This window comes from Mustelus asterias, chromosome 15, assembly GCF_964213995.1.
Source record: "Mustelus asterias chromosome 15, sMusAst1.hap1.1, whole genome shotgun sequence".
NCBI lineage: Eukaryota > Metazoa > Chordata > Chondrichthyes > Carcharhiniformes > Triakidae > Mustelus > Mustelus asterias.
This window is the reverse complement of record NC_135815.1, coordinates 79,087,795-79,209,690: the sequence shown is the minus strand read 5'-3', so window position 1 is coordinate 79,209,690 and position 121,896 is coordinate 79,087,795. Positions and strand designations below refer to the sequence as shown.

General features: G+C 41.7%; 1 protein-coding gene across 4 annotated transcripts; it reads right to left on the bottom strand.

Moving 5' to 3' along the window:
* Positions 1-6,141: 6,141 nt before the first annotated feature.
* LOC144504600 (atlastin-2-like) lies at positions 6,142-77,483 on the bottom strand. Of its 4 annotated transcripts, none has more exons than XM_078230195.1 (13): positions 77,326-77,483; positions 47,212-47,459; positions 32,659-32,793; positions 25,581-25,685; positions 24,126-24,176; positions 22,873-22,929; positions 21,618-21,710; positions 17,130-17,268; positions 14,908-15,035; positions 14,744-14,800; positions 13,893-13,964; positions 10,715-11,146; positions 6,142-7,923 (listed from the first exon to the last, which is right to left on the bottom strand). In XM_078230195.1, the coding sequence occupies exons 1-13, from the start codon at positions 77,402-77,404 to the stop codon at positions 7,819-7,821; spliced, it is 1,701 nt and encodes a 566-aa protein (XP_078086321.1). In that variant the 5' UTR covers positions 77,405-77,483; the 3' UTR covers positions 6,142-7,818. The 4 variants fall into 4 exon arrangements, with proteins under 4 accessions (XP_078086321.1, XP_078086319.1, XP_078086322.1 ...); XM_078230193.1 differs by having other exon boundaries at positions 6,142-7,316; XM_078230196.1 differs by lacking the exon at positions 77,326-77,483 and adding an exon at positions 76,904-77,053.
* Between the last annotated feature and the right edge of the window lie 44,413 nt (positions 77,484-121,896).

Here is a 121,896-nt window from a genome sequence, read left to right as displayed (position 1 = left end):
ACATTTCAAACAAGATACAGAAGCTCCAGCAGAAACAGTGTAGATATAGTCACATTCAATCTGGGCAAAGCCACCTTTGAGTCTCCAGTTGGCCATCCTGGCATATGAAATACAGATGGCCATTGTATAGTTCTTTGAATTTGGTATCTGCAGCCTACAATGGGTTGGTAATGTCTTTTAAGAGATACTGAGGTACACATTTGTGATACTACCATGGTAGGTCCTTTTGTTCAGGGCTCATTTTTAAGACATAGGTTCAGCTATTTTAAAATTTTAGTAATAGCCATGAGGATATCTATGTATGTTTTATAAAAATATTAAGTATGAGATCTCAGCCCTCAGTATACAATTCTGGCATTACACATTTCCTGTGGAATCCCTACAGTGCAGGAGGCCATTTGGCCCATCAAGCCTGCACTGACCACAATCCCACCCAGACCTATCCCTGCAACCCCACTCATTTACTCTGCCTGTCCCCCTGACACTAAAAAGAGTAATTTAGCATTGCCAATCCACCTAACCCACATCTTTGGACAGTGGGAGGAAACCAGAGCAATCAGAGAAAAACCATACAGACACAGGGAGAACGTGCAAATTCCAGTGACCAGAGGCCGGAATTGAACCCAAGTCCCTGGCACTGTTCGGCAGTGGTGCTAACCATTGTGCCACCATGCCACCCCACTACCCCAGATGCTGTCAGACCTGCTGAGATGTTCCTTATTGCAAGTTTACCTTTACCAGGCAGCTTCTGCTACTTCAGAGATGAGCTTCATCGATACCAACATCAGTGCTTGTTGGTAAACCATGAGTAGCAACAATACATAGTGCTGGTATTTGGCATCATTATTGGTGTAAGGAATGTTGATGTGGGGTGGGGCCATTGTGTTTGGAATTGTGAAACATTCAGGATTGCAGTGCTTCTGATGTGTGGTTGGTGTCGCAACCTGCACTGAAGTAGGTGTGGGGAACCTTCTTGCAATGACCAGGTCTAGTTGGTCAGACCTTAGATGGTGCCATACCACCTTACAGCACTGTCTGCACCGAAGTAAGGTGTTGGCAATGCAGTTCTTTCAGAACAAAGTTTAAGAACTTGTTGGTTACTGTTATCATAGAAATCATAGAAACCCTACAGTGCAGAAGGAGGCCATTCGGCCCATCGAGTCTGCACCGACCACAATCCTACCCAGGCCCTACCCCCACATATTTACCCACTAATCCCTCTAATCTACACATTTTAGGATTCTAAGGGGCAATTTTTAACCTGGCCAATCAACCTAACCCGCACATCTTTGGACTGTGGGAGGAAACCGGAGCACCCGGAGGAAACCCACGCAGACACGAGGAGAATGTGCAAACTCCACACAGACAGTGACCCAAGCCGGGAATCGAACCCGGGACCCTGGAGCTGTGAAGCAGCAGTGCTAACCACTGCGCTACCTGTTGATGTTGCCCAGCCCATGGTGATAGACATGTTAGCAATGAAGCACTGCCCCAACACTTGCATTGCAGGCACAGGCTGAACATATTAAGGGGAGGTGATGGCCTAGTGGTATCACTGGACTATTAATCCAGAAACTCAGCTAATGTTCTGGGGATCTAGGTTCAAATCCCATTAAACCATTGTCGGAAAAACTCATCTTGTTCATTAATGTCCTTCAGGGAAAGGAATCTATCATCCTTACCTGGTCTGCCCTATGTGCAACTCCAGAGCCACAGCAATATTGTTGACTCAACTGCCCTTGGGCAACTAGGGATGGGCAATAAATGCTGTAAGAAGTTTAACAACACCAGGTTAAAGTCCAACAGGTTTATTTGGTAGCAAAAGCCACACAAGCTTTCGAGGCTCTGAGCCCCTTCTTCAGGTGAGTGGGAATTCTGTTCACAAACAGAACTTATAAGACACAGACTCAATTTACATGAATAATGGTTGGAATGCGAATACTTACAACTAATCCAGTCTTTAAGAAACAAAACAATGGGAGTGGAGAGAGCATCAAGACAGGCTAAAAAGATGTGTATTGTCTCCAGACAAGACAGCCAGTGAAACTCTGCAGGTCCACGCAACTGTGGGAGTTACAAATAGTACAAATAAATGCTGGCCAGCCAGTGACACCCACGTCCCACAGATTTTAAAAAAACAGCCTTTTGCCATCTGGAATGTTCCTCAACACACCTAGGGAGTTTTAGAAATACCCCGAGATGCTGGCACAAGTTATGTTGGCACACATGATACTGACTGCACCAACACTGGTTTCCAAATTTCAGTCTGAAAGATTTGGCTCTAACCTTTAGATTATGGTCCCTGGTTTAAGATTCCCCATCCAGTACATCTATATCGGTTTTGGCTACTATCTCAAAATTTTTTTGATCAAATCACATTAAGTTCCAGGGAATACAACCCAAGTTCTTAATCTCTCCATGTAATTTAACCCTTGGAATCCAGGTACAACTTTGGTAAAAAGTTATTGTACTCCCTCCATTTGCAGTTTTTTTCTACACTAGGGAGCCCAAATACACTAGACAATTGCTTTGTAAAACATCTTCATTCAATCTACAAAAATGACCCAGAGTTTCTGGTCACCTGCTGTTTTAATTCTCCACCTCATTCCCATACTGGCCTCTGTGGCTTCCAATACTGTTTGGATGAAACAAGTTCAAGGAACAACCAATCACTTTTCAATCAGGTACTTAATGGCCTTCTCAGCTCAATATCAGTTTCAGAATACAACTCCTGCCCCCATTTACCAGACAAAAGCTTTTGATAATGAATAGATAGTGGAGAACCAGTGGATGTAGTGTATTTGGATTTTCAGAAAGAAGTTAGTGTGCAAAATTAAAGGATTGTGGGTAATATTAACATGGATTTAAGTGAGGGGAAAGTGTGTAGGAATAAATGGGTCTTTTTCAAAGTGGCAGGTGATCACTAATGGGGTCCCACAAGGATCAGGGCTTGGGCCCCAGCTATTCATAATGATTTGGACACGAACCATGACAAAACTTGAAGGGAGTGAGCAAACAGCAAGGAGGATGTAAAGAGGCTTCTAGGTGATTTAGACAGGTTGAGTGGGCAAATACATGGCAGATGCAGTATAACGTGAAGTTAACCAATTCAGTAGAAAAAAAACCAGAATGGCAGTGTATTATTCAAACGGTGATTGATTGTGAAATGGTGATGCACCAAAGGGACTTGTGTCTCATTGTGCACCTGTCATTGAAAGCATACAGGAACATGCAGTAAAGACAATTGACCTTCACTGCAAGACTGGAGTACAAGACCAAGGATCTCTTACTGCAGCTGCATAAGGCCTAGACGAGACCACAGTATCATATGCAGTTTTTTGCCTCCTTACTAAAGGAAGGATATACTTGCCATAGAGGGAGTGTTAGAGATGGTTCACCAGACTGATTCAAGGGATGGGAAAATTGTCATACGAGGAGAGATTGGATCGACTATGCCTGTATTCACTGGATGTTTAGAACAATGAGGAGGAATCTCTGAAAATAGAATTCTGACAGCTGGACAAACTGCAAGCTTGTGGATTGCTGACTGGCAGGTCTAGAATAAGGGGTCACAATCTCAGGGATATAGAGTAGGCCATTTAGGACTGAGATCAAGAAAAACTTCACTCAAGGGTGGTGAACCTGTGGAATTCTCTACCACAAGGCTGTGGAGGCCACGTCACTGAATATATTTAGAGGAAATAGATAAGATTTATAGACTCGAAAGGTGTCAAGGGGCATCAGGAAAGAATGGGGAGTAATAGCATTGATAAGGGATCAGTCAGAATTATATTGAATGGCGGAGTAAGCTCAAAGGGCCAAATGATCTATTCTTGCTCATTTTCAACGATCTTGCCATTGCCATCTACATGATCTTGAGATCTCTTTCAATTGACCCAGTGTCCCCTTATGCCTCTCATCCTTTCCCTACCACCTTCCATACATCAGACTTTCCATTCAGAATCTGAATCTACAACACATACAGCCCCTTCAGCCCAAACTGGTCCATGCCAGTCAAAATGCCCATCTAAATTAACCCCATTTGTCTGCATTTCACCCATATCCCTCTAAACCTTTCCAATCCATGTATCTGTCCAAATGCCTTTTAAATGTTGTCAATGTTCCTGCCTCAACCACTTCCTCTTGCAGCACATTCCCCACACGTACCATCCTCAAAAGAAAATAAGTGCTCCTCAGGTTTCCATTAATTCTTTCCCATCTCAAGGTAAAACCTATGCCCTCTCGTTCTTGATTCTCAAACCCTGGGAAAAAGACTTCAGCACATTCACCCTATCGATGCCTCTCATGATCTTATACACCTCTAAGATCACCCCTCAGTCTTCTACGCTCCAAAGAAAAAAGTCCTAGCCTGTCCAATCTCTCCCTATAACTCAGTCTCGAGTCCTGGCAACATCCTGCAAATCTCTTCTGCACTCTCCAGTTTAACATCTTTCCTATAGCAAGGCAACCACTACTGAACAATACTCCAGGTGTGTGGCCTCACCAACGTCCTGCACAACATAACTTCCTAACTTCTATACTCAATGCCTTGACCGATGAAGGCCAGCATACCAAAAGCCTTCTTCACTGCCCGTGACTCCTTTAGAGAACCGTGCACCTGAACTCCAAGGTCCCTCTGTTTCACAATAGTCCCCAAGGTCCTACCCCAAGATCCTACCATTCACCGCTAAAGCCCCATCTGGATTTGACTTTCCAAAATGCAACACCTCTCACTTCTGTATTGAACTCCATTTGCCATTTCTCAGCCCACTTCACCAGGTGATCAAGATCCTGCTGCAATTTTTGGTAACCTTCCTCACTGTCTACAATACCACCTATTTTAGTGTCATCTGCAAACTTACTGATCATGCCTTGAACATTCTTATCCAAATCGTTGATATTCGATAAACAGCAATGGGCCCAGCACTGACCTGAACCACACTAGTCACAGGCCTCCAGTCCGACAAGCATCCTTCCAGCATTACCCTCTGCTTCCTACCATCAAGCCAATTATATATCTAATTTGCCAGCTCTCCCCAGATTCCATGTGATCTAACCTTCCAGAGCAGCCTACCATGTGGAACTTTATCAAAAGGACTTAAAGTCCATATAAACTACCCTCATCAACCTGCCTTCCATATAGACTGTCTACTGCCCTGCCCTCAACCTCCTTGGTCACTTCAAAGAACTCTAACAAAATTTTACAGCATGATCTCCCATGCAGAAAGCCACGCTGACTACTCCTAATCAAATCCTGTCTTTCCAAATGCCTGTACATCTTCGCACTTCCCTCTGCCTTGGGACTAGAGCTGTAACACCTTAGTTTTCATAAAAAATGTATGGTGTTGAGTGATTAATTTTTTCTTTAGTTATTCTCAAAATGGTACAAATATTCAGAGATTCTCCCGTTAACAATCATACTCGAAAGTGCAGGCAAAGTTCATTTGTGGGCACCAGCATGGCTCTTACTGAGGCAAGAGTTGGTTCTCTTACTTCTGGAAAGGTTCTGGGTTCAATGCGCACCCTGTCATTTAGTTTAATACTTCTGTCCAGTACTGAGAGAAAGTTGCGCTGAGTACTGTGTTTTGGCTGCGACATTAAAGTGATTCAAAAATGAAACAGGAAGGAAGGGTTGGTATTCTGGAAGATTGAAACAGCTGAAAGAACTGTTGTGCAAATATATTATAGGTAGATAGCCTACAGTGCAGAAAGAGGCCCATCGAGTCTGCACAGACCACAATAGATGTGCTTGAAGGGACAAGTAACTGTCCCAACCATTCAAAAATCCTTTGATTTAAACCATTTACAACCCTAACCAACAGCAATTAGCCTATAACTATTTTTCAATTGTTCTGTTTTGTTCAGAGATGTCAGATGTTCTAAGAGAAAAATATTTTTTATTCCATTTAAGCCATGTTATACAATACTGAAATACCTGAATACCAAGTACAGTTTTGTGAAAATTGTTCAGTGTCTAAGCAACTTGTATTAATAGACTTCCACAATAATACAGCATTTACATAATTGGAAAGATGACAAGACTGCAGAATATGTAAATTTTAAACACTTTTCTCTTGACATCGAATCTCTTACTGGTAGGAATCATTTATTTCACTGAAAAATGTAATCAGATGCAGGAAATTTCATAGAGTACTTTAATTGTGTATTGAAAAATAAATTACAGGAAATAACTTTAAAATGCAACAGAAAACAACCAAATTCCACAACTAACATTCCCATTGCTTTGCCATAAGGGGTGGGATTGCAGTGCTCAAGGCAGGTAATATCACAAATATATCAAAACCTCAAATTTGGTGCACTTATGTTTACATCAATCACAAATAACATTCCTTTACATAAACTGCACGGAGCCTACCACTGTACCAGATTTTGCCATTAACTACAAAAACTTTGATACAAAATTTGGTATTTATATATTTATATTTAATATACATGCCCCACCTCTATGATTTGATAGAAAATAAAATTTTAAAAATAAGTGCACTGTACAGACAATGCTAACTGGTAGCTACAGGTAACAGTTCATTTTGGATGGTTTTCCCTCCCCCTCAAAAGAAAATGAAAAAGGCATATTGGATGGACTCGCAGTGGTGAAATGGTAAAACCTCCCAGCAGTTCGACTGTCACTGATTCACTCAACTATTCCAGGATTGCTTTCAGGAAAATGGCAAGGCAAGCTTCAATCATCCCCATCTAACAGTAATTTTGCCCTCAAATTAATCCAGTGGCCTCTGTAGTTTGGATTCATGCAATGTGTAATACTGGTACAAGCAAAGCATTAACAAAAATAAAATGGCTCATTTCAAGCTCAACTATGCATGGCTACCTCAATGATTCCATTTATTTATCTGTACAGGATACTACAGTGCAAACCAGCCTCTCACATAAATCCACTAACACAAAAGGAGACCTGAAAAGGAAATTTTACTAGTTGTGTCAACATTCAAATTACAAATGTTACACACCGCTGAACCATCTGGTTTAGTAATGTAACTACCTACCCACTGAAAAATCACCTCCAGGAAGATTTCCTTCTTCTTTCTTCAGACCTTTTTGGCAGTGTCCAGTGAAGTTGGGCCTTTCACTTCAAAATCTATGCAGACTAATTTTAAACTGATTCAAAGTCCGTAACCTATAGCAAGCACTTGACAGCAATAGAACCAGACAAGGGATTGTCAGTTTGTCTTTAATTTGGTATGTTGGGAGCCCTGCTCAGTCAAACCTGCTTTGATGGAGTTTGCTACAGTCTGTCTTATGTTGTCCTCCATCAAATTGTCACTCAGTGGCTTCAACACCTGCAATATGGGAATGTTAAAAGAAAGAAAGGGAGACTTAAAATGGGGTAACCAACAACACAAAAAAAACAGCAATACCATGTCCATTAAATAGTTGCAAAATTGCTACAAGAATGTTGAAAAGAAAGGAATGATGAGAAAAGATGGAATGGAAAAGTTAAGTTCAAGCCTGTGCATTAAAGGGAAAAAGAATATCAAGTGAAAAATATGCTTGACCACGGCAGCCTGTGCTATTTTGGTATGTAATACAATGAGTAATACATGGTTTATATATAAAAAATAAAATCAAAATTGAATCAAGATGCATTTACCACAATTCTTCCTCAAGTGGATCTGCCTGCCTTCTTAACAGTCACTTAGAAAGAAATGAGCAGTTTTGCACCCTACATTATTAAATTAGCTGTGTACATTTTACAGCCTGTTACATAGCAAGACCCTGACCAGATTGTAAATGTCCACACTTTCACCCTCCCAAAAAAAACAGATGTTTAAAGCATAATAGCTAGTTTTTCTTCTTGTTGTTGTTGTTTGATGGGAGCCTCAACGTTGATGTAATAGAACGATGTACCACTCTATTTCGAGCTGAAGTGAACAGCTTGCATAATACCTAAAACAAGGAGTTGTTAATTAGTGATTACCAAAACATTTGATTTGCCAATTCAGTTATCAATTGGGAAGACCATAAACAGTTTAAACAAAGTTTCTGTTTGTGGTAATAATTCAGAAAACAAGGTTTTCACCTTCTTTGGACTCCTCTGGATGGATTGCAAGGAAAAAGAAAAGAAAATAAGCAGTCAAAGCATGCAGTGCAGACAGGGAAAGACTAGGAACCAAAGGTTACTTTCAAGAAACACAAACCACCATCAGAATATATAATGCCGCAAAAGCAGATATTTTGAACAGGCTCAATATTAAAAAATGGATCATATAGGACATTGGGAATTGATAAACACTATGCCTCCAGTTATCTGAAGCTCCTTCCCAAGTTGTTCTAGATATAGATCCACTTGAATTACTCTTTCACCCAACAGGTGTTTATGTCTCAACTGTCAGAATCACGTAACTACTTCTGAATCCTTGTCTCATTTCCCTTGTGCCATGTTCAGAGCTATTTGAGAATAGCTATTTCATTTGCTGTGATCATTTGATTTCTCATCACCGAGAGGAGGTGAGTCAACAAGTTGAAGGGGTCAGATAAAGATTTTTTTTTTAAATGAAAACATCTGTCTGCAAAACTGATTTTTTGATTGAGCTTAGGAGTTGGGACAGTTTGAACTAATTTAGTTCAAACTGAACCAGGATCTCTTGGCCTTTACTCAACTTCAAATTCCGTTTGATGCTGTTGTCTTGCAACTTCTTTGATCCTTGGGTGCTCTACCTGCAAGTCATCAATGTCACTTTGGAATCACTTACTTTTACTGAGAACCCAGAGCAGCATTCTCCATGGATAAATATCTGATTGCCACTGGCAGTTCATGGCAGAGATTGGGAATTTGCACTTGGAAGATCGTAGATATCATAGTTAGTACATCTGATCCACTGCACAGAATGTCAAGATTCCCAATGTAGCAGACCACTCAATTCCTTTCCACTTTTAAAATCTGGCTGTCTCCCTCTACCAGTAACTAATTATATAAAAGCAAAATTTACAGATGCTGGAGATCTGAAATAACAAAATCCTGGAAAAACTCAGCTGGTCTGGCAGCATCTGTGGAGAAAGAAACAGTTAACGTCGAGCCCAATATAATATGCTCCAACAAAGTCATATTGGACATGAAAAGTTAACACTTTCTCCACAAATGCTGGCAAACCAGTTGAGATTTTCTGGCCTCATGTCCTTCAGTTACTAGTTCATCTGTGATACCAAGTCCAAATGCTGTGCAGTTAATCTTGCATTGGTTTGGTCAAAGCATCGGTACTTCATTTTGAAGCCTCATAATAAACAGTACAACAAAAATAAATTTGCAGTGTTTGTTTGAAACAGATTAGCTACATCCTAATCATACCCATCAAGTAGTTAAGGTTTTCTGAGAATAGTTATTTCAGTGGTTGTGATCATTCATTTGATTTCAAATCACCACCCCAGATGAGTGAGTTAATGTAATTTGAAAGGGCCAGATAAAGATTAGTTTTTTTAAAAAAAAACACCCTTCTGCAAAACTGTTTATGATTCATCTCAGGTGGTGGGTTAGTTTGAATTAATTTAGTGTTTAATGTTGCAGTGAACATTATATTTTACTCTTAGAATGATGTGCACAACTAAAACTTTGGACTACTTCAATAGTCAGACCTTTTCAAGTTAGGGAAATGCCCTAGTTCGATTTACCCTGATCACTCTCCAGCAGCAGACAGCATTGATGAGGAAGAATATGGTAGTTTTGACTCAGTTAGTTGCATTCTCACCCAAAGTCAAAAGTACGTGAGTTTAAGTCCCATTTGGAGACTTGAACCCATAACTGAGGCTGATACTCTAGTGTAGTACTGAGAATGCTGCACTGTCCAGAACAAATGTTAAACTAAGGTGCTCAGGTGAACTTAAAAAACCCATAACAATTTCAAAGCAAAGAGCATGTGAATTATCCTGGTGTCCTTGCCATCTTAACCAGCATGAAGAAAAGAGTTTCTGGTCCTTGCCATATTGGTTTATGGGACCCTGCGGTATGGAGAATGGTTGCCAGCTCTCCTATATCAGAATAGTGACCCATTACAAAAGCATTGAACAAGCTCCATAATACACTTGGATGGCCTGAGGTCGTGAAATGTGCTCTATATAAATTTAAGTCTTTTCTTCGTAGCATACAAATTTATATCAGTTATCCAGTGGACATGAGGCAGGAACAAAGCAACATATCAACTCTGGATCTGTGGGGTCAAAAGTGTTTGGGTAGGAAACTTTCAGGAACTAAGTTGCAAATAATATGACCTTCTAAGCTGCAATTATTGTTGCATTAAGTGATGTGGCAGTGGATGAGCAGGCGATTAATCTCAGAGTAAAGGATAGCATGTTATCAAAGCTCATCTATCAAATCAGGTCAAAAGTAATTCAAGGTTTTTAAATGTACATCTAGTTTTGCCAGACAGGTGTATAGAACAGTCAAAGCATGATGGGAAGGAGAATGCCGATAAATATTAAATAGGGGCTGAAGAATTAAGCAAATTTCTTAATCAGCAGCATATCAAAGGTCATACTTATGAATTATGTGGGTTCAAATTCAAAGTGGCACCTTTAGAAAAGAAATTGTAAACTGCTCACCAGCTAAGACTGTAATCACTAGTATTAAATTTCACCTTAAAAGTCAACACTTTATATGATCAACAGATTTTTAAAATTGGAGTAGAGATTGTTCCCTACATTAAATTGGCAATAAAAGAATGGTAGTGTGGGGGAGTGTACTAACCTGTTCCCATATAGTTTCAGCCACTTGATCAATGATTGCTCCAAATTCTCTGAATTCACCAGAATACTTAGTGTAAGCCCAGGTGCAGAGGGATATTAGAGCTATTCCCATCACAAGATTGCATAAAGAAGCTATCGAGTCCAAACCAATGAATCCAGTCACTCCTGAGATTATGTACATGGTAAACATCACAGCAAAAAGTGTGGCAGGTGTGCGGGCAGCATAAAAGATATTTTTGCTGTCATTGTGCTTTATAAAGTTTGCATAGTTCTCTTCCATTTCGTGTTCAAGTTGCTCTTGGTAGCGTTGACAGAACTCTTCCCCACCCATTTTTTTGATGGATCGAAACTGCTTGATAGAAGCAGCTTTCAAGGTCTGGTGCTGTTGTTCCAGATCTGTTGGCGCAATGTAAGGCTTATCTCCCCCACAGAACTGCAAGAACAAATATTTACAATTCTTGAATGTGTTATTTCAAAGCATTGTATTATGCCATTTAGTCTCCAGTTAAAAGACAAATGCCTGAAAGCATTGAAACATCAAAACTAGAGGCAGGAGTAGGTCATTCGGCCCTTCAAGCCTCCTCTGCCATTCATCCTGATCAAATTCAATATCTTGATTCTCCCCCCCCCCCCGCCCCAATATCCCTTGATCCCTTCAGCTCCAAGAGCTATATCTAATTTATTCTTGAAATCAATGTTTTGGCCTCAACTACTTGTGGTAGTGAATTCCACGCATTCACTACCCTCTGGGTGAAGAAATTTCTCATCTCAGTTCTAAAAGGTTTACCCCTTATCTTCAAACTATGATCCCTAGTTCTGGACTCCATGACTGGGAACATTCTAAGTTTCTATGAGATTCCCTCTCACTCTAAACTCCAGTGAATATAATCCTAATTGATTTAGTCTCTCCTCATATGACAGACCTGCCATCCCAGGAATTAGCCTGGTAAACTTTTGCTGCACTCTATAGCAAGAACATCCTTCCTCACAAGGACACCAAAACTGCACACAATACTCTATGTGTGGCCTCACCAACACCCTTTACAATTGCAGCAAAACATTTCTATCCCTATATTCAAATTATCTCGCTATGAAGGCCAACATACCATTTGCCTTCTTTACTGCCTGCTAAACCTGCACGCTTACTTTCAGCGACTGATGCACGAGGATTCCAATGTCTTGCTGAGTATCCACCTCTCAATTTACACCCATTCAAGTAATAATCTGTCTTCCTATTATTGCTACCAAAATGGATAACCTCATTTATGCTGCATCTGCCATGTAGATGTCCAAAAACACAGCCTGTCCAAATCACACTGAAACACCTCTGCAAACTCCTCACAGCTTGCCCTCCCAATCAACTTTGTATCTGCAAATTTGGAGATAATACATTCAGTTCCCTCTTCCAAATTTTTTGAACCTAGTTCTGATTTTTATTTTGACCTACAAATATGTTTACTGACCTCAAGTGGGTACAGTATATTTTGGGATAGGAAACATACCAAATAACCAGCTATAATAATCTGTTGTTGTGTGCAGACTGCTGAGTGGAAAGAGATTATCCAACTTAAGTGCAGAACATGGAGGGCATGATTGAGATGTATAGAATTAAGGGCACAGAGTAAAAAGTAAGAATTTTTCCTCTTGGTGGCAGGATCAATAACCAGGGTATAGAGATTCAAGGTAAGGGGCAAGAGGTTCAAAGGGTAAGGAAAAAACTTTCATCCAAAGGGCGGTCGGAGTCTGGAACTAACTAAGGGTGGTGGAGGCAAAGGCCTTCGTAACATTTAAGTATTTAGATGTGCACTTGCAATGCAAAGACATAAGGCTCTGGGGGTAGAAGGGGTACAGAAACCCCAGGGATTTTGAAGACTATTAAAACAAAGTAGACTCATTTTAGATTCGGGATCACAGTGTGCCTTATATATAGACACAAGGAATTAAAAAAAGTGCCCAAAATAAATATATATATATATAATGTGTGTGTGTGTATATATATATATATATATATATGCAAAGTATTGTCTGCATAGACAAAATATTGGTAGAGAATTTTGAATAAACATTGTAGATTTAAAATGGTATTTTCAAGTGTCTTGTAAGCTTTGGCCGAGATGCAGCCAAAGCATAATGGGAAACAAGCAGAACTAGACAGGCCACATTCATATTCTATCAGTAGGAGACCATGCAGCTGCAAGCTGGGGGAGGACTTTTGGGTCCAGTTGACCAATGCTGCTAGAAGGTAGAATGCTATTGGCAAAGGTAAATGTGTATTAATTTAATTGGATCATCCAATTACAGGTTGAGCAGGAGAAACAAATCTTCAAAAAGGAATATTTTACACATGTACTGCAGCATCAGAGAAGTTGGAATCCTCCAGCTGTCTCTCCCAATGTGCATTGGTCAAAGAATGTCTTTAACCGCACACTGTCTTTCGTGAGTCTTTGTATTAGCTGATGTGTGTGTGGCAGTGATGCACATTCATACTCATCTCATTGTAATCACAAGGTACCACGATTTATTCTTGCTCCGCAAGCTTTCCAATGAGGGAAATAGAGCAGAGTATATAGGAATACATAGAGTAGGCCATTTAGGCTTTCAACTTATTTCACCATTCAATTAGATCATGCCACATTTATGACCCTAACCCTACATCTGTCACATGTCCCCTATTTTCGGTTTACCAAAATACCATCAACCTCAGATTTAAAACTGAAAGTAACAACTGCCAGTTGAGGAAGCGTTCCAAAAATCTATCACCCTCGGCATGTAGAAATGTTTTCTAATTTCACCCCTGAAAGACATCTAGATTTTCACCATCTTGAAAGTACTTTTTGCCCAAAATGGATGACCTAACATTTACCTACGTCAGAATCAATTTGCCAGAGTCTGCCCATTATACTACTATTTACACTGCTTGCAATGCCACTGATTTTATAGCATCAGCAAACTTGGATGTGCCTTTCCATCCAGTCCACTGGCTTGCAATTTATTCTAACTCTGCAAAATACACAGAGAACAAGGTTCTTTTCATTCAGTCTCATCATATCCAAAAGGTACAGCAAGTGCAAACAGGAGACCAGTAGCACAAGGTGCAAAATGAAAATCATACCAAAACCAGAACATTTGTACTACATTTTAAACAAAAACAATTTTTTCGGACAGCAATAGTTGCATACCATCTCCATGGCTTTGGTGTAGACATCTTTTGCTCCTGCAACCGCAGCTAGATTGTTGGCTTCAGCTGTTGCCTGTAAAATAATTACTTAGTTAAACAATCTCTCTTCAAAGCACTGGCTAGAACTTAACAGAATCAATAAAAACTTTGATCAAACGTAACTAGTTGTTAAGGTACCAGAGTTCCACTGGATGGCATGCAATTTCTCCTGCTCTTATTACACAAACTAATAGAAGGCAAGTGCATTCCTTCTGAAATAGTAATATATGGGAGCAAGTTTAGTTTATCTATTAGTGTCACAAGTAGGCTTACATTAACACTGCAATGAAGTTACTGTGAAAATCCCCCAAGTCTTATGGTGCTCTCATTGGTGTTGGGAAATGGATATCCTGTCAGTCTGCTCGAGATTTGAAGATACAACAAAATCTTATTGGATAAAAGAATTTAAATTTACACTTGATGTACTTACTGACTCAGCATAAAAGTCAGTGAGCCAGAACTCAACAGCTAATCAAATACATCATCAGGTTAATGTAATTGGAAAGTTTGATTTAGGTCAACCATTTAAATGTTAATTCACATCATGCTGCACAGAAGCTTAAAATGGAGATCTTTTAAAATCATTTGAAACAAACATATACCAATTTAGGTATGGACAGAGAGCACAAATTTCTTCCATGCACAGGGGAAAATCTCCATTAACAATTAAAATCCCTGTATATCTGTACAACATTGTAGCTATGGAAAAACCATGAGCAACTCAAAACTTCAGAAAGGAAAAAAAATGGGTAAACATTTTGATTTTACAAATACCAGGAAGCTACATCTTTTAAAAAGAGAGATTAAAAGTACCTGTAGCATAGATTTTGGATGAGGTAGTTCCTCTCCTTGGTAAATTTTGATGTAAGCCTGAAGGGCACAAAGTGTTACTGGATCATTAACATGTTAATAGTGCCTTCTGAAATAAAATATCTTCACAAAAAAATCTGAACAAACAAAAATTTTAAAATTCCTACCTTGAAATATTCAACAAGATCTCGACAAGTCACTTTGGACCCTCCTATTTCCTTCTCTACTAAATTTTCAGGAGATAGTAGAAATGGCACCACATTACGGAGCTCCTTCTGGAAGTCACCATCAATATCTATTAGGAGAAAACAATGATGGTTTGCAAATCATAATTCATTACAAAGATAAAGTAAATATATCTACTTGCAGGTTTCACTCGAGTACATTGCTATATGATCTACATGTTTTAAAACACATCCTGAGAAACTGAAGTTAGGTTATTCCAGTCAATGTAAATGGTGATGAAAAAGGGTGGCCCATTTAAAAGGGCTAGAACTACTGGACCATTGCCCTTAAAGTATAAATACAGGTTCAACAATCAAGTCCATAATTTTAATATCCACATATAGGATACTGGTAGTTACTGCTTCCTGCTGACACCACCCTGGTTGACCATATGATGGGTGTACAAATTGCTGCATTTCAAATTGCAATAGTAATTACACCACTATAGTAATTTACTGATGATATACTCCTGCTCTCATTTCTTATGTTATGTTCTTCCTTTACAAAGTGTAAAGCCCCATCACATTTCTAATTCTCTTGGGGTTGGCAGTGGCAAGCACTGCTGCCTCAGCTCCATGAACCTGGGTTTGATTTTGGCCATGGGTGACTGTGGAGCTTGCATGTTGTCCCAGTGTCTGCATGGGTTTCCCCCAACCAAAGATGTGCAGGTTAGGGTGATTGACCATGCTAAATTGCCCCTTAGTATCCCAAGATATGTAGGTTAGTTGCATTAGCCATGGTAAAATGTGTGGGGGGTTACAGGGGTAGGACAGATCAGGGGGCCTGGGTAAGATACTGTCAGTCGACGCAGACAGTGGGCCAAATGGCCTCTTCCACACTGTAGGGATTCTATTCTGAAGAGTCATATTAGACGGATGTTGACATTTCTCTCCCCATAAATGTTGCTGGATATGCTTAGTTTTTCTACCACTTTGTTTTTATTTCAGAATTCCAGTCTGAAAAGGAATTAAACAGCATGCGTTTCAAAAATTCTCAAATGGAGATGAATTAGCTCAAGCTGTAGAGGTGCTGTTTGTGACAGTAACTCAGCTTTAACCTTTGATGGAGCATGTGCCCCATAATCCTCAAAATACATCTGGGAAAATCAGTTCTTAACCTCAGTTAATTTCCCCAAATAAAACAGGTTTGTTAGATCTTACAATTTCTGAATACAAAATGATGGCTCCAAACCATAAAGTAGCACTATAAAACTCAGCATTATTTCGGCTAGAGTGAAACAAAGTCTATTTCTTTCCAGATTAAATATCCAGTTACAGATTCCTGTTAAGAACTGCATCAGATAAAAGCAGAGCATACAGAACAAGCCTGTGAAAAGCGATTAGTGGTTAGATTTTTATTTCCATTAATTCTGAGAAGCTTTATTCATGAAATTTCAGCCATTTTTCCTGATAAAGAAACTGGAAAGATTTTCAGAATCGGCCAATTGGTCAATGTCTCCTTGGTGATCTGCCCATCTAAGAATAACTGACATGATCAGTGGGTGAATAACTGACATGATCAATTAAATGATGATTGAAGTTAGATTGCTTCGTAGTTAGAGCTCAACACATTGAGAGTTTGCTAGAAAATCACTGACAAGTTCTAATATAGGGAAGATTAATCTCTATAGAAGGTGAGTACAGAAATCTTAGAGCATGAGAAGCTAACATTCTATGATAATTGAATTTAGATTTGCAGATGTAATATCTTGAACTGTCAAAGTTAAAAAGTTTAACTTTTATAGATCAAGACCTGCTGCACAAGACAAGTAGGGAATTGAACGTTGTTTTACTGGTGATGTCTATACAGGCATGTGGCCATGGTGGTCATAGCCAAGTGCTTAATATTCTCACCAATTCATTTACAAGGCAAGTGAAGAAAGCTCAATGTAAAAAAAAAAGCAAAAAAGGGATTTGGTCAAAACCACAAGGTCTAACAGCATGTCAGAGATAGGTTAGGGATATCAGAAGGAACCGTAAAATGACTCCATGTAGTTACAAAATTTGCAATTTGCGTTCTCTTCATGTATATAAAGTAGACTTCAAAATATGCCAAATATCTAGACAAATCTGGTCACACCAACTAGATCATTTGGATTGAGAGAATTTATCATTCAGCAAATATAAGCAAGCAACTTAAGTGTACGTTAGTACCAGAGAGATACCTTTTAATCTTCCATCAAAACTAGGATTTGTGGCCACTTTCAAACCTGGATGTGGCATTAGGAAGCAGGTGATCTTGGCAAAACAAGAATGAATATGTTTCCGCACATTCTGCAACTCTTCATGCTGGTTTTGTTTGATCTAAAAAGGAACAAAATAATGTAGTCAACTAAAGAAATCTAATTGTGCATTACTGAAAAGAGATACTGTTAAAGCTTAGTCTTGCATTCATCAGGACAGAGGCAAAAATGACAAATTTCACACTTTACAGTGCATGAGAAAATGAGCTGCTTGGTGGTAAGTTGACTTGGAAATGTCAGAGCAGAGGTTCCCAAACTGTGTTCCCGTGTTAAGTCTATAATCATCATTTTTTGGGCATTAATTTTTCAATACAAGAATGTTTCTCAGTGGTTCCTTCAGTGATCTTAAGAGGTCAAAACTGGAAAAAGTTAAGAAATTCTGCCAGACAGAATGCACCAGGGAGCTGCTGATCCCACTGTTTGATACGATACCATTTGTGGGGGCATATAATCACATTATTCATTTGTGTGGCAGACAGAATATCTTTATGGCTTGATAGCAGCATCCTGTTAATGGGGAACCACTAGTAACACCAAATGTTACTACTGCATAGAACCATAGAAAATTACAGCTCAGAAACAGGCCTTTTGGCCCTTCTTGTCTGTGCCGAACCATTTTATGCCTAGCCCCACTGACCTGCACTTGGACCATATCCCTCCACACCCCTCTCCTCCGTGAACCCGTCCAAGTTTTTCTTAAATGTTAAAAGTGACCCCACATTTACCACTTTATCCGGCAGCTCATTCCACACTCCCACCACTCTGTGTGAAGAAGCCCCCCCTAATATTCCCTTTAAACTTTTCTCCTTTCACCCTTAACCCATGCCCTCTGGTTTTTTTCTCCCCTAGCCTCAGCGGAAAAAGCCTGCTCGCATTCACTCTATCTATACCCATCAAAATCTTACACACCTCTATCAAATCTCCCCTCAATCTTCTACGCTCCAGGGAATAAAGTCCCAACCTATTCAATCTCTCTCTGTAACTCAGCTTCTCAAGTCCCGGCAACATCCTTGTGAACCTTCTCTGCACTCTTTCAATCTTATTTACATCCTTCCTGTAACTAGGTGACCAAAACTGTACACAATACTTCAAATTCGGCCTCACCAATGCCTTATATAACCTTACCATAACACTCCAACTTTTATACTCGATACTCCGATTTATAAAGGCCAATGTACCAAAGGCACTCTTTATGACCCTATCCACCTGTGATGTCACTTTTAGGGAATTCTGTACCTGTATTCCCAGATCCCTCTGTTCAACTGCACTCTTCAGAGTCCTACCATTTACCCTGTACGTTCTACTTTGATTTGTCCTTCCAAAGTGCAATATCTCACACTTGTCTGCGTTAAATTCCATTTGCCATTTTTCAGCCCATTTTTCTAGTTGGTCCAAATCCCTCTGCAAGCTTTGAAAACCTTCCTCACTGTCCACTACACCTCCAATCTTTGTATCATCAGCAAACTTGCTGATCCAATTGACCACATCATCATCCAGATCATTGATATAGATGACAAACAACAATGGACCCAACACCGATCCCTGCGGCACACCACTAGTCACAGGCCTCCACTCAGAGAAGCAATCCTCCACAACCACTCTCTGGCTTCTTCCATTGAGCCAGTGTCTTATCCAATTTACTACCTCCCCATGTATACCTAGCGACTGAACCTTCCTAACTAACCTCCCATGAGGGACATTGTCAAAGGCCTTGCTGAAATCTAGGTAGACAACATCCACCGCCTTCCCTTCATCCACTTTCCTGGTAACCTCCTCGAAAAACTCTAATAGATTGGCCAAACATGACCTACCACGCACAAAGCCATGTTGACTCTCCCTAATAAGTCCCTGACATAGTTAACAAGTTAACATAGTAATAGTTAACTTCATCTGTTGCTCAAATTGAGATATTTTACCTTTCCTGGGGAAATGGAGGTAGAGGGGGCACTTTTCAGGTCAGAAAGTGGCAGCCTTAGGCCCACTAGTTAGTAGTAGGATGCACAGTGAGCAATGACCTGATCAGGGTTGCCATAACCTGTAGGATAGCTTTAATGCACCTTATTTCTGCAAGAGGAGTGGTATTTTCCACAAACCGGAAGCTACTGCCAAGCGAAAGGTACACTCAGCTTGCCAGACAAATGAGCAGTGTGACATGTGAATTTCAAAGCTGTTGTATAGCTTAAGGAGCTGGTATCACATCACAATGACTGGTGCATTGCATCAAACAGCACATTTCTGGTGTTTGCATTAGGCACAGTACAGAGTGCACTCAACCAACTTGTGCTTGCAAAATTTGCACTGGACCAGAACCTCAGGAGAGGCAATCACAAGTCACATTGCTACTCCACTCCTTTGTTTCTTACTTTGGTCAGGAGCAGCACATTTTTTGCTCGACTTTCCGACTTAGACCTGCAGAGAAATGTGCAACGTACTGGCTCCTGGGACTCTTCTGTGCATGGCAGCCATGTCAGGGAATGTGAAGCCATGCCCTCTTTTACCACGATGTGGAGATGCCAGATTGGACTGGGGTAAACACCAGTAAGAAGTTTCATAACACCAGGTTAAAGTCCAACAGGTTTATTTGGTAGCAAAAGCCACTAGCTTTCGAAGCGCTGCTCCTTCATCAGGTGAGTGGGATTTCAGTTCACAAACAGGACATATAAAGACACAAACTCAATTTACAAGATAATGGTTGGAATGCGAGTCTTTACAGGTAATCAAGTCTTAAAGGTACAGACAATGAGAGTGGAGAGAGGGTTAAGCACAGGTTAAAGAGATGTGTATGGTCTCCAGCCAACAGTTAGTGAGATTTTGCAAGCCCAGGCAAGTTGTGGCGGTTACAGATAACGTGACATGAACCCAAGCTCTCGGTTGAGGCCATCCTCATGTGTGCAGAACTTGGCTATCAGTTTCTGCTCAGCGATTCTGCGCTGTGTCGTGAAGGTCGCCTTGGAGAACGCTTACCCGAAGATCAGAGACTGAATGCCCGTGACCGCTGAAGTGTTCCCCGACAGGAGGAGAACACTCTTGCCTGGTGATTGTCGAGCGGTGTTCATTCATCCGTTGTCGTAGCGTCTGCATGGGCTCCCCAATGTACCATGCCTAATCTCTTTTACCGCACCAGCTGACGAAAATCAGGCAAGTTTAAAGGGTTCTAGCTACTTCGAGAAGCCAGGGAGAAGTGGTTGTCAGTAACAGTTACCCAGGAGTTAGTAGTTTTATTCCCAACTTTTCTTTGGGTAACTATTCTAAGCAAGTCAGAACCGCCGAAGTCTCAGTGCAGGGTAATTGCTCATCAGAGGTTTAAACTTCCTGGCAATTCCTGTGCAGTCCTTACATGGGGACTTGTAGGCTCCCAGCGCATCTTCTGGGGCATGATTTCCAAGGGAACAGAAGATCTGAGCCATAATGTCCAACGTCAGAGGTCATTTCATGAATGGACAGCACAACAGCCAGTTGTGGTCACAACAAGGTTTACTTACGCTTGCTTAAAGCTACAAATATTCACATGTAGGATCCAGTCCTGCATATGAGATAATGCAGGAAAGTTAGTGTGTTAAATCAGCTATATTATAATCGCCAAGTCGGCTCAAAAGGCTGAATGGCCTACTCCTGTTACTATTCCTTACGGTCTTATGACTAGACCAGACTTGCCAATCAGCACCCATTTCTCATGCAGTATAAATTGTTCCCCAATCTGTCCTGATTAGTACAAAATGAATTTTCTTTTTGCAATAGCATCTCTTTAAGTAATACTCAAGTTCTGTATTAAAAAGTGACTCAATGTAACCAGAGCTGACCCTCATCTTTCTTTATTCATTGCAAATGATGGCTAACATAACAGTAACAACCCGATTGCATGGTCTACTGCAGCAAATATTAGTTTCTCTATCTTTTCTGCCAAACTCACAAGATACTAAACAATCCATAGCAAGAATACAGGGGTAGAGAAAAATTAAACCATACATGAGGAATGCAGCAGCAGGGCACCATACACTTGCCTGTTTTAAATGCGAATGTTCTGTTTGTTTGGCAGGGATACAAACCAAAATAAATGCATCCAATTCAATATTGTAATATATATATTTCTAAAAGTTTCTCATAACTATAACTTTACATGCATGACGCAACTTTCAGATTCCAACTTTTATTCTTGTACAAGCTATTTAAAATACACCATTACCATTCCTCAGAGCTCAACCCTTTCATTACATCTTCAAGGCAGTAACAAAAGTCTTATTTAGCCAGTAAAGGCACTTGAGGGTATTAGCCACAGAACTTTATCCTATTAAAATGCAGGATTCCTCTCAGCTTATAGGAATGCTGAGAAAAACCAAATCAGAGTATTGGTGTATGGCATGTACTTACATATAGCATTTAGAAGTTAGTGGATAACATTTAAAATCTTACCTCTAACCGTTTTTCCAAGAAGCTTTTGCCTCCTTCCAACCCATAGGGATGTTCATAGGGATAGCTCCAATCTCTTATCAAAAACATAAGAGTCTACAAAGAAAGAATATAATTAACTTTATTACTTTCAGCAACTAAAGGAGGACCCTAGTTTAAACCAAGCTTTAGAAGTATGGCCCGCAGGGCAGATGCAGCCTGCAAAGCCCCACTATTCTGCCCCCAGCATGTTTCAAATCAGTCAGAGTCGAGTTTCAATGGAACATTATTCTTGGAGCTCTTCCTCCAATCATGATTTGTTTCTTTCCCAATTTCACTCCTGAAGGTGAGCCAATCAGCAGCAATGCGGAAAGAAGAGTGTCAAAACAGCAAACACTGCATTAAGTGCGTGTGTGTGTGTGCGCGCGCAAAAGGTGTGCAAGTGAGGGAGGTGAGTGCAAGAGATGGTGTGGGGGAGAGAATGCTGATCTGCTTATGGCCAGTCTTGGGTTTCCCACTCTTACCACCACCCACCAACAGATGGACACACCCACTCATCCACATAACCAGCCTATGAGATGTCAGTGTATTTTTATTTACTCGAACTTAAATTTATTGCTATGACATTGCTGTATTTTTGCTCGATAATTGTTTTTCCTTAAAACCTCAACTTCTTTTTTGAAATTGTTCATTTTTGTGCCAAACCTTTGCTTTGAAATTTGCTAATCGAAATATATGCAAATAGGTGCTCACATTTCAGTCAAACTTGAACCCGTGCTCCTATGACTTCTGCAAGAAAGCTAGCACTGTACTGAAGTTGTAGATAAGTAGGTATTGTACACTGGGCATATTATAACTGAACATTTCACAATTGCAGGCAAATATTTCAACTTTCTCAGTTCTTTATAATTAATTGCTAAACAATTTTTCTCAAATTTAATATCCAGCCACCTAAATGACCAGGCAAATCTGGTATCATTACTATGGGTACTGAATTAAATTTCAGTTGTATAGCTAAACAACAACAAATATTTAGCTTACTGGTTGGTTATATGAATACATTGAAGCATTTGCTTTGTCATCATTTGATTGATATTTGGGGGAATCTAGACATTGTAAATACGTACTCAGCTATCTGAGAAATAAAGAAACACTCAATTACTCTCAAAATTTTGGATATCCGAGTAAAAATCCTCACTATTCTGGATGAATCGAATGATGAAAGTCACACTTAAAATGTTAAGTGTATTCACAATACAAATCATTAAATATACTAAACCTGGAAGGGCTTTTGATACACTTCCTCCATTGCCAATCGACCATATTCTGTGAAGAGCTGCAAATGAGCAAAGATTTGTGTGTAATCTTTAAGTCTGCATAAGTTTATGATTAAAAATGATAATTGAACAAAAGACAACACATTCTGTACATAAAGTTCAAGGAGCTCAGTAAGAAAAGGCAGAGATTTCAATGTATGAAGGCCTCTGCTTCTCTGCTATTCCTTTTCGCAGATAGATTGCACCAGGCAGGCACATGCACCTCATCTTATTTACTTAGAACATTTGTATTCATAAATCTAGCCTGACAGACACAGTTAGCCTCTAACAGGGGGATTAGCCTACTGAACAGTTGTTAATTATGAGAAGCAGCACCACCCCTACAATGCTAGGTGCATCAATTTTGGGAGTAAAGAATGGGGACTGCATATGATTTGGAGAAAAAAAAGATCCTCTACAGTGCTGTCTTGGTTGCATTTACCTCGAGGGAGGCAGAGACGGCCTGTAGACATGCCCAGAGCACTGATCCTCTAGTCTGCTGCTGCAGGCAACCAACCGTCCAAGCAGTTAAACTGTCAGAAAACTGGAAGCCAACTGAAAAACCCCATCCAGTCTTAAGAACTTTGTTAAGGGCTGTTAATGAGCCCAAATGGCTGCTCTGCTTCATTAAGGCCCAAAAATCTTATTCCAGATGTTTCCTATGCCACTGGCTCCAATATATACACAAAGACCTATTTGGTGTTGACCATTCCATATGCTAACAAGGGGTCAGAGAAGAAATACGATTGGTATTTTAAAATCAGTAAAAGACGACCAATGTTTAGAAGTTTGAGTACTGCAGCAGCAAATGCAGGTAGCTTCACAGAGTCAGATGTGCAGGAAAACAAACCTGGGCCAAAATAACTTATTGACACTCTCACAAGGAGATACCAGTACATTGAAGTCAATCCCAATGCAATTTAATGAAGTTGAAGTTCCTGAAGTTGGAATCATGCAGACCCTCAATGTAAAAAATATTATTAAAGTCCACTATATCTCAGTAACAAACAGAAAATGCTGGAAAATCTGAGGGAATAAAAATAATATTTCAAGTCTGGATGACTCGAAACATTAGCTCGATTCTTTGTCCACAGATACCTTTGTACCTGTTGAAACTTTCCAGCATTTTGTTTTTGTTTCAAATTCCAACATCTGCAATAATTTGCTTTTACCACTGTAGATTAAGATCTCCCTCCAAATAAAATGGCTACAATACCTGTAAGTGTTGCAGATCATCTTCTTGAATGTTCTGAGACAAATTGTATACCTACAACAGAAAGTTAGACAAAACACTTGTTTTCATTGTAATCAAGTGATAAAATTACTCTCCACTTGCCTGGATGTGTAGCACAAGCAGCTGACAGTGGCAGCAGTGTACACCTTATACAAGATGCAGTGCAGCAATTGACCAAGACACCTTCCAAACCCACTACCTCTACCATCTGGGACAAAAGCAGCAGATGCATGGGAACACCACCCACCTCCAAGTTCTCCTCCAAGCCACCATCCTGACTTGAAACTAAAGAACAAACAAAGAACAATACAGCACAGGAACAGGCCCTTCGGCCCTCCAAGCCCGTGCCGCTCCCTGGTCCAAACTAGACCATTCTTTTGTATCCCTCCATTCCCACTCCGTTCATATGGCTGTCTAGATAAGTCTTAAACGTTCCCAGTGTGTCCGCCTCCACCACCTTGCCTGGCAGCGCATTGCAGGCCCCCACCACCCTCTGTGTAAAATATGTCCTTCTGATATCTATGTTAAACCTCCCCCCCCTTCACCTTAAACCTATGACCCCTCGTGAACATCACCACCGACCTGGGGAAAAGCTTCCCACCGTTCACCCTATCTATGCCTTTCATAATTTTATACACCTCTATTAGATCTCCCCTCATTCTCCGTCTTTCCAGGGAGAACAACCCCAGTTTACCCAATCTCTCCTCATAACTGAGCCCCTCCATACCAGGCAACATCCTGGTAAACCTCCTCTGTACTCTCTCCAAAGCCTCCACGTCCTTCTGGTAGTGTGGCGACCAGAACTGGACGCAGTATTCCAAATGTTGGAAATCTACAGCCAGAGTTTTCCAGCTGGTTCCGCCAGCAGGATTTTCAGGTCCATACAACAGGAAACCCCATTGACAATGGCAGGGCCAGACAATCCCATCACAAGCCAATGCCAAAGCATGCAATGGGTCTGCAGAAAATCTCACCATATAATTGTTCATTCACCACTGGATCAAAATCCTGGTACTCCTTCTAGACAGCACTTTAGGTTTTCCTCTACCTAGAGCAATTAGGGATGGACAACAAATGCTTCCCTTGCCAACAAAGCCCATGATAAAATACAAGAAAAAGCACAGGTGTGGTACTGTGGCAAACTTTGAGTGATCCTATTCCTTGCTCTTTCCACATCTATTTACACAACCCTTTCAACCCAATCATCGTATTGTTAAATGTGACATTTTCTATTTATTTTGAGAAGCTGAATAACCAATTTGATTCAACATGTATTAACTTATTGAAATCTCATGACAAACTACAGTATTACTGAATATTAAAACTGGAAAGATTAAAAACTGTCTGAAGGACAATCTCCCAACGAATGGTAATACAATAGCAAATTGGACCAAAATTGCTGCATCCCCAGCAAGCAGTTGAAAACTTGATCTTTACCTGAACAGAACTCGTCATGGTGCTGAGAGCAAACACTGTAGCACAGTCTCTTATGGTTGACTGACTGTCAAAGGCCCCCTGAGTATCCATCAAAAGAACTGCAACCTGGAAATAAATAAATCCAAAGTTTGAGACAATAGTTTTTAAATGCATGAAAATGTGAGCAATTAGTAGTTTGTAATAACCAATGTATATCTAAACTGCTGCAATGGTTTCTTGTCCAGTTAACATACTGCATTCAAAATACAATTCAGCACAGACCAAGTGGTTTGTTGATTTTTTTTAATAACAGGCTTAAAAATGGTAAGAGCAAGTGTACATGGGAAAACCAAACCAGTTACCAGCTGCTATTGCATTATTTTAAACAAAGAAAATACTTCAAAAAGCTTTATTTGCCACTCCATGTTTGTATTCCAATATCCAAGTCATGCAACGCAAAAACAGCAGCTGTTCTAGCACCAAACTTGAATACCACTGCGTACCATTCTCTAGTTTGAAAAATGACAATTTACCATGACTCGTCGTTTGTCTTTAAGCCAACAAATACTGTCATTCAGCCCTCAGCCTGCTTCATTATTCAATAAGGTAATGGTTGATTCTCCAACTCAACACCATACTCCTGTGCGCTCCCCTTTGACGCCTTTAGTGTCTAGAAACCTATTTCCTTAAATATTTTCAGCAAATTGGCCTCCACAGCATTGTGTGGTAGAAAATTCCATAGGTTCACCCCCTCCAAGTGAAGATGTTTCTCCTTATCTGTCCTAAATGGCCTACTTATCCCCCTTGTTCTAGACATTCACCCAGCCAGAGGAAACATCCCTGTACTGGTCTGTCCAGCCCTCAGTTGTTCTAACATTCCAGTGAAGACAGGCTTAGTCAATCCAATCTCTCCTCAGACAATCCTGCACCACCCCAGGAATCAATCTGGTGAACCTTATGGAAAGAATATCTTTGTAAGGAGACCAAAATGGCACACAATACTCCAGGTGTGACCTCACCAAGCCCCTGTACAGCATCAGTAAGACATCCTTGCTGCTATATTCAAATCCCTTGTAATGAAGGCCAGTACACCATTTGCCTTAAATGCTTGCTGCACCAGTATGCTTTCTTTCAGTGGGTGATGCACAGCAACATTTCCCAATCTACTACCATTTAAACAGCTCCAGCATGTTTTTGTTTCCCACCAAACAGAATTCCACACTTATCCACATTATACTACATCTGCCACGTACTTGCCCAATTACTCAACTGCCTCTTTACATCCACCTTAGCACCCACATTCTCACCAAGTTTTGCAGGTCTCTGCTAATCACCATCAGCAAACTTGAAAATATTATATTTGGTTCCCTCTAAATCATTGATAGTGAACTGCGGCCCAACCACTGATTCCTACCGTACCCATTAGTCACTGCCTGCCATTCCAGAAAACAATTACTACTGTTTGTCTGCTACCCAATTCTCAAACCATGCCAATATATTACCCCCAATTCGGCACACTAACCCTTTGAGACTTCATAAAGTTTTCTGAAAATCCAAATACTTCACATCCATTGGTTTTCCTTCATCTATTCTGCTAGTCACCTCTCAAAAAACTCCAGTAGGCTTGTCTAACATGACTTTCTTTCATAAATCCATGCTGACTTTGTCTAACCCCATTAATATTTTCTAAGTGCCCTGTTATCACACCCTTTATAATAGGCTGCAGTGTTTTCCAATTTGTTACAATTTACATTAACCAATTTGTAATTTTGTTTAATCCCTCTTTAAAAAAAGTGGGGTCACATTTGTCAACCTCTAAACTTGGAGATATTCCAGAATCTACAGAATTTTGGAAGATTTGGCAATCTCAGCACATTTCCATGGCCACCTCCTTTAGTACCCTGGGGATCTTTCAGTTTATAGCCCCCATTTTTTTTTAAAAAACACTAATAGCCCTTTGTTCCCTAGCATTGCTAGTCTTCCTTTGAGAAAACAGAACAGCTGTTTAATTGCTTGACCATTTTTGGTGCTCTCAAATTTCCACTTCAGACTTCCCAAATTCTTTTCTTCTTGAATACTTCCAGAATCTTTTACAATCCGCTTTTATATTCCTTGCAAGTTTACTCTCTATTTTTCCCTTTTTAATCAATACCTTGATCCTCCTTTGTTGAATTCCAAACTGCTCCCAATCCAGAGGCTTGCTACTTTTTCTAACTTTATAGGTCTCTTTGGATTGAATACTATTATTTTATTAACCATGGTTGGGCTGGTTTTCCAGTTGTTTTCACACCAGAAAGGAATGTACAATTGCTGCAATGCCTACTCATTTTTTAAACATTAACCATTACCTATATACTGTCATGCCTTTTAATGAAGTTCCCAATCTTAGCCACACCTCAAATTTTGAAGACATTAAGAGTAATTAAGAAACCATTTCCCATGACAGAGGCAAGTCAGCAACCAGAAAAAAAATAGATATAATGTTAATTGCCAAAGAAAAATTACCCAAGGAAAACGGTTTTATGCAGCAAGTTATTTGGATCACATTGCCAAAAGCATGGTGGAAGTAGTTCCAACAATAGACAATAGGGAATTAGGTAAATACTTGAAACGGTCACGTTTGCCAGACTAAGAAAGAAAGACTGGTGGTGCAAGGCTTATTGGATAAATCTTCCAAAAAGCCAGAACAGACAAGTCCCTGTGCTGTAACATACTGATTCTGTAAGAAAAATGCACACTTTTAATCTTTACAGTGCATGTTAAACCAAAACCCCTGATTGTTCAGGTGAATGTAAAAAGATTCCATTGCACTATTTAAGAGATCAGGCAAGTTGAAGATTATATTTACAATTTATAATATGGTTATATTAGCAGAAAACTGCAAAACATTGGCAGTCAATTAGCATACTCGACCAATTCCAACATCTAATCAACTAGTGGAGTGTCACAGGGATCAGTGCAGGGGCCAGAATTATTTACAATATATATTAAAGGACTTGGAAATGAATGTACTATTTCTAAGTTTGCAGATGACACAAATAGGTCAGAAGGTAAGCGGTGAGGAAGACACCAAGAGTCTACAGAGGGACATAGACAGATTGAATAGGCAAAAACTTGGTAGATGGAATATAATGTAGGAAAACGTGAAGCTGTGCACTTTTGATAGGAAGAATAAAGGAGTTGATTATTTCAATGCAGAAGGACTGCAGAAAGCTGCAACACAATGGGATTTGGGGATCCTCACGCACAAATCACAAAAGGTGAGTATGCAAGTTCAGCAGATAATAGGGACAACAAATGCATCTCCTCCCACCCATGTCAAAAACATCCCAAGATGCCCCTCCCATGCTAGCAGAGACTTGAAACATTTGCAGACAAATTAGTAACTTTATCGCAACAGTATTTAAATACTGGATTTAGTTATTCTTTCAGCAAAAGCTTCAGAATGTAAACTTCGCTCAAAGCTATCCATGTGTAAAAAAAGAGGCTGTCAGAAGTCTGGCCTGTGACTTCTTTAGGGGGTCATGAATACCCAAGTCATATTGGGAATTTTTGATTTGATTGTCACGTGTATTAGCATACAGTGAAAAGTATTGTTTCTTACAGGCTATACAGAAAGCATATCGTTCAAAGGCGAATACAGAATGTAGTGTTACAGTCATAGTTAGGGTGTAGAGAACGATCAACTTAATACAAGGTAAATCCGTTCAAAAGTCTGATGGCAACAGTGGAAGAAGCTGTTCGCGAGTCAGTTGGTACATGACCTCAGACTTGTATCTTTTGCCCCATGGAAGGAGGTGGAAGAGTGCATGTCCATGGTGCACGAGATCCTTAATTATGCTGGCTGCTTTGCCGAGGCAGCAGTAAGTGTAGACGGAGTCAATGATGGGAGGCTGGTTTGCGTGATGGATTGGTTATACATTCACGACCCTTTGTAGTCTGTGGTCTTGGAGTAGGAACCATATCAAGCTGTGATATAACTGGAAAGAATACTTCCTATGGTGCATCTATAAAAGTCAGAGAGAGTCATAACTGACATGCCAAATTTCCTTAGTCTTCTGAGAAAGTAGAGACGTTGGTGGGCTTTAACTATAGTGCTGGAATGAGGGGGAACAAGGACAAGTTGATGATCTGGACACCTAAAAACCTGAAGCTCTCTACTTCGTCCTTATTGATGTAGACAGGGGCATGCTCTCCACTATGCTTCCTGAAGTCAATGACTATCTCCTTCATTTTGCTGACATTGAGGGAGATATTGTCATCACACCAGTTCACCAGATTCTCTCTCATTCCTGTACTCTGTCTCGTCATTGTTTGAGATCTGACCCACTACGGTGGTGTCATCAGCAAACTTGAAAATCGAGTTGGAGGGGAATGTGCCCACACATCATAGGTGTATGAGTATAGTAGGGGACAGAGGACAGCTTTGTGGAGTACCGATGTTGAGGATGATCATGGAGTTGTTGCCTACCCTTACTGATTGTGATTTGTGGGTTAGGAGCTCAAGATCCAGTCGCAGAGGGAGGAGCCGAGGCCCAGGCCACAGAGTTTGGAGATGAGTTTCGTAGGAATATGGTGTTGAAGGTGGAGTTGTAGTCAATAAATAGGTGTCTTTGTTATCTAGGTGTTCCAGGGAGATGACATCTGCTGTGGACCTGTTGCAGCGGTAGGCGAACTGTAGTGGATCCAGGCAATCCAGGAGGCTGGAATTGATTTGTGCCTTGACTAACCTTTTAAAGCACTTCATAAATGATGGATGTCAGAGCCACTGGACGATAGTCATTAAGGTATGTTGCTTGGCTTTTCTTTGGTACCAGGATGATGTCATCATCTTGAAGCAGATAGGGACCTCAGATTGTTGTAAAGAGGTTGCAAATACCCCTGCCAGCTGATCCATGTAGCATCTGTGTGCTCATCCAAGTATCCCATCCAGGCCAGTCGCTTTGTGGGTTGTTTGCCTTGAAGTTGAAAAAGATTTACTTCTGATATTCAGGAAATAAACATTTCCTTGAAATCTTCAGCATGCAAAGAAAGCAGCTTCCTAACTATCATGTACTATTAGAACGTCCTTGCATAAGATTTAAATTTGATTCTTCCTCTACTCTGGCTTGTGCAGTGGCATGGCCATTGGATTTAGACCATGCAGAAACTTGAGTGCAGACTATTATCTTCTTAGTCCATAGAATATAGTGTATTCATTTTAATGCATCTCGTGTCCTTTCCAAAACCTTTTCATCCAAATCTGAATCTTCAATTTTAGTGGAAAGAATAGTTTTCAAACAACAAGTACCACTGAATACATCAAATAGGAAATAACAACCCTGAACAAAAAAAATCTCCAGGTGTTATAATTGAATTGCCCTATTTTCCAATCCCTCGAACATGTCTTGAAAAGTGAAATTGGCCACCATAGTTCATGTGCATTACCTCTTCACACCACCCTCCCCACCCCTGTAAACAGAGCCCATAACAGTATCAGATCAAAAGGTCTGTAAATAGTACCCAAATGTTAAAGTTTTAAAATATCTAATTAACCAACCGTCATGGCAAAGGTGTGCCAAACATTTCCCAAATAAACCCACCAGAGGAACAGCTTAAATTGACCAAAACAATCAAGTCAGACAAAAGCTATTAAAGATACTGTAGCAAAGTAACAGAAAGGACAGATTTATTGCATTTTAACCTCCAGTTTTTCCTGAAGGGCACTCAACTTGTACTATGTTACAGATCATAGGGCTCCAGTAGCCCTCACATGCAGGAACCATTCTTCATATTTGAATCCAAGAGCATCAATTGCCACAGAAACCATCACAGCTAATTTGGTCCTCTGTTCACTGATCATATGCACACTTCATAGCCAAATCACTATTTAGTGACTGCAAGGTTAAAACCTGTCTGATTTTTAGTCCAGAGTTATAGAACATGTGGTAACAAACCCTTCTGATTTAGTAAATATCAGGATCGCCATTTGTAGAGTTCAGCACCATGATGGGCACTACCAACTGAACCAACAGTAGAGCTATGCAAACAAATTTCTATTGCATTTCATTCCAGATAACACACCATCTAATCAAATAACGTTTTATACAGTATGCAGATGTTTAATTTTCTTCTGCATTTTTTCCTTAATTAAAATACACATGAACAGAGTGCATATCTCCCTCATTTGCCGCCACTAAACATCATTTATGTTCTAACAGGTGAACTGATTGTAGGCCTGAACAATTCTTTATTACACAATATTTCAGGATTAAGAGTCTTTTGTGGGATACAATTTTCTACGAGCCAGAAGCCTACATAATGAAGTTACATTTGAGTGGAATTTGGAGTATCCTCAAAATGGAACCTGGGGAAGAGAAAAACCCATCCAAGTGGCTAAATTGAAGCTTCCTTTGACTTCAAATTATCAAAATCCATCTATTATAATTCAAAGCCATGGCATTGCAGGTGCGAAAGTAATTTAGTGACGAGAATTGCTTCAAGTTGAGCTACCAGTTTATGATAAACTTCTCCCATTGCAGTGTAAATACATTAAAAACAGATTACTGGTGGTTAGAGAAAGTAGTTGTGGACCAGGATTGCATTTTTAAAAAAAAACATTTACCACTGCTTCAAATTCCTCCCCGTCCAAAAATGCCAAATGGTTGACTGGTTTAGTTTTTAACCTCCTGATATTTGGCTGCGATTAGCTAGCTCAGAATAAAAGCTCACATTAGGGCAGTGCTTCCCAAACTTCTTCCCACTGTGACCCCATTGAGTCCTCAGAATTGCCATGACCCCTCAGTGGGAGCAGAGTGGTATGGATGTTTTCTTTGCAGCATCAATCAGCCCTAAAGCATGGGCCAATGATATGGCACCCACCATTTAAAAAAATTAAAGCAGCCTCATAGCTGTGAACATTCAGTCGGAGTTTCGCAGCAGCCATTGCTGTTGCGGAACTGGTGACCCAGAATCTCATCTTACGACCCCTAGTTTGGGAAGCCCTGCATTATGCCAATTTAGAGCATTTGTAGTTGGTGTTCCCATTTATAGAAAAAGCACACATGAAATAGAATCTGAAGTATTCAATGCTTTTGTAAAAGTTCACCGTTAAGCATACCTTGCTTCCGTCAGACTTGTTGATTACAAAAACTTCACTCCAAACTTGTATACCAGTAGTTTCACGCTCACATCCACCTCGCCAAGTAAAACCGGTCAATGGTTCATTATCTCCACCCAACCATGTACCAGGATTCTATAGAGGAAAAACAAGCATCATATGTAGAACTTTAAATAATTGCAAAAATGTTTCATTTGTTGGGAGAATTGATAGCAAAGATTATTTTTGAATTTTGTCCAAGGGGTTCAAACTACCCACCCATGTCTATTAGATACAATCAATAAAATCCATGATTAGAACTTACCGAAACACTGACTTATGGCCACAAGAATTAAATTGAAACATTTGTATCATTAGATTTCTTTTTTTTTAAATGGAACAGGTTGTAAATTGAAACACATTTGTACCACAAGTTAGCAAGAAGATTTTATGTTTTTATTTAATAATGAAACAGCGTTGAGGTGTAAAATACACTACGAGTTGGTGATTGAAACAGGCACTAGGTCAACATATAAAATATAGGATATTTGGTGGAGGGTAAAGGAATATGGACACAGGGCAGGTACACAAACCTGCAATGCGCAACTGGATGTTCCAAGTGCTTTATTTACACAATTTGATATAGCTTCAAAACAAATTCTCGTGTCTGCATGGGCTTCCTCCGGGTGCTCCGGTTTCCTCCCACAGACCAAAAATGTGTGGGTTAGGTTGATTGGCCATCCTAAAATTGCCCTTGGTGTCCAGAGATGCGCAAGTTAGAGGGATTAGTGGGTAAATATGTAGGGATATGGGGGTAAGGCCTGGGTGAGATTGTGGTCGGTGCAGACTCGATGGGCTGAATGGCCTCTTTCTGTACTGTAGGGTTTCTATGATTTCTATGAAATCTAAAATTTGCACTATAACAAAACTTCTCGCGCCCTTACAATTTTCAGCAATGGTTTTACATTAGCTTAGTGAAGGTTTTACAGCAGTTCCAAAGTGATATGACTGATTTCAGGAGTGGATGAAAATTGGTAAAGTAGAATAATGCACCTGAAAATCAGAAATGACCTCAACTATATTTGCTTGATATTCAAAACCATTCCAGGAAGAGCAAAAACAAGAGACATCATTTGCAGAACTAACCCTTTCCAGGGAAGAGATTAAGACAGATCAAGAAGTACAAGCAATCTCGCTGCACTACACTGATGGGCAAGTCTCTAATAATTGGCTTAGGCACTCCACATTAGGGAGAGGAAAAGGACACCATCGCCAGGGTTCTATTCCTAGCTAGCTATTTACTGCAGATGTTACATTTATGTGCATGCCAAGATCTCAGTACTTTGAATTTTAAAAATGCCAAAGGAAATTTATCCAAAGTCTGTTTAGATCTAGGCTCAGTGTGAATGCGGCATACACAAAATATTTTTTTAAATATGGTCAGAGAAGCATATTTTGCAAGTGCCTGACATTGGGTATTTATGAATTGTAAACAAGGAAATGTATTGCTATCTATTGAACAACAAGATGAAAAACAACCCAAGAGATTAGCATTAATTAGGGAAAAAATAGACTAATTGAGTATGGTCAACCAGAAATTATGAAAGTATTTCATTTTCCAGTTAAATTCTAATGTGCAATCCAGAATAACCACACCCCTCCCAGATTTTCAAACACTGAACTACGCAAATGTGCAATTCCATTACACCACCACTCACTTCACTCTGCACGATTTGTCTTTGCCTCACAAATCAATTGCAATGATGCACTATAGTTATAAACACTTTGTAAACCATGCATTAAAATTCACCTTTCAGCACAGTTAATATGCAAAATCAGCACAAGGGCCGATTCAAGTCCATTTTAAAAGTTATAAATAGTTTATGGTCAATGGTTACTAGAGCGTCACAACCCTGCAAAGCTCAACAGCTGTACTATGGACTTTGAAATATGTGGCAATGCTGATAAATCCTTAATTTTGTGATGCTAGGCGAACAGTGCATTACAACCACTTTATAGTACAAAGTCTGGGCTAAAGAGTCCCATCTCCCACTGCACAGAGGCTCAAAGGCAGCAAAAGGTTGTGCAAATGATAAATTCAGTTGAATAGGTACTCAAATCAATCTAAACAGATGTTAAATCACATCTGCATTGCCCATCACTTCTTACAACTTGAAGTTAATGTTAATTGGAGCGCCTCCAATTCAGATTCCAAGAAATCAGAATCCGAGCCAACCCCTGGTAATTTTGGTTCAACCATACCAACAGACTTGGATACTTTGGTTTTATGCATCTGCTGCTGGGAGTTTGGAGCCTGCTCATAGATTCTTACAGCCAGGATAGCATGGGTCAATTTACTAAAGCATCAGAAGCTGGCTCAAGTTCAATAGATGCACAAAATCAGAAATAAAAGAGCTCCAATATAAAAGCAGTTTAATAATTTGTAATTATGGCATGGCTTTATTTATATAAATTTGAAGATCTGATGTGCAGATTGTAACAATGTATTGGTTACTAAGAATAAAATGCAACCTTTCATGTGCGTGCACAGTTCTTAGACTTACAATAACTAAAGTTTTGATGAAGCAATATTCCACTAAAATTATCCAATTAAAATAGTCTACCGATCATTCAGCAAAAAGTTGCATTTATTTTAGTTGAAGTAACAAATTACAGAACATTTGTGATGAGCATTTTTTTTTTAAAAAGAGATTGAAATGGTATGGTCATCTGTTTCACAGAGGAGGAAGAAATGCATCATGACAAGTTTGAGATTGCCAGGAAGACAAAGACGTAACACCAGATGGAAAGATGCAGCAGAGACAAATGCAGCAGAATTGAAGAATGGGTGACTGACAGGAAGGGATGTAGAGGAGTGATCAACCATTGTGGCGACTCCAAGTAAAATGGGAGAAGCTGGAAGCCTAAACCAATAAAGCAGCTGAAAGATGGAGGCCATGATGGAGACAACCGAAAGAGGAATGTTAAGGTGGTCAGTATTTTTGTACTAATAGGGTCAAGGGTGCAAGAGGCGAGTCTCATGCACAAAAGGCGAGTTCAGAGGGGGCCTGGGGAAAAAGACAGAAGGAAAACTTAAGATGCAAGGTCAGGACCAGGGCATGCAAACCTTGTGAACTGATCAGATGATCTCAAATCAGTGACAAAATTGAAAAGGGAATTCATGACATTCCAAATTCACACCAGGGTAAGACTTTAGCCTGGAAGTTAATTTTGTATACATGGTTTAATTATTATAGCTGGATGGGGACCCATCAGGATGATCAAGTGATTGGCAAACAATGAAACCACTTTATTCAACTCCATACATTCTGTTTGGAGGGTCAAGTGGCTGCTCTATTCCAATCATGTATGTTATAGAATAGGCCAACTCTGATCACTGCTTCCACATTCATTTTTCTTCACAACTCTTCCCTTCTGGCGTCTGCCCCTAAAAAAGCTCTAAGTCACTTAAAGCTACTTTCAACGATCTAGCTATTCACCATCACATTGTTTTATCTATTGATTTGTTCAATCACACCCACCTTTAATACCCTGCCCCCCATTAATTTCTCAGTGTGGCACACAGGCATGCTGTGGAAACTCTAAAATAATCTGTGTGAAAACCCTACAATTAATCAAATCCACAATCAGTAATCAACAGTGCCATGTAGACTTGAGATCAAATCAGCCACGCACATGCACTCGCTCTCCGCAACAGATGCAGTGACCAGTAGTTCTTTGTTTATGCCAATGGCTTGGCTCTGGCTTTCCAGGCAAAATTTCAGAACCGAGCAAACACTGAAGATCTGTTTCCTGGAAGCTGACTTCAGAAAATAAAAATTTCAGCCAGTCTAGGCAACCTTCCACCCGAACAACTCAGGTCAGTCAAGAACTTCACGGCCAGTTCTGTGGCTGACCACTCACCTATGACCCAATATCAAATACTTTGGCATCACTCCTGACCAACTAGCAACACTAGAACACTGCAGCCAAGGTTAAAACAAGAGAAAAACTCAAAAACAGGTAGGAACAGCTTGGGTAGCAGAGTCAACACTGCACTGCTTCACGTTCTCTGGTTTATCTAACAGAGTACTTCTGCTCAACCTGGCTCTGAAGCTACCACACAAACCTGGGGGGATATCCACTCAGGAAGCCACAAGGATCATTTTTGGGATGATGAGACTAACAGTTCAAGTGGCTTTCTGTGCTAGCACACTGAATTTCTTGATGTCTGCAGGGAAAACATCCTCCTCAAAGAACACCACCAGCTGACTGCTAACAAAGCACTCTGACAGGACAAGAAAAACTAATCTGAAATCCCATTGCCCCCACTGGAACATACGCCATAACTTACAAACCAACAACAGCCACACCTCTTGATGGCACACCCTCTGGTCAATCATAAACATCACCAACTGCAGCCTGGTAACTGACCAAAGTGCTGAATTCCCAGGTTTCAGTCTTGCACGGGAAAGCTGGACAACCTTCAGTTGTTCAAGAACAGGCCATGGAAAATGTGGCCACTTGCATCACTAGTTGAACAAACTGTTTGTGGCCATCCAAGTCAGGCCAGTTCCCGTGACTAACTGCCCAACTTCCATTCGGTACTCTAACTCTCCTTAGATAGGGTTCCTCCCAATCAAGTCTGACATCAACCCTCCCTTCAAAAACCCACCCTTGACCGCTCATTGGAAACTACTGCCCAATCTCAAGTCATTGAACATGTTTTTGCCTCCCAAACCCATGCTCATTTACCCCAGCAATGCCATGTTTTAATCCCTGTATCAGGTTTCCACCCACCACAGTGCAGAAACCATCCTTCCAAAGGTCACAAAACTATCCCTCGTCTTTTAACCTGTTCTCAGCCTTTTGACATGTGGGAGTTCCCTCACCTGGATCTATTCTTACTTTTCCAGTTTTGTGGGTTTTTTTGGGGGGGGGGGGGCTTTCTATACCTTGAAATTAGTCACAGCCTACAATCACAATTTGATAGTATACATTCAGACTGAAAACCAATGATGATCAGTGATTCAATACTGGATTCCTTTCTGTTCATGCTGGTATCTGGGTTTGATCATCCTGCAGCCACTGCTTCCAAAAGCAACCTGTTAATAACACCAAGATGTGCATGCACCCAACAACGTAGCAATACTGTTGTCTGAGAAAGTACTGCTAGGAATTGGTTCTGCTGTATTGGTTGCAGTTTTGCTGTTATATCTGCTTTCACACTCAAGTTCTTTCAAGTGGACAAAATTCCAGGTACTTGAGAATAAAGCCACAAGATTCTCCAGCTTAAAATAAAACACTTTATTTTACTTTGTATGGTAATCTACAATATTAATTTTGTACTCTAACATTCAGAACAGGAGGTAAATACAAAACAGACAAATTGTGGGGTCAAATGCATCACGCTGCATATTTAATGGCAGATGCAATCTCAATTCTCAGCAACCCACCCAAATGCTAGTGACCACTTGAGTCACAAAATCTTAAAACTCTGCCTCCCACAAAAGGAATTTCAACACTTCACTTTCAAAGATCCTCTGAATTGCCGCAACAGCCATTGACTCAAATTATCTCAATGACTGCTCAATCTCTTCCCCCTCCAAAAGAACGAGTTTCACAGGATTCAAAGATGACTCCAGTCTCTAATTACAATTACACTTCCAACTCTTCACAAACTGCCAACTCCACTAAGCTGGCACTTCCTCTGGGTTTCACTGAACATTAGTTTCTCAGCTCTACCAAGCTATAAGAGGCTCTTGAGGTTTCTTCTGAGGCATAAATACCTGGCACCGAACCATCACTTTCTCAGATCCACAGGACTTCTCAAAGTCCTCACAGCCTGGAGGCCAACAGCTCCCGTGGTTTCTCCGTGAACTGCATACCACACAAGTTCCAAATTGTAACCCCAACTTCCCAGCAAACATGCAGATAAATTGAAACCAGAGACCCCTTCGTAAACTCCATCCAACTCCAAGGCAACATATTCTTTCACTGTTCACTGAATGCTTTCAAACGCATTTAACTCCAACTCTCAAAACAAAGCATCTCTTTGCAAGCAGCGTAGACATCATGTCTCCAGCTAAGCAAGCCAGCCTATTTTATGATTTTTCCTTTCTAGCTGTTAGCCCAAGTCAACATGGCCCCCAACTTTAAGTGCAACAGACTTCAAGTTGTTTTATCCCATTTTCAACAGTTCAAGTTTAATCTTCCCTGAACTAAAAATTATATCTAAAATACATGAACCATGAACTAGATATCTGTCACACATCAGATACAATGACCATTTGAAGAAAGGGACAGCTGTTGAAACAGCCAGTCCAAGGTGCCAGTATTCAGAAGGAGGCCTTTCTGCCCATTCTCTCTCCTGGCTTTTTGAAACTACCTACCAATTCAGTATTAGTTCCCATGGCTCTTCCTTCAAGAAATCCAATTTCCTGAACACTGCTATTGAATATTTCTTCCACTCCAGTTAGGTAGTGTATTCCAAACCATAATTTTTTAAAAATGTAAACTCCCAGTTCCCCCTATTTCTTTTGCCGGTTTTCTGAAATGCATCTGGTTACTAACCCTATTTACTTTCATCAAAAGCCCTCAATTTGAAGAACCATGATCAAATCTTCCCTTAAATTTTTCTCCGCTGCAGAACGAAGCCGAATTTCTCTAGTCACTCCAGATTACTAAGCAATGAACTAAAAAAAAACAGTTCAGTAATAAATTTGTGCTGTACTTTGTCAAATCCTTTCAAGTCGTCATGTATATTCTCAAGTCCATTATTAATGGATAGCTGATATTCCTTCACATTTATATGGAATTCCCCTTCCACAATACAATTAGGGTATTGAATGGTTTTGTTGCCAAAGCAGAAGTGCTTGTTCACAGCCTTGAAGAGCTTGATAGTATCAAGTCAAAGACAGGAATACTCTGACCATTAGGAACTTTCTGCTGAGCAAATTGGTGAGAAAATGGCTGCGCTGCCAGCTTGCACACAGGCCAAACCATGCATTCATTTCATATTTGCAACTCAAGATACTGCTGAAATACTAGTTTCATTTATCAGCTGGGTTTTGGGAAGAGATCAAGGGCAGTAGCCCATGGTTTCCATGAAAGTTAGGTGAAGGCCAAACAAAGCTTTTCATGACATTTGTATTGCAGCAACGATAGTAAATAAAAGCATGTTACAATATTTACTAGTCCTGCATTTCTGTCAACCCAAAAAGTCCACTTGGTTCATCTTGACAAGGCTACTAACTGCAGAAAATCTGTGCAATGGGTGCAAGAAGTCAAAGAATAAGAGTATCCAATTTCAAGTCATTTACTTAGATCAAGTATGGGCAAAATCACTAGCTTTATTAATCAATTACCAAGGAATAGGAAAGCAAAATACTGCGCATTCCACAATATAACAAATATTCCTGAAAGTATTAGTGTTATTACTAGATTAAAAGTGCCAGTCTTATTGCCATGAGACACATTACGTACAGTCTTCTACTCAAGGTTCACAAGTTCCTCCTACAGAATCCCAGCATCCATGAACATACCATTCAAAAAGTATCTTTTCAATTAGGCACACAGATAGATACAAAGTGGGGACACCAAAATATTTTGCATCACCATAGCCAGTTTCAGCCCGCAATGCCACATTGATTAGAAAATTACCTTCCTCCAGTTCTAATCATTTTAATTTAATTTTCCCTTTGAAATCTGTTTTACATTTCTGAAGTAGGCAACTTCTGGGGCTATTACAGTTCAAGTCAAGTTTTAATTTTAAAGTGCCCAAGCACCAGCATACCTGGTAGTTAAAGAAGCTATTTCAATATGGAACAAGAGTTTACTTTTGCTATTTTTAAAATATTCAATTCATCCTGCTCTTTTGTTATTCCATTACTAAAGATCTGTTGAGTTTGTAAAAATAAACTCAATAGCTGAGCATTTAATTTAATTCACACTTTACATGAGAAACATTTAGTTTATATTATCCTGTGTATCAATTATAACAATCTATGGAAGGAAAGCAGAAGTATATGGGGCAAGGAAGACGACCCTAAATCATGTTCATTCATCTTTTTACGGCCAAGATGCTGGTCCAACTGGTAAAACCATCTTAATAGCTTAGTGCAGATGCTGGAAATCTAAACTAAAAACAGAAGCTCATGGAGTACTGAGCAGATCTGGCAGAGAGAGAGAAAGAAATACAATTAACATGTTAGATCAAATGATCTTTTAGTAGGACTGGAAAAGTTAAAGTTGTAACAGGTATTAAGAAAGCAGAGATTCAGGGGAAGGTCCATGATAGGTGGAAGGTAGGAGATTAAATTACAAAAAATGAATGGATGATGGTGTAAGCAAGAGGAGATGAGAATGGGAAAATAGTTGGTGCAAAAAGCAGACAGTTTGGGGGGGGGGGGGCTGTTTGTTTCCAATGAAAGATCAACCTGAAAAACAGATGCTGTCTCACCTGAGTTTCCAATATTTTCTGTTTTTATACATGGTCCAACCCAACCGGATTAAATTTCACAAAATGAAAAAACATTATGCTGGGAATAATTCAGGTCATCGAGGAGATTGTGTGTATTGATAGCAATGTTATTAAACAAATGTAATATATCCATGTTTATTGATAACAAAAGTTGGTGGAAATGAGAGAGTTGTGGGGAGGATGCAAGAGGTTTAAAGCAACAGATAGACTAAACGAGTGGGTAAGAACATGGCAGATGGAATATAATGTGGAAAAATCAGAAGGTACCCACCTTGGTAGAAAAAACAGAAATGCAGAGTATTTCTTAAATGGGGAGATTAGGAAGTGTTGATGTTCAAAGGCAGGGGAATGTTCTTGTTCATAATTCACCGAAAGCCAACATGCAGGAGCAACAAGCAATTCAGAAAGCAAATTGTATGCTAGCCTGGCCTTTACTGCAAGGGGTTCAGAGTTCAGGAGCATAAAGGAGTCTTGCTGCAGCTGTACAGAACCTGAGAGAGACCACACCTGGTGTACTGAGTGCAGTTTATGTCTCCTTATCCAAAAAGATATACTGGCCATAGAGAAAGTGCAAAGGTTCACCAGACTAACCTCTGGGATGGCAGAACTGTCTTTTGAGGATTTAAAGTTTATTTATTAGTGTAAGTAGGCTTACATTAAGACTGCAATGAAGTAACTGTCAAAATCCCCTAATCACCACATTCCGACACCTGTTTGAGTACATGGAGAGAGAATTTAGCATGGTCACTGCACCAAAGCACCCAGAGGAAACCCACAGACATGGGGAGAACATGCAGACTCCACTCAGACAGTGACCCAAGCAGGAATCAAACCCAGGTCCCTGGCACTGAGGCAGCAGTGCTAACCACTGTACCACCCCATGTTTCCTCTGGTTGGAGGGGGTCCACAACTTAAGCATGCCAGATGAGGAAGCATTTCTTCAGACAGAGTTGGAATTCTCTACCCCAGTAGGCTATGGAGGCAGAGTCATGGAGAACATTCAAAAAACAGAGGTTGATACATTTCTAGATACAAATGACATTAAGGGGGTACAGGGATAGTTCGGGAAGGTGGCATTGAGGTAGAAAATCAGCCATGATTTACTTAAATGCCAGCAGGCTCACTGGGCTGAATGGCCTACTCATACATTATGTCACCTGATGTACATTTTGCTGGTGGGGTAAAGCTTTAAGGCCATAAAATGACTTGCTCCCCTCAAATCACAGCTCAACTTGTCATGTCAGAATGAGGGCTGAAGATAAAAGGATGAAAGCAAACTTTTAAAAAGGAATCCATTTGCGACAAGATTTGGGTCAGACCAAAGAACCAATTCAAAAACTTCCTGTGCCTTCAGTGTGCCCCAAGGTGACAACATATTAGCATGGTTAGAGAACTGGTTAATGGATGGCAGCAGAGGGAAAACTGGCCATTTTCAAACTGGTAGGCAATAACTAATCAAGTGCCAGAATCACTGCTGGGGCCTCAGCTGTTTATAATCTATATTAATGACTTTGTGGAAGGGACAGTTTGCTGAACTGGAGTTGATTAGAACAGCTATGTTCAGAGGACACAAATGGTGAAAAGCTTTCAAAAAATCAGTGTTCAGAGGAATATCAATGTCCTCACAAGAAACAAAATTAAAATGCAGGAGTAAGGCACTTGCTACAATTGTACAGTGAGGTCATGTACAGTTTTGCCCTTCATATTTAATGGTGGTTATACTTGCATTGAAAGTGGTGCAGTGAAACTTCACTAGATTGATTCCTGGGATGAGGGGGCTGTCCTTTAGAAAAATTAGGTGCGATCTATTTGAAACATACATCATGGAAGAACTTGACAGGGTAAATGCTGAGAGGTTGTTATTCCTGGCTGAAGAATCTGGAACCAGCAGGTACATTCTCAGGATTTATTTAAATTGATTGAGCCTCTTTGGAATTTACCTACCTCAGATAGCAGTTGTTGAGCACATTTCAAAGGAGAGTGATATTTTAGAACTAGGGAAATGGGGATCAGGCAGGAAGTGATGCCAAGACACCCTTGATCTTACTGAATGGCAGAATGGGCTCCAGGCCAACACATACTCCCACATGTCATGGATCAGCAAATTTCAGCTATGGAGCCAGATGTAATTCATTGAGGGCTATGTAGCTGGTCATATGTTTGGTTCATAAACATGGATGCACAAATAATTTAAATTTTTGACCCAAATACTGGTTAGTGATCTCAGTAAACCTGAAGGGGTTGGTGGTAATTAAATGATTGGTTTATTTTTCTTTAAATAGTAACCATGAATAATGTACGTTTGAGCACTGGCAAAAAAGTGGTATTGAACAGAAATTCAATGCATGTCAGTCTTGTTTTGCATTACTGGCATTTTCGTATCACTGCTGCTTTTAGGTTAGCCGGTCTTTGACCTGTTTTCTAGGCAATCACAACAGACTAATTTATAACAAGTATACCAAGTTTTATTTTGTACAACAAAACCCCAAACCATCAAAACCAAAAATTCATCCAGTAAAAATGGCTATTTGTACAGTCTTTATCATAACCTGATGTTCATTTGGACGTTAATCAAATTTAATCCAATGGCTTCTATGCAAGCAATTTTGTACCAAAATACTAAGACACCTACATGTCAAGAATCAAATGGTTCAAACAGTTCCTGGAGTGTACAGCTCCTTTTGTCAAGCACAAAAACAAAAAACAAAACAGTATTATATACAAAGCCAGAGCTTACTGTCAAATTTATTTGGAAGAAAGACACAATGCTGCAATGATTTGCCTCACTTTAGTTCTGGCTATCCTCAAGGTCTTCCCAAATCTCCACTTGAAACAATCTGTATATGGTTTTGATCAATGTAGTAATCAACTGCTGCACAATTTTAATGTTCATAGAATCCCTATGCAGAAGGCCATTCAGCCCATCTAGTCTGCACTGACAACAATCCCACCCAGGCCCTATCCCTGTAACCCCACGTATTTACCCCGCTGATCCCTCTAACCTATGCATCCCAGGACACCAAGGGACAATTTAGCATGGCCAATCAACCTAACCCGCACATCTTTCAGAATGTGGGAGGAAACTAGAGCACCTGGAGGAACCCACACAGACATGGGGAGAATGTGCAAACTCCACACAGATAGTGACCCAAGCCAGGAATTGAAACCAGGTCCCTGAAGCTGTGAGGCAGCGGTGCTAACCACCATGCTGCTGTTGAATGTTGAAAACCAGGAAATTAATATTTAACCAAAGTTAAATATAAAAATATTTAAGCTATTGCACTTGGCTTTCAGTAACTGGAGGAATCACTAGAACTTCAACTATTCAAAATTAAAACCTTACAATGGGGACATTCAAATTGCAAACCTTAAATTATGGGCTGGAAGTCTCAGATTGCAGCATGGTTAATGATGTTTGGTGTTACATAAAAAAAACCACTGTTTTTAATGACAAGTATAGTTTGTCTATATTTTCAGAAAACACCAAAGGCATTTACATATGCAAAGCACTTGCTCAAGAAAATCCCAAATATAGACCTATAAATAGGCAAATAGGAGAGAGTCATGCGTATCATCCTTATTTATGTATATAAAAAAAGGGTGATATATTTTATATCCCTAGTGTGCACAAGTTTGATTTTCACTGTGAATAAGGAATAGCCAACAGTTTCACAAACTCACTGAAATAGTAAAAAAACTGTACTAATGCATTCTCAGCCAGAACAGGAAAACTTCAACTTTGGTGTTCTCACCTTCACATGATCCATCTCCAACACTTTTCTTCAACTTCTGTCTCTTTCTGTCCAAAGACTCCCACAGCTACACTTCCTCCTGGAAGGACTCCATTCTATTCTTCTAGTTTCCTGTTGCAACCTTCCCTCCCAGATAAAGCTCTCCTCATCCTCACTTACCATCACATCAGCCTCTAAATTCAAAGGATCATTCTCCATTTCCACCACCTCCAGCATGGTGCCACCACAAAATGAACCTTACCCTATCCTTTCAACATTCCAAGGGAACACCATGATCCACTTCTATCATCCCAAACACCTTGTCCTCTTCCCATGCAAATGCAGGAGGTTAAAACCTGCCATTTTAACTTCTCTCCTCAATGTCCAAAGCTCTGAACACTCCTTCCAGTTGAAGCAGCAAATCACTCGCACTTTCAATATAACATACAGCATTCTCTGCTCACAATGCAGTCTCCTCTGCACTGGGGAGGTCAAACTCAGATTGGGTGACGGTTTGTGGAATACTTCCACTCAGTCTGCAAACGTGACCAAGTTTCCGATTGCTTGCCATTTAAATTTATCACTTTGCTCTCATGCTCATATTTGTCCTCTGCCTGCTGCAAAGCTCAAAAATCAGCATTGTACCTGCCGATCAAGCACTTTACATACAGCCTTCTGAATTCTACATCAACTTCAACAATTTCAGATCATGAACCATTTTGATTCGGATTTTTTTGCCATGCGCCAGTTGGAATCTTGAAGCAATATTTTGTATCTTTACCACAACCATTACCACTCCCTTTGTCCTATGTCCAATAACATCGGTCAATCTCAACCCTCTCCCCATCCCAGACTTTCCCCATTTGTTCTTCTCCCCACATGGCATAAAAGCCAACAACATTTCTACCCTCCTGTTCTGAACATGCGTTATATTTGACTCAATGTCAACTTTCTCTCTCCATAGATGCTGTCAGACCCGAGTATTTCCAGCACTTTGTTCAGATTTCCAGCAACATCCTATTTTTTCCCCCAAGCAGTTGCACACCATTTAGCACCTTTCACAACTACATTCCAAAATGTTTCACGGTCACAAGTGTTTCTGAAGTCACTGTTGTAATATAGGAAACATGGCAACCAATTTTTTTTTTAAAAACACAGCAAACTCTCAGCAGCAGGGTAATAACCAGATAAGCAGTATCTGTTGAGGAATAAATATCAGCTAGGACACCAGGGAGTACTCGCCTGCTCTTCTTTGAAATAGCTTCACAACACCAGGTTAAAGTCCAACAGATTTATTTGGTAGCACGAGCTTTTGGAGTGCCGCTCCTTCATCAGGTGAAGGTGGTGTTGAGAGACTACTCACTGTGCCTACCCCAGTCCAACGCCACATCATGGCTTCTTTGAAATAGTGACCCTGACAGGCTGGCTGGGCCTCAGTTTAATGTCTATGAAATATGGTAGTAAAATACTCCTTCAGTATTGCATTAGTTTGTCTGGAGATTTTTGTGCACAAGATCTGGGATGGAACTTGAATCCATGATCTTCTGACTGAAAGGTGGGAATGCTACCAACTGAGCCATAGCTTGCACTGAACTTCCAAGGAAATAATAGGTAGGGGGAAACTGGCATCCTTGGAGTGAAAGAGAAAGAATATGCAGGTGGCTCTTCTCTTGAAACCTTTTAAGTTCCTAAAAGTTTATACTTTTAAGAAATATTTTCTCTAGTTGATTCCAAGTTATATCTTGCAAGTACTACATCACCACAATCCAGGAAGCCTCCGGGATCAGTTCTCAGTCAATGGCGCTACTGGTCCAATAATTAGCCCGGATAATGGATGGCCGATTAAGAGGACTCATGAAGCATGATAAGTCATCAACTAACCCCATATAGAAGTAGATATAGATGGCAGAAATAAACAGACGCAGAAGCAATTATGATCTCCTCTCAGTCAAGACCCTTAGGAATTATGAGATGTGTATGAGGTACAAAGTGAGGGGTATCCTACCCCTGTATAATGATTAATTTCATGAGACAAGAACAGGAGAAAATGAATTTGTAGAAAGTTATAAATAACCCTAGGTTGATCTTGAACATTATTGCTTTCCAGGCTTAAATGTAGAAATTAATTTAATGTTCAAAGCCCTTGACCATCTGGATGAGAACCAAGCAAGCATTGCACAAGTAGCTACTCAACTACAATTTCAATTGAGACCAACTGATTGCAAACAAAAAGCTTGCAAATATCCAACTCATGAGCACTCAGACAGGAATGTACAATTGTCAGTGTTCAGTGACTGAAGATTTTCAACAATGTTCACAATTTAGACTAAGTAAAAAATGAATAGTAGCATGATCTCTTACCTGATTGTACATGTACCGCAACATGAAGTCCAACAAAAATGATTTGCCTTTACGAAATGCTCCTGCCACAGAGACAACCACAACATTCAAGTCCCGAATATGTTCCTGCAATAGAATTTGTTCCAAGGATTCTTCATCAAGATCAAAATGATGATTATCTTCATGTGCCAACACTACTTGTATTGGTCTTGCCTCTTTCATGGGTACATCATCTGAATTCATAGCAGTCTCCTGGCTACCAGACTCATCTGTTGAAAACCAAAAATATTTTAGTCTAAGCTATAAATGACTAACTGATTTGATCCACTCTCACCTGGTTACATTTTTTCTTTCCTAGTCTAGAATCACAAAGCAATTTAATCCCAATTGAAACCCATTAACTCGGCACACACCAGGCATCAAAAGTAATTTTTTCCCCCCCAACCTGGGCAAAAAAAGATATTCTGCCCAAAAACCCTAGCCAGACACAGCAATTAATGGTTGGCAGACTGGAACACAAGTAGCCACTACCCAAATATGGTTTAGGTAAATTTATAAACAGTTCAATTAATCATAACTTTAAAAAACAAAAATAGAACGGCTTTTCTCTGCAAGTTTGAATTATGTGCTTCCACAGCCTTGAGCAAGTAATAAATATATTAAACCCAACTGACAGATAGGACCTCAGTTAACTTCTCATACAAAGGAAAGCAATAACATGCTCCCTCAGTATTGCATTAGCTTCAGTCGAGAGATTTTCATGCACAAGTCCTGGAGTCCTTGTGTTAACCACAAGCTCATCAACAAGTACAGTAATGCTAACAATAGTTAGTCATTGCTTACATAACCAGGTCATTCACTCTAGTCAGGATAACAACTTGCCAGCAGACTAAAAGCAGATGCACCTCCATGCCGGAGAAGTATTAAAGTGTCCTAGATGGAACAAGAGATTGATTTTTCACTGTATACCAATAGGTGATAAGGATGGTTTCTTGTGCTATACAGAGAAAGCATACTGTTCATATAGTACATAGGGGAGAAGGAAAGGAGGGGGTGCAGAATATAGTGTTACAGTCATAGCTAGGGTGTAGAGAAAGATCTTAATACAAGGTAGGTCCTTACAAAAGATTGATGGCATCAGGGAAGTTGTTCATGTGCCGGCTGGTACATGACCTCAGGCTTTGGTAGAGAGTACCTTATGGTCAAGGACAATATCCACCCAATAGACAAATATTTCATCAACATATTTTTAAACAAATCCTTAGAAAATTAGAAACATTTTTTCACTTGTGCCCTACCTAGATTTAAAGAGCCAGGCTTCTCTGCTGCATGAAATACATAAGAATTTTTAGATCAATTTCTTCCAAAGAAATCCACGCAGAATATTAAATTTCAAGTTATTCTTGCGATTACACTATGAATCACAAGTTAACAATGTGCAAAACGTGAATCTCATTTTAAATAAATGTTTTGATGTACTGTTCACAAAATTTTAGACAAAGTTAACTTTGAAAATTCTTTAGCTTTGGTACAGGTTCAACATTTACTCAATAGGGTACTGTGTACTACTAGAATCATCCATTTAAAAAAGCTCAGCCTGTCGATGCAGTAGGCTTAAACATTGAACTTTTAAACAGATTGCTACCTCAAATTTCCCACTTAATTATGTATCCTGTTAACTGTATATTAAATGTTTAATTTATATGCAGGTGGTGGCCATTAATTGAACCACATAACTAGTTGCAGACTAAAACTGGGGTTGTTAGTTTAGGTGGTGTAAAGCCTCAACTAAAAGCTAAACTCAAATATTTTTAAAATGTGAATATTAACTCCAGTTTTATCTTTCACCTACTGACTTCTTGGAAGAGAACACATATTACATAGAAAAAAAAGATAAACTACACAAAGCAGGAGTTTGTGGGTAATGGTGAAAGGCAATAGAGTATTTGAAGCAACAAAATATGACAAAAATGTCACGTGGAGATGCCAGCGTTGGACTGGGGTAGGCACAGTAAGAAGTCTCAAACACCAGGTTAAAGTCCAACAGGTTTATTTGGAATCACAAGCTTGAGTGCTGCTTCTTCATCAAGCGAGTTCACAAATACAGCATATATAGGCAGAGACACAATCGCAAGATAAGAGTTATGATAATGCGAATCTTTACAGGTACAGAGTGCGAGTGGAGAGAGAGATAATCACAGGTTAAAGGTGTGAATTGTCTCAAGCCAGGACAGTTAGGATTTTGCAAGCCTAGGCCAAATGATGGGGTTTGCATGTAGTGTGACATGAAACCAAGATCCCAGTTGAGGCTATCCTCATGCTGCGGAACTTGACAACGCAGAAACTGATGGCCATGTCTTGAAGGCCACCTTGGAGAATGCTTACCCAGGGATCAGAGGCTGAATGCCCATGACTGCTGAAGTGCTCCCCGACTGGAAGGGAACACTCCTCCCTGGCAATTGTCACGTGGTGTCTGTTCACCTGTTATCATAGCATCTACATGGTCTCGCCGATGTACCACATCTCAGGACATCCTTTCCTGAATGTATGAGGTAGACAACGTTGGCTGAGTCGCATGAGTATGTACCATGTACCTGATAGGTGGTGTTCTCACTTGTGATGGTGGTATCTGTGTCAATTGACGAGTCGAGCACCATATCCTGTTCTTCTCAACCGTGGGCTTGCAATAAAGTGAAGTGCTGAGGTGACCGCTGTTGGAGATCCACAAGCCCACGGATAACCTCACAATGCTCTACTTTTCCAGCTTCCACCCTAAACACGTTAAAAAAGCCACCCCCTATGGACAACCCATCCATATACACAGGATCTGTTTCGATGAGGAAGAACACAACAGACATCTACAGACACTGAAAGACGCCCTTGTAAAAATGGGATATGGTGCTCTACTCATTGATCAACAGTTCCAACGCACCACAGCGAAAAACTGTACCAACCTCCTCAGATGACAAACATGGGGCACGGCCGAGAGAGTGCCCTTTGTCGCCCAGTACCTCCCTGGAGCAGGAGAAACGACATCGGAGCCTTCAACGTCATCGATGAAGATGAATACCTCACCAAGGCCAAACCCACACCCCCACTACTTGCCTTCAAACAACTGCGCAACCTCAATCAGACCATTTTTCACAGCAAACTACCCAGCCTTCAGGAGAACAGCAACCACACCACCACACAACCCTGCCACAGCAACCTCTGCAAGACGTGCTGGATCATTGACACAGATACCACTATCATGTGAGACCACTACCCACCTAGTACATAGTACATATTCATGCGACTCAGCCGACATTGTCTACCTGATACGCTGCAGGAAAAGATGCCCCATGGTGTGGTACGTTGGCAAGACCATGCAGACGCTACGAAAACGGATGAACGGACACCGCTCGACAATCACCAGGCAGGAGTGTTCCCTTCCTGTCCTGGAACATTTCAGCAGTCAAGGTCATTCAGCCTCTGATCTTCAGGTAAGCATTCTCCAAGGCAGCCTTCAAGACGCACGACAATGCAGAATTGTCGAGCAGAAACTGATAGCCAAGTTCCGCATACATGAGGATGGCCTCAACTGGGATCTTGGGTTCAGGTCACACTACATGTAACCCCCACCATTTGGCCTGGGCTTACAAAATCCTAACTGTCCTGGCTTGAGACAATTCACACCTCTAACCTGTGATTAGCCCTTTCTCCACCTGTAAACACTCATTACCATTATCTTGTAATTGTGTCTCTGCCTATATATTCCATATTTGTGAACCCACCTGATGAAGGAACAGCACTCCAAAAGCTCACGATTCCAAATAAACTTGTTGGACTTTAACCTGGTGTTGAGACTTCTTACTGTGCAGACTTCAAAATGATATCAATCTCATGACATTAATTTTCTAAACAGGGTAGTCTTAAATTGAAAGATTAATTTCCTTCAAAATCAGCAGCCAAAAACACTAAGGTATGGACAACAGTAAGGATTAAACAGGATTAAATCTGGACAGAGAAAAAAGACCAAGAAATAAAGAGTAAATGGCAAGAGTGGATCTTTAATCACTGCACAGACAGGCATTAGCATCTGAAACCTGTGAATAAAGGAAGTCTTCACTGTAGAAAAATTCTAAAAAGATAAGGACGCAAGGATTCTGAAGGTCAATTTTGGCTAATCATGCGTGAAATGTCTGGAGAATAACAAACAGCTAGTATTACTAATGAGCATGTTTGGTTGGATGGAGGGAAGCTGTGCATAAAGGAGAAAACAGTTGGTATAACTACTGATGGTATGATGTATTCAACATACATAAACGTACAATGGACACTTACTATACTAACACCATGCTCATCTCACGATTAAAGAGGTAACACAATGACTTGCACAGTATACTTTAGTTTTGATCAGACCATCACAAAAAAAAGAGGACGCTTCACCAGGTGAGAATGAGTTTGTTGCGTGACTAAAATTGGCATCAGTCTCAAAAGTGGTGTTTGTATTAGTGAATTGATACAGAGAGATTAAAACATCCATCAAGCCTACTACCCTGTATTAAAGTTAAGGATAAGGATGATCCTAACATGCAACAGTAAATGGTCAGAAAAGAGAGCCAATTATATTTCTCTGAACGGCACAATGTTGTAATTTAAACATATGATCTATAGTGGATTTCTCATCTCAAAAAAGGTAAGCATCACCTACCACCGTCAAGCATGTCTAGGTAAGCTGAATCAACTTCTGTACTCTATTCAACTCTATCTAGGTCACCATAGGAGCTCAAGGAACATAAAAATGAGTCTGCATACTTAGAAATTTAAAAGTTTATTCTTATTCTCAAAAGCACTCAAGTGCTACAATTAACTTCCACTACTGTCTTAACTCTTTTGCCTGTACCTAGAGTTAAATTAATTGTCAGTTCCAATTTCAGCCAAGACCCACTGTCTTTTCAGAGTTCAAAGAGGAAGTCTGGGCAGCTAAACTGTTTCCAATACTTGTCTCAAATATATGTTAAATGATTTGTTCTGCAGACCACCTGCCCAGGCTCTTCATGTACAAGGTTAAGTTTCAGGTCACAGGAAATCAGCTTATTAAATTGCAATTAAAACAAAAATGCTGAAGATACTCAACAGGTCAGGCAGCATCTATGATGGAGAGAAAGATTAAGTTGATGGCCTTTCACCAGAACTCAGTTTCTTTCCCCATAGATGCTGCCAGACCTGCTGAGAATTTCCAGCATTTCTGCATTAATTAAAAGTTATTTTTGCAGTAAGCAGAAGAGAGAAATAGAAGTTTAAAAAAAACTGTACAACATCTAACTGTTGCTATAACACCAGGAACAAAGTGAAATTAACATGTTTAAATGTTTTGCTTCAAACAATTTAAGTCTAAAACAGAAAATGCTAGTAACATTCCAAAGGGCTGGCAGAATCTTCAGGAGTGGAAAGATTTCAAATCAATGACTTTCATTAGAATGGTTTAAAGTTTATTTATTAGTGTCACAAGTAGGCTTACATTAACACTGCAATGAAGTTACTGTGAAAATCCCAGAGTCACCACACTTTGGCACTTGTTTGGGTACAAAGAACAGTAATAGCACAAGAACAGACCTTCGGCCCACCAAGTCTGTGCAGGCACAGATGCTTCTCTAATCTAATATTTTCTTGCCTCAATGTGGCCAATATCCCTCTATTCCCAGCCTATTCACGTTTCTATCTAGATGCCTCTTGAACGTTATCATAGAATTTGCTTCCACCACCACCTCTGGCAGTGCGTTCCAGGCATTTACCACCCTCTGAAAAACTTACCCCTTGCATCTCTTTTAAACATTCCCCTATGCTATACACTGAGCGGGAATTTAGCATGGCCAATGCACCTAACCAGTACATCTTTCGGACTGAGAGAAGAAACCAGAGCTCCCGAAGAAAACCCACGCAGACAGGGAGAACGTACAAACTTCAGTGTTAACCACTGTGCCACCTATGAAGAAAAGTGTTTTAATACATTAACTTCATGGGCAGTGAAGATCTTTAGTCTCCAAATTTTCTGTAAACGCCAAATTCTAATCTTGAATTATATGGTCAAGAAAAATATCAAAAGAATTTTGCCAATAACAATAAAACTAATCCAGTCAACCAATAAATTTAATCTTTATTGCATTTACTTTTAGCTCATGAACCAGAATGTGTGGCTGAGGGACTGGTGCAGGGATTCAGGTTCCTGGATCATTGGGACCTCTTCAGGGGCAGGTGTGACCTCTACACAAAAAACAGGTGGCCCTTGAATCCCAGGGGGACCAATGTCCTGGCGGGAAGGTTGGCTAAGGCTACTGGGGAGAATTTAAACTAGATAGGTTGGGGGGGGGGGGATCGAGACAAGGTGACTGGGATCAAGGAAGTTAGCTCGCAAACTGAGATGGGTTATAGGCAGTGTAAGAGGGAGGAGGTTAATAACATTTCAACAAATCGGGTCCAGATAAAAGCTGGAATAAGGACACTTTGTTGCGAATGCTTCGTGCATTCAGGCAAAGTAAATGAGTTGATGGCACACATCAGCACAAATGGGTATGATCTAGTGGCCATTACAGAAACGTGGTTACAGGGTGACCAGGACTGGGAAATGAATATCCAAGGGTATCAGGCATTTAGGAAGGATAGATAGGAAGGAAAAGGTGGTGGGGTAGTTCTGTTAATAAAGGATATCAGGATAGTAGTGAGGGACGACATGGGCTCAAAGGAGCAAAACGTGGAATCGTTATGGGTGGAGATAAGGAATAGAAGGGGGAGAAAGACACTAGTAGGCGTGGTCTATAGGCCCCCAAATAATAATGTTGAGGTGGGGAGGGCTATAAACAAACAAATAATGGATGCGTGCAAAAACGGAACGGCAATAATCATGGGGGATTTTAACCTGCATATTGATTGGCTGACTCAAGTTGGAAGGGGTGGGATGGAGGAAGAGTTCTTAGAATGCTGTTGGGATAGTTTCCTTGAACAGTATGTTACAGAACCTACAAGGGAACGAGTTATGTTAGCTCTGGTAATGTGTAACGAGACAGGTAGAATTAAGGATCTTCTTGTGAAGGACCCTCTCGGGTCGAGTGATCACAATATGGTCGAATTTCTGGTACAGATGGAGGGGGAGAAAGTAGGGTCCCAAACCAATGTCCTCTGCTTGAACAGACAGGAGTACGATAGGATGAGGGCTGAATTGGCTAAGGTGGGCTGGGAGAGCAGACTGGTAGGTAGGACAGCTGAGGAACAATGGATGATTTTTAAGGAGATCTTTTTCAGTACTCAGCAGAAATATACTCTGGTGATAAAGGAGGACTGTAAGAAAAAGGATAACCAGCCGTGGATAACGAAGGAAATAAAGGAGAGTATTAAATTAAAAACCGATGCGTACAGAGTGGCCAAAAATAGTGGAGACTTAGAAGATTGGGAAAGCGATAAAGGAAAGAAAAGATAGATTATGAAACTAAACTAGCTCTAAATATAAAAAATAATAGTAAAAGTTTTTACAAATATATAAAAAGGAATAGAGTGGCTCGAGTGAATGTTGGACCCCTGGAGGACGAGGGGGGGATTTAATAGTGGAAAATGAGGAAATGGCTGAGACTTTAAATAGGTTTTTGTGTCGGTCTTCACAGTGGAAGACACAAATAGTTTACCGAATATTAATAGAGTGTTGGTAGGAGGAGAGGTACTCAATACAATTGTTACTAGAGAGGCAGTGCTTGGTAGACTAACAGGACTGATGGTGGACAAGTCCCCAGGCCCAGATGGAATGCATCCCAGGGTACTGAAAGAAATGTCAGAGGTAATTGCGGATGCGTTAGTGGTTATTTATCAAAATTCACTGGACTCTGGGGTAGTGCCAGCTGATTTAAACAGCGGCGTAACAGTAGCTGTTTTCCAAAAAGGAAGTAGACAAAAGGCAGGTAACTACAGGCCTGTTAGCTCAACGTCTGTAGTTGGGAAAATGCTGGAATCCATCATTAAAGAAGAAATAGCAGGCCATCTGGATAAGAATGGTTCGATCAAGCAGACAACATGGATTCACGAGGGGAAAGTAGTGTTTGACGAACTTACTGAATTTTTAAGAAGATGTGACTAGTGCGGTTGACAGAGGGGAACTGGTGGATGCGGTGTTTTTGGATTTCCAAAAGGCATTCGATAAGGTGCCTCACAAAAGGTTGCTGCGGAAGATTGGGGCACACGGAGTTGGGGGTAGGGTGTTAGCGTGGATTGGGGATTGGCTATCCAACAGGAAGCAGAGAGTTGGAATAAATGGGTGCTTTTCTGGTTGGCAGGTGGTGACTAGTGGCGTGCCGCAGGGATCGGTACTGGGGCCTCAACGGTTTACTATTTACATAGATGATCTGGAGGAGGGGACTGAGTGTAGGTAACAAAGTTTGCTGACGACACAAAGATAAGTGGGAAAGTGAATTGCGTGGAGGAAGTGGAAGGTCTGCAGAGAGATTTGGATAGGCTGAGTGGGTGAGGATCTGGCAGATGGAGTATAACGTTGGCAAATGTGAGGTTATTCACTTTGGAAGAAACAACAAATTGGATTATTTAAATGGAAAAAAATTACAACATGCTACTGTGCAAAGGGACCTGGGAGTCCTTGTGCAGGAGTCACAAAAACTCAGTCTGCAGGTACAACAGGTGATCAAGGCGGCAAATGGGATGTTGGCATTTATCGCAAGGGGGATAGAATATAAAAGCAGAGAAGTCTTGCTGCATTTGTACAGGACATTGGTGAGGCCGCAGCTGGAATACTGTGTGCAGTTTTGGTCCCCTTATTTGCGAAAGGGGATATTGGCCTTGGAGGGAGCGCAGAGAAGGTTCACCAGGTTGATACCAGAGATGAGGGGTGTTGATTATGAGGAGAGATTGAGCAGATTAGGTTTGTACTCGTTGGAGTTTAGAAGGCTGAGGGGTGATCTTATAGAGACATATAAAATAATGAAGGGACTGGGTAGGGTAGAAGTGGAGAGATTCTTTCCACTTCGAAAGGAAACCAGAACTAGAGGGCACAGCCTCAAAATAAAGGGGGGTCAGTTTAGGACAGAGTTGAGGAGGAACTTCTTCTCTCAGAGGGTGGTGAATCTCTGGAATTCTCTGCCCACTGAAGTGGTGGAGGCTACCTCGTTGAATATGTTTAAATCACGGATAGATGGATTCCTGATCAGTAAGGGAATTAGGGGTTATGGGGAGCAGGCGGGTAAGTGGAACTGATTCATCTCAGATCAGCCATGATCTTATTGAATGGCGGGGCAGGCTCGAGGGGCTAGATGGCCTACTCCTGCTCCTATTTCTTATGTTCTGTTCTTATGAGCCAGAAAATGATCAATTTTAGAATTCCAAGCAGAATCTTGTGTACTGAAACACTACAGAAGTGGAGAAACAAGCAAAGCAGAAATTCCAATTTATTTAACTGGAATACTGCAATGGGAGTTCTTGAAAAAGAATCAAGAACTTGCATTGCTAAAGCAACTTTCTCAACTGTAGATCATCAAAGTGCTTTACAGATGATTAAGCACTTTTGAAATGTTCAGAAGAGGTCCCACAAACAGCAATGTGATAATGACCAAATAATCTGCTAATATGGTGGTTGAGAGATGAATATTGGCTATGGCAGAATGTCCCAGCCAATGTAGTGTTAGGGTATCTTTTACATTCAGACAGACGCAAGGGAGTAGGGAGCCATTCGGCCCATCTGGTCTGCACCAACACTGACCCATAAACCCCACACATTTACAATGACTAATCCATCTAACCTACACATCTTGGGACAATAAAGGGCAATTTAGCCTGTCCAATCCACCTAATCTGCACATCTTTAGACTCAGTAAAAGTTTTAACAACACCAGGTTAAAGTCCAATAGGTTTACTGTGTGCAGTATTGGTCCCCTTATTTGCGGAAGGATATATTGGCCTTGGAGGGAGTGCAGAGAAGGTTCACCAGGTTGATACCAGAGATGAGGGGTGTTGATTATGAGGAGAGACTGAGCAGATTGGGTTTGTACTCGTTGGAATTTAGAAGGCTGAGGGGGGGGGGATCCTATAGAGACCTATAAGATAATGAAGGGGCAGGATAGGGTAGAGGTGGAGAGATTCTTTCCACTTAGAAAGGAAACTAGAACTAGAGGGCACAGCCTCAAAATAAAGGGGGGTCAGTTTAGGACAGTTGAGGAGGAACTTCTCTCAGAGGGTGGTGAATCTCTGGAATTCTCTGCTCACTGAAGTGGTGGAGGCTACCTCGTTGAATATGTTTAAGTCACAGATAGATGGATTCCTGATCGGTAAGGGAATTAGGGGTTGTGGGGATCAGGCAGGAAAGTGGAACTGAGCCACTTCAGATCAGCCATGATCTTATTGAATGGCGGGGCAGGCTCCAGGGGCTAGATGGCCTACTCCTGCTCCTATTTCTTATGTTCTTATGTTCATGTTCTTATTTGGTAGCAAATACCATTAGCTTTTGGAGCACTGCGGTATTCGCTACCAAATGGTATTTGCTACCTAATAAACCTGTTGGACTTTAACCTGTTGTTAAAACTCTTAGTGTTTACCCCAGTCCAACGCCGACATCTCCACATCTTTAGACTTCCAGAGGTCAAGAGGCTAAGCAGTTGAAAGCACAGTCACCAATAGTGGAATATTTAATTAAATTGGAGATGCTCAAGAGACCAAAATTAGAGTAGCACAGATAAGAATCGTGAAACTGGAAATTAGAGATAGGGAGGAAAGTCATGAGAGTTGAAGAAAGATGAGATTAAAATCAATGTTGCTTGAGCTGGTGCCAATGCAGTTCAGCAAGCAGGAGGGTGACAAACAAATGGGATTTGCCAGGAGTAACCTAGGGACAGTAGAGGTTTGCATGAATTCAAACATATAAAGGGTAAAATGTGGGAGGGATCTCAGGAGTGCACTGGAAGAGTCAAGTCCAGAGGGAACAAAGGCATGGATGAGAGTTTCAACAGATGAACTGAATGATGGGATTCAGGCATTGTTATAAAGGTGGAAATTCTTAGTGGTGGTACAGATAGGTTGTCAGAGGCTTATCTCAGGATCAAATATGACAGCGGTTGCAAATGCATACTAAAACTTCAAACCAATAAATTTTGGAGATTGTAGCTGCTGCTATATGGTTGGAAAATATTTAAACTACTTTCCTAAATTTACCAACACAAAATTACAAATCGAATGCTCCACATATTCTGTAAACGCCATTGTTTATGCTCATTTTCAATGATGGGATAATGTTCGACTTTCCTTGCTGGTCAATGAAGTTAAGCAACTTTAAAGCATACAGGGATTACAGCACCAAGGCCTAATACCCCAGTATTTTATAATAAATAGAATTTGGCACAAGGCTCATCAAAACCATCTCCACCTCCTAAACGCTCATTCATTGAGTATAGCCTTCAGGCCAGAGATTCACAACTGAAAGGGAGCATCGTCTGATTAGATGCAATATCATCCCTCAGGACTCACTGAATTCAACAGTTCAGACTGTTCGCCTTCTCCATCTTAACCTTTTTTATATCCCATACATTTTTGTCTCAATGCAAGAACATTCCTTCCCCCTTCCCTGGTCATCTAGCTCTTGTTCAAGTTTGCTACTCTTCTGTTGCAATCTCTTCCATAGTATACAACAGATTTTCTTTCAGTTCTGAAGAGCAAAATGGACTCAAAACGTTAACTCTATTTTCTCTCCCTACAGATGATACCAGACTTGAGTTTTTCCAGTATTGTGTTTGTTTTAGTCTGAAAGCAAGCTCTCTCCATACCTCTGTGCATGTGCAATTAAGGGCTGCATGGCAGTGCTATAAGAAATAAAATTATGCATTTCAAAATTCAATGGTTCCCACGGAGTGTGTCAATTGGCATGGTGTCTCCATAGGGAACAATGGCACTATGAGGGATGCCATCCACTCCTCATCTCTATCCATGGGCACAAGCACTCAGAATCCTGTCAATGCTTATGTAATAGTTATTCTGACCCTCTTTGATCCTCCTGGCTGCTGCCTACTCAACACTTCAAATGATATCACAGAGCAACATAGTCAAACTATGCAGGCTCAGAGCATTGACAAGAAATGCAGCCATATTCCATCATAGTTTGTGATGTTGCCACAACACATTTGATTACCCTCACCCTGCAGCTCATTCCAGCAGCACATTTGACAAAGCTCAGAATCACATGGCGTTATTAAAAAATATTTAAAGCCTGATATATTTCAAATACTTCTCTGCAGAGGTGGAGTTTAGAAAAGATATGATCCCAAAATCAGAATTCTGCCAAACAGCAGAAATTCCTCATCCCAGAAACAGCTGGGTGACAGTGGAAAGTAGCACGAGTTAAAAAGAGGGACCGTGCACCCTTGTCATGGACATATAGGACATCTTTTGTGACTTTGGCAAGAACAGTTTCAGTATTTTGGCTGGAACAGATACCACATTCAGGATTCCAGAAAGATGGGCATGGGTTTAGGAATGATGATATTTTCAAGGACTTGGAAAGAGTTTAGGTATGGGGGCTTACAAATGCACTGGGCTCTAGGGCTGTTTTGAGGAGAGGGATGATGACAGCAAAAGGTAGAGGAGAGGAATAGTTGTACTTAGAGGACAGAATTGTTAAGATCAACTAACACGAGGACAATGAAATGAAGTTGGACAGTGAGCGGAAATAGGGTTGTGGAAGCAGGAGCTGGCTCTCATGGACAAGGTGAGTTAAAGAGGGCATGAGGGGAGGTAGGAAAGAAAATTTAAGAGGTACAGTACTTCAAATCTAGCCATCCAAAATTCTGTGAAGTCAAAAACCACTTTAAGCTGGCCATGCAAGAATTTTAAGTGCTATTGAGTTAGTGAAAACATATGAACATACGAACTAGCAGCAGGAGTAGGCCACTTGGTCCCTTGACCGCCATTCAATACAATCAGACCAGCTGTGATCTTAATGTCAATCCCATATTCTTGCCTACTCATAATAACCTTTCACTCCCTCGTCAATCAAGAATCTGCCTTAAAAAATTCAAAGATTCTGCTCCCACTGCCTTTTAGAGGAGTTCCAGAGACTCAAGAAAAAATGTCTCCTCATCTTGGGTCTTAAATGAGCACCTCATTTTTAAAGTGACCTCTAGTTATAGGTTCTCTGACAAGATAAAACATCCTCCACATCCATCCTGTCATGATCACTCAGGACCTTAGATTTCAATCAAGTTGTCTCTTACCCTTCTAAACTCTAAAGTGGATACAAAACTAACCTCTCCAATCTTTCCTCACAAGACAACCCGCCCACTCCTGATACTAGTCTAGTAAACCTTCTCTAAACTGATTCCAACGCATTTATATTCTTCCTTACATGAGACCAATATTCCAGATGTGGTCTCACCAATATGCCCTGTACAAGTGAAACACAACCTCTATACTTTTGTAATCAATTCCCCTCGCAATAACATTCCTAATTATCCACTATACACTAATCTTTTATTATTCATGGTCTAGGACAGTGGTTCCCAAACTTTTTTCACTGTGCCGCACTTTTGGAATAAAAATTTGCTCCCGCCACACCGAATTTATCAATAAGAAATACATTCAAACACAAAAACAAAACTCCTAGCAGTGCTTGATTCATAACATAGAACACAACTACTTTATAATATCATGGGACATCCAGAAGGTATAAAACAATGCAGCTACATAAAAACATGATTCATTCCCAAAATATACTTATAGACGAGCCTCTTACATATGTAACCTTAAGTATACAAACTCAGGTGAGAGCTTGTTTTTGTCGGGTAATCTAATTTATTAGGTCTAATTTGAGACAAACAAACTCTCATCTCCTCATCAACGCAAAGAAGCCTCTCTCTTTTCTGGTCTTTGATATTTGTCAGAGCTGAAAATTCCTGTTCACAACAATATGTCGTGGAGAACTGTCGAAGAATAGCTAATGCTCTTGGAGATGCGTGGATACGGTTTCTGGTTGTATATCCAAAAAGAGTCCAGTGGCATACTCCAGTGTTTCATTTTCAAGGTGCGATCACTCGAAATGCAGCCATTTCCTCCTCCTCATCCAATGTCAGACCTGAACAGCTGGAATTCGCAAAGGGGTCTCTAACCCAGTCGAATTTTTCTGTAGACAACGATGGGAAGTAATGATCAATCTTTTCTACCAGTGTTGCAAGATGTTCCTGTATGAGGCTGTACAATTCATTGCTCGTTTAAAAACTTACCAGTGGGAACATTGAGGTTATGTTGCATCGCTCTTCCGAGCCAGAGCTGAAGCTTTTTTTTTTAATGCAGTTAGTTTGTCTGTAGTTGTGAGGATATTGTCATCGTGGCCTTGAGCACATTCAACCAAGAAAAGATATCAGCCAAATATGCCAGCTTTGCACACCAGTCATTGTCATCCAGTTGGTGGTACAATGGGTTCCCTTGTTCCAAAAATTCTCTTAATTCGTTCTTCAGTTCCAACACCCGATTTAAAAAACTTTTCCACGGGACATCCAGTGAACCTCCGAGTGCAGAATTAGGCATCGATATTTTGATTCCATGTCTTTGCAGAGTTGAGTAAATAACCACGCCTTTAGTGGTTTTGCTTTGAAGTTCACAATGCGCAGTCTGATCTAGAACCAACTTCAAATCAGCTACAAGGGTCTTGGTGATTAATGCCGGTGTAAAAAACAGATATTACATTTGGATTTTTCTGTTTGATGAGTGCCGCCAAGCCTCTCATTCCCCATCATACATGGCGCTCTATCCGTACAAATTCCAATACAAGAATCCCATGAAATCTCAACTTTTTCCAAATACTCAGACAAGGTTTGGAAAATATCTTGTCCTCTGGTATGTTTTTCAAGTTCCTTGCAAAATTTCGTCATTGTGAATGAATCTGATATAGGCAAGCAACTGTGCTTTTCCATTAATGTCAGTCAATTCATCAACTTGAATGGCAAATTTAGAATTCTTCATACTTTCGGAAACACGCTTCTCAATATTAGCTGACATATCAATTATTCTTCTGCGAATGGTATTATTAGACAAAGGAATTTCCATAACTTCTCGCTCAGCATCATCACCAAACAAAGTTTTCATAAATCAAGCTGCAGGCAGGCCGAATCAATTTTTCAGCTATTGTATGTGGTTTTGTCTGTTGAGCAATCAATTCAACCACTTGGTAAGATACAATCTGCATCTTATCTGAGACTCATTCGTTTTTCAAAATATGATCGTTGGCATTTCTGCTGTTCCAAAAGCCTTTCAAAATATTGAACATCCTTGTTTACCAGATTTCCATGTTTTGACAACAGATGTCTTTTCATCTTGCTTGGGACCATATTGGAATTGGAAAGCTCCTCACCAGATCAAACACATAGGCCGAGGTACGTTTTCATCTCCAGTCCATGTGAAACCGAGACTCAGATAGCTATCCATATATTGTCGACAAACTTTCTTTGAGGTTTGCTTGGGCCCACTACTGGTGTAGAATTAAATGACTCTTCTTCAGCACTCTGTTCAAATGGCGATTCTGGATCACAACGTGGACTCGGATCGTTCTCAGCACCACTTGATGCTCTTGCTCTCACTTTGGAAAAATATCTATCCATGTGCACGGTAGCAGTGGTTAGCACTGCTGCTTCACAGCTCCAGGGTCCCGGGTTCGATTCCCGGCTCGGGTCACTGTGTGGAGTGCACATTCTCCTCGTGTTTGCGTGGGTTTCCTCCGGGTGCTCCGGTTTCCTCCCACAGTCCAAAGATGTGCGGGTTAGGTTGATTGGGCAGGTTAAAATTGCCCCTGAGATGCGTAGGTTAGAGGGATTAGTGGGTAAATATGTGGGGGTAGGGCCTGGGTGGGATTGTGGTCGGTGCAGACTCGATGGGCCGAATGGCCTCCTTCTGCACTGTAGGGTTTCTTTCTATGTTTAAATGTTTCTTTGATTGTCCTTGAATCTTCCCGCCACACTTGCCATCCTCTCTTGCTGCACCAGTGTGCCGCGCTGCACCCTTTGGGAACCACTGGTCTAGGACACCAGATCCTTCTGCAGTTCAGAGCTTTGCAAACTCTCACCATTTAGACAATAAGCTTTCTGCCAAAATAAACAATTTCACTTTCTCACATTATAGAAACAGAAAACTACAGCACAAAACAGGCCCTTCAGCCCCACAAGTTGTGCCGAACATATCCCTACCTTTTAGGCCTACCTATAACCCTCCATCCTATTAAGTCCCATGTACTCATCCAGGAGTCTCTTAAAAGACCCTATTGAGTTTGCCTCCACCAACACTGGCGGCAACAGATTCCACTCGCCCACCACCCTCTGAAAAACTTCCCCCTAACATTTCCCCTGTCCCTACCCCCCAGCACCTTAAACCTGTGTCCTCTCATAGCAGCCATTTCCACCCTGGGAAAAAGCCTCCGAGAGTCCACCCGATCTATGCCTCTCAACATCTTATATACCTCTATTAGGTCTCCTCTCATCCTACGTCTCTCCAAGGAGAAAAGACAGAGCTCCCTCAGCCTATCCTCATAATGCATGCCACTCAATCCAGGCAACATCCTTGTAAATCGCCTCTGCACCCTTTCAATCTTTTCCACATCCTTCCTGTAATGAGGCGACCAGAACTCAGCACAGTACTCCAAGTGGGGTCTGACGAGGGTCTTATATAGCTGCATCATTATCCCTGGACTCCTAAACTCAATCCCTCGATTGATAAAGGCCAGCACACCATACACCACCTTAACCACCTCCTCCACCTGCGGGGCTGATTTTAGAGTCCTATGGACCCGGACCCCAAGGTCCTTCTGATCCTCCACAGTACGAAGAGTCTTTCCCTTTATATTGTACTCCTTCATCCCATTTGACCTGCCAAAATGGACCACTACGCATTTATCTGGGTTGAAGTCCATCTGCCACTTGTCCGCCCAGTCTTGCATCCTATCTACGTCCCTCTAACTTCTGACATCCCTCCAGACTATCCACAACCCCACCAACCTTCGTGTCGTCGGCAAACTTACCAACCCATCCCTCCACTTCCTCATCCAGGTCATTTATGAAAATGACAAACAGCAAGGGTCCCAGAACAGATCCCTGGGGCACACCACTGGTGACCGACCTCCATTTAGAAAAAGACCCATCTATACACACACTCTGCCTCCTTTGGGCAAGCCAGTTCTGGATCCCATGCCCTCACTTTTTCTAGAAGCCTTGCATGGGGGACCTTATCGAACACCTTGCTAAAATCCATATAAACCACATCTACCGCTTTGCCTTCGTCAATGTGTTTAGTCACATTTTCGAAGAACTCCACCAGGCTCGTAAGGCACGATCTGCCTTTGACAAAGCCATGCTGAGTATTCTTGAGCATACTAAACCTCTCTAAATGCTCATAAATCTTGTCCCTCAGGATCTTCTCCATCAACTTACCAACCACGGAGGTTAGACTCACCGGTCGGTAATTTCCTGGGCTATCCCTATTCCCCTTGAAAATAGGAACCACATCCGCAATCCTCCAGCACCTCTCCCGTCTCCATCAACGACGTAAAGATCATCGCCAGAGGCTCTGTAATCTCTTCCCTCGTCTCCTACAGTAAGCTGGGGTACATCCCATTCGGACCCAGCGACTTATCTATCTTGATGCCATTCAAAGATTCCAGCACAACCTCTTTGTTAAAGTCCACATACTCATTTTCAGTCCACCGCAAGCCCACAGTACATCCACCCAGGTCCTTCTCCTGTGAAAACAGAGGCAAAATACTCATTAAGCACCTCTGCCATTTCTACTGATTCTGTACTGATTTTCCCACCTTCACCTTTTATAGGCCCTATTCCTTCACGTCTCATCCTTTTACTCTTCACATTTATAGAACACCTTAGGGTTTTCCTTGATTCTACTTGCCAAGGCCTTCTCGTTACCCCTTCTGGCTCTCCTAATTTCCTTTAGTCCCTTCCTACAAGCCGTATATTCATCTAGATCCCTATTTTTGCCAAGCTCTCTGAACCTTTTGTACACTTTCTTTTTCTTCTCGACTAGGTCCTGCACAGCTTTCGTGCACCACGGTTCCTTTAACCTACCAACTCCTCCCTGTCTGCTCAGAACATTGTCCTGTAGAACCCTAGACAGACATTATATATCATACACCAGAATTTTGCCCATTCATTTAACCCATGTCCCTTTGTAACCTCCTTACATCCTCTTCACAATGTTCCTACCCACAAAGATAGTACCAATTTATATAAATTGTAAAACGTTGAGGTCTCAGCACTGATCCCTGTCAACCAGAAAAAGACCCATTATGTCAAGTGTTTCCTGTTAGCTGGCCAATCTTCAATCCACTCCAATGTGTTACCCTCTACATCCTTAGCTTTTATTTTACACAATAACCTTTGATGCGGTACCTTATTAAATGCCTTCTGGAAATTTAAGTACAATATATCTACTGGTTCTCCTTTACCCACAGTACACGTGACTCTTTCAAAGAATTGCAATAAATTGGTTAAACATGCTTTTTTTTCCACAAAATCATGTGTACTCTGCTGGAACCCCTGGATTTCTTCCAGGTGCCCTGTTAACATCTTTAATAATGGCTTCCAACATTTTCCCTATGACAGATATTGGGCTAACTGGTCTTGTTTCCTTCTTTGTCTCCCTCCTTTTTGAATAAAGTTACATTTGATATCTTCCAATCTAACAACCATCTCTGCATCTAATGAATTGTGGAAAATTTATCAACTCTCATTAGCCACTTCCTTCAAAACCTTAGGATGCAGTTGATCCAGTCTGGTGGATTTGTCATTCCACTGACCCAATAATTTGGTCACTATCACTTCCCTGGTGATTGTAAATCTCTCACTTTGCACAGCTGCTATTTACTGAGCAGGGCTACTAGGAAAATGGACAAGAGTGAAACTAATTGGGTAGCCACTTCAAAGAGCTGCCATAGGTTTGATGGCCAAGTAGTCTCCTTCTGCATTGCAACATTCTATGATTCTGTGGCTGCAAGTTTCAACAAGCCAAATAGGGATGGCCACATCACAGGATTTAAACATCAGCTACGAGAACCTCTTGCTAATGTTGCACTACTAATGTGCTCTACTTCACTACTGAATTCCCATCAGGTGCCTTCAGCATCAACATGTTTTAGCACCACATTGCAAGGAGCTATCTTCACAGCCACAAAATGGAAACAGCAAAATTTGTTTCAACAGACAATCCAATTGTTGTCAGAAATCAGTCTAAACTGCTTTTAACCCAAGCCATTAAACATTTGGCTGGCTAAACAAAATTTTAGTAAACCTCCAAAAAAAATTTCTAACAAGTGGATGCACAATGCTAATAGCACTACTGCATACAATAATGGGAACCATACAATAGAAAGGATCAAAGCAGAAAACAGATTCACCAGAAAAACACAAGACACCCCTGTAACTACTTCCACTAAGCTTCTTGATACATTAATGTCCAGCCTTAGCCTACAATTTGCACATTTCATTTCCTACACCAGACTTATGGTATCCAAGATTACCAACACTAATTGGCATCAAATTAACAGTTTGGTTAGAGACTTTGGATTTTTAGCTGCAGTTGATTCTGGCATGGAGAACAGATGGTAGCATATGACTTCTAAGTTATCACACCAGTATCCGATGTTGCCTAGAGACAAGCAAGACACTTAGAGCCACTCAAAGTCAAATGAAGCCTAGTTTAAAATTGCCAAAACACAACTGACAGGATAAGCTTAACACACCTTAAAGACCTCTCCTTCCGAGAGAAAAGAGCCCCAAAAACAGCCAATATTTCTTAATAACTACAATCTCAGTCTGATGCAAAATTATTATATCTTTGAAAAATAGGGAACTATAATGATTTGTAATAACTAGATACCATGTAAACAAAGCATTATGCAAAATAACATTTTTTGCTTTTCAAAACTAACCCTCTACAAATGAAGATTTTTTTAAAATTACTTATTAACCCACCTTGCAACTTAGTAATCTACCCCATTTAGACACTTGATTTCCAGGAGTATATAGCCTCTATTCTTCCTACCAAAATTACTCACTTTCCTATTTATTGACATTCCTCTGTCAATTACATAACCAATTTTCCTGCATTTTATAGTTCTCCCGCCACCTGATACGAATTTTGAGATTCTAATTCCCCAGCTCAAATCATGTAAATGGCAGACGGTGGTCCCAACAGCTATCCTCCTTTAATACCACTAGCCAATCCAAGCAGCCACCTTTAACCCATACTGTTTTCTAAACATATTCTGCTACTTGCCCTAACTCCACATTGATGCAAAAGCAAAATACTGTAAATCAAAATGAAAAATAGAAACTGCTGCAAATACTCCAAATCAGAAAACACTGTTAAAAGAGGAACAAAGTTAATGCTTCAGATCAATGACCAACTGATGTTAACTATTGCTCCACAGATTCTGCCTCACCTGTTAAGCATTTCTGGCATTTTTCTATTATTCCATCTTCTGATCTTAGCCATGAATATATTATACAGTACCTCAAAGTATTTTCTAAAAGTCTAACCTTACGTTACTTCAAAGAATTCAATAACATTTCAAGCATGATTTTACTTCACTATCTGCACTGACCATTATATTTTCAGTTCCTAAATGTTTTCTATCGCATCTTTCAGCAACGGTTCAATTATCTTTCCTATCACTGATCATAGAAATCATAGAAATTGTATTTCTTCCATCGCCTTTTTATCTATTAGAAGCACATTGAGTCCATTAAACCTCTGGCACCATTACTCCCCTATGCGAACAATAGCATAATAGAATAAAAACAAAAATTGCAGACAATACTTTGGTCAGGCAGCATCGAAACAGTTAGCACTTCAAATCAAGGACCTTTCATCAGATTTAGTCCAGGCACAAATACTTGAAACAAACTGTTACAAGTTCACCTTCTTTGCCGTTCTCCAATAGAAGGTGAAGTTTAAGAGTTGTAACGCACCTGTAACCTGTGGGTTAAGTGGACTATGTGTTTATGTTTCATTGATCTATTCTGGCTTCTGCATAAATTCTCACAAACCTCAATTAGCAGTTTCTAGACAGAGCTACTCCATGTCTAAAAATATGGTATTTTTCACAAATTCAAGAGTTGATGACTTGCAGCCTAGTAAGAGACTTGAACTGTAATATACAATATTGTGTTTCAAAATCATCATACTCTGTTGCCCAAACCTGCTTACTCAGGCTCAAGGCACCAAGGTTCAAATTTAGGTTAGTGTCACAAGATGCACTGCTTAACTAGCATATTCCAGCGAGCTGGATAAGTAAAGGGATAGCAAACTTAAAAATAATTCGATTGCCCACATATTCAAAAGGTAGTTCTGTAGTTCTCTGGTGATTTAGTAGTAATGCACCATATTATGATTTCACTCTCTCACCAACCACAACACTTGCGGCTGCAATCTTACTTTGATATTACTGTAAGCTGAATCTGACTTATCAAGCAACAGAAATGTCAACAGTAAGGGACGGGATCTAAACACAGAGCAAAAACAAATGTTTAATGAACTGTACACGTTTACCTAAATAGAAAATAAACAAATTAGTTTGAGATTATATAACAAACAATAATGGTGCTTTGAATTGGTTTCAACATTGTGGCTGTGAAAATATAGTGTAAAATGTAAAGGGGGGGGGGGGGGGGGGGGGTGGGAGGAGGGCTTAAATTGCACATAGTTTCACAATCGGTAGTACTATCAATTAGAATGGTCTTATGATAAAATACCAGAGGTTTGCTAGCATCAAGGGAAAGATACAGACATGGGATTTTTAATAGTTAAAACATCCAACCTTTCTGTACACTCATTTTAAAATCAACAACACACTTCTACTCAAGTAGGACAGTCAAGAGTGTAAAATGCTGCATTCCTGCAGAAAAACACAATGTGGTTTTAACAAAAAAAAACTCAATTGGAGGTGCCTGGACCACACCTTTCCACCCAAGTTTCATTCTATCAAAGTCAATAACTCTTGCTTTAACTACTCTGGCCCATTATAAAATGTGAAAAATTAGCAAATTTTCCCCTCAAAAGTCTCCATCCCAACACTGACTATATGAATTTCAGAAAGAACCTCAGTGGTTGGCAAATTAGGTTTGAGAATCTAGTTTTTCTTAATGTTACTGTATAGGAACCAAAACCTATTAACCCAAATTTCAACCTTTCCTGGGATTTCATGCAAAATATTTCATTGCACCTGGGTATTTAAAGCCAATTAACAATTTTCATTTGTAATTTTATTCCGACCTCAGGTTAAGTGAGATAAAGCTCACTTTTTAATAAGAAAATCCTATCAAGAGTTATAAGGGCAAAACTACGAAGACTGTAAAAAAGAATGTAACTAGCAATCCTAGAATTATGCACACCAATTGTTGTGGGTTTTAATCACAACTTATTCACAGTAGAAAATGTTGAAGTGATTACTGTACATCTCGGATTCATGGATAGACCTATAATAGAGGGCTTCAGATGCAACTACTATGAAAATTAGTTATGCAGCAGGTACAAAAAACATAAGAATCAGGGATTATTTTAGCAGTTCAATGTGAACAAGATATGCTAGTAATTTGAAGTACATGTGAAAGTCCTTAAAAAAAACCCAGTTAATCAATCATTTGAAGCATTATTCCTACGCTTCTAGATACAGCTTAAAAGTCTGTCTCATTAACAACCAAACTGCCAAAGACTGCCCATAAAAACTAGTTACAAAATTCACTAAATCATTATGCACATCCAGGATAACTCTTCATTGCTGCAAATTACTTGGTACAACTAATAGCCCCAAGCTCCATCAAATGAAGGAAAAGTTTTAGTTATACTATTTAAAATTTACGTGATGTGGGTGTTGCTGGCAATATCAATTATTGCCCATCCCCAGTTGCCCTCCAGAAGGAGCTCCTTTCATGAACTGCTGCAGTCCCTTTGGTTTACATACACCCACAGTGCTGTTCGAGAAGGAATTCCAAGATTTTGACCCAGCAACAGTGAAAGAACGGTGTTATACTCCCAAGTCAAATTAGTGAGTGACTTGGAGGGTAACTTCCAGGTGGTGATGCTCCCAGGTATCTGCTGCCCTTGTCTTTCTAGCCAGCAGTGGTCATGGGTTTAGACAGGGCTGCCTAAGGAATCTTAGTGAGATACTGCAGTACATCTTGTAGAAAGCACACATAGTTACCACTGCTTTCAGTGATGGAGTGATTGAATGTTGGTGGAAGGGTTAACAAACAAGGTGTTTGCCTCGTCCTGGATGGTGTAGCTGCACTCCAGACAAGGGGAGAGTATTCTATCACTCTTGACTGGTGCCTTGCAGATGATAAGCATTGGAGTCAAGAGGAAAGTTACACAATTCCTAGCCTTTGACCTGCGCTTATAGCCACAGTATTTATAAGTTGTTCAGTTTCCGGTCAATGGTAACCCCCAGGGTGATGTAAGGGGGCTGTCAGCCCATACCTAGCTATTGCCCATGACATGGACTGCTTCAGTTTGAGCAGTTGCAATGGTGCTGAAAAATCAGCAGCAAACGTTCCCAATTCTGTTCATAGGATGGAAGTAAGGCAATTGAAAACACTATCCTGAGGAACTCCTGCAGTGGTGTCCTGAAGCCAAGTTGATTGATCAACAACTACAGCCATCTTCCTTCATGACAGGTATGACTCCAACCGGTGGAGTGTCTGCCTTCTCTTGCAGGATCAACATGGCTGGGTTTGCTGTTGTTTTATCTGTTGCTATGGACATTGCCGGGTGGTCTGCCCGGCTTCATTTCTATGTTTTTTCTGTACCAGATGGATTCAATTGAGTGGCTTGCTAGGCCATTGCAGAGGGTCAACCACATTGCTGTGGGCCTCAAGTCACATGTAGGCCAGACAAGTTTCCTTCCCTAAAATACATTAATGATCCAGATGGACTTTTACAACAATCGATAATGGTTTCGTGGTCATTAGACTAATTCCAGATGTTCTACTGAATTTAAATTCCACCATCTGCGACAGTGGGATTTAAATCCAGATCCTCAGACCTGGGTCTCTAGATTACTAGTCCAACGACAATACCACTGTGCCACCACCTTCTCCTAAAGATCCAAGATACTTCTTTCCTCCACCACAGGAAAAGTTTTCCTCAACTTATTTTCTTTTCATTCTTGCAGAATTCAACAAATGTTTCATTTGCTTATGCAACAAAATCCATCCAAAGTCAACAGAGTACAAATTGAAAATGCTACAAATACAAAGATTGTGAAAACAGAAATGGGTGGATGGATGAAAGGTTCATTTGCAAACACTTGCCTTTGATTCAATATAAGTTTAAATTCTGATTAATCTTAAAAGTAAAGATTTATAATCTTTGATGGAAATGCCACTATCTCAATCCAGTGTCTCAAACTTTGTAATAAAGGACTTGTGAAATTTCCATAAATATCACTAAAGCTGTGAAACACCACAGTGGGTCATGTCTGGGGAGAGCACTTTGAAGTATTACTAACGCTGGTGAGGCGATGAAGAACACGAAATAGTATATCAGTTCCAATTGGATTCTCAGAAAAGTCTGGTGACAATACTGAAGTAAACAGAGCAACTGTAATATAGAAAGTGTTTGATCCACAGACAATGCTACAATAACTGGAATTTGAAATTACAAACAAAATAGAACTTCACAACTCTAGGATTTTCAAATTTGAGGATTTTGTTTCTGCTAAGGGAGATTGACTGCTTTAATACTTGGTACAAAAATACAAATATAAAAAGCCTGAGCTTTCAAATACAAAAATTCCACCTTTTCAAAAATCAGTCGTCAAAACTCCAATTTTCAAAGTATGTTTACCTTTGTCAGTGTGGTAAACATCAACTGTCAAAGGCTTTTTACTTTTCAGTCTCAGTCTCTTAACATCTCTTAAACAGCTACGCAGAAGATTATTCCATGGATGCTGATAAGCCACTTACCACAAACCAATAGACAGTTTTCATTGAAAAAAGCTGAACAGTTTCATAAGACTACAAATGTGCCATATTGCAGCAGACTCCAGCTCCGTTTTTTTTTTAAAACAGACTAGATCCAGTGGCACATATCTTTGGTTGTTTGTGCAAATCAACTCTTATATAGCAAAATAAATCTCTTATCTAGTGTGCCCAGAGAATAGGTTAATCAAAAATACTGGTTAACACAGAGCAACATTATTCCTACACATGACACGGTGCAGTATATCTGTGCACAATAACCAACTGACCCAATAATTTAATTACGAACAACTTTCATATTTATATTTTTTTAAAGAATGCATTATCTGAAGTTGCCAGCCAAGAAGAAAATTGAGCAGTCAGAAAGTTTGGTTACAAGAGTGCCAGATAAATTAAGTACTGGGATGCAACTGCTAAATAGCAACAATCACATCAATCAACTCCCATCCCTGTACACTCAGCACCTCGATGTTTGTGCCCATCCAGCACTGAAGCATTCTTACTCCCATCAACATAGCTACCACAAATCAAACATCAGCTCCAGTAATCTACTCAACTGGTTTGCAAATCTCCACTTCACCAAATCTCTTATTTCTTGTTCCTGCTATTCCCCAAAATAATGCTTGCCTTTATCACCTAAGAGCTATAGGCAGGAGTGCAAGTGCAGTTTGCCCAATTGCCTGTTGTGTTGAGGTGGTCAAACATGACCAGGCAATCGGACAAATTACTCATCCTGAGGGCAACTGAGGTTTTCCAATTTCCTCAACTACATTGATCCTCAAAACTGGTCACCCTACTCCAGATGTGGAGATGCCGGCGTTGGACTGGGGTAAGCACAGTAAGAAGTCTCACAACACCAGGTTAAAGTCCAACAGGTTTATTTGGTAGCAAATACCATAAGCTTTCGGAGCACTGCTCCTTCATCAGATGGAGTGGATATCTGTTCTCAAACAGTGCACAGACACAGAAATCAAGTTACAGAATACTAATTAGAATGCAAATCTCTAAAGCCAGCCAGGTCTTAAAGGTACAGACAATGTGGGTGGAGGGAGCATTCAACACAGGTTAAAGAGATGTGTATTGTCTCCAGACAGAACAGCTAGTGAGATTCTACAAGCCCAGGAGGCAAGCTGTGGGGGTTACTAATGTGACATAAATCCAACATCCCAGTTTAGGCCGTCCTCATGTGTGCGGAACTTGGCTATCAGTTTCTGCTCAGCGACTCTGTGCTGTCGTGTGTTGTGAAGGCCACCTTGGAGAACGCTTACCTGAAGATCCAAGGCTGAATGCCCGTGACTGCTGAAGTGCTCCCCCACAGGAAGAGAACAGTCTTGCCTGGTGATTGTCAAGCGGTGTTCATTCATCCGTTGTCGTAGCGTCTGCATGGTTTCCCCAATGTACCATGCCTCGGGACATCCTTTCCTGCAGCGTATCAGGTAGACAACGTTGGCAGAGTTGCAAGAGTAGGTACCGTGTAGCTGGTAGATGGTGTTCTCACGTGAGATGATGGCATCCGTGTCGATGATCCAGCACGTCTTGCAGAGGTTGCTGTGGCAGGGTTGCGTGGTGTCGTGGTCACTGTTCTCCTGAAGGCTGGGTAGTTTGCTGCGGACAATGGTCTGAGGTTACGTGGTTGTTTGAAGGCAAGAAGTGGGGGTGTGGGGATGGCCTTGGCGAGATGTTAGTCTTCATCAATGACATGTTGAAGGCTCCGGAGGAGATGCCGTAGCTTCTCCGCTCCGGGGAAGCACTGGACGACGAAGGGTACTCTGTCCACCGTGTCCAGTGTTTGTCTTCTGAGGAGGTCGGTGCGGTTTGTCGCTGTGGCGCGTCGGAACTGTTGATCGATGAGCCGAGCGCCATAACCTGTTCTTATGAGGGCATCTTTCAGCGTCTGGAGGTGTCTGTTGCGATCCTCCTCATCCGAGCAGATCCACCCTACTCCAACCAGCTCAATGCTAAAACTGTTCAGAAGTTTATCCATGACCCAATTTAACCTTTCCCATCTATCTTCTATTTCAACTGACCCAAAAACACTAGTTTCTCTGTATCTCTTCCAGTCACTGCCATAAGAACCATTCGCTTCCTGACCTCATTCCAACCTAGCTCCTAACTACTCCACCCAATATATAGCAACAGTTACCTAGAAAAGGAACAGTCTCCCTCCAAACCAAAAAACCCCCAATCCATGACAAATTCATTTCATGACTACTGCAATTCCAGTCCCCTGTACTTGGAATTCCTTCCTAAACCAATCAACTTGCCATATTGCTTCCAATCCTCCACAACTTAAGAACCTGTGAATATTCTTGTTACACTCAATTATTTCCTGCAACCTTCCACCCTTTCATTCATTATACAGTATTAATTACGAACATGCAAGTTGAACAAACAGCTATTCAAACTATTCCACCAAGTACATCCACAAAATCCTACCAATCTAGCAAGTATGAAATTAATTTCAAAAATCATTAACTATTTTGTGAATCAATCCATCAAAAATTCCTCAACATTCTGTACCAATTAACACCTCCTGACTCCCGGACCTGTCTACCAGACAAGTCAGAGGTGTGACGGAATACTCCTTTTGCCTAGATGAATGATCCAACAACACAACACCATCTAGGACAAAGCCTACTTGAGCAGCATCCCAAATATTCTTTCCCTCTAATGCACAGTGGCAGCAGTGTGCACAGTTTACAAAACGCACTGCAGCAATTCTCCAAGAGCACCTTTCAAACCCATGACCACCATCACTGGACGCAGGAACACCACCTGCAAGTTTACCTCAAGTCACAAGTCATCTTGGCTTGGAACTATATCACTGTTCCTTCAGCATGGCTAGGTTAAAATCCTGAACACCCTGCCTAACTACCTTGTGGGTGTACCAACACCAGACTGCTGCAGTTCCAGGCTCACCACCATTTTAAGGGCAATTAGGTATGGGCAACAAACACTGAGAACACACCCGATTATTATAAAATGCACATAACCCACAAATACCTCACTTACACTGACCAAGCACTAGCACCTACAGAATAATATGCCAACAGATCATCTTCATGAGATAGGGAGTAAATCAGCCACTCAGCCCATCAAGCCTGCACCAACAACAATCCCACCCAGGTCTTATCCCCATTACCACCCCATATTTACCCTGCTAGTATCAGTGGGATTAAGGGGCAATTTTTCTCAGCCAATCAACTTAATCCACACATATGGATACTTGGAATTTTGATACATGGATCTGGAGTTAGCCATTATAAAGTTAAGGATCAAACACCATTAAACTGGCTGACACCCAACTGTAACAACCATCCATGTCACGAGGAATAAAGTCCACATAAGCACTCGAAAGTGTGGAAAAATGTCAAGGGCATCAATAGCCACATCTGCCAAAGTTATGCAAAATGTTCTACAGGTGGTTAATTACTAGTATTAGCCTTGTACCTTTTTGCTTCAATTTTGAACTTGAACATTGAGAGCATTTGGCATCATTTGGCATCAGATTTGAATCATCATTCCAAATCTTATTAATACGCCTCACTCGAGTCTCGGGGAAAGAAAGGCATCATGCCAAAAAACGTGTTGGAACTCATTCGAAATAACACCCAAGTGGACGACTCTGGACCAGGACCAATAACTACTGGAGATCCGAGGCCAAAGTACATGCTAACAAAATGAAATAAAAGAAACGCCGCACGTTGGTACTTCCCGATTGGACTTGTACAAGATTTGTTTTGCACGAGGTCAAACTGAAATCACAATCAACTAAAAGTGTGGCGACACCCAAACTTTCGTGAAATGGGATGAGCTTCACTCAACCAAAAATTAAACACATCTTGCAAGTTAAGACCTTCCCTTCAGCCCACCGTTAAGAGGGAGGCATCTTGCTCTTGACTCATGTCAAAGGTGGCCGTGGATGATAACACTTCTGCCCTCGCGTTTTAACCCCCCCCCCGGCTAAAAATGTCATTTTGGTACGTTCGCATTGGATGATCTGCGGGTTATATAATCCTAACCACCCCCCTCACCCAACGAAACGTGCAACCGGAGTGCTGGAAGGAGATGATCTCGGTGGGAGGTGAAACAGCAGCGTGCCACAGGCCGGTAAAGGGATGCCAACCCTCGGGGAAGGGGAGAAACGGTTCAGAGCTGCCGCAAAATGGCAATAAATATTGAACTTTCTTTGAAAAAAAACTCAACACGTGATACTTCCCCAACACATGGGCGGTGAACAGAGCCGATAGGGGTGTGCGGATCTCGCCTGCTCCCACCCTCACAAAGAAGCTGACAGTCCAACAACATTGCAGGCCGATTGACTTTCCCTCTGGCTGCGAGTCGTCAATGTCGGGAGGTCGCGGTATCCACCAAAATCCATTCTCCACCAATTCATTTTACTTCCGCTGATTCTCTTTCCTTCCCTACCCGCCCCCAGCCTCCTCAAACACAAGGGGTTTGTTTACACTCCGACCGCAACTGAGGTAAAAGAGGATTAGGTTAAAAGGAAAAAAAAGTGGAAACATTGAAAATCCCGATGGCAGAAATGCGCGGCCGGGGCCGCTCCTCCTGACATCTGCGGCTTGCCGTCCCTGTTTATTTCAAATGGGAAAGTATAAACGGTTTTCTTTATTGGATCCTAGCATTTCAAATTCTCAATGTCCGAATTTTAAAACCTTGATTCTCAAAAAAATAATAATAAACTGTCCTCGTAGTTCCAAACTCACCAGCTCTCCGTCCCGGAGAGCGCCTGAGCCCAAGGCGCGTCTCCCCGGATCTCTCTGCCGCCTTCAACAGCATCTTTTCCCAACGCCCAGATACATCAGCCCCGGGAGCGACTCTCCGCCCCGAGTGAAACTACCTCACTGAGCGTGCGCGAGGGGACAGATCACTCCGCGCCGAACCCCCTCCCCCTCCCCCTTCTTCACAGCGCCTGCGCGGTAGGATTTCACGGAGACAGGCCCTTCCCCCCTCCCTTCACGCGAGCGGTTTTCTCGCCCGCGCGGCGCTATTCAAATACTTCCAAACGAACTTTTTTTTAAAAAACCGAACGCAACGACGAGGGGGAGGAGGGGCGGATTCCTCCCGCAAAGCGATCCCGGCAACACGATTGAAGGTAAGGGACATATTCGACGGAGGGGTTGTTTACCTTCAGTGGTGGTCGTGTCTTCAACGTCGCCGCCGCGACGACAAATCTGTGACCCTCTCCACTCGCTGCCTGCCGCCATCTTTGACAGTTTAAATCGGGCCCGTGACTGACGTCAAAGGCTGACAGCGGCTCTTTTATCAGCGCGGCTCTGCCCGGGGGCCCCCAGGGGGGGAACCTGGGAGCGTGGCGCCGCATGGCCCTAGCGCCCGACCTCTTCAGTGATCCATTCCAGATTCCACTAACAAGAGGGTGGAAAAAAAAGACAAAAAAAATCCACAGCAAAAAGATCAGTTTTCGACATTGAACGGAGCAGTCGATAATAAAAAATGTGAATTTATTTGGCAAAGAATGCAAATTATTTTAACCTTAACAATATTTAGGGGCCTTTAAAATAGGTAATTTTTCAGATCAAAAATGAATGTGGTTCTCAGTGGATGGCAACTGGCCGGTGCTTTAAACACACAGCTAAACAGTATCTACACATACTTTCACTATATGAAAGTTAAGATCTCATGCCATGTCAGTCATAATACACAGAAGATGCGAAACTGAAATATATTTTGTTCCGACTTTATCTCAAGGTAACCACTCAAAATTCAATCGCCTTTATTCAAAGGAAAGCAGTGCCTTTCGTCCAAATTACAATATTGAATAGGAAAAATGTGACGTCCCAGAAAGAAATATTTCTGAAGAGGCACATTGTAAACTAATTTAAAGATTAGTTTGTTTTGACGTTGGTGTAGCATAAAAAAAGTAGGTCACACTTTAAGTCAGAATCTATCTCATTTCAAATGAAGAGAATTTATAAAAGCAAAATACTGCGGATGTGAGAAGTCTAACATAAAAACAGAAAATGTTTGCTCAGCAAGTCTGACTACCTGCGGAGGCAGAAAAAGTTATCACTTTAGGTCAATGACCTTCAGTAGAATTAGAAGGCATTAGAGATGTAACAGGTTTTAAGCAAGTACGGGGCCAGGGAAAAGACGTGGGGGAGGGGAGGCGGGGCTGAGAAAAGTGTAAGTCCATGAGGTCTGATCGGTGTACAACATAAGAGATTAAACAACACGGATGAAAGGGCGAGTAGAGATGGTTGTGGAACAAGAAGGGAAACAAAATCGAAATAGAATAATCACCAATATCCAGAGTATCCAGAGATAAAAAGGAGGCAGAGGTTACAAAATGAAATTGTTGAAATCAATGTTGAGTTCAGAAGGCTGTATAGTGAGTGTCTAATTGAAAGATGCTGTTCCTCGAACTAATGTTGAGCTTCACCAGAAGGGTGTTGGATGTCAAGCACAGGGGCTGATATCACTCTCACCCTGACATCTAAGTATTTCCAGCATTTTCTGTCCAGGTCCCTTCAATACAGAGACAGGAGAAATTATCACGGGGAACGAGGAAATGGCAGAGGCAGTAAACAAATATTTTGTGCCTGTCTTCAAAGTAGAAATGACAAGTTTCTGTAGGTTGTGGCATACAAGTCAACCTGGTGTTTTTGGATGCCAAAGTACATGTTTAGGCATATACTCAGCAAATAAATCAGCTCCCGCCACACCTACTGCATTTTCCAGCTAATATATGTGTATTTAGGGCTATATTCGCATTACGAGCCACCTCGATTTTGCAACTCAAAAATAGTTAGGGTTATACTTGCCTTGTAAGTCTGTGCATGGAATCAAGCAGGTGATATGGACCTTGTTGCCACAATGCAGGGAGCTTAAGACATGCCCACACAGTGCATGGCAACCAACAAATAGAAATGTTTCCATATTTCAAAATGAAGACTATCAACGCTGGTCATAAACGCTGGTAATTCACATTTAATACTTAGCGTATATTCTTGGAAACATTTTTTAAAGCTTCAAAGGTCAACTTACACACCATGATCTATGGTACTTAGCAGAAATAGATGGTAATCAAGGGTCTAATAAGAGCGAGGAACATCACGTAATTAATATCAGCAGAGAAAATGTATTGGAGAAACTTAAGGGACCAAAAGCTGACATCCCCAGAACCTTACCAACCTATCATCCTAGAGTTTTAAAAGAGATAGCTGCAGAGATAGTGGTTGCACTGGTTATGATTTTCCAAATCATATTTTCCAAATCATAACCAGCAGATTCGAGAACGGTCCCAGTAGAATAGAAGTTAGCAAATGTCACTCTGCTATTCAAGAAAGGAAAGCGAGAGAAAACAGTGAACTACAGGCCAATTAACCTGACATCAGTCAATGGGAAATGCTGGCATAACTATAATTAAGGAAGACTTAACAATGTACTTAGAAAATTATAGTATGATCAGACAAAGCCAACAGTTTTTATTCATTCATGGAAGACCAAAGGATGTGGTCTTCGCTGGCTAGGCCAACACATGTTGCCCATCTCTAATTGACCTTCAGAAGATGGTAGTGAGCTGCCTTCTTGAACCATTGCAGTTCGTGTGGTGTAAGTACCCTCACTGTACTATTAGGGAGGAAGGTTCAGGACTTTGACCCAGCGGCAGTAAAGGAACTGCAATATATTTTCAAGTCAAGATGGTGACTGGCTTGGAGCAGAACTTCCAGGTGGTGGTGTTCCCATGTATCTGCTGCCCTTGTTCTTCTAGCGGCCTAGGGTTTGGAAATTGCTGTCGAAGGAGTCTTGGTGAGTTCCTGCAGTGCAACTTGTAAATGGTACACACTGCTGCTACTGTGCATTGGTGGTGGAGGAAGTGGATATTTGTGGATGGATGTCCATCAAGTGGACTGCTTTGTCTTGGATGGTGAGTGTTGTCGGAGCTGCACTCATTCATGCAAGGGAAAAGTATTCCATCACACTCCTGATTTGTGCCTTGTAGATTGTGGAAAGGCTTTTGGAGTCAGGATGTAAGTTACTTGCCGCAGGATTCCTCGCCTCTGACCTGCTTTTGTAGCCACATTATTTATATGGCTAGTCCACTTAAGTTTCTGGTCAATGGTAACCCACAAGATGTTGATAATGGGGGATAATGGAAACACCATTGAATGTCAATGGGTGAAATTTAGATCCTCTCTTGTTTGAGAGGATCTTGGTCATTGTCTGGCACTTGTGTGGCCTGAATGTTACTTGCCATTTGTCAGCCAAACCTTGAATATTGTTCAGATCTTCCTGTATCTGAGGAGTCACAAATAGTGCTGAACATTGTGCAATCATCAGCGAACATCCCCACTTCTGATGTTATGATGGAAGAAAGATCTTTGATGAAGCAGCTGAAGAAGACTGGACCTAGGACACTACCTTGAGTACCTCCTGCAGTTTTACAGAAGGGAAATTGTGTTTGACAACTTTATTAGATTTTTTGAGGATATAATTAGTAAGTTAGATAAATAGATGTAATATACTTGGATTTCCAAAAGATATTCAATAAGGTGCCATTTAAAATTTTTAGGGTCCTAGACCAGAACCCCAAGGTACATTATAAAGCCAGAATAGACCCCACAACAATCTTTCTATTTTGGCATAAATGTGAGGAAAGGATACTTCCTTCCAGGAATGATTTCACTCACACAGTATGGATCCTTTATAGTGGAACAAACTTTATTTAATAACACTGTTTAAATATAACTCCAACAATGAGGCATCTTAACCATTAACAAATGAACAATACTTAAAAATTATCATGGAATCCCTATAGTGCAGAAGAGGCCATTCGGTCCATTGAGCCTGTACCGACTCTCGACAGAGTATTTTACCCAAGCCCTCTCTCCCACTTTAGCCCTGTAATCCCACACATTTACCATGGTTAATCCCATCTACACATCTTGAGCCAGTAAGAGGCAAGTTAGCATGTCCAATCCACCTAACCTGCACAGCTTTGGAAGCAACTTAACTTTCTAGCTTCTGAATGTTCCAATTCCAAATAAGCTCCGTTCATGCATAAATCAAATCCACTTTCAAATAAATACAGCTAGCAAACCCAGACATACTTGCTTTCAGAGAGAAATAGAGGTTCAGAAGCCTGCAAAATCCTTCTAACTTCAACAGACTTCGGTTGCAACTAACTACTTTCTGCAAAAGTTTTTTCTCTCTCTGTTGCAGACCCAGCTCTGCACGTAAACCAAATCATCACATGACCCTTTCATCTGCTGTCTAATCAGAAATCCCAGGGGAACCTAAATAAATAAACGTCCATTCCTCATCTTGAGATAAACACTTGCAAGGCTGAAATGAATTATTCTGCTCTTCTAAAATCTGAGCTGCATTCCCTCCAGTCATACCAACTACCAATAGAATAAAGCTGAATTTTTAAATATTCCTCTTAAACATAATAAAAACAATATATGTATATCTATAATGTTGCAGTACTATAATCACAAAATGTTAATACGCAAGATAAGGGCTAATGGAGTTGGAAGTTATATATTAATATGAATGAAAGACTGGTTAAGGGACAAGAATCAGAAAATAGAGATAAACGGGGAATATTAAGTTGGCAGGCTGTAACTGGTGGACTGTCAAGAGCATCACTGCTAAAGCCTTAGATGTTTACAATCTATCTTAATTACTTAGACAAAGAGACCAAAAGTAATGTATCTACATTTGCTGGTGATATAAAGTTAGGTTGGAATGTAAGCTTTGAGGAGGGCACCAAGAGCCTGCAAAGAGATATAGACAGGTTAAGTGAGAGTGACAATGCCCTTTAGAAAATTGAATTGTTGAGTAAAATCAGCTCAAGACTCTCTTCTTGAAACCAGCTTTGCATCCACACCCTCACATTTCAAATGGCTTAACAGTAGCACTCTCATCTTTGAATCAGAAGTTGTGGGGTTTATTAATTCAATTGTGGGATGTGAGTGTTGTTGGGAAGGCCAGCAATTTTTGCCCATCTCTAATTACCCTTGAAAAGGTTGTGGTGAGCAGCCTCCTTGAATTGCTACAGTTTATGTGGTATAGGTACAACCAGAGTGCTGTTAGGGAGGGAGTTCCAGGATTTTGAGCCAGTGACAGTGAAGGAACAGTGATGTAGTTCCAAGTCAGGGTGATGTGTGACTTGGAGGGCAATTTACAGGTGATGGTGTTCCTATGCATCTGCTTCATTTTCTCCTAGATGGTAATGGTCACAGGTTTGGATGGTACTATCAAAGAATGCTTGGCAAGTTTCTACAGTACATTTTGTATGGTACCATATTTCATCTGCTGTGTGGTGGACAAAATCCCCTTCATTCACAGAATGGTGTTTCTCTTCTTAAGGATGATTTAGCCATCCGTCAACACTGAAAAGAAGACTTTCAACAACTCCTCAGCTGTGAATTCGCAGGGGCAGCTGACACTCGCCAGCTATCCCCGAGTATACTGTAGTAGAATCCATGGTGACCCATTTTCGATGGATGAGCTGCAATAAGCAATTAAATGGATGAAAAACAACAAAGCTTGCAGCCTTGATGGTATTCGAGCTGAGGTCTTCACATTAAGACTCCGTGCACTCATCCCACAGATCTGGGAAGATGAAGAACCCACCCCAACATCAGAAATGTGAAAATTGTAACCATATTCAGGAAGGGAGATAAATCATGCCATAGAAACTATTGAGGTATTTCTCTTCTGAAATCTCTTGAATCATCTACTTCCTATGGCAGAGGACATCTTCCAAAGACACAATGTGCTTTTAGACCTTCCAGAAGAACCTCCAACATTGGCTTTGCTGTCAGAGAAATCCAAGAAAAATGTCAAGAACAACACCAAGAACTCTATATTCATTGGCCTGACCAAAGCATTTGGCTTGGTAAATTGCAAGGTCCTGGATGTATTCAAAAATTTGGATGTCCAAGAAACTTCATCAAAAAGCTGCAATTGTTTAATGATGATATGACTGCAATTGTCGTGAATACTTGAGTAAAATCAGTCCAAGCCTATCTTCTTCAACGGAAACTTCTGAGCCTTTTGCATCCTTTCCCTCACCTTTCAAATGTTTTGAGTGGGAGATCTGGCACCAATACTTTGAAAATCCGGACTGAGGTCAAGCAAGAATGTGTGGTAGCCGCCATACTATTTTCAATCTTCCTGGCAGTGGCTGTTTACCTCATACAAGACCATCTGCTCTCTGGAGTCAGTATAGATTAGGCTTGTGCAACCCACGACAGTTGTGGTCCCTGAATCCATTCTCTGTGGCCCCTAGAGCCATTGTTGAAAGTACAGGTAAATGAAGTTGAAAATTCTGCTTCTCCAATTACAGAGTGTTACTCTCCCACTTTTGCTGCTGATCTGCTCACTGTGGGAGAGAAGCAATTTCCCCGGGGCCCAGGGAATGAGAAGGTGCTGTGGAGCCTGGGAGAGAGATGCTGCGGGGCCCCAAAAGAGAGAGGGTGCTGCAGGGCTCATGGAGAGAGACAGAGAGGTTGTGGGGTCCGGCGAGAGAGAGAAATAAAGGTTTCAGGGCACAGAGAAAGAGAGAGGGGCTGCCCGGCCTGAAGAGTGAGAGAAAAGCTGCAGGGTCTGTGAGGAAAGAGCGAGCTACAGGGTCTGGGGAGAGAAAGGGAGAGAGAGAGAGATTGCGGGGCCCTGTACATTGTGAGGCTCGGGGTGAGAGAGGCTGCTGGGCTGGGGAGGGGGGAAGAGAGGCTGCAGGACCAGGGTGGGGTTAAAGAGACCTGCTACTGGAGGTGTGTGTGGAAGAGAGGGGTGTGTGTGTGTGTGGGTGGAGAGAGTGGGAGTGTATTGGGAGGGGAAATCTTACTAAAAAATGCAGTGTTGTTTCCAGGTGTAAACACGCTGGTTTTCTGTTCAAATCTTATGACAGCAGCATGGTGGCACAGTGGTTAGCACTACTGCCTCATAATGCCAAGGAACCAGGATCAACTCCGGCCTTGGGTGACTCTCTGTGTGGAGTTTGCACGTTTCTCCCATGTCTGCATGGGTTTCCTCCGGGTGTTCCGGTTTCCTCCCACAGTCCAAAGGTGTGCAGCTAAGATGGAATGGTCATGCTAAATTGCCCTTTAGTGTCCCAAGATGTGTGGGTTGAGGGATTAGCGGGATAAATATGTGGGGTTACGGGGATAGGGCCTGGGTGGGATGCTCTGTCAGAGTCGGTGCAGACTTGATGGGCCCGGTGGCCTCCTTCTGCACTAGGGATTCTATGATTCTATTCTATGATTAACTCTGCCTAAAAAAAAATCAAGGGGGCATGTTTCACATTGTCATGCGGTGGGGTGGGGCCCCAACACACTGGAAAATCCCAGCTGCAGTGAGATCAGGGCACCATCTTTAAAAGGCATCCCAAGCATAACAGGAATAAACCTTCTCCCCAACCCACCACAGAGGTTTCAGGGGCTCCCCTCCCCACCCCCAATCGGAGTTGGCACTTCAGTACCCCCACCCCCCGGTCATCAGCCCCTTCCCTTTGCCCACCCACTCATCCCTTCCCATCTCAACGGCCATTGCCAGCACCCCCTGCTCCTCCATCCGCTTGCTCCCGGCCCACAACCAAATTCTGAATGAATTTCCCCTACTCCTCCATGAGGCTCCCATTTGGCACAGATTGACACTACCAGGTTGGCATGGACATGGTACCAACTTGCTTCCCCGGAGGGTATACTCACCTTTACGCTCCCGGGGAGATCCCCACAACAGGTTCACGTCAGGGTGAACCTGGTGTAAATGGCGCCACCATGATGTCACGCTGGCGCCTGCTGAATATCCAGGGAGGGGGGAAGTCTCGGAGAGAGTGCTCGCCAATGACATACTAATATATTAAAATTAGCTTCCTGGGGTCCTGTGGCATGTTTCACGCCACTCCGCTGGTGAGGGGCCTGGAAGATCGGAACTCTGAACTGATTGATTTGTGTCATGTTCAGCAGGTCACAAATGCTGACTGCTATTAGCTTTTACATTTAGGTTCTGTATTTCAGAAGATCATAGGGAAACCGTTTTGACATTATTAGTTCAAGAATTCCGTCCCTGCTTTTCACTATCTTTTTATTCTTTCCCTGATGCCTGCTGTTTGCATTCCGTCCTTTGCATTTTCTCCCTTCACTCAGCCACTCATTACTGCACCTAATAGTTTCTTAAACTTAACGGGTATTTTATTTCACCAGTCTAGTGAATTTCTTTTTGTGCATGAAGAACTTCCTATAATCAATCCTAAAGTTACTGTTTATTTGTATAAACCTGTGTCCCGTTGGCCTATGCCATAATTTAAGTTAGAAACAGGGAAAGCTTTATGACACAGAAGAACTCCATGCTGACTGAAAAATAACTATCCAGTCTCATTCTGGCCCTTGGTCTATAGCCCTAGCAGCTTTTTAAATGTGATGAAAGTTTCTGCCTCTACAACCCCTTCCAGTTCCAGACCCCCCCCCCCCCCCCCCCCCCCCCACCATCCGCCATCCTCTGTGCAACAATTACTCAAATCACCTCTAATCCTTCCACCAATTTACTTTTAATCTGTGCCCTCTTGTTATTGACCTTTCTGCTAACAGAAATAGGTCTTCACTATCCACTTTATTTGGATAGGATAATCCAAATTTTTATCCGCAATTTTATATAGCTCAATTAAATCTGCTCTCAGCTTCTTCTGTTTCAAATAAAAACAAAGACAGTCTGTCCAAACTTACCTCCATTCCTGGCTGCATTTAGTTATAGAATTACACATTACAAGCATGTGCCACCTAATCCCAACAACCATAGTTTTTGGGGGTGATTTTTACTAGCTTGGCACACCGGTTGATTGGCAACATGACAGAGATGGTCGGTCAGGTTGGTGATTGGTCAGGGAGGCTAGTGATCAGTTTGGGGGCAGGGAGAGGAAGGATGGGTTGATGATATCTGGGGGGTTGGAGGGGGGAACAGATCTCTTGCACACAGTACACATGAGAGATCAAGGCGCATGCACAATAATGCCCCTTGCAGTCAGCAGCCGGTTTCCCAGTGAGAACAGAATCTGTCCACACCCTCTGCTGGCATGAATCATACTTTGTTTCTTTCTTTGCATTAAGTGCCATGCAATTTCATTGTGGGAGCTCACCCAAAAATGGATGCAATTCTCTCCTGTTTTCATGCTCATTCGGCACTTAGAATATTTTTGGTAAAATCCTTAGTCTTTTCCTAATTATACATCTTTTGATCCAATGAAAAGGTTTCCAATAAAGAACTACTTTATTGTGAAATGCACTGCTAATAATGTGTCGCAGAAACTAAAATCTTAAATTTAATTGGTTTGGCTTTTTTTTAAAGTGACATTCCTGCCAGTGATTATTCACTTCAGTCCCCCATTGCCCACTAGCCAGGGAATGCATCAAGTGTATTAGTAGACACCATATGCTCACCCACCAGGGCCAACTAACAGCAGATGTTGTCACAGAAGAGAGATAGACAATCACATCAGATGACCTCCTCGACTGCCTACTGGTTGGAGCTGTTGATGACCACTTTGGCTAGGCTCAGGACCAGTCCTACTCCCCATCCACACTGGATGGCCAAAGCTCAGGAGCATGGGGCTAGACATGTATCTAAAATTTGAGGAGTAGCCCCCTCAGATAATGAAAGTGGAACTGAAACATCATATATCCTACTTGGATGAGAAACACAGATCACATAAATTACAGGCAGCCTGGGAGTACATGAATAAATGTAACAGGCTACTTACTGCATGACTACCACGTGCTGCACATATATTGCTACATCGCCAGTGGACAAAGGAAGGGCTCCCAAGTAGAGGGTCTCCTACAGGGAGAGTAGTTTCTTCTCCCAGTTTTTTCTCCCAGTAGTTTTTTCTCCCAGTCCTTTGAATGGCAGAATGGAATGCTAGGCATGTTCTGAAGGCTGATGAAGGCAAGGAAGTGGGAAGTGTAGAGAAGTAACCAGCACAGAAACTAGCACACAGTGGAATGACTCAGAGGGAATTTCTGAGAGATGGCTCAGGTTGAGGGTCAAGGTTCACATTGGAGGTTTCAGGGCCCGGCACCAATGAGAAATTCCATCTGAATGAAGATCAGCTTGGATGGGAGTGCTCAACATATCTCAGAAACCCCTACACCTTGTGTGCAGTTGAGGTTGAGCACCACTTGTTTCAGATTCTTGATGGCTTTGGCTTTGAACTGGATGTCACCCAAAGATGCATGTCATGCCAGCTCCTCCAGTGATATAAAGCCTGGTTCCCCATCATCAAGTATGTCCTTGACTCTGGTCACCTTTGATTCCCGAGCCCTGTCCTCCGTCAGCCACATGAAGCCTTACTCATGGATGCACATATTCCTTAGCAGCGGCTCTCACCATTCCCGACCGGGGACATCTCCAGCTGGAAGTGATCACATTCCAGACCCCTGATCTGTTCTTGGTAAAAGATTGGCTGCTCAAACAAAGAGACACAGAGACCCCTGCCTGGTATTTAAACAAGAACTTTGTGTTGTAATTGACAGTATGCAGCTGGTAGAAGAAAATAAAATCACCAACACACACCAGCCAATAAGACCCTCCATGTACAGGTATCCTCCAGGTTCCCCAGACAGAAAGTTGCAAGCTGACTACAAAGGCATGCCAGCACCTGACCGCTCTGTCTATGAGGGAGACTCAGCACCTCAGCAGAGTTGGTGAGTCCTTCTGTCCCAGTAGGAGTCAAGTTAACTTCTGTATCTTGGTGACGGAAGGAGCAAAGTGACCAACAGTTCCACAGCATAGTGGCCATCAGTTAGTTTATGATCAGTCTTTGATCCCCATAAAACAACACTTCCAGCTGTTCTGTCCAGTGACCTAGCCAAGTGGTGACCTTGACCTTCAGTCCTTTCCAGTTCTTCACCTGGCTTCCTTGGTGGAACTAAAAAAGATTATTAAGTGGGTGGTACTCTAGGCAAAAAGTCTTGAGCTCCTCCAGCAGGAAAACCAGCCAACACTGGTCAACCATGAGTCTGGAATATTTCATGGTAAGGACAAACAGGTGATTGTAGATAAATAAAGGTTAAGAAAAATTGATAGGGACTGGACTTGGACCAAAGGCTAAATTTCTGACTGGCAGTGGGGGCCTGGGAGAATTTGCTATTGATAAGTTTAGAGACTTGTGTGAAAATATGAACATCATGGTCATAAGCGCTTTCAGCAATAGACTCTGTGAAATAAATCACACTTGTGATCAATGACATGCTTCATAAGATCTTAATTGATCAGCCAAATTGCAAGTTAGCAACTGCCCTTATATGGGCAGCCGATGCAAAGAATTCACTTCAGATAATTGTAGGTTATGGTACTTATTAATTGGTCAATGGGAAGAATCCTAAATTACGTTGTGTCTGTGTGACAATCTCCCTCTTTGAAAACATACAATTAATTCAATTTTTTTCTGCATATTTGAATGCTTAATATGCAGGGAGAAGGGTATTTGTTTGTCAGGGCTAAAACGTTTGAGAAAAATTGGAGGGCTCTAAAGCATTATATAAGACTATATGAGATAAACTTTCATCATGGGGATTTAGTATACAATAAAAGAGAGGGTCATAAAGAATAGAAAGGTCCAGGTAAGATAATAGGATGTGACGGTAAGACATTAGTTCTCCAATATGGTAGTCAAATTATTAACTTAATTCATTATGGTTAATTGGGATTGGTAATAAACATTCAGAATCTGAATAGTCAATTGAAGGTGATGAGGAACTCTGTAGGGGGAATTTTCCCGTGATAGGCAGAATACTGATACAAAGGACAGTGCCTAGACATTGGTACTCGGGCAATGTACATTAAAGATCCAGTGAATGGGGAGATTCATCTGTCATAGGGAGAGCTGTGAAAGCTGCTGGCAAGTTCAAATGTTGTCCAAATGTCTAAAAAGATGGACAAAAAAGTTAGACCTGTGCACTGGCAGAATGGGATGTGAGTGAAAAGCAAGAAAAAACAGTGCATGTTCTCATAGTGGATCTGGGAATGACTCTTGCACTAGAATATTAAGAAGGGCAGTTGTTAACTTGCAATTTGGCTGATCATTAATTGTATGTTTTCAAAGAGAGAGATTGTCACACAGACACATTTTTAATTGGTAATGGGTGAAGGGTTATGTGGAGAAGACAGGAAAATGGGGATGAGAAGCATATCAGCCATGATCGAATGGCGGAGTGGACTCGATGACTAATTCTGCTCCTATAGTTTATGAACTTATTGGAGGATTGGAGGATAGCCAATGTGGTCCCGTTATTTAAGAAGGGTAGGAAGGATAACCCGGGTAATTATAGGCCGGTGAGCTTGACGTCCGTGGTGGGGAAGTTGTTGGAGAAGATTCTTAAAGATAGGATGTATGCGCATTTAGAAAGGAATAAACTCATTAACGATAGTCAACATGGTTTTGTGAGAGGGAGGTCATGCCTCACTAACCTGGTGGTGTTTTTTGAAGAAGTGACCAAAATGGTTGACGAAGGAAGGGCCGTGGATGTTGTCTATATGGACTTTAGTAAAGCGTTTGACAAAGTCCCTCATGGTAGGCTAGTGAAAAAGGTTGGATCCCATGGGATAAAGGGGGAGGTGGCTAGATGGGTGGAGAACTGGCTTGGTCATAGAAGACAGAGGGTGGTAGTGGAAGGGTCTTTTTCCGGCTGGAGGCCTGTGACTAGTGGTGTACCGCAGGGCTCTGTATTGGGACCTCTGCTGTTTGTGATTTATATAAATGATCTGGAAGAAGGAGTAACTGGGGTGTTCAGTAAGTTTGCGGACGACACAAAACTGGCAGGACTTGCAGATAGCGAGGAACATTGTCAGAGGCTACAGAAGGATATAGATAGGCTGGAAATTTGGGCAAGGAAATGGCAGATGGAGTTCAATCCTGATAAATGCGAAGTGATGCATTTTGGTGGGAATAATGTAAGGAGGAGCTACACGATAAATGGAAGAACCATAAAGGGTGTGGAGACGCAGAGGGACCTGGGTGTGCAAGTCCACAGATCTTTGAAGGTGACGTCACAGGTGGAGAAGGTGGTGAAGAAGGCATATGGCATGCTTGCCTTTATAGGACGGGGCATAGAGTATAAAAGTTGGGGTCTGATGTTGCAGATGTATAGAACGTTGGTTCGGCCGCATTTGGAATACTGCGTCCAGTTCTGGTCGCCACACTACCAGAAGGACGTGGAGGCTTTGGAGAGAGTACAGAGGAGGTTTACCAGGGTGTTGCCTGGTATGGAGGGGCTTGGTTATGAGGAGAGATTGGGGAAACTGGGGTTGTTCTCCTTGGAAAGACGGAGGATGAGGGGAGACTTAATAGAGGTGTATAAAATTATGAAAGGCATAGATAGGGTGAACGGTGGGAAGCTTTTCCCCGGGTCGGTGGTGACGTTCACGAGGGGTCATAGGTTCAAGGTGAAGGGGGGGAGGTTTAACACAGATATCAGAAGGACATATTTCACACAGAGGGTCGTGGGGGCCTGGAATGTGTTGCCGGGCAAGGTGGTGGAGGCGGACACACTGGGAACGTTTAAGACTTATCTAGACAGCTATATGAACGGAGTGGGAATGGAGGGATACAAAAGAGTGGTCCAGTTTGGACCAGGGAGCGGCGCGGGCTAATTGTTCCTTGTTTCTCGTGGAAGTGGAAATGACTAGGGTTGGGAAGCATTTTCCGATCAGGGCCATTGTGATCTCCTGGACTCGTTTCGATCGCCTCAGGGGGTCGGAGAGGAATTTCCCAGACTTTTTTTCCCCATATTGGCCCTGGGGTTTTTCACTCTGGGTTTTCGCCTCTCCCTGGAGATCACATGGTCTGGAATGGGGGGGTGGGGGTGAGTTAATAGGTTGTAATGAACAAAGCATCGTAGCTGTGGGGGACAGCTCGGTGGATAGGATATTGGTATGTAGATAGGCTGGAAAATTGGGCGGGGATCCTGGATTCAGGATTCAATCCTGGACCGGGGAGCGGCGCGGGCTTGGAGGGCCGAAGGGCCTGTTCCTGTGCTGTATTGTTCTTTGTTCTTTGTTATGAACTTATAATATGATCGTGTACTGATGATAGAACCTCTGATTATGGGAAGGGGAGATCCTGTTGTGGTACTCCAGAAAGACATTGAAGTGCAAGTAGAGGCCATTGATCAGCGAGATTATGCAATAGAATGAGGGCTACAGAACAATAAAAACGCTACTAGAAGTAGAAGCCCTTATGGCTACTCTTGGGCCTGGCCAAGGTGGTCATTAACAGATCCAGGGACAGGCAGATGAGGAGGTCATCGATCCAACTGTCTGCTACTCTACCCCAGTTACATTTGCGCTGGGTGGCCTTGGAGAGGGAGTACATGGTGTCTACTGGTTCACTTCAGGCCTTTGGCGCCATGGGGCTGGGATGCATAACTCTCAGGAATATTTTGGTTTACTTAGTTAATTTTTGTTTGAGATTTTGTTTAAAATTTACAGTGCCACATTTGTGCTTAATTTATTGATAATTTGTTTAATTAAAAGAGTTTGAGAGACTTTACCTGGTACAGAAGGTGGTGGGGTGGAGGGAGGACCTCCTCATTAGCCTGCTTCTGGGCTTAGCCAAGTTGACCATTAATGGGTCCAGGCAGCAGACAGTTGATGGGACCATCCGATCTGACTGTTTACCCCTGCACCATGGCTATATTCACGGCCGGGTGGCTTTGAGGATGGAGCACTTGGTGCCCACCCATATGATTCAGGCATAATTATTATGGATGCTGGAATCTGAAACAAAAACAGAAAATGCTGGAAAATCTCAGCAGGTCGGACATCATCTGTGGTGAGAGAACAGAGTCAAAGTTTTGAGTCAACCCTGAATTGAACCTGGGTCCCTGGTGCTGAGAGGCAGCAGTGCTAACCACCGTGCCACCTTGCCGGCACCTGATCTCTGTGAAGCTGGGCTAACCGGCATGTTTAGGCCCCACCCTTTTCAGAACAGATGCAAAACTCACCACACTCCCCCAAAAAAATGACTGAGTGTGGGAAAATTATGATCGCACCGGTTTTCACACCAGAATGACACAAGTCATTTTTTGGGAAAATTCCGCGCACTATGTCTATTAGCACCAGCATTGCCTTATTTAATTAGCTGTTTTTCCAATGACTTTGAGGTCTGTTGTCAGCAACAAAGTAAATGGGGGAAGCAATTTAGGCAATCTAAACTCAGTGCAGGATATGAGTGGGCTAGAAAATACAGCAACCACTTCAGATTTGAGTGCAAACCTTTTTATAGGCCTTTTCCAATGTCTTGCTCCTATTCGCACCCTTTGACTTCTCCACTGCATGTCAATGATGACAGAAATGTGGAGTCCAGGTTCCTGCCAAAATTCTGCTTCCCACTACTGCCATCACTGAGCCTGGATACTGCGCATCGGAATTTGCTTTCATTATCTACACTCGCTCTTAAATTATTCCTGAGAATGGCAACAATTTAATGCCAATTAGTCTCACATTGTGGGTGGTGGAATCACATCCACTAAGACTGAGCCTTCCCAAATTCATTTAACATTAGCCCCTTCCAGGCAGCAGAGAGAGAAAACTCTCATTCCATGATCTGCACTAAACTCAAACTCAGGATTCCAGATGTTAAAGAACTATGTGCTGGTTCAGAATGCAACTCAGTCCCCGTGCTTTATTTTACTAATTGCAAAAAGGGTTGCATGTCATCCACCAAACTGTGCCACTGAATGGAAAAAAATGGACCTGATGTTAGGCAATAACCTTCAACACCACAAAATAACATCACAGTTTATTAGAACTGAAATCTAATTTCCTGCAATCAACGGGATTGCTAACCTAGTTTCTAATTACAGACAATTTTCAATTAATAAGTATCATCTGGGAGTAACCCAGATAAATCTTATTATCCATCCTTACAGTGATGGCTAGTCATGCTGTGCTTGAATTTGAGTGTAGATTCTGTGTATGCGCCACATGTACTGAATGTGTGTTATTGTAAATGGATGTCCTATTTTTATTTCCTCTATGTCATTTGCTAATATCTTGAAATGTGTCCTGTAATCATTGGTCAGGATTAATTTCTCAGAGTTGTGTTTCGATGTGGGCAGTTGGTCATTGCAATGGTTAACCTGATATTGTAATGAGGGTTCATTCTCAAGATATGGATTTGTTGGCTAGGCCAGCACTTACTGTCCGTCCTTAGTCATCCTTGAGAAAATAGTGGTGAACCTTCCTCTTGAACCTCTGTCGTGGTGACAATGCTCCAACCATATGGTTGGGTGGACAATTTTAACCTCTTAATTTTGGAGAAATGGCATTATATGCATAAGGTGGGATAGTTTATGACTTGGAGGAGAATTTAAAGGTGATGGTGTTCCCTTGCACCTGCTGCTTTTGCGTTTCCAGGTGGTGGAAGTTGAAAGTTTGGGAGGTGCTGTTGAGGAATTCTTAAAGAGATGTTGTTGCAGGCAGTATACACTACAGCCGGTGGTGAAGAATGTTTAAACTGATGGATTGGTGCTGATCTGGATGGTGTTGAGCTTCATGAGTAATGTTGCAGCTGCAGCCATGCGAGTAAGTGTGGTGTTTTCTATCACATTCCTGATTTTTACCCCCCTTGTGGATGGTGAAGACGCTTTGCAGAGTCAGAAGATGAGTCACTTGCTGCAAAATACCTGACCTCTCACATTCTTTAGTTCTTACACCAATGGAATTCAGGGAACCAACTTAACAGCCAATAAAAATGGCATCTGCTTGATTTTCCTCCCTCATAATTTTACATAGTAAGAAGCCTCACAACACCAGGTTATTGTTGAACAGGTTTATTTGGAATCACGAGCTTTTGGAGCACTGCTCCTTCACCTGATGAAGGAGCAGCGTTCCGAAAAGCTTGTGATTCCAAATAAACCTGTTGGACTTTAACCTGGTGTTGTGAGGCTTCTTACTGTGCCCACCCCTGTCCTCTCTTGAGAGAGAGAGAGAGAGAGATGGAGAAAGATTCATTACTGCTCCCTTCAACAGATTTTCTGGAAGACTTTGATGATTTCTCTGTGTGCCTGGCTTGGCAAAACCAGTTCCTAAACTCCTGTCTGTATATTCCAAAATATGAATTTAGTTAACATGGTTTGCAATCATTATTGTAGAACAAGTAATCACATTTTGATCTTTTATTTCAGAAAACTTTGACACATTTCAGTCTGGTAGAAAATAGTAGGAGATGAGGCTATTTTGTCCTCCATGGGAGGTGGAGGGGGGGGGCATTGTTTATGCGTCTGTCAGATGTTTCTGGCTGGTTAGCAGTTCCCCTTGTCTTTACTGTTGATTAAAGTTCAGCACTTAACATTTTGAATCTCTTTCTTAGTTAGAGTTTTGGGATTTTGCAGAGGTTTCCTCTGAAATGTCTATCCCTTCATGCTTCCTTTTGGGAGGAGGTTCTTGTTTGCTTTTTCCACCTTCAGCCTGGAAGATGCCTTGCATTTTAAAGTAATCATTTTTTTTAAAGTACCAAATTTATAGTCAGTTGAAAGCTTTTACAAACATAACTTTCAACATTTTTTTATTCATTTGTGGGACATGGGCATCGCTGGCTGGCCAGCATTTTTTGCCTATCCCTAGTTGCCCTTGGAGGGCAGATGAGAGTCAACTACATTGCTGTGGCTCGAGAGTCATATGTAGGCCAGATCGGGTAAGAATGGCAGATTTCCTTCCCTAAAGGGACATTGGTTTTTTGCGACAGTCGACAATGATTTCATGGTCATCAGTAGATTCTTAATTCTAGATATTTTTTATTGAATTCAAATTCCACCATCTGCCGTGGCGGGATTCAAACCCGGGTCCCCAGAACATTAGTTGAGTTTCTGGATTAATAATCTAGCGATAATACCATTAGGCCATTGCCTTCCCTAATAAACAGGCATTTTCAGTAGACAGGAAAGGAAGATGACAGGCAGGAAAAACAATATACTTGCTGCGTGACAAAGTTTCTCTACACGTCTCCATTGCTTCTTTTGACAATTAATTTAAATCTGTGCCCTCTCATTCTTGAACCTTTCAGCAGTTTTTCTCCACCTACATTGTCCAGGCCCCTATGATTTTGAATATCTCTCTCAAATCTCCACTCAATCTTCTCTTCAAGGAAAACAGTCCCAACTTCTCCAATCTAGCTGAAGTTCCTCATCTACGGAACCATTCTTGTGAATCTTTACAGAGAATGCACGCTGTCTAATGCCTTTGTATTTTTACTAAGTATGGCACCCAGATAGGTATCTTAAACTGGGTTGACAAACTTGCTTTATTACTGGGTGTAACTCACAAATTGGGAGCTAGTAGCTCTAATATCTAAACAAATAGTTATAGATGCTATCTCTAATTAAGGTTACAGCAATGTAAGATGTAAAGGGAAGGTTAACTGCTGCAACATCTGTCTGACTCACTGGCATTGGAACCACTCCCCCAATTAGCTCAAATGTACCCAGATCTATTTGTACCATCAGCAATCTGGTTTTACCTAGTCCACACCAGATAGAACCATTGCAAAACCAGCAATTAATGTACCATAAGCACAATTACAATATCCTTTTAAACGTGTTCAATCAACCAAAGTCTCTGCTCCTGACTGCAATCCCTGATTATGGAAGTCATGGCTTATGTTCATCTGTAATTTCACCAATCCAGTCCCCCTAACTTGAATGAAGCAATTTTTAGAAATGGGTTATAATAGTAGCACCCCACTGGGGATGCTAGAAAGGCAAATTTATGTTTCATCAGCAGGTAATTTGTTCTTTGTGATAGGATTCTTGTTTAAATGTGCAAAGTACTGAAGGATATCATGCAAGCAGAACCACTTTATGCCAACTTAGAAATCATGAAAATCTAACCAACAGTGCTAAAAAAATCATAAATATCAATTCACCATGAAAATATTACAAAATAAGGCAACTGATCGCCAGACACAAACTTCAGGATTCACTGCATAAAATAATCTGGTAAATACCAGATAAAGTCACAGGGGCTTACAGCATGGAAACAGGCCCTTCGGCCCAACTTGTCCATGCCACCCAGTTTTTACCATTGAGCTAGTCCCAACTGCCTGCGTTTGGCCCATTTCCCTCTATTCCAATCTTACTCATGTAACTGTCTAAATGCTTTTTAAAAGACAAAATTGTACCCGCCTCTACTACTACCTCTGGCAGCTCATTCCAGACTTAGACTCCCCTACTTTTTGGAAAATATGTTGATTATCTACCTTATCTATGCCCCTCATTATTTTATAGACCTCTATAAGATCACCCCTAAGACTCCTACGCTCCAGGAAAAAGGTCCCAGTCTATCCAGCCTCCCCTTATAATTCAAACCATCAAGTCCTAGTAGCATCCTAGTAAATCTTTTCTGCACTCTTTCTAGTTTAATAATATCCTTTCTATCACAGGGTGACCAGAACTGTACACAGTATTCCAAGTGTGGTCTTACCGATGTCTTGTACAACTTCAATAAGACGTCCCAACTCCTGTATTCAATGTTCTGACCAATGAAACCAAGCATGTTGAATGTCTTCTTCACCACCCTGTCCATCTATGACTCCATTTTCAAGGAGCTATTAAACTGTATCCCTGGATCTCTTTGTTCTATAACTCCCAACGCCCTACCATTAACTGAGTAAGTCCTGCCCTGGTTCAGTCTACCAAAATGCATCACCTCGCATTTATCTAAATTAAACTCCATCTGCCATTCATCAGCACACTGGCCCAATTGATCAAGATCCCAGATAATCCCAGATAACCTTCTTCACTGTCCACTATGCCAGCAATCTTGGTGTCATCTGCAAACTTCCTCCCAAAATGCAAAATGCCTCCCAAATTCTCGTCCAAATCATTAATATTAATGACAAATAACAGTGGACCCAGCACCGATCCCTGAGGCACAATGCTGGTCACAGGCCTCCAGTTTGAAAAACAACCCTCTACAACTCCCCTCTGTCTTCTGTCAACAAGCCAATTTTGTATCCAATTGGCTATCTCACCCTGGATCCTGTGAGATTTAACCTACCATGTGGTCTCCTGTCAAAGGCCTTGCTAAAGTCCATGTAGGCAGTGTCAACTGCACTGCCCTCATCTACCTTCTTGGTTACCCCTTCAAAAAGCTCAATAAAATTCATGAGACACGATTTTCCACTCACAAAGCTATTACTGACTGTCCCTAATCAGTCCTTGCCTTTCTAAATGCCTGTAGACTTGTCTCTCAGAATACCTTCTAACACCTTACCGACTACAGATGTTAGTCTCACTGGTCTGTAGTTCCCAGACTTTTCCTTGCAGCCCTTCTTAAACAAAGGCACAACATTTGCCATAGTTGACTCGAGAAAGAAATGACTTTTCCAGATAAATTTACTCAATATTTCTGAGGAATTGGGGAAGTGGAAAGCCATATGATACATTATACGCAGGTTTCCATACAATACATTATACGCAGGTTTTGTCAGCTGTGGCTTAGAGGTAGCACTCTTGCACTAAATCAGAAAGTTGTGGGTTCAAGCCCCACTGAGGAACCTGGAGGCCATAATCTGAGTTGATGCTGCAGTGCAATACTGAGTGCTCTGCAGTCACATGTTAAACAAAGGCCCTGTTTGCCCTGGGAAGATTTCATGGCACTACATTGAAAAGGAGATGGCCTGGGGAATATATATCCCTCAACTAGCATCACTAAAATGGCTTAGCTGCCTTTATCTCATTGTTGTTTGTGGGCTCCTTCTGTGTGCAAATCGGCTGCCATTATAACACATATATAGCACTATAGAACATACTGACCTACATAAATACAGATCTTTCTATTAAAGTTTATCTTTAAAGACTGCTACTGCAATCTAATACAGTGGGGATTCAAGGTAAAACCTGTGTCTGCACAAGGAGTTGATTAAAGGGAAGAAAACAGAATGATGTCAGGGTGAATAGGAAGGACTGAATGGAGTGCCCCACGGATCAGTGCTGGGCTCAATCTACATAAATTTCTTGGATTCTGAAATCTATTGCAAGCAATTCAAATTCACAGATGTTTGGGGCAAGAAATACCTCCCGGGTATTGGAAAAGGAAGTTGGGACCATTTTTGGGTCCTGAATCTATTCCTTGATTCATCTTCCTGGGAGCGGAGGCAGCCGGACCTATGAGGATCTCGCTGTACTGGGACAGCAGGCTGAGTTTGAAAAAAAATCAGGAGAGACACCACATTAAACTGTGAATTGATTGTCCGTTGAGAAGCTGCTGTTAGAGGAGGAGCAGCAGGGCTGAGAGGAGCAGTGAGAGCAGCAGCGAGAGCAGCAGCAGGGCTGAGAGGAGCAGCGAGAGCAGCAGCAAGAATAGCGTGAGTAGCAGCGAGAGCAGCAGCGAGAATAGCAGCAAGAATAGCAGCGAGAGCAGCAGCGAGAATAGCAGCAAGAATAGCAGCGAGAGCAGCAGCGAGAATAGCAGTGAGAATAGCAGCGGGATGAGAGCAGCAGCGAGAACAGCAGCGAGAATAGCAGTGGGATGAGAGCAGCAGCGAGAATAGCAACGAGAATAGCAGCGGGATGAGAGCAGCAGCAAGAATAGCAGCGAGAACAGCAGCGAGAATAGCAGTGGGATGAGACCAGCAGCGAAAATAGCAGCGGGGTGGGAGCAGCAGCGGAATGAGAGGAACAGCAAGTATAGCAGCAAGAGGAGCAGTGAGACTAGCAGTGGGATGAGAGCAGCAACGAGAATAGCAGCAGGGCGAGAGGAGCAGCAGGGTGAGAGCGGCAGCAGAGCGAGACAAGCAGGGAGTTGAAGAGGGTCATAAAGCTGTCACTTTCTGTTACCTCTGGATTATAGAATGACTTTAGAATGCCTAACCACAAGTGTGTGAACTGGAAAACACCATGGTTATAATTACCTACCTGAAGTATAATACAGTAAGGAAACTGTTTTACTTATCTAAAATGACTGGAACACTACATTCTACACTCTCTCATTTCCTTCTCTATGTATGGTATGTTTTGTCTGTATAGCGCACAAGAAACAATATTTTTCACTGTTTACCAATACATCTGACAGTAATTAATCAAATCAAATCAAGTTATCTTCTGTTGCCAAAGTACTGTTCTAAAAGGATGCTTCGCCTTGCTACGATCAGCTCAAAAAATTCCAGACAACTGGTATTTCCAAATAATAGATTTCCAGACTGGAGAATTCACAGTCTATAGATCTCATTTTAAATCTAAATCTAAGTTTTGCTATTATGTGGTTTAAATGGGCATAATTATTTTAAAGGCTTGGTTTATAATTACAAGGTTTTGGGAGAAGGGGAGCTTTCAGGTGTTGATATGAGATTCATGAAGGGCAAAGCAAATGAAACTCTAACTCAGTTCATCTGCAGTCTGAAGGATATAATGCTGACTGCAGAAATATGGAGCTACAGTGACTCTTAAAATAACCTCAGGCATCTGTAAATACGCATACCCTTGGACTAATCAATTTTAAAATATCAGAAGTCAAATGTTCTAATTCACAGTACAACATGGCATATCCCACTATAATTAGCTGTAGGATTTTAGTTTTTATAAAATTACAGCATTTATCTGGTTGCTATCGCTTTTTCGATGCAGTGCCATTTGTGGTTATAGTACACCAGTGAAAATATAACATACATATCTGAGAATATCAAATGACTGTCACCATCATACCTGCTGTTGGCAGCAGCTAACAAGCAGATCTTTAGATTCTACAAAGTGTATTCACAGTAAAAAAATCAACAAATCTTAATGTATAAACTTGTTCCTCTATCCAACTAAGTTTTTTGTTTTTTTTAACATATAAAGATTCAGAAAATAAACAGAAGGGTTTACTGTTTGGATTAGCAGAAAAGCTCAGATTTCACTGGAACTAAGATTGCCAGTTCTGGTTAGGGCTTATTCCTGGAGGCTATTATCACATGATACTCCATCTCATGACATTTGTCCACTGTTTTCAAATGTTTTTGCATTCAACTTATGAAGTTTGGGTTTTCTGCAATTGTTCACGATCTTTGTGCAGTAGTTGTCATGTGCAAAGATCTATTAACCAGAATAGCCCAAGAGCAGGTGAAGTAAGAACACAGCTGCAAGCCATGTATGGAAACACTACTTTTCTCCTGGGATGCTCGCAGCAGCAACATAATAGCTTTAAAGGCATTTTATTTACAAAATGTTTCAGACTTAAAGTTTATTTGTTAGTGTCACAAGTAGGCTTACAGTAACACTGCAATTAAGGTACTGTGAAAATCCCTTAGTCGCCACACTCTGGTGCCTGTTCGGGTACACTGAGAGAGAATTTAGCATGGCCAATGTACCTAACCAGTACGTCTTTCAGATTGTGGGAGGAAACTGGAGCACCCAGAGGAAACCCACGCCGACACGGGGAGAACGTGCAAACTCCACACAGACAATGACCCGAAGCCGAAATCAAACCTTAGTCCCTGGCGCTGTGAGGCAGCAGTGTTAACCATTGTACCACCGTGCATCAAATCCGACTGATTTGAGGATCAAGCAAATTTATTTGGTCAAACTGTAGTTACAATTTATTCTCACCTTCATAATGATTAATTAAAAACACACTAATGAAAGGCAGAATTAGATATTAGATATGTAAACTTTTCCAATTGCTCTTGTTATCCCTTAAGCAGGTCAGGACGGCCGTACACTGTCCTTGTTCTTGATGCTGGTAACTTCGATGCACACAAGTCAGTGTGAGGTTTTTATGAAAGAAACAACTTTAGAAAATCTTTTTTCCAAGCTTCAATAACAGAGAGGTTGCTCCATCCCTAGGACTGAATGTTGTACACGTACATTCAGTTGCAGTTAGGAATCCAAGAGAACAATGCCAGACCACCCTCACCTTCCCCCCCCACACACACACACACACAATCTGATATTTAATCAAAAACAGAAAAATAGGTTGTATTTTAAATGTATTGTTAAGTTTTTTAATTGTATGGAGTGCACTTCCATCAATCACAAGTGTGATGGCTAACTGAACCTGGTAGCAGTTTTAAATTGTTAGAGATGCCCAATGAGCTTGGTGTGGCCAAGTGGCCAATGGCGTAAGCACCTAGGCCCAACATAAAATATCTCCTCACCACTCACTTGAGGAAGGAGCAGTGCTCCGAAGCTCATGATTCCAAATAAACCTGTTGGACTTTAACCTGGTGTTGTGAGACTTCTTACTGTGCCCATCCCAGTCCAACACCAGCATCTCCACATCACAACATAAAATGGACACTCTAAGCCGAACAGCTTCTGCAAGCAAGGCCTGATGGAATGTGGACCGGCCAAGGTTACAGTGCCAAAGTCAACAGGGATCAGCCCAGACCTGTCTTGCATATTAAACAGAGGTGCTCAACCTTAACAATGGGAGAGTCATTATGACCCAAAACCCACCAAGAACTACTCAGCCAGAACAGTAGAAAAATACATTATGTTTGTGTATTCCCCAGTTTCAGCCACACTCCCTGGCACCTTGGATTAACCACATCTTGAAAGGTAATAGCACCCAGGACACCTAAGAAATTGACACCAAGGATGACCTAACCTAACTTCGTTGGGTGCTGTGATCCTCCACCCTGTGATCCCATTAGCTGAAAGCTAGAGAATTTTCCAGAAGGGCTCAGAGAAGAAGATAAAAACTGACATCTGAAACGACCCCCACCGAAGACTCAGCCAGCCTGCTGCGACCTGTGACGATGGAAGTGGACATGCTTCTCGGCCTTCTGGCTAAGATCAAGTGTGGTTTTGCTGTGCTGCACTTTGTTGAAGTCATGAGGTTACACTGAGGCTTCATTTGAAGCCACTTTTTAAAGCGGCATCTCGGCCTTTTGGCTAAGATGCAAATGAGATCAAGCCTTGGAGGAGGTGTAATGCCTGCTCCGATCAGCTTGGATCATGTGGATCTAACCCAAGACAGGAAGCGGCCAGCTTGTCTTGTCAGCTTGGATCTGGAATGTCTCACTGGTTGAGACTTTGAATTGGACTTTGATTGGATTGAATTGGATATAAACAAAAAAAAACTGAAGTGGACATGTGAGACCCACCTCCATACCAAGAAGACCCTGAGTTCATTGTCAAAGCAAGCTCAGTGAATTGAATCTAATAGCCTGGTCGGGTTCATCAGAGTGGGTAGTATATGTGTTTTTCAGGCAGTCCGCCTAGTTTGGGGAAAGATTAACTTAATTTATTGTGTAAGAGTTGTTTCTTTAACTTCCAGTGTTCTAATAAAACTAAGTTTGAACCGCAGTCCTTTGTTTACCTCAAAGGAAGAGCACCTGCATAAATGTGTTTTTGAGTAATAAACTGGTCAAAGTGTCCGTATAGAATATTTCACAACACTGGTCTTACTGATCGACGCTACTGAGTCTCATAACATTATAGAAACTACCACCCGGCATGAAAACAAATTAGCTATGCATTTATTTGCATAAAAGATAACTTTATGCAATAACTTACCATATTCTGTACTACATTACAAAACAAAGGTGTACAATTCAACAATTTAATTGTAAAGTCGTCCTAAAGTAAGAAATGTTGATTTTGAATGAACATTTTGCAGTGTTTAATGGGCTGACCAGGAGGGGAGGGTTGTTGAATTTACATCACAAATACAGTTTTGAAAAGTGATAACACAGAGCTGCATTTAATCAGAAATAGTTCCTGCATTGTTCAAACACAGGAAGAGAAACAAATAAATATGAAAAGTTCTGTATAAATTAGGTTTTGTCTTTCTTTCATTACACTGGCGATGAAATAGGCAGATTATGGCATTGGTGAAACTCGAGGGCCAATGCTGAGTTTCTAAGGATAATTAATCACAGTTTAACCAACTGATATTAGGAAGATGGCTACAAAGAGATCACGACATTTAAAAACCAATTCAACTCTGTAGATAATACAGTCTTACCATTCTGACTTCTCTGGCACCAACTATCTGTCATCCAATTGTGTGTACACTGAATTTACAGCCTATCCACAGGTTACATATGATGTTGTACCAAATAAAATAGTATTTTTTTCTCATTCTAATGGTTATTTAAGGTGTGAGAGAGGCAGGCAAATTATGTGGAAAAATATAATTAATAAAGAAAAACTCCATCAGTAATCCCTCCACCCTCAACCCCCTCCAACCTCTCCCCAACCCTCCAACCCCTACCCCACTTGCCCAGCATCAACATTCTCCTCCAACTTCCCTCACTCCCTCTCCAGCCTCTGTCCAACCATCCCCAGCCCCTAATCCCCTCCCCAACCTCTCCCCCCAAACCCCTCCCATCCCCTATCTAACCTCTCCCTCCAACCTCCCCCACCTGTAAATCCCTCCACACACCAATCTCCCTCCACACCCAACTCCTAACCCCCAAGTCTCTCTCCAACATCTCCACATGCAATATCCTTGCATCCCCTTCCAACCTCCCAAACCCCTTTAAACCTTCTTCCCCGCAACCCCACACAAACAGTATCCAATTGATTCTAAAATTATAGGGATTTCACTGCCATGACAGTTGCTACAGACCTTCGGGCAACTTTGTGATTTTCTGGCGGGCATTTCAAAAAGGAATCGTAATAATGAAGCTGCCTGAATGTTGAAAGTAGCAGTACAGCAACACAGTGAAACTGATCTGACACCGACAGACTGGCTTTAAAAAATTGGAACTCTCAGCCTGACATTTCCAAATATTTTTGAAGCCGTTCTTTCAGATCTGATCTGTTCAGTGTGGATTATTTGAGAACTCAATTTTAAACATTGAGCCCGGGCACGTTTAGCCCCCAGTGTTTGGCACCATCTGAAAAAAAAGGGGTGGAGAATGTGTTAGAACAGAAGAAACTGCAACAAAAAGTAACAACTTTTAAAAACAAATGACAGATGGTCTGGTGTGAGGGGGAGGGGGTGTTTTGTGTTGAGGCAATACATGTATGGAATATTTTTTTTAATGATGTGGGGGGGGGGGGTGTTTAAAATGGAGGAGAAAGGTCAAAATCTGAAGTTGCTGAAGTCGAAGTTTTTAACACTGGTGAGACTACTGCCAGGAAGCTCATAACACAGTCAGGTTTTTGCTGCCACTGTGTTTCCTGTAAATTGCATCAGTGGTTTCTGCATATGCACAGACAAGTGCGCATGTGAAGACAAGTATCAGCAGCCATCTTGCATTGGCAGGAGACACAGCAAAAAATCTTTTGTTTTAAACTGTGGAATCTTGTCGCTCATTTCTTGACCAAGATCATAACAATAAAAAAACAAAACAAGTCTCGCTAAGTGGTTGTTTTTCAGACTGAAGGATGGAAAACTGTACCCCCACCAATCGCCACCCCAACCCCTGGAATTACAGTGCTAAGACCATTGCCTTTTCTAATATATATGAATGACTTGGATTTTGGAATAAAAAGTGAAATTTCAACATTTGCTGACGATACCAGACTTGGAGGAATGGCAAACAGTGAAGATGATACTAATCGATTGCAATAGAACATAGATTGGCTCGTAGAATGGGCAGACTACTGGAAGATGGAATTTAACAGAGAAACATGAGACAACACATTTTGACAGAAAGGATAAGGATATGCAATATATATACTTAATGGCACAGTTCTAAAGAGCGGACAGGGACAGAGGCATTTAGATGAATACTTAAAATGCCATAGCATCCAAGGTTATGGACCAAATGCTAGAAAATGGGATTAAAATAGATAGGTGCTTGATGGCCGGCACAGATGCAAAGGGCCAAAGAGCCATCTGGTACAAGGAAAAGGAAGCATTAGAGGCCACGGTTTTGGGCAGCATGGTGGCCCAGTAGTTAGCACTGCTGCCTCATAGCACCAGGGACCTTAGTTCAATTCCTGGCTTGGTTCACTGTCTGTGTAGAGTTTGCACGTTCTCCCCGTGTCTGTGTGGGTTTCCTCCGGGTGCTCCGGTTTTCTCCCACAGTCCAAAGATGTGGGTTAGGTGGATTGGCCATGCTCAATTACCCCTTAGTGTCAGGGTGACTTGCCAAGGTAAATGCATGGGGATAGGGCCTGGGTGGGATTGTAGTTGGTGCAGACTCGATGGGCTGAATGGCCTCCTTCTGCACTGTAGGATTCTATGATTCTATGGTTAAGAGCAACAGGTGGATGTGAGGAAGAATTTTTCTTACACAGCAAATAGTAATCACTTGGAACTTGCTGCCTGCGAGAGTTTGATTTTGATTTGATTTGATTTGATTTAGTATTGTCACATGTATTAACATACAGTGAAAGGTATTGTTTCTTGCACACTATACAGACAAAGCATACTGTTCATAGAGAAGGAAACGAGTTGTGAAAGTAGGGACAATGATTTCAAAAGGAAACTGGATAGTCATCTGAGGGAAATAAACATGCAGAGCTAAGGGTAGAGCAGGGAAATGGAACTGATTGGATTGCTCTGCAGAGAGCTATCATTGACTTAATGGGCTGAATGATCTCCCATGCAGTATAAGACATCCACTGGAAACTGGTTTGGGACTACCCAAAGTGAAATCACATAGGCCTATTTTGCCTTGTGGAGACAGATTCTAATGCTGTCCAAAGAGGTGAAAGGTAAGTGATGCTAAATTTCTGTTTGACATAGTTCCTCAGTCATACATTTCTGAAGTAAAGATAGTATTTTACTGTGCATTCTATCCAAGCTATTTCATCAAGAAGGTGCTCAAAAAGAAATCAGTGAAAGCGCTACAATACCCATCTAAGTTTTTATTTTGCATTCCTTATCTTGACAGGTTACTTTAAAAATTGTAAAATACTATCAGAGGAATATTGGAGATCATAAAATCTTGCCGTGCTTCTGGAAATGAAACATGCCTAAATTCCACCAAATTCTCACCTTCAGTTTAAACGAAAATTCAGATCTTACATATGAACTGCCCCTCACAGACTAAGTAGTCTCCTTCCAGTTCCAAAACATACCAAATACATCCATTCTTAGCTTTATATAAATATGATATGGATCCAGGGTGGGATGTCAGAGTATATTAACACGGCAATGGATTTTACCATGAAATGATAGAGTGAGATACATACAGCTACCTCTGTGGTCCATCACATACTGAGTACGTGAATTCAGTGTGCCACCTTGCCAAGGTGTAAAGGAACATCCTGCAGAAAGTGAAGAAACATTCAGAGGAAGAAAACCTGAGCCACACTTGCATACCTCCTAGGAACTGGTTTTAAGATTGTATTAGCAAAAGCCAGTGACTGACAATAAAACCAATGAAGAGTTTAAATTTAAAGTTTATTTATTAGTCACAAGTAGGCTTACATTAACACTGCAATGAAGTTACTGTGAAAATCCCCCGTCGCCACATTCCAGCGCCTGTTTGGGTACACTGAGGGGGAGTTTAGCATGGCCAATGCACCTAACCAGCAGGTCTTTCGTACTTTGGGAGGAAACCGGAGCACCAGGAGGAAACCCACGCAGACACGGGGAGAATGTGCAGACTTCGCACAGACAGTGACCCAAGCCAGGAATCGAACCCAGATGCCTGGCACTGTGAGACAGCACTGCTAACCACTGTGCCACCGTGCTGCCCAGAGAGAGAGAGAGAGAGCCAGAGACAGAGAGAGAGAGAGCGTGAGACAGAGAGAGAGAGCGTGAGACAGAGAGAGCGTGAGAGAGAGATCGAGAGGCACAAGGTGAGAGAGTGAGAACACTGTTAGCTTTTTGGTAGAGAAGAAAACACTTTATAAAGGAAGTATCTCTCCCAAAATGGATAGAGATCACAAATTTTAAATTAACCTCAGAAGAGAACTTATTGATAGGGCAGTTCTTCAACATTTGGCTCGTGTGAAACAAAGACAAGCAAAACAAAAGATCCCAGAAGTAATTCCCAAAATTCTGCTTAATTCATTAGTCTTTGCAAGAAATGAGAAATTTGCTGACATTAATACATCATAACAATGAACACGGGAATAAAAGACAAAAATCAATTAAAATCAGTATAATATTAAATACGGAAAGTACACCTGGCAGAACTGTTGTAGTGGTATTTTTTTCAATTAACAACAATCAAACATAATTCTTTGGGGAAAATGCGGCATTCATAGTTTTCAAATTATTATATTTTCCAGTTTTATTCATCCCTCTGTCAGCATCATGGGTGGCATGGTGGCACAGTGTTAGCACTGCTGCCTCACAGCACCAGGGACCCAGGTTCAATTCCAGTCTTGGGTCACTGTCTGTATGGAGTTTGCACTTTCTCCCTGTGTCTGCATGGGTTTCCTCCGGGTGCTCTGATTTCCTTCCACAGTCCAAAGGTGTGGGGGTTAGGTGGATTGGCCATGCTAAATTGATCCTCATGTGAGGGGGATTAGCAGGGTAAATGTGCGGAGTTGTGGGAATAGGGCCTGGATGGGATTGTGGTCAGTATAGACTCGATGGGCTGAATGGTCTCCTCTGTACAGTGGTGATTCTATTAGCAATGTTACTCCAGGCAGCAATGACCATTTGATGTTTTGACCATGTTGCCATTCTTTTGCAAGTTTGTAGATGATATAAATGGCTTTTGTACTCCAGACAGGGGGAGGGAATAACGTAAGCCAACGCTTCTGCTCTTAATTGCTATTAAGTAACTCCTAATTAAAAGTTAACGTGGGCATCAGATGAGGTTATAATCAAGCTTGGCTCGATTATAGTCTGTCACAAAGGATGGTCACGTGCGTAAATGGGGAGTTAGAAGGGCAAAAAGAGGTCACGAGATGTTCTTGGCAGGCAGGATTAAGGAGAATCCTAAGGCATTCTATTCATACGTTAGGAACAAAAGAGTTGTCAGGGAGAAAATCGGACCTCTCAGGGACAAAGGAGGGGAATTATGCTTAGAACCCAAGGGAATAGGGGAGATCCTAAATGAATACTTTGCATCGGTATTCACGAAGGAGAGGGGCGTGTTAACCGGGAGAGTCTCGGAGGGAGGTGTTGACCCGTTAGAGAAAATCTCCATTACAAGAGAGGAAGTGTTAGGTTTTTTAGGGAACATTAAAACTGACAAAGCCCCAGGGCCTGATGGCATCTATCCTCGACTGCTCAGGGAGACGAGAGGTGAAATTGCTGGGCCTCTGACGGAAATCTTTGTCGCTTCTTTGGACACGGGTGAGGTCCCTGAGGATTGGAGGATAGCGAATGTGGTCCCGTTGTTTAAGAAGGGTAGCAGGGATAACCCAGGAAATTATAGGCCGGTGAGCTTGACGTCCGTGGTAGGGAAGTTGTTGGAGAGGATTCTTAGAGACAGGATGTATGTGCATTTAGAACGGAACAATCTCATTAGTGACAGACAGCATGGTTTTGTAAGAGGGAGGTCGTGCCTTACAAATTTGGTGGAGTTTTTTGAGGAAGTGACAAAAACGGTTGATGAAGGAAGGGCCGTGGATGTCGTCTATATGGATTTCAGTAAGGCATTTGACAAAGTCCCACATGGCAGGTTGGTTAAGAAGGTTAAGGCTCATGGGATACAAGGAGAAGTGGCTCGATGGGTGGAGAACTGGCTTGGCCATAGGAGACAGAGGGTAGTGGTCGAAGGGTCTTTTTCCGGCTGGAGGTCTGTGACCAGTGGTGTTCCGCAGGGCTCTGTACTGGGACCTCTGCTATTTGTGATATATATAAATGATTTGGAAGAAGGTGTAACTGGTGTAATCAGCAAGTTTGCGGATGACACGAAGATGGCTGGAATTGCGGATAGCGAAGAACATTGTCGGGCAATACAGCAGGATATAGATAGGCTGGAAAATTGGGCGGAGAGGTGGCAGATGGAATTTAATCCGGATAAATGCGAAGTGATGCATTTTGGAAGAAATAATGTAGGGAGGAGTTATACAATAAATGGCAGAGTCATCAGGAGTATAGAAACACAGAGGGACCTAGGTGTGCAAGTCCACAAATCCTTGAAGGTGGCAACACAGGTGGAGAAGGTGGTGAAGAAGGCATATGGTATGCTTGCCTTTATAGGACGGGGTATAGAGTATAAAAGCTGGAGTCTGATGATGCAGCTGTATAGAACGCTGGTTAGGCCACATTTGGAGTACTGCGTCCAGTTCTGGACGCCGCACTACCAGAAGGACGTGGAGGCATTGGAGAGAGTGCAGAGAAGGTTTACCAGGATGTTGCCTGGTATGGAGGGTCTTAGCTATGAGGAGAGATTGGGTAGACTGGGGTTGTTCTCCTTGGAAAGACGGAGAATGAGGGGAGATCTAATAGAGGTATACAAGATTATGAAGGGTATAGATAGGGTGAACAGTGGGAAGCTTTTTCCCAGGTCGGAGGTGACGATCACGAGGGGTCACGGGCTCAAGCTGAGAGGGGTGAAGTATAACTCAGACATCAGAGGGACGTTTTTTACACAGAGGGTGGTGGGGGCCTGGAATGCGCTGCCAAGTAGGGTGGTGGAGGCAGGCACGCTGACATCGTTTAAGACTTACCTGGATAGTCACATGAGCAGCCTGGGAATGGAGGGATACAAACGATTGGTCTAGTTGGACCAAGGAGCGGCACAGGCTTGGAGGGCCGAAGGGCCTGTTTCCTGTGCTGTACTATTCTTTGTTCTTTGTAAAGTTATTGGAACCCATAAGAATACAGCGAAAGAAGTCCCTTTCAGCAGTGAAGGGGAAAGAACTGGGAAAAGGGTTATTTTGAGTTACTGTTGTTTGAAAACTAACATGTGGCAAAGACATTTTTAGGAAACACCTGCTGCAAAGCACTTCAGGAATACAGGTCAGTGGACTATGAATTGCTGAGTCAGCTCCTGACAGAACTATCAGTAAAGACTGAATGTGGATGTAGATAAATCTCTCTGGAACAAACTGATGTCATTGAATGATTTTACTGTGTGTAAGCACAATAGGTGTACTTTCTTTTAATTAACATTAGACTTTAAGAAGCCTTCATCTTTTATTCCACCACTTTCTTTTGTGAGTCATAAGGAGGTTTTAACTCAGCATTTTGAAAGCTAGAAGGATATCTTCGTATTTTAGTATCGTGTGGGAGCAGTCAGACTGTCAAAAATGGCAATGCTTATCTCTTATTCTTACTATCTTTGTAACATAACTCAGTTTATACAAATGTTACAGTTTATAGAACATAGAAATTCTGCCAGATGATAATCCTTTGATTACTGAATATCATTTGCAGTTTGTATGGAATACGGGTTTTTATATATTTTTCTTTGTACTATGCCGAATCAATGTTTGCATGGGCTTTTGGTAAGTAAAGAATTAACTGATGACATGTGAAGAGCTATTTGCATTGATGAGATTAGGCATAAATAAAGGATATTTTCAGATGATTAGGGATGATGTGACATAAAACTAGACACTTATAGAGACAAAGGGTAAGAAGTTAGAATGATTAAAAATGGTTAAATGGAAATTAGGACAGTTGAAGATGATTGAGTCTCTGTAAAACGTACAGTTAAATAATAAGGGAGACGGCCATGGTAATATCACCGGATTATCAGAGGCCCAGGCTAATGCTCTGAGAATCCCACCATGGCAGCTGATGGATTAAAATTCAATAAATAAATCCGGAATTAAAATGCTAGTCCCGGTAATAATGACCATCAAATCATCTGGTTCACAAATGCTTCTGCGTCCTTACCGTCCTACATTTGATTCCAGACCCACAACAATGTGTTTGACTCTTAAGTACCCTCTGAAATGGCCTAGCAAGCCACTCAGTAATATCAAATCACTACAAAGTCTACAAAAATGAATGTAACTGGACAGATCATCTGGCATTGACCTCACACTGGAATTGACAACGGCACATCCAGCCCTGTCGACTCTGCAAAGTCCTCCTTACTAACATCTGGGGTGTTGTGCTAAGATTAGGACAGCTATCCGACAGACCAGTCGAGCAAAAGCCTGATATAGCCATATTCATGGAATCATAACTTACAGACAATCACCATCCCTGGGTATGTTCATCAGATAGTGGCAGCACGATAGTATACAGCTGGGCAGAAGTTGCCCTGGGAGTTCTCAACAGCAACTTTGGACTACATGAAGTCTCAGGTCAAACATGGGCAAGGATACCTCCTGCCGATTACCACCTACCACACGTCCCCTCAACTAATGAATCAGTAGTCCTCCATGTTGAACACTGAGGAAGCATTGAGGGTGGCTGAGGAGCTTCAATGTCCATGGAATCCCTGCAGTGCAAAGGAGGCCATTTGGCCCATCGAGTTTGCACCAACTCTCCGAAAGAGCATCTTACCCATGACTACCCCCCTCCGCCCCACCCCTCTACCATGGCTAATCCACCTAACCTACACATCTTTGGACACTAAGGGACAATTTAGCATGACCAGTCCACCTAACCTGCACAGAGACCGGTGTACCCAGAGGAAACCCACGCAGACATGGGGGAAACATGCAAACTTCACACACTCACCAAGGACGGAATTGAACCCGGGTCCCTGGCACTGTGAGGCAGTACTGCTAACCACAGTGCCAACATGCCACCCGAACCACTGTGCCATCATGCCACCCTGAACCACCAGTGGCTCAGTAACACTACTACTGACCAAACTGGCCAAGTCTTAAAGAAGGTAGCTGCTAGACTAGGTCTACAACAGGTGGTGAGGGAATCAACAAGAGGGAAAAACATACTTTACCTCATTATCACCAATCTACTTGTCACAGATGCACCAGCCCTTGACAGTAAGATAGCAGTGATCACCATGTGGTCCCATCTTCACACTGGGGATATCCTCAATCATGTTTGTGTGACACTATCACAATGCTAAATAGGATAGATTTCAAACAAATCTAGCAGCTCAAAACTAGCCATCCATGAGGTGCTGTGGGCCATCAGCAGCAGTAGAATTGTACACAACCATTATCTGTAGTCTCATGGCCCAAGATATCACCCCCACTTCCCCCACTCTTCTCAACCCTGGTTCAATGAAGAGTGCAGGAGGCATGCAAGGAGCAGGAGCAGCCATATCTAAAAATGAGGTGGTGACCTGATGAAGCTACAACACAGGACTACGTGAATGGCAAACAGTGAAAACAGCATTTGATAGACAAAGCTAAGCAATCCCACAACCAACGGATCAGATCTAGACTCTGCTGCCCTGCCATGTCCAGTCGTGAATGGTAGTGGACAGTTAACCAATTAACTGAAGGAGGAGGCTCCACAAATATCTCCATCCTCAATGATGGAGAAGCCCAAAACATCAGTGTCAAAAAGACGACTGAAGCATTTGCAACAATCTTCAGCCAGAAGTGCCCAGTGGAGGATCCATCTTGACTTCCTCCTGAGGTCCCTAGTATCACAGATACCAGTCTTCAGCTAATTCCATTCACTCCCCATGAAGTCAAGAAACAGCTGAAGGCACTGTATATCTCAAAAGCTAAGGGCCCTGACAATATTCCAACAATAGTATTGAAGGTCTGTGCTCCAGAACCAGCTGTGTCTTTTGCCAAATTGTTCCAGCACAACTCCAACACTGGCACCTATCCTGTGATGTGGAAAACTGCCCAGCTACGTCCTGTCCACAAAAGCAGGACAAATCCAACCCAGCCAATTACCGCCCCTTGTCTACTCTCGATCATTAGCAAAGTGATGGAATGGATCATCAATAGTGGAGGGACCGCATGTTCAACTATTGCTTTATTACTTGATAAATCTTTTTAATTTGTTACCCCTGACCTTTCTCATCAACAACATAAATAAAGATTCAAATAATTTGCAGAACTTTAAAATCCAGTCATGGTTTCTGTTTTATGTATATGATAATGATATTCTGTAAATTTCTGATGTTCAGTACAGTGTTTTAGAATAAATTCAGAAAGATCTCCAGAACACTGGGTTAGAGACCCAGTATGACCTCAACATCAACATTACATCTTAGGCATCTAAATTTGAATTCAGCCCAACTAGAAGACATCATGAAAACAATGAGCAGTTTCATTTCTGAAAGGTTTGCAATTTGGCATTCATTTGGTGAACTTATTCAGTTTTAATCTGTTATATGAAAGAGCCCTTAAGAAGTTACTGCAATTTTTAAAACCTGATTTATGTTCCTTCTCTGCCTCCACATACTGATCTTTCTGCTATAGGAAAAGGCCTCTGAATTTTACGTGGTATCTTTGATTTACCTTTCCATACTGGTGTAAAGAATATACATATATACACCTATGTCAGACTCCTATTCATAGACTGCAGCTCAGCCTTTAACACCATTATTCCTATGAGACTCATCTCCAAACTTCGTGGCCTGGGGCTCAGCTCCTCCTACTGCAACAGGATCCTGACTTCCTAACCCACAGATTGCAGTCAGTAAGGATGGGCAACAACACCTCCTCCACGATCATTCTCAACACCGATGATCCTCAGCCCCTTACTATACTCCTTATACACCTCTGACTGTATGGTCAAATTCCCCTCCAATTCGATTTTCAAGTTTGCTGATGTCACCACCGTTGTGGGTCGGATCTCAAACAATGACGAGACACAGTACAGGAAAACTGGTGAACTGGGGCGACGGCAATAATTTCTCCCTCAATGTCAACAGAACAAAGGCGATAATCATCAACTTCAGGAAGTGTTGTGGAGGGCATGTCCCTGTTTATATCAATGGGGACAAAGTAGAAATGGTCGAGAGCTTCAAGTTTTTTAGGTGTCCAGATCACCAACAACTTGTCCTGGTCCCTCCACATTGACTCGATAGTTAAGAAAGCCCACCAAAGCCTCTATTTTCTCAGGAGACTAAGGAAATTTGGCATGTCCTCTTCAATTCTCACCAACTTCTACAGATGCACCATAGAAAGCATTCTTTCCGGTTGTAGCACAGCTTGATATGGCTCCTGCTCTATCCACGACTGCAATAAACTACAAAGGGTCGTGAACAAAGCCCAGTCCATCATTCAAACCGACCTCCCACCCACTGACACTGTCTACAATTCCCGCTGCCTCAGAAAAGCAGCCAGCATAATCAAGGACCCCACACACTCTGGACGTATTCTCTTCCACTTCTTCCATCAGGAAAAAGATGCAAATGTCTGAGGACATGTACCAACCGACTCAAAAACAGCTTCTTCCCTGCTGCCATCAGACTTTTGAATGGACCTATCTTGCATTAAGTTGATCTTTCTCTACACCCTAGCAATGACTGTAACACTTCATTCTGCACTCTCCTCTTTCCTTCCCTAAGTACGGTATGCTTTGTCTGTATAGTGCACAAGAAACAATACTTTTCACTGCATACTAATCCCAACCCTCTGCTTTCTATCGGTCAGCCAATCCTCAATCCAAGCCACTACTCTACCCCAACTCCTTGGGATCTAACCTTCTGGTTCAATCTCTTGTGTGGCAACTTATCAAATGCCTTCTGGAAGTCCAGATAGATCACATCCACAGGATCCCCGTTATCTACCTTGCTGGTTACATCCTCAAAAAACTTTAGCAGGTTTGTCAAACAAGATTTGCCCTTCACAAAATCCTGCTGGCGAATTGAGCTTTGCTTTTCCAGATGCTCAGTCACTTCCTCCTTAATGATTGACTCCAGCAACTTTTCCACCACAGTGGACAAGCTGACTGGTCTATAGTTTCCCAATTTTTGCCTCTCCCCTTTCTTGAATAAGGGCATCACATTAGCATGTTTCCAGTTCACCGGTACCTTTCCGGAATCCAGGGAATTTTAGAATATCGTAACTAATGCATCCACTATCTCTGCTGTCACCTCCTTTAACACCCTAGGGTGTACGCCATCGGGTCCCGGGGACTTATTGGGGACCTTCTCACTGGTTATAGTAATTTCACCAAGTTCCACTGTATTAACTGCAGTTTTGGGGACAGAATTATCATCTTCTACTGTGAAGACAGAGATAAAGTATTGGTTTAGCACCACTGCCATCTCTGAGTTTCCCACTATTACCCCACCATTTCCAACCTCAAAAGTGCCAGCATCTAATTTCACTATTCTCTTCTTAATAATATGAAAATTTAAATTAAAAGTGAAGGGTTTCTTTCTGGTAACTTTCTGGCTTTCTGAATGTAAATATTTAAATTTGGTTGGTTGTCTACCTTACTGCTGCTGCATGCCAAGTCACCTTCTTGATCTGGCCCCAGATTTCAGCTGGCATGGGAAAAGGGGAAATTACCGTCACAGAAATGAGAAGTCAACAGGAAGCAGCCTTGCTACGCCACTGACCACAAAAGTCCAGGCCAGTCTGATGACAAGCAATGACAGACAGGGAATCTCTTTATCTCCCTCTGACAGTGTTCTAACCAGAATCAACAGAAACTTCAATAAAATTGCCTCATCTTTCTGCTAAGCACTCGGCAGCCTTCTGATCTGAACAATAATCAGTTATTCAAGAGCTTAACTGAATATCTAATTTTCTTTATAAAAGAGAGATGGCTTGATATTTTGGGTGTGAATTGATATTTTGGCTTCATGGGCCATGAAGTTCTTCTTGAGCCATCTCTGAAGAAGAGTCATAGGGACTTGAAATGCTGACGCTGTTTCTCTCACCAAAGATGCTGCCAGACCTCCTGCATTTTTCCAGCATTTTCTGTTTTTATTTCAGATTTCCACATCCACAGTATTTTGCTTTTATCTCTTTGATATGATCTTTAGGTCAAACAATAGTCTTCTGTTGAGCACTTTGTGGGTCACGTTAGCTTTCCATCAGTGTTTAGATGGCTGCAGGCTGCAGGGTGGCTATGCCATCTTTCAAAAGGGTGGCATAGCCACATACATTCCTTTTTAAGTCCTACCCTAAAAAATGCCAAATTAACAGTTGAAGGGGATGAAGAGAAGTTAAACTGACTCACCAGTATGTTGTCAATGTTCTCTCTGCAGAGTTGGTGACTGATCTATGTATTTCCAACACTTTCTTATAAATATTTTAAACCAAGCCAGAATGGGTGGCACAGTGGTCAGCACTGCTGCCTCACAGCGCCAGGGACATGGGTTTGATTCCCGGCTCGGGTCACTGTCTGTGTGGAGTCTGCACATTCTCCCCGTGTCTGCGTGGGTTTCCTCCGGATGCTCCGGTTTCCTCCCACAGTCTGAAAGACCTGCTGGTTAAGTGCATTGGCCGTGCTAAATTCCCCCTCAGTGTACCCGATCAGGCACCAGAGTGTGGCAACTAGAGGATTTTCACAGTGTCTTCATTGCCGTGTTAACGTAAGCCTATTGTTAAGAACATAAGAAATAGGAGCAGGAGTAGGCCATCTAGCCCCTCGAGCCTGCCCCGCCATTCAATAAGATCATGGCTGATCTGAAGTGGATCAGTTCCACTTACCCGCCTGATCCCTATAATCTCTAATTCCCTTACCGATCAGGAATCCATCTATCCGTGATTTAAACATATTCAACGAGGTAGCCTCCACCACTTCAGTGGGCAGAGAATTCCAGAGATTCACCACCCTCTGAGAGAAGAAGTTCCTCCTCAACTCTGTCCTAAACTGACCCCCCTTTATTTTGAGGCTGTGCCCTTCAGTTCTAGTCACTGTTGGCACTAAAGTTTTTTTAAATTTTCTCTCGCTGCTAGGATTTGTTAGCTGATTACTGACTGATAGTGATATTATTAAAGGACACATTATCAATAGTTAAACTGATTTGGAATCATAGTACAGAAGGAGGCCACTTGGCTATTCTGCCTGTGCCACCCTATTATTGAAAGTGACAGCCAATTAGACCCATTCCCCAGCTTTCTTCCCTGCAATACTTCAAGTATTGATTCCCCTATGAAAGTTATTATTGAATCTGCTTCCAAAGATGTGCAGGTTAGGTAGATTGGCCATGGTAAATGCATGGAGTTTTTGAGATGAGGGGGGGGGGGGGGGGGGGGGTGTTGCACGGGCTGGATAGAATGCTGTTCTGGAGAATTGGTGCAAACCCAACAGGCCAAATGGCTTCCTTCTGCAATGTAGGGATTCTACGGTTCCACCACTCTTTCAGACTGTGTATTCCAGATCTTAATAAAACACTACAGAAGTTTATCTTTCCTTTTAGTTCCTGGTTCCTTTATCAGTTACCTTAAATCTATATTTATATCCTCTGGTTACCCACAAGTTTACCACCAGAAACTGATTCTCCTCATTTACACTTATCAAAACATTTCATGATATTAAGCACCATTTTAAACAAGACTTGTGTTTATATAGCACTTTTCATGCTCACCAGATGTCTCCAAAACATTTACAGCCATTGAAGTACTTTTTGAACAGTTATAATGTAGGAAAATGTCCAATGTCAAAATTAGTATAAAAAGAAATCAAAATGTTTCTGTGGAAGGGTCATATTGACCTCATGGTGGCACAGTGGTTAGCACTGCTGCCTCACAGTGCCAGGGACCCGGGTTCAATTTCCAGCTTGGGTGACTGCGGAGTCTCCATGTTCTCCCGTGTGTGTGTGGGTTTCCTCTGGTTTTCCTCCCACAGTCCGAAAAACGTGCTGGTTAGGTGCATTGGCCATGCTAAATTTCCCCTCAGTGTACCCGAACAGCCGCCAGAGTGTGGCGACTAGGGGATTTTCACAGTAACTACATTGCAGTGTTAATGTAAGCCTCCTTGTGAAACTAATAAATTAACTTAAACTCAAGGTTAACTCTGTTTCTCTCTCCACAGATGCTGCCAGACATGCTGAGCTTTTCCAGCGCTGTCTGATTGACAGTATTTTTACTGTTATAAAAGAGAATCAATGCCAGCCTGGGTTAACTGGCGAGCTCACTCACGATAATTTACCATCTGTCCCGCTCTGTGACCTCCCTTTTGGCACTTTAGTTGTAGGTGCTGGGGTAGCCTCGTGACACAGGTCGAGTCAAAATGGCGGAAGAGAGTGATGGATGACCGGAATCATGCGGTGCAGTGCGTGTGTCCACATTCAAAAAATAACCGCCGGTCAGTGGGACAAGTGACAAGTATTTGAAACCAAACTAATGGAGAGCTGTAACATCCCTGGTCTTGTTTCAAAGCAGTTCTCGACCCATATCTGGTTCGATTTTTTTTCCCCACTTGTCTGATGGTTCGTTGGTTTGAACTCCCGCTGCAGTTTCTCAAAGGAGATGGCTTAATATATATACTTGTTGGCAGTTGCAGGTTGTGAAGGATGGGGTGGGATATTGTTGGCGTTTCAAGCAGGCACTCTGAAGAACAAACTTACGAAACCTTTTTTTTTCCCACAGATCGTAGAATCCCTATAGTGCAGAAAGAGGCCATTCAGCCCATTGAGCCTGCACCAACAACAGTCTCACCCAGGCCCTAACCACTATAACCCCCCTATTTACCATGCTAATCCCCTGACACTAAGGGGCAAATGAGCATAGCCAATCAACCTAACTCGCGCATCTTTATAGTGTGGGAGGAAACCGTGGCACCTGGAGACTAGCAGTGCCATTGGGCGTGAAAACTCGCCCAAAAAATGGATCTGGAACCCTCCCAGTTTCACGCCCCCCGACACTTAGAAAAAATTTTGTAAAATTCCGCCCAAAGTGAACTACTTCTCCTAATGTGTACTTCCATATTCTGACAGATGTATTTTAATGGTCATATCAGATAACTGATACAATGTTTAGTATCCATAACTTTTATTTCCGAGAGTCACCATGTGCAGTGTGTGAAATATTGTTATTGTCATGCAATATCTTTCTTCTACGTGATTCCCCGGTGGACTGCTGAGTTGCAGGAAGGTCCAAGCTGTAACTTAGTGATGCTGGACCGTCTGTCCTAGTGTGTTAAAGGTTGTATCCCTGCAGCCCTGTCAGGTTGGCAGCAACATTTGCTGACAAGGTATTTATGATGGTGACTTGAGAATTTATTGCCATTGACAGAGGCGATTTCTCAATTCCTGTTGGAACAAAGCCACAGTTCTTTCCACTCCAGTTTAGACATTTTTGATTTAGTGTAACAAAAGACTTGTTCAATTGTTATTGCTCATATAATAACAAACTTGTTTTCCTTGGCATGTTGCACAGGGCCATGATAGCAATTGATTTAATCCTTTCTTAAATTATTTTTAAATTCTGTTTAATGGGAGCAACAATGCAGCAACCACCAGCAATGCATGTGGTCAGGATTCTTCTCTTTTCCCACTCCCCCATATACCTTCTAGAAACTCACTATCCTCATTCAAAGTAGTCTGAAACTGTGATAAGTAATGGGTGGCCCAGTGTGCTGCAGGACAAATTGTAACCTTGAGGCACTGAGTTAACATTATCGTCTTGTTTGCTTTTCAGAAAAAAACAAACATGATTAGATATTTACTGAATTTCTTTGCAATAGCATTAGTTTCTATGTGTGTGCATCAAATCTGATAATCCAACTCCTGGCGATACCATGAAGGAAATATTACAGTTGCAATTGTACAGGCCTGTGTAGATCATAGTGCAATTTAGAAGCCATTCTGACAATGGCATAAATGAGAATCCCACTATAGGTCCAGGAAACACTGTTTAGATAACACTTTATACACAAATTAAATTTTCTGCGCTGTCAGTTTCTCAACCTTGGCACTGTTTATTTAACACTGTTAAGTTGTTTGCTGGTTCTCAATTTTTGAACTTGTTCTAAGATGAAACACTAGCAAACTCAAACAATTTGGTGGGACAAGAAGTGGGAGGTGGAAGCAGACTTGGAAAGATTTTTAAAGAAAGGAAAATGTAATAAGGCATAAATGCAACAGAAATAAAAAATTAACACACTGCAGTTCCAAATATTGAAAAGAATATGTCACCGTCATGGCATCATATGCAAGTGACCTACCTGATGTATTGCTGTGATTGTGGCAAAAATGTAGTTTACAGGTGATCTCTGCACATCTTTAAAAAGTAGACTATTTTAAGGGGAGTCACCCTTCTCAAAATGGTTTCCACCACTCTATGCTGAAAAAACTGCTTTTCTGTATAGCCTTGCCTAAAGCATATTGTAAGTCAGTCAAGCTATTGATTGTCAACAGACATGGGATCTGAAAAATACAAAGACTCAAGTGCTTGAAGCAATTAACAAATATTGCTAGCTGATTAATATCAGGTCAACCCTGGGTTAAAAACAGCATTTGTTTAATCACTCCTGCCTTCCACTCGATCACATCTGCCCTTTTTTTGCTCTTTCTTCCCCACTCTCTGCTTCTGTATTGTTTAAAAGCTTTTACATCTGTAACACTTTTTCAATTCTGATGAAAGGTAACTGATTTGAAACGTATTATCCAGAGATGTTGCCTGACCTACTCAGTATTTCCTCAGTATTTACTGTTCACATTTTCATCATCCGCAGTATTTTGACTTTTGTATTAGTGTTTTAATTCTAAGGAATTCCCACCTTGAAAAAAATCACGCTCACAGCTTTCCACTTGTCTCTTTTCTCTCGCTCACTTCCAGTGCCCTCTGTTTTCTTTTTCCTGTTTGATGGATTATTAAAATTCACTTTTACAGTCACATTTTGTTCCTCGGAAACTTGTTTCCAGCATCCACTTACTCCTGTATATTCCAACAGAAATTACACCCTTTGTAATTCAGTAATTATCACTCTCCATAATATTCAGCATTCTCCAAACTACTGCTCTCACAGCTTCTCAAGATCCAGACTCTTTTCTTGGCACAGTGGCACGGTGGTTACCACTGCTGCCTCACAGCACCAGCGGATCGATTCCCGGCTTGGATTACTGTCTGTGTGGAGTCGGTATGTTCTCCCCATGTCTGCGTGGGTTTCCTCCGGGTGCCCCCTTTTCCTCCCACAGTCCGAAAGATGTGCTGGTTAGGTGCGTTGCCCACACCAAATGTTCCCTCAGTGTACCCGAACAGACGCCAGAGTGTGGCGACTCGGGGGTTTTCACAGTAACTCCACTGCAGCGTTATTATTAGCCTGCTTGTGACAATAATAAATGAACTTTTAAAAAATCTCAGCACTGCACTATGTGCTGCTCCAGTGCCTGCATTTTACTGTCTTCAGAAGAACCTACTTGTGGGCCCGATTCTCCGAAAAAGATTCTAAGTGTTAAGTTTGTGGGAAAGCTGGTGTAAATCACGATTGTTTTTCCAGTGGGAGTTCAGACTCTGATCTCCCACACTCTGTGCAATGCAGAGGTTGCAATCATGAATATCACTAAAAGCTCGGGGAGAGGGGGGGGGCCTATTCATGCCAGAGTCTGACTGTCCCAGAACTCTGCACATGCACAGTGGCCCCGATCTGTCAGCCTCCCATTTGCTGGCCAGCCCGATCGCTGGCCAGCCCGGGACCCCCTCAGCGCTGCCCCTCTAACCCTCCCCATGGCCTGATCGCAGCCTCCACAACCACTCCCAGGCCAGCCCCGACACCGCCCCCCACCCCCCTCCCCACCCCCCGTACCAGAGCGCCCCTATCTCCAGCCCCACCTCCCCCCCCCCCCCATCAGTGACGGTCTCCCCCAACCCTGGCAGACATCCCCACATTGGAAGCCGACCCCACCCCCCTCCCGGGAGGCAAACCTCCCCTGGCAGACCAGCCCGCCCCAATCACGTCCTCCCTCCATCCCCGACAGATCCCCATCAAGAATGGCAGCGGGACCCCCCCACCCGCACCCCCACCCCCACCAATCACCATAAGCCCTGCCCCCCCCAGGGCCCCACCTCCTTGGCATTGCCCAATGCCTGGTGGGCAGTGCCAAGGTGTCCCCTGGGCATGGGCACTCTGCCCCTTGGGCAGTGCCAGTGGGCACAGCCTGGCACTGCCAAGGTGCCTATGCCCAAGGGGCACCAGCTCTGCCGCC

Excerpts from the sequence above, each read along its gene's own strand:
- LOC144504600 (XM_078230193.1), bottom strand. The coding sequence starts at position 77,404 with ATGGCGGCAGGCAGCGAGTGGAGAGGGTCACAGATTTGTCGTCGCGGC. Across the intron at positions 25,686-32,658 it reads ACAAGTCTGACGGAAGCAAG|GTTGCAGTTCTTTTGATGGA; the intron begins GTATGCTTAACG and ends ATTTATTTCCAG. Across the intron at positions 13,965-14,743 it reads ATCCAAAATCTATGCTACAG|GCAACAGCTGAAGCCAACAA; the intron begins GTACTTTTAATC and ends ATTATTTTACAG.